The sequence below is a fragment of the Chiroxiphia lanceolata genome, chromosome 4, assembly GCF_009829145.1.
Source record: "Chiroxiphia lanceolata isolate bChiLan1 chromosome 4, bChiLan1.pri, whole genome shotgun sequence".
NCBI classification, from domain to species: domain Eukaryota; kingdom Metazoa; phylum Chordata; class Aves; order Passeriformes; family Pipridae; genus Chiroxiphia; species Chiroxiphia lanceolata.
The window spans coordinates 59148772-59291368 of NC_045640.1; the positions used below are offsets into that span (position 1 = coordinate 59148772).

General features: G+C 43.8%; 4 protein-coding genes and 1 long non-coding RNA gene across 12 annotated transcripts in view; 4 read left to right on the forward strand and 1 right to left on the reverse strand.

Moving 5' to 3' along the window:
- Positions 1 to 7410: 7410 nt before the first annotated feature.
- On the reverse strand, positions 7411 to 10909 carry NKX6-1 (NK6 homeobox 1). The gene is made up of 3 exons (XM_032686112.1): positions 10306 to 10909; positions 9495 to 9667; positions 7411 to 8568 (listed from the first exon to the last, which is right to left on the reverse strand). The coding sequence occupies exons 1-3, from the start codon at positions 10907 to 10909 to the stop codon at positions 8317 to 8319; spliced, it is 1029 nt and encodes a 342-aa protein (XP_032542003.1). The 3' UTR covers positions 7411 to 8316.
- Positions 10910 to 27464: 16555 nt separating this feature from the next.
- CDS1 (CDP-diacylglycerol synthase 1) lies at positions 27465 to 59595 on the forward strand. The gene is made up of 13 exons (XM_032686743.1): positions 27465 to 27560; positions 36060 to 36187; positions 39162 to 39258; positions 43197 to 43294; positions 45054 to 45193; positions 46743 to 46801; positions 49087 to 49169; positions 50627 to 50714; positions 51766 to 51834; positions 52730 to 52882; positions 53468 to 53587; positions 55546 to 55649; positions 56822 to 59595. Exons 1-13 carry the CDS (start codon positions 27465 to 27467, stop codon positions 56949 to 56951), a joined length of 1365 nt encoding a protein of 454 aa, XP_032542634.1. The 3' UTR covers positions 56952 to 59595.
- A 3072-nt stretch (positions 59596 to 62667) lies between these two features.
- Positions 62668 to 65643, forward strand: LOC116786465. The gene is made up of 3 exons (XM_032687050.1): positions 62668 to 63236; positions 63367 to 63684; positions 64130 to 65643. Exons 1-3 carry the CDS (start codon positions 62997 to 62999, stop codon positions 64898 to 64900), a joined length of 1329 nt encoding a protein of 442 aa, XP_032542941.1. The 5' UTR covers positions 62668 to 62996; the 3' UTR covers positions 64901 to 65643.
- Positions 65644 to 65853: 210 nt separating this feature from the next.
- On the forward strand, positions 65854 to 68358 carry LOC116786005. The gene is made up of 3 exons (XR_004356792.1): positions 65854 to 66039; positions 66189 to 66494; positions 68271 to 68358. It is a non-coding gene; the product is annotated as an uncharacterized LOC116786005 (long non-coding RNA).
- A 19322-nt stretch (positions 68359 to 87680) lies between these two features.
- WDFY3 (WD repeat and FYVE domain containing 3) overlaps positions 87681 to 142597 on the forward strand; it is a 167738-nt gene continuing 112821 nt past the window's right edge. For 6 of the 8 annotated variants that reach the window (XM_032685022.1, XM_032685021.1, XM_032685024.1 and 3 more), the window contains exons 1-2: positions 128219 to 128326; positions 142000 to 142210. In XM_032685022.1, coding sequence (XP_032540913.1) covers positions 128298 to 128326; positions 142000 to 142210 — 240 coding nt within the window. In that variant the 5' untranslated portion in view covers positions 128219 to 128297. Of the gene's footprint in view, positions 87816 to 121850; positions 121946 to 128217; positions 128327 to 141999; positions 142211 to 142597 lie in introns of those variants that run through there. The other 2 variants (XM_032685026.1, XM_032685019.1) reach the window with 2 other exon arrangements.

Consider the following 142597-nt stretch of genomic DNA (forward strand, 5'->3'; position numbering starts at 1 on the left):
TCATCCAGTACCTGTAGTCTAATAATCAATAAAAACCCTTCCTTATTTCTAGCCTGATGTTATGGGTAAATTTTAAATGTTGGAATTATTAGGAATTTTAATTACCATACAGGATTTTGCTGGGGAAAAAAAAAATCTGTCAAGTCACATCTTTCCTCTAGAAAACATAATTTGGATTACATTCTCCCCTAGAAAAATTCTCTGAGGGAGATTGGAATTATACATCCAATTTGGTAAGAGATGAGGGATAATAGTCATGATTAGCTAGAGGCTCAGCAGCAAGGGTATTTCCCTAAAAAGAAGGGATGTCTGGCCTCACTGCTCAGCTTTGATGTAGTTACTTACTCAAAGCGGAACAGCTCCATCCAGAGAGAAGTCCACACCAGAGCAACCTGCAGCCCAGTGGCAGGAGGTTGCATGGGAGGAAGGAGACATAGGTAGAGGTCTTTGTTTCTCCTCAGAAGGGATAATGAGGCTTGAACCAGGATCCCTCACTTCCATGATCTCTTCTATCCGCATTTATGTTTTAAATAAACCCTTGAAAAAAATGTTGGATTTGTCACAGTGCAGAGTGTAAAGTACTATGAAAGCTCAGTAACACTTGCCAGATCAGAAATTACCTTCCCATTTAGTTCAGCACTCATAAGCACAGTATTGTGAAGTTTTTCAAATGAGGTTTGTTGGCTCTGTGAGTTGGCAATATCATTCCCAGGAAAGTGCCTCACCATCCATGAGTTTTAGTGGCTTCCATGATCACACCTCCACCATGCACATTTGGACATTGAGGCCGGTGTTCCTCAAAGTGGAGCAGTACAATTCTGGATTCTCTGTGAGGGGACAAGGGAAAGAGTAGCAAGAAACCCAGACACCCGATCTCACAAACAAAAAAAGAATTTAAATGGACCAAGCACTGTATTTATGCCTTACCAGTGTAAAGCCAGAGGAGCTCCTGTAACCTAATTTGTGGAACTAACAGCAAGATTTTTTCTCTGATACCTAACTTATATCCTTATCACAAAGGGATCAGAGAAGAGGTATATAAAAAAACCTGTCTGTCCTCATTAAAGTTTAGTATAGTCTATTTTTGTTTTAATGCAGTGATCTAATTAACCTTTAGTCAGAATTAAAATGACCTTGAATTGGCCTTGTGACCTCCAATGCTTAATGTTGTTAACTTTAAACAAGCTTTTTGGGGTGGTCAGGAGCAGCATCTGTTAAAATGGGCAAAAGGTCGAATCCATTTACTTAAATACACCTACTGCATTCATTGCTGGTGGATGTGCTGCCTGCGTTTGTAAAGGGGATAGAGCATGTAGCTTTGAAGATAAAGGGCAGCCTATCTGTGAGAAACAGTGTGAGGAGGATGAAAAACAGCTCTGAAGGTGTGTTTTCACCATCTCGTTTTACTTTCTCAAGCAATAAGAGTGTCCGAGGTTTAATTTTGAGTTCCGCTATGTGCAAAATATCACAGTGTGGAAAATAATGCTGCTCGGTGGGCTCTGCATCTGGGGTCACTGTTTGCAGAGGAAGGTGTGAGCCAGGTGGCTGTTCACCCAGCGGCAGGAGGTGAGAGGTGTAGCAGAAGTGTCACGTTTTGGGCTGAGTTTTACATTCCACTGGCGTCCGAGAAATACATGTCCAATGTCTAAGAAGAAGTAGATGCCCAGTTGAATTCCTGGAACACAAGGTCACTGACGGAAATTACTTAAAAAAACAAACAAACAAACAAAAAAAACCGAAACAAAACAAAACAGAAACCAAACCATCCAAACAAAAGACAAACCAAAAAAACAGCACACACTGTCAGGGCGAAGAATTTCAAAGGCAACGTACAAGAAATTAGATGAAAACAATCTGTTCAGGGTGATGGACATTTAGGCTCTGGGACGTTCTGTAGAGAAGTCGTTTTGGCTCTTGGCGTCCTGCACGGCCCTGCGTGTGGCTCGCGTGGCTGCACTGCCCGCAGCAGCAGCATCGCTGCCGCCCGCCCGGCCCCGGTGGTCCCTCGTGGGCGTGGGTGCCCCGCGTGGGGCCGCGGCGGGGGCGTCGCTCTGCTCATCGCCATAGCGATATTACTGTCGTTAACGTTGTCGATATCCCTGTGACCGTCCCGGTTCCCGAAGTGCTTCTCGAGGCTGCTCCTTCCTTCCCCTGCGCTAAAGCCGGCCCTCACACGCCAGCTGTTTGCAGTACATTACCATAGTACATTAACATTTGTAATGCGGCGATTATTTTACATAATCGATACCATCAAGTTCCTTTTCTTGGGCACTCTCGTGTTTATTTACACTTATTCCGCACACGTCAGTTTCCATCAGGAGCAAAACCGATTTTCTTGTCCTACATCTGCTCTCGGGATAACCTTAATTCACCGTAAATCTATCCGCGCTCCCGCCGCCGTGAGCCCGGTCTGATGGGGGGTCGGCGGGAGCACCCCGGCTCCTCCGCCCCGAAGCCGGCCCGGAGCACAGCCGGACGGGAGGGAACAGGGTGGCCGAGATATTAATTGTTGTTATTATTGTTTATTATTATTTATATTGCGGCGGTTTCTGTTTATGGCGTGATGCATTTGAGCCCAAACACATTAGGTGCATTATTCATTGGGTACATTTGTCAGAACATGCATGTGTATAAAGAACTAATGATCCATATTAAATTAATGACGCTATAAAAAAGAAAAATACCCCATACATGCAGTTTATGACGGCAACTCCCGACTTTGATAAACCATAGAAAAGACTTAATCAGATGAAGCATTGGACTGTTCCGTCTCCAAAATTACATTTCTCGAAATGTGCTTGTACACAATGTTGGTTTTATTAAAACAAATTAATTCAGTCATTAAGGAATCATACGGCAAGTGTCTCATAAGTCAGGACCTCCAGTGTAACAAATTGATTAAATGACTGTGTAATAGTCTCTTTAAACAAATCTAGTGTAACAAGTTAATAGATCTGCTCAATTACCATGCTGGGGTGATGAGGATGTGGGCAACTCTCTCATTAAATCCAGGATAGAGTTGGGGGAGCCGGGGGGGCGGCGCGGAGGTGAGTGTCGGTGGGGCAGGGCTGCGCTCTCGCATCCCCGGCGAGAAAGGGACCGGAGAAGGGGCTGGAGCCGGGGCCGGGTGGCGATGGCTGCGGGCTCTGGACAGGGCCGCCCCACGATCGCGCCGGCGGGCTCCTCCTGACACCCCAGTGCCGGGGGCGCGGGTGGAAAATCTATTACCCCGCTGCCATTTTGTTAAGTGTTTGCTCCCCGTTGTGACCCTGCCACTTTATCTGTTGATTTTTATTTTCTGAGTGCATGTTGCCCATATGTTACTCTAATAGTTGCTATAATTCTTGAGCAATAGGGCTCGTATTTTACCGAGCTGAATTAAAAAGAATGCACTTTAATAAAAAACCCGAGCAATACACTAATGGCTTGACATTGATGTATTTGCATAAAGATGAATTATATGGGCTCGCTTGACACGACTTTTAATAAATGATCGAGGACGTTATTACAGGGATGCACTTGGGTGTGCGGAAGCGGGTTATTACCGCGGGGCCAGTGCCAGGCGCTCCCCGCAACCCGCGGGTCCCGGAGGGCATCGCCGACACCGACCGGCCCCGCCGAGAGCCTCCTGCAGCCCCGGGGCCTCCGGGCAGGGGTTAAACCCCCGGGGGATGTGGAGCAGCGCGGTGCTGCCTGCTTGTGTCGTTGTATCAATATCTTTATTCTTATCAATCACGTTCGCTGGAGCGCGGAGCCGCTGCTGGGCCCCCGACGGGTGCGGGTGCGGTGCGGGGTGCGGGGTGCCCGCTGCTCCTCGCAGTAGCGCCGCCCGCCCGCCTCCCGCTTCCCCGGCAGATGTTTGCGTCCCTCACGGAGACTTGTAACCGCTGTTCGAGACAGCTGGCAAACGCTGCCAGAAACACGTATCTGGGAAATACCTACCGGTGCAGAAGGTAAAGGCGGAGCTGCAATTAAGAGTGAGCAGTTCATCTCACTTTTTAATTTGAGGGCAGCGGTGCCGGCTCTGAACGCGGGATCCCGCAGCAGGCGCCTGTACCTCTTTCCCAGCGGCCTCGATACGGGAAGGGACTCGGGAAGGGTGGGAGAGGCAAGCCTGGGGTGAAAGCCCATCACCCGCATTTTAAATAAACCCCGGGTTCTCTGGCCTGCGGGACGAGTAGTGTCCCGAGGGAAGGGGTGTCGAAAGCAAAGCCTCAGGGCGGCTGGCCCGGGCGTAACGAAAGCCCTGCACGGAACAACATCACGGCGGAAAACAGAGGGAGAGCGAGGGGGAAACGTCGTGTGCGTGATATGAGAAGCGTTACAAGTTAATAGCACCGGGAAGTGATGAGCGACAACGGGTTTCACGAGCTCATAACAGGAGACCACGCGTAAGGGGAAGGGTGGAAGAGGTCACTGACAGCTGAAATTGTCGCGCTGTCCCGGCGTGGCTGTCGCTCCGAGCATCCCTCTGGCAGGGTGCAGGCATTGCCTTGCCTGCTGGCTGCTCTGAGGGCTCTGGGTGGGAGTTGCTGTCGGGATGAGAGTGCCCGAAGGCCTCGGGGCTGTGACAGCGCTGGTGTAGGGACTGTCAGGGACCAGGTGATAGTGGCATAAGGACCGGCATCCCCCCCCAGCGTACACGCCTCGAATCGAGTGGCCGCTTCATTACCCCGCGGGGGGAGAGCTCTTCCTTCTCCGCTCCCTGCGGCCTCTCCCGCCCGCCGGCCGGCCGCGGCCTTCCCCTTGTAACCTGCATCCCCCGGGGCGAAGCCCGAGCTGCCGACCTCGGGGCCCTGTGGCACTGCAGTGCAGATCCTGCCCGCGTCCACATGTCCCGCATCCATATGCATGTCTCCCGCAGACGGCAGCTGCCGGCCGGGAGTGGGGTGCAGGAGGCGGTGTGGCCCCCGGGGCCCCGTGTCCTTCCCGTGCCTCCCCTCTCTCCCTCCCTCAGTCCCTCCCCACAGCTCCCCGGTGCCCACGGCTGTTGCAGGGCGCGGAGCGGGTCCTGCTCCTGCGGCGCTTTTGCGAGGCGGAGAAAAAAGTTTTTCCTCCGCCCGCGGTGATGCTCAGTGGGGCTGCCGAGGGACCGTAGCGGGTTCCTCTTGCAAAGCAGCTCGGCAAAGCAACGGCGTTGGAAAAGTGGGGGGAATGCCTTGAGCACCCTGGGATTGCACAGCCAAGGACGTCTCCCTCAGTACCTTCTGCACCCCAGAGAAGGCACATGGCAGTGACCGAAGCAAAGTAAACCCAGAAACAGCCCTCTCTATTTTCCCTGCTCCGGGAAATCCCAGAAACAGCCGCCTTTATTTCCGCTGAGCCTGGAAATCCCGCGCACACACGCCGAAGGGAATGGGGGTTAAACCCAAGGGCTCTATGACAGAAAGAAGAGAAAGCCAAGAGCTGTTTGTGAAGGGAGCTGTCGGGACCGGCCTGCAGTGGTCTCTCACCGCTTAGGCAGGGACCACCCGCTTCGCTCCGCGGCCGCGCCGGCGCCCTCCTCTACCCACGCGTGTGCGCGGCCGCTTTCTCCCCGCGGGGGTTTCGGCCCGGGCCCGAGTGCGGGACGGCTGCCGGGGAGCGGCTCTACTGCCCCCCCCTTCCCTACAGACATGGTCGTGCAGTACTTTTTTGATGTCGTTATCCGGGAGCTTATACGGTCACGCAATAAATTCCTGCCTGTTTGAAGGACTGAACCGAAACTGCGGCTGATCTCGGCCGGGCCCCCGCACACGGGGGGAACCTCACGCCCCATGAAGCGCGCTGACATTTTGTCTTCTAATTGTTCACCGCGATGTCCATGGCAGCGATCCCTAGGCTAGCTATTGAATCTCTTCCTAAAAAGTCCTTTCCTGGAGGAGAGCGAGCCCAGTCGGCTTTGGCTTCCAAAACATTGCCTCGAGAAGGGGGGCCGTGAGCTCATGTGAATCCCCTGCTCTTTCCTCCAGCGCCCCAGACAAAACCAGCCTAACCAAGCAGGCAGCGTTGGGCTCTTTTCCCTGCGATTCCACTTTGACGGTGCCAACTGCAACTGGTGGCCAGCTGGGTCTCTGTGCAGAAGTAAATTAACTGGAAAGCCTCAGTTGGTGCTGCAGTCAACTGGAAAAGGGGACGGGGAGCGCCGGGGCGGGCGGCACTGGCGGCAGCCCGGGGGCACACGAGAGGGCAGGACCGGGCCCGGGGCCGCGGCCGGGCTGCGGAGGAGTGGGGGCGGAGGGGTGGTCGCCGCGGGCGTGCGGGGAGGCCTAGCCCGGCGGAGACCCCCGGCCAGGCTCCAGCCCCCACGGGCCGGCCCCCACCCCCGTGATCCGGACCCCGTGGTATTTTGATTTCTTCCCCGCGGCCCCACAAAACCCGCGGGGAAACCGCAACGGCGAGAGTCGGCAGGGTCCACTCTGCACTCCTGAAAACGCCCGGCCTTTTCCTTTCCTGCCTTTACGAGTCGGGAAAGGTGTGGGATGGGGTGGGAGCGTCGGTGGGCGATGGGTAGCCCCCGGCATCTCGGCCCGCGAGAACCCGGGCAGCCACGCCGAGGCAGCCTCATAGCGCTGGGCTCGCTCCCTCTTCCTGGCCTCGGCATTGTCTAAGCCAAAAGAGGAATAAAATCCTGCTCCACTTTTTTCCCCCTCATTTAGAAAATTATTCTCAAATAAAATACTAATTTATTTCTTTATTTCCTCCAGAATAGCTGGTCCTTTTCTCTCTCATGTCAGCGATTCTGTTTGCTCTGCTGGTCCTTGGGAGAAAAAAACTAGGATTGTTTCTGGACTGTTTAGATACGGAAATGATCGCGTCAGATAATGAATTTCAATTTAAAACAGTTGTTCTGGTATTGGGTCTAACTATTTGTTCTAGACCCTTAACCGGGCTCTTACTTTATTCACTGTTTTCTTCTTGGAAAATGGTTTCTTTCCCATAATAAGGGCAATACTCTGCCGTTAATAAAAGTCTGCATTGGTCGCCCCTGAAAAAGTTTAAACAGCCTAATTTAGACTCAGCCGAACCGCTTCAGTGGCCGCGTGGAAAGTGCCTGTCCACTCACATTCCAAAACAAGCCGCGGCTTATTTTATTTGTATCCTTCTTGAATCCCCATAGCAAAGTGGACAACTTCCATTCTAAAAATAAAACAAACAAAAAAAAACAAAAACAAAAACAAACAAACCCCACCCCCCAAAAAAACCCACGAACAGCAACGAAAACCCCTCAAAAGAAGAATTAAAAACAAAACCAAAACAAAACAAAAACAAAAACAAAAAAACCACCAAGCTACTAAGATTGAACAAAAGATCTTGAAAATTATCTCTTCTTTTTTTTTTCCCCTCCTCCTGTACCGTAGTTTCCTTATTTAATCTCTAATGAGATGAGATTATCTGTACCCTTTAGTGAATGCAGCAGACGTCCTTAAACTGGTTTAATTGATTTATCGTTTTGTTGGTTTTTTTTAAACAGAAAGTGCATTACATTTAACTGGTCTTGCAAAGGGCTTTTCTTCTCTTTACAAACCGAATTATTTTTAATATAAATTAATAAATGTTAAGATGCTATATCACGATATATCATCGTTATTAGCTTTTAAAAAAAGAAAACAATTTACATTCTATGGTATTCCGTATGATACAAAAGAAAACACACTTTAAATTCAAATACAGCAACTAAATGAATTTTATATTTTGACTGACAGTGGTTGTGACAATTCCCACCAGCTACTTTTTCAACACGCAGTTGATTGGAAACGGCGTAAATGAAAGCGAACTCTGTCCCTCCGCCCTCCCTCCCCCTCCCCCGCACGACGACCGCAACAGAAAGTGTTTCAAAAATACTAATAAATAGCACACGGGGCCGCTGCAGTTTCGGCCCGAGGGAGGGACCCGCGGCTTTTTTCCTCGGTGGCCCCTCTGCCGCCGTCTCGGGGCTCCGGGGTGCCCCCAGTGCCGGGGAGCGCGGGGCGGGCGGGGCGGTGGCGCCCCGGGCCCCCGCTGTACAAAAAAAAGAAGGTATTTTACATTTTAAATATTCACAGTTAAGGAACGCCTATGGTCGCGGTGACTCACGGTTTATTTACAAAAGGACGGCAGGACGCGGCCGCCGCACCACCGGGAGCGGGACCGAGGCCGGGGTCGGGGCGGCCCCCGCCGCTCCCGCCGCCCGCCGCCCTACAACAACACGCAGCGCCGGGGGGCGGGCGCGCCCGCTGGGGCCCGCTTCCCGCAGTCCTCTCTGCTCCCCCTCCGGCTTCTCCTCCTCCTCCCGGGCGCGTAGAGTCTAGAAAAATAGATCTGTACATCTCCGAAAGCGGCGGCGGGCGGAGAGGGCTAGACGGAGGCCTCCCCCTCGGGGGGGTGCAGCAGCAACCCGCCGCCCCCCGGCTTGTGTTTCTTCAGCAGCTGAGTTATTTTCTCGTCATCCGAATTGGGGTCCAGAGGCTTGTTGTAGTCGTCGTCCTCCTCCTCGTTCTCCGAGGCGCCCTTCAGCCGCTCCGTCTCCGAGTCCTGCTTCTTCTTCGCCGTCGCCATCTCCGCCGCGTGCTTCTTCCGCCACTTGGTCCGTCGGTTCTGGAACCAGACCTGCCCCCGCCGCCACCGTCAGCATCACCATCACCGGCACGGCCGCCCGGGTCGGGTCGTGCCGGGCCGCTCCCGCCCCGCTGCCCCGCGCCTCCCCGTCCCCGGCTTGCAGTAGCGACTCCCGCTTCGCAGCCGAGCCCGCGACACCGCTCTCCCGGCAGCCGGAGACTCTCGTCCCGGCGCCGGCCAACAGCCATCCCTAGCCGCCCGAGGCCCGCTGCCTGCCATCCCGCCTAGGGCGCGGAAACACACATTTGGGGCTGATTCCTTCTGCAGCCCCCCTGCCCCGCCAGATGTATTTACTCTCCGGCGGGGCGCTGCCAGAAAAGGGGGGCATTTTCATTGTAGAAGCTGCAATAATTTATTCCCAGCCATCGGGATGTATTTGCAGTGACAAAGGAGGGTGTGCAGATCAGATTGAAAGCGTGAGCACCGCCGAGAGGCCCCTCTGGCCGAGTCCGCCGAGCAAACGCCTCCCCGCACGTTCCCGGGGAGCTCAGCCCGGTCTCCTAGCTCTCACACCTCCACTTTGCCCAAAGCCCAGAGTTTAATCAAAACATAGAGTGCGGGTGTGACAGTGCGACACCCCAACACCCTTCCCCCGGCTTTCACAGCACTCCGGTCACCCCCATGGTGTTCAGACTACACGTACCGGGTTTCTCAGTCTTGCTTGGGTTTATTTGGTTCATTTTTTTGTTTTGTTTTTAAAACGCTTTAAAAAGAACCACCTCGTCCCCGCAGTAAGGCAATGAGGGGTAAAGTGCCGGTAACTACCGGGGAAGCCCTCGTCGTGTGCCCGCGGGTTGGGCCGCCCCGGCCCGCAGCATCTCCAGGCGACCCAGCCGGACCCCGTTTCCCCGGCGGGGCCCTTTTGTTCCCCTCTCCCCCAGCCCCGCACCGCTCCGTGCGTGAGCCGCTGCTCTCACCTTGACTTGGCTCTCCGTCATCCCCAGGGAATAAGCCAGTCGGGCACGCTCCGGGCCCGCCAGGTATTTCGTCTGCTCGAAAGTCTTTTCCAGAGCGAAAATCTGCTGGCCAGAAAAAGTGGGTCTGGTATGTTTTCTCTTTCCGTCCTTATCCAGCAAAATTGAGCCTTGATCTGGCGAAGGGAGGGGGGAGAGAAAGGGAAGGCAGGGACAGACACGTTAATCTACGGATTTGGGAGAGCGCTTCGCTCTCAAGCGGCCCCGGGGGACAGGGGGGACTCTCCGCGGGGGAGGATCTGTAACGAAACTGCTGCCTCGGCAAGGCAGCGGCTCTGGCCTCCCGGCTCCCCCCTATTATTTTTCCTTTAAGGATCCAAAATCTGAGCGGGCAAACGATATTGTTTTCTTTAAAAGCCGCAGCCGGTGCGAGCGGGAGGTAACGAAAAGTCCAGCTCGGGGAAAGTTTGTGCGCGCCCCTAAAGCCACTCCCGGCCGCAGAGTCCCCTGCGGAGACGGCGGCGGCAGCCTCCCTTCCCCCGGGGGGGCTCCGCTTTGAGCCGGCGATAACCGACTTATTACAGGGTTTTGCGCCGACCGAGGGGACAGAGAAAGCAAAGAAAACTTAAGAAACGAAAACAAAAGAAAGCGAGGCAAAGCCAAGCCGCCTCGGCCACGGCCGGGCCCGGTGCGGGGGGCCAGGAGGGTCTCGCCGCGATGCCAGGGCGCGGGGCCTCCCCAGCACCGGGAGTGGACCCCTGGTGGGGCTCCCCGGGCCCGCTTCCCCCGCTGCCCCGCGACACTTTATACTCACGGGGGGCGCAGGCAAGGCGGGCGTCCCTCCAGGGTGGGCTCTGCATCACCCCCGGCCAGAAGATGGGCGTCCGGCCGGGCAGCTCGGCCAGCGGCTTGGGGTAGCGCCCGGCGGCCACGGCAGCGGCGGCGGCGGCGGCCCCGGGGCTGAAGTAGAGGGCAGGCGGCGGCGGCGGCGGGGGGCTGAGGCTGCCGAAGCGGGGCAGCCCGGCCAGCAGCCCGGCGGGCGCCGCCGAGGAGGCGGAGGGCGAGGCGGAGGCGAGCGCGGCGCCCGGCAGGGGCATGGAGGGCCGGCTGAGGATGTCGTTGATGCCGTGCGGGGTGGCGGCCGAGAGCTGCGGCGGGGCCGTGCCCAGCGCCGAGAGCCCGCCCGCGGCGGCGGCGGCGGGAGCCTTGAGGCCGGGGGAGCCGAGCGGCGGCGAGGGCGAGGCGGAGGCGGGCGAGGCGGAGGCGGAGGAGGAGGAGGCGGGCCCGGTGGGCAGGGGGTACGCGGGATACAACGGCGCCTTCATCTCGGCCATGCTGTGCAGGGCGGCCAGCGGCGGGCTGCCCAGCAGGAAGGCGCCCTGCCGGGGCGCGCCGTCCATCTGCCCCAGCGCCAGCATCCCCGCGCCGCCGCCGCCGGGCCGGGGCGGGGGGCCCGGCCGGCCCCTAGCGCCGCGGGGCCCCGGCGGCCGGCCCGGGGGTGCCGCCCGCACCGGCGACGCGCATCCAGCCCGCGGGGGCCGCCGCCTCTAGCGGGGAGCTACGCGCCCGAGCGGCGGCCCCGCCGTCCCGCCGGGCATCAGTGCTGCGCCTCGCCGGACGCTTCCCGCGGTGGAAAGCGGTGCTGCTGCCGGCCGGTGTGTAGATACGCGTGTGTGCGCAGTGTCCGTGCGCGTACACGTATACACCGCCGCTCCCGGTGCCCGCGGGCAGCCGGGCGCTCACAGCGGCGCGGGGGCCGCGCTGGCCGCCCCTGCCTCCTCCCCGGCGCCCCGCATCCCTCCCGGCGCTGTTCCCGCTGGCTGGCTGGCTGGCTGGCTGGCTGTCGGGGCTGCGGGCGCGGCTTGGGGCGCACTGCCGCGCCGCCCCGCTCCCTGCCTCCTTTAGCGGGGGCACGGCCGGCAGCGGGCGCGGCGGCGGCGGCGGCGGCGGGGCGGGGCGGTGGCCGGCCCTGCCCACCCGCGCCGCGCCCGCCCTGTCGCCAACTTCGGGCTCGCCTGGCTCCCCTCTCCTCCCCCGGCTTTTCCGTTGTTTCCCCCCTCTTCTCTCTTCTCCTCACTTTTTTTCCCCCCTCTCCTTTTTCTTCTCTTTCCTTCACCTTGTCCTTTCATTTTTCCTTTCCGTTTTTCTTTTCCCTTTTCCTTACCTTTTTTCCCTCTCCCCTTTCCTCTGCTTTTTTCCTTTCCCTTTTTTCCTCTTCCTTTTCATTTTCTTTCTTGCTTTTCCTTCTCCTTTGCTTTTTCCTCTCCCCTTTACTTTCAGGTTTTATTTTAATTTTTTAAGTTATTTGTATTTCTCTACTTTTTATTTCTTTTATTTCTTTTTCCTTTTCTCTCTCGTTTCCTTTTCCTTTTCCCCTTTCTCTCTCTTTTTTTTCTTTCCCCTCTCTCATATAATTTTTCGCGCTGTATTTTCCTCCTCTTTTTATCTATTCATATCACACTCTCCTTCCTTCCTTCCTTCCTTCCTTCCTTCCTTCCTTCCTTCCTTCCTTCCTTCCTTCTTTTTCCTCCTTTTTCCTTCTTTTTCTTCCTTTTTCCTCCTTTTTCGTTTTTTCTTTTTCCTTCTTTTTCTTTCTTTTTTCCTTCTTTTACCTTTTTTTTTTCTCCCTTTTTCCTTTCTTTCTCTCAGTGTCACTGTCTCTGTGCCCTGGGAACGACTCCAGGGAGCGGAGCTGCTCGAGTCCCTGCTGGGCCGGGCCTGCCTCACTGCCTCCCAGGGATGCGGGTGGTGCGGACCGACCTGACTCTTCCCGCACGCCTCTGGACCCGCGGGGGTGCTCTCTGTACCCGCTGCAAGGTGGAACCGCGTGTTCGTCCCGCTGGGCCGGCCACTAATCGATGTTGAACGCTCGAGCCCCTCAGACACTTGTCCCAAGCATCCCCGGCTGCTCGCGGCTCTTCCCGTCGTCTAAGGCTAGAAGGGAAAAAAATCCCATGTAACCTCCAAAGAGTGTTCCACGGAAAGAGGAGTGACGCAAAATCACCCTAAACAGTTTTTATCCTGTGCTGTCTGTGCCCGAAGTGCTTGTACCTGTGGGGAACACGATTTCCTCGAGCGTAGAAAAAGGGGATGGTGTGAATTTTTAAAAAATACTTCTTAGCTGAAGCGTGTTGATCCTCTACCTGCGACGATGTTTCCTTTTATTTTTAAATAATCCCTTGTTGCTCAGAATTCTTTTAGGTTAATTTACAAAGGTGCAAAAAAAAAAGGCACTTGGGGAAAGGGTGCGTAGGGCAAGATCTTGCCTTGCCTTAACTTTGGCACAGCCACACGAAGGGCACCTCCGGGAAGCTCTAGTTAAGTCTCCGGGTTTGAATTTTTTATTATTATTATTATTATTTTGTCCTTGGCTCACTCCTCAATTATTCTAAAAGTAAAACCAAAAAACAAGTCCTTTTCCTGCCTGTTTGAGTGGAGCCAGCGAGCTCTCGGCCGAGGCAACCCCGCACGACCGGCCCCGCAGCCCCGGGCGCGCCGAGGCTCGGCTCAGGCAGCGGGCGTGGGGAGAGGGGAGCCTGCCTCTGAGAGCGACCGATTTGCATTTGAATTAGGGAGAGAGGAGAAATACTAAACCGGGTTTGGAAGCCGTGAGGCAGGCGCGGGGCGGCCCCCCTACGTGTCCAGCACCCAGGGGAGCCGCTTTTCCCCCCTGCCGCAGAGGAGACGGTGCGGGGACAGGGGCTCCCCCCGACGACCCGGCCCCGCTGCCTCCCTCCTCGGAGCGTCCCGAGGGAGTTCTGCCAGGGCAGCGGCGGCAGCTTCGGCCACGGGTCCGCGCTGGCGGAGGGGGGAAGCGGGGCCTGAGCCCGCATTGGGATCATGCGGGGGCTGCGGTACCAGCCCCGCGCTCGGCCCGTTGGCAGCGGCACCGCCCGTTCCACTCGCTCCTCTCCTCCTTCCCGGCCCGGGCGGGAGTTCACCGCTCGGCGCCTCTGGGCTTGTTCTCCAGGGGAAGCAAAACAAAACGATCTCTCCCGCACAAACTCTTCTCCTCCTTTCCTACTGTAAGGAACGGATAGCATCTTGAAAAAAACGGGTGTTTCTTTGGGGGTCGCCTCGTGCAACTTCTTTTTTTTAAAAAATAGCATCCTAGGTTGGATGGCGCCCACAGAGCTGCCCGTGCATGAGGAACGGATTCAAAAGCAGCCGTCAGCGTTACTTCCTCTCTGTCTTTAATAACTGTCAACCAGAAATACTCGAAAATATCAATATTTAGTTCATTTTCCGTACTCAGTTTCTGTTTTCCCTAAGCTGTAGCCAGGCAAAGTTACTCAGAGGGCAGCCGGGGGCTGTGCTGTGCCGCTGAGCAACGGAGCAGCGGGTTTGGGGCACCGTGATCATCCAGGCAGGGCTGGGGGTGAAACCCACCCCAGTAACAAACTTCACTAACGGGCTGAGCAAACCGCAGCCTGAAAACGCCGCAGCCAATATACTCGAGCAGATGGGATTTGGATTACTGGGCGGACCCGCTGCTCACCAACACCCGGCTGCGTTTCACCAGTTTCACTGGGTCTCATCGTAAACGCTTCACCGCTGCAGATAAAGCAACTACCCAGCCAAATAATGGAGGGAGCAGCCGCCGGGCGAGCGGGGGGAGGGGGGGTGCGGGTGGAGAGGAGGAGCGAGCGGCCGGCCCGCGGCCGGGGCAGCGGGGAGCAAGGGCGAGCAGCAGCCCGGGGGAGGTAAAGCCACGAGAGGAGGGCAGCTCCCCTCCAAAGCCCGCTGGGCCTCGGGGAGGCAGCACCTGGAGACCCCGGGGGGTGGCAGGGCAGCCGGGGCAGTGGGGTCCCGGTCAGCGAGGGGCGGGGGCCGGCGGCAGGGAGGGGTTGAGGTGCGATGGGGACTCCGGTCACTGAGGACGGAAGAGAAGAGGAGGTATGAATGAAGTCAGAGGTGCACAGAAGAAGCGTTGTCAGAAAAAAATGTGGTTATTTGTTTGCTCGTTCGAGGCGTAGGAAGTACGAGTACTGGCGCAGCTCTGCTTCCGAAATTCATCTCGGCCGGAATGGTCCCAGCATACCTGAACGGAGAAAAAAAAAAACAAAAACAAACAAACAAAAAAAACCCCAAAAAAAACCCCAAAAAAACCCCAAACAAACCATGATGACACCTAAAATTAAAAGGTCCTAAGTGCTTTGGTATTGCAGAGTCAGAGGTTTCTCAAGGTGATGAGACAAGACTCGCACTGCAGGTCAGTGCACCGCGCCGCCCGCGGGGTCCAGCTGTGCGCGGGGTGCTGCCTCCGAGGGAGCGCTGGCTCTGCCCTACACTGAGCTCTTCCAGCCCTCCAGCAGCGGGGACAGGGACTCCAACCCTGCCCTGCTTTTGTCCCGATAAGTCATCGTGACTGGGAGAGGGAGCTGTCTGAACTAAACCAAGCAGTCCCTTTATTCAGCAAATAAAATATTTTGCCATATGTTCCTCATTGCAAGCAAGCAGTCGGTCACTTTCCTAAAGTAATGTATAGGCATTTAGACACCTTTTTCTTGTAGCAGTACTGTAAAGCCACTGAATCATTTGTTGCCTGCCCTACGTGGTGGAAAGGAACCGAGCCAGGAAAGCCTAATGTTCTTCTGGGTGCTAATTCCAACTCTTAATCAAGATCTGATTACCAAAAAGGAAGACAGAGCATAAAAACGCTATAAAGATTTAAATTTTTTCTATCTTGCCCATAATTCACTCCACAAATGTGTCCATTATGGCATTCGCTCTAGCAGGAAAATTGTGATGTTGTTGCAAGATTCCCTACAGCAGAGCGGCTGCCAATGATGATGAATAATCTCGGTCCATATGCTAGCTCTATACATCTCTATTGTACCAGCCTGCTCTCATTCTCTTTCTGCTTCCTCAAAAACACGGAATATCTGAAGAACAGTAAAAGCTAATTAAAAATAGTTAATAGATTAATCAGACTTGGTCTTATATTTATCTAATACAGAGTGCTGATGCTTTAGTGATGTAGCTTGAGGCATTACCACGAGCCAAGAAAATGAATCAGACATTTAATGGAGATGTGGAAACGGAAATTTCTTGTAAGACTACAAAATCGCAGGCCAGTAATACACTAAAATATAATAAAATTATCATTAAAATTCCACGCATGAAATGCCATCCTCTGTGTCCTCTCACTAGGCAATAAACTGAGACAAAGCTGGCCAGAAAAATTTTCAGGAGCCAGGCCTTTGGGTACATCTCACCTGCTTTTTAGCATTCTTGTCCCAGAGTGTCTGCCTGGGGATCTCTGGTGACAGCTAAAGTCAGAGGCGTCACTTCGCGGGCGACCCCACTGAAGACTCCCTGGTTTGCTCTTCAGAGTGCCAAGGGCCATGAAACGCTGCCAGCTCTAGCTGGAGGTGTACTGGAGACATCCTCCTAGGACTGGTACCGCTCTGCATTACTTACATGTTCTGACCGCGCAGGAATTGTTTCTGCGGGTAACAGTTTTCCAGCTGGTGGCGGATGTTATGAGCTCTGCCTTCCCCGAGGGCTTCCAGTCACTTCTGAGGACACGCTCCCGTCACTTTGCCGCGCTAACGCTGTGGTCCCCATATCCTATCCGAATTTCTCATTCCATTTACACTGAAGTGTATCCAGAGTAACTGGGAATGGAGGTTGAGACTGAGTGGAAACAGGACCTGGTCATCGCCTTTTCAAAACAGCTGCAAAGAGGAGAGTGTTGAAGTCTGCTGCTCGCAGTCACCTCTGTTCCCATTTCAATATTTCTTTTGCTTTCTTAAATGAAATGTTCAAGTATGTTCCGTATCCTCAGTAAGGCAAAATATTTTTCTCCTTTCTGGAGCATTGAAAATATTTGCTGCCGAAACAGAGTAGTTATTTTTACTTTTGATTTGTGATCGTTGGTTCAGCCTGACCTCTGCTGGAGGAAAGCCAGGAGGACAGGATTACAAGAGCTGAGTGTCTCTCCGGGATCCACAAGTTCACCAGAGGCCATTCTTGGTGAGGTCCTTCCTGCTCCGAGTCCCCCTCCCACCCCGAGGCCCGTGCCCTGCTTAGGCTCTGCCCTCATTGCTTGCTTCCCTCTCGACAGGGCAAGCCTTACCTGAAGTTTGTCCAGCTTACATCTCCAAAGATTGTCACCACCTCCCCTGTTACAATGAAGTGTGGAAACATCATAAAACTATTTAAAGTGGATGCAGGGGTCTGCTGCAGGTGCACCCACTGCTGATTAGTGAACAACAGATTTCTCAGGGTTGCCATGACAGTCTATTCCTGTGTGGTGCTACTGAGAACTGCAGTTACAGAACCACAGTATCACAGAATCACAGAATCAACCAGGTTTGAAAAGACCTCTGAGATCATCAAGTCCAACCATGACCCAACCACCCTGTCAACTAGACCACGGCACTAAGTGCCTCATCCAGTCTCTTCTTAAATTCCTCCAGGGACGGTCAGCACAGATGTGTGCATGATGTAACATGACATTCAGACAAGCATTTCCCTCTAACCATGTACTTGTTAAGGACTGAAGTCCTTGTGGAAGGGATGTCCCTTCTTTCTACTGGAAACGGGAGCAGCAGTGATGGGAACTGCTGCTGTCTCTGCACACCTCAGTCTGCAGAGTGATTGATTTTGGGTGGCCTGCTTGGGGCTTGGGGAACCCTGTGAGGACTGTGCACATGTGGCTGATCAGACACAAGCAAGGAAACTATTTTAGAAACCTGCTGTTAACAGTCGTGCCAAAGTGTACGTGTCAGCCAGGTGTGTAAAAGCAGGGACAAGAAGCACTGGTGCTTCATCTCCCTCTTTTGTCTTTGCCTAAGGGCTGTGAAGGTGCCACACTTCCAGGGTTACCTTTATTTTCTCTTTCGTTGTGCATTGTTGCACAGAAATTTCCCACTGTGCAGTGTATGTGCATGTGAGGTGGGCATAAAGATAGCAATTTAGATCCAACAGAAGTTCACCCATCATCCCCCAGCCCCAGCTGGCCAGTTGAGCCTCCCAAGCATGCACAGGGCAGTGAGTGTCCCTACGACTGCAGTTGTTGGGTATGGATCCAGGCCTTACCCTGGCATCCATGTGAGTACTTTCTTGATATGGATAACCATGTATGCTGTATGACTAAAAATAATGTCTGGCTTTACTTTGGTTCCACATTGATAGCAAAAATATATGGAAATTTAACTGGCATAGCTGGAGCTTTTATATAATTTCTTTCACTCTGTATTTCACAAATATATGTACGGTAGGCCCTTCCCACTATGGATCTTTAAGCAGCCCCCCCATGGAAATCAGTAAAGAGAGCTTAGAAATTGTTGGCACAGGGTAGTCCAGTGTCAGGGAACTGGAAATCGTTAAATTGATGATCTAAATGGGGGTGGGAGGGAGAAAGTAGTGGCAGTGGCTATCATTACATGCATATTTTTATGATTTTTAGAAAATCGTATTTCAGCATTTTCCATCACATCGAAGGCTGACGGGGGCGCATTGATTAGCAGATTTAGACTAAATGACGGAGAAATCACCGAGAGCAGTATACTCTGTAGCACGTCTTCGTTTGCTTGCTCCGTTTCAGTTTCAGTGTAACCGAAACAAGTCCAGGGACATCGGCGTTGTCAGGAGCACGAAGAGCTCCGGGAGCAGGGCTGGGACACGGTGCGGCTCGGAGAGCGCCCGGCGATCCCGGGGCTTGTTTTCGGGGCCGGATCCTGGGGCTGATTCCCGGAGTCGGTTCCCGGGGCTGCCGTGCTCGCTCCGGCAGCTCCACCTAGCGAGGAGCGTTCCCGGGCCGGCGGCTGGAAAGCACAGCGCTGTGTCCGCAGGGCAAGGCAGGTCCTCCGTGTCTTCCCTAGCAGAGGCAAGGACAATCTCAAGCACCCGGTTCTGCTGAGAAAGGCATGAGGAGCAATGTGCAAGCTTGATACTTTCAGCCTCCCTCCTACAGCCCGCCGAAAAACACACCTGGACTTGTCTACGGGGTTTTTGTATCAATAATGGACTTTATCTGAACTGTCACCTCCAAGCTCTTCGCTTAAAAAGTGGATGGTTAGTCTCAGTGCACACATAAATATTGAGGGGGGGGTCACTATGTGTTTCCAGGGCCAGGCCCCTGCCCCAGCAGAGCAGCCGGGCAGACCCTGTGCTCTCCTTCCCACCACCACAAAACCTTAACATCTCATGACCTGCAGAGGCTGGCTGCTTCCTTTGTAACTTTATTAGAATATAGTAAAGGAAGGTTCAAATCTATTTGTGTAATCATGAAGGATATGATGCTTCTGCCTGCCCCGTGCCAGCCGAGGCTGCTGTGCTGTAATGGAAGGGGCAAGAGCATCTCCCTGGATGGGGCCAGGGCTGGAGCCTTCACCATCGTTTTTTTTGTGAACCATCCCTTTCTTTGGGACTTCCTGGACCAGAGTAGCCTGGCAGCACATTGAGCAGCAGGAAGGAGTTCCCTCTGTCCCACCGATGTGTGGCACCATCCAGCCCTGCAAACTCCAGGTCATCTTACTGGACTCAACAACCACACGGGGTTTTGTTACGGGGATTGCGAGCACTGTGCCACAGACTGAGTGGCAACTTCAGAGGCCTCAGGGAACGTGGTGGCTTCTGCCAGGCTCAACCCCATTCTCTGGGGGAGAGGATGAAGTGCCTCACACACTGGCCCTGTGGAGGGAAGCACAGGGTGGCTGAACCTGCTCTCCACAGGTGTGAGAGAGAAGGCAGAGAAAATGCTGAAGAGCCTGGGAGCTGCTGAGGAAGCAGGAAGACTGATGGTCAGACTTTTCTGTAATAAGCTGAATCCATAGGAGAAGAGGATTGCTCAGGGTTTGGGGTATTTTCCCTGTGCTTTCCTCTCTCTAGCAAAGGATAGGAGATGTAGACCACTAAAAATCCTGCATCCAGAAGGGGTAATTTCCTACTGTGAGAGCTGGAATCCCAGTTCTCACTTCAGTTTGCAGTGGCATTGCCAAGAACTCCTGGGATAAAGCATACTGCCATTTCTTGCCCCACAGCGGAAACTGTAATTTTCCTACAGGTTTCTCCTCTACCAGTTCCTGCTCTGTTCACATTCATGTTTTCCTTTTCATCTCTCATAACCAGTGAAGTCAAGTCATGTTCTGCAGCTTGCATGAACCTCTGCTGGCAGTAGAGACAGGGCAGTAGGGAATGCTTGGCTGCAGTAAGGTATCCAGGTATCTTACAGTACTATCTTACTTATTTCTTCCAGTACTATCTTTGGTTAGCTGTCATGAGGGCATGATAGATGTTGTTCAGAACACACCATGTTGGTACAGCAGCTGGCTGAAAGTGAGTCTTCTTTTATTGCAAACAAGAAATTTCTTTAGTTTGCAATTACAAAGAGTGGATCAAAGAGTGTGTGAGCCTGAAAATACAATTCTACTCTTCTTTCTCTTGTTTTGGCTTTGCACTGCAGGCTTCAGGTAAGCAGGCACCTGTCTGGCACAACAGTAGAAGCAGTAGAAAGCCACTTGCTGTTGTTGCTTTCCATTCCCATTTTGGCTCCTGCTCTTCTAGCAGTACCTGTCTCAGGACCAGCCAGTTTGGTCAGAGCCCCAGAGAGCACTAAAAATGTTAAGAAGCAGAACTAGTGCCTCTTTTGGGCAACCAGAACCCAATTCTTCTGGTGTCGCAGATCCCTCCTTCACTGTGATCGAGGCGGGCAGCCAGCTGAAGGGTTTGGGGAATGGGGAACAGCCTAATTGACCCCAGATGCCTTGGTCCTTTTAGCACACAGAGTAAGTGTCTAGAAGAGGCTGTCCAGGATCAAGTGCTTTCCCAATAAATCTGGCACCTTCAGGCAAGAAAAAGAGGCATAAGAAGAGTTTGCTGACAGCTGCCCCTGCATATGCTGGTTACTTAGGGAGGAGAAGAGTGAGATCAGGAACAGGAGTGCTGTGGCATACATCCAGAAGTCACTAGTCAAGATTTGCTGAGAGGCTTTCAACCACAAGCCTGGAATCTTAAAAAGGAGAAGAGGTCATGAGTCTCTGTCTTTTGAAGTTCACATTTTCTTAGGTCTTAAGGGAAAGACACTTCTCTCAACATATATCCCCCTAGTAAAGAGCTCAGGATTTTGTGTAACAGAGTTCTGGTACACAGGGTTTGCAGAGAGATGTCAAAGATGCCAAAGGTATAACCAGTAATTTCTAGTGAGTGTATCTTTATGACTATACCCCTGGAAGATAACTCTCAGAGAATTCACCTAAGTGAATATGCAGGAACACCTTTTTAAAGTACAGGATGTACTTCAATCTGAAGACTATCACAACAAAATGGCAGCAAACCAAGACTTTACAGGGCAACCTTTCCAGATCGTGACTATAATACTTGGCTTAATTGCATCCTGTCGGCTGATCACCACTTATAAAATACACTGCAAGTGTGCCATAATGCTCCTCCTGTCCCTTGAGATAAGATAGTAAGATGGTTTTGCTGGCAAAACAGAGTGATATTTCATAAACTGCTAAAAATCAATGGTGATATGCCTGCTCATACCTTAGATGAACTTTTCTTATGAACTCAAATGTAATAGGGTGGGTAATACTAGAGTTCAATTAAATGAAATGACATACAACTTCTTGAAAGTGGTATAAAAAGGTGTGTGGGGGAGCAAATTCAGTGACAGAAAGCAAAGTGCAAGCTGTGCTCTGTGCACCACAAATCGAGTAAACAGTAAATACTTCACATGGAAACATTACTCTGACCTGAGAATGGGAAATGTTGCTGAAACTGCCAAACGGTTTTGTCTCAGCATAAGAAGATGGCAAAATACCCACTGATGGGACTGGGGCTTGCCCTCATATCTTGCATGTGGAGGAGCATGTCTGTTGCCACAGAACAAAATGTGGATTGCTCATAGTATGGTAGCAAAGCCCATTCGCTGAGAGCCTGGCTGTCAGAGAGCCTTGTGGTCTGCTTAGTTACATAAACCAGAATGACATGAGACTGAAGAGGGAAGTAAAGTCTGGGCACAAGCACAGTTCCCTTGACATCATATGGAAGGGATTATCTCTTACAGCTGGCTGTAAGTTGCAGGAACTTGCAGTGTTAAGGCTGGTGCCAACCATATATGTATTAACATAAACGATCTTCAGCTCCAGTGAAACTGCTGGGAAGTGCACTGGGCACAATGGGTTTGTTTGGGCAAGTTTCTCCTACCAAGAAGGTTTTGCCAGACAGAGTGATGGGAGCTGTGTAGGAGGCAACTGGTCTGCTCTTCCTCTCTCCTACCCCGTCTGCTGCAGCCTGTGGCTCAGGGCTCCCAGTCTTGTCCTGAGAGGGACCAGATGTCTCAGCACGCCCTGAGTCTCCACCAGGCTGGTACCACTCGCAAGGTGCTGGTGAGCTACCGTGCAGCAGCCTCAGCTGTGGGGTCACCTGAAGGAATTACTGTGTAACTAGTAAGGTCTTTTTAAAAGCATCCCATGAAACTTTATGAAGGCTGGTTTGTTCTTCAGTCCTGCCCAAACCACACGCAGGGTCAGCTAGTTTCTCCAGATACTTTAGACTGAATCTACAGGGGAACAGCCAATTCTGTCAGTGCTACATTTCGTGGGACTTGTCTAGAATGGAGCCAGCTCCTCTCTTCTCTCTGGCAGTCACTTGTGTTTTGACAGAGTGGTGCCGTTAGTCCCTTTAAACAATCCAGTGATTACCTCTTCAGCTGGAGTTGCAAATGTGTAGTCTCTACCCCTGGCATCAGCCAGTCTGATTCCTCATCAGTCTTGTCTCCGCCTTTTTCTGCGCCCACAGCTCCTGCCAGCATTGAAGAGTTGCAGGCTAATAAATTATGGTATTCCAAACAGAGGTTTGTATGAAAAGAAAGGATCTGCATGGATAATATAACATACAGTGCATCTTAAATCTCATAGGAAGGGTGTGCTGCAGATTCATGGCAAGTTCAGGCAGCCTCAACAAGTTCAAGAATTAATTTCACATGTAATATGAAAATGACAGTAGCTTGCCAAGCACCCATTGCATATGAACCCTTTTCTTTTTTTTTCTTTTTTCTTTTTTTTTTTTTTTTGAAAAAGCAAGAACATCCCTGGGATTGTGGTAGGAAGGAAGGATCAAGAATAACTCAGTAGCTGTGCAATACTCCGTCGTTTGGACCAAACAAAAGGTGACAGCAGCCTGGGGCAAAGGTTTCTGCTGCCAGAGCTTTCACAGCGGTCACTAGATTATGTTCCTCAAACTTTATGCATAACTTGGAAATAATGAGGTCAGTTTGTTTTGTTTGTTTTGTTTTTTGCTGGCACACAAGTGGCCTGTTTTATAAAGTTCAAATGTGCAACTAATAAGCAAATAATTGACCACAAATACCACAGACTATGATGTTTTTATGCCAGACTAGCAAATGTAAACAGATCATGACATCTTATCTAAACATAAAAGAACAACTCACTGCTGTCAATGGATTTAAATTACTAAAATATAGATATGTATGCTCAGTTCAGGATGTCTTGCCAAAGCATCCTTGCCTTCTGACCTGTGTTAAACCCAGCAAGAGAGTATTAGAGTTCATGCTGTACTCATTTAAAGGGGGAAAAGAAGCCTCTTTATTTACTCATACAAGCCTATATTCCACTGCAGCTTTCCTTTTTTTTCAGCATGTGAGTCTCGTGCTTAGAGCTGGAGGAGGATTCATCTCAGAGTGCACAGGTTGTGTAATTATGAGCTTCTGACCCGGAATTTCAGCTTCAAGCATATCCCAAGCACCTGGGCTCCCATGCCCTGCTCTCATGCGCCATCTCAAGGCAGCACCAGGCAGTGTTTTGCAGCTCTTTGTTTTGTCAGGGGAGCACAGGGTATTAATAGCTAGTCTTGTGCTTTGAGGAACAAACACACAGCCTGATCTGAGGCTGTTGTATCGCTGTTCCCTCTGCTTCTTTCTGGCTTGGGGTTGTCCTCTTTATAATGATCTAAGGATGCAAAAAGATTACAAATTTATTAAATGCAGCACATTACAATATTGTTCATAATTAATATTTTCTAAGGGGATACTGAACTGTTGTTGACATGGCTTGACAGTGCTGTCTATGCTGATATTGATATTTTCCATTTCTGTCATTTCTGTGTATTAGTAGGAATCCACTAAAAAAAACCAACCCCAAACCTGCAAACCACTCCTGTTTCCAAGGTTGTCAGCAATAGGGATCCTCAGTGTTACAGCTGCAGATGTGCCATTCTTTCCAACACATTTTGAGCTGGATATTTTCTGTTCTTCAGCACTGGAGCGGACAGTGAACCAGTTCCTTCCATTTCCTTCTGCTGTAGCACCTACAGAGCTGCTCTGCTCTGCTTCTCTCCCATGCAAGAGCCTTTCTGTTGGTCAGCAGAGACAGCAGCAGCCCCATGCCAGCTGCCTTTCTGTCTGGAGGCTGTATGCAGCTTGTGTAAGGGCTTACATAACTGTTTTAATGTCAGGGCTCTAGTTTTGCGTCTGCCTGCAGAGAACTCCTCCTTCTGTACGTAGGTTGAGGCGCAGGACAGAGAAGCAGCTCCCGGCTCAGCAGGCAGCAAGGCAAGGCAGATCTGACTGCTGTGGATAACTGGAGTGCAGGGGGGAGCATGGCCAGGGTGGGTGATGTGTCTTAACTTTGGGCAGCTGGGGGAAGTGCAAGGATGTGCTTGTTAGGGGCTTTCCTGCACAGATAATGTTGTGTAGGTAGCTGAGGTTTGGGTTGTTTACTGGCAGCTATGAGCCACTAAATTCACGTGGGAATACAAGGAGAAAGCAAAGGCAAGACAGAGCAGCAAAAACCTCCGAGGTCTCACACATCAAGATACTGAAATCCATCCAACAGAGGTGATAATATTTGCATATCAGAAAAGTCAGTGGCCGACACACTGATACCTTTGTCCACAGAGAACGTGGAGGTTTCTGCCACATGTTGTGAAACCATGCACGGTCACAACGTTTGGAGAGGTGATATTACATTCCAGACAGTGTAGTTACTTGCCCCAAAGGAACCTGAGTAACAGGGTGTTGACTTGGAAAATTCCCATCCGACCAGTTTAACCAGCTGCACTCAAGAGATGTACTGGGCTCCCATGACTGCAAGGTGCTGCAGCTCAGAAGCGCAACAACCACACTCCCACGATCTGCTTTATCCCTAAGCCCCCTGCCCCACAGCTCTTCTGGGAGCCCCCTGCCTCTTTCCTCTGAGCTGGAGAGGCTTGAAAAACTTTGCTGTGATACAGCTACTTTTGCTGTCCCTCCTCACATTTCTGAGCACTCCGTGGGTGACAGCAGCAGGAACATCCAGCCAGGAGAGAGAAGGAGTGAAGCTAGGGATGGATTCTCACCTGATCCTGCCGGGGCCTGGTCCTTGTTTTTTATTCTCTTTCTCTCAGTGGCCCTGCCCAGAAGATTGCTCACTCCCTCACCCCACTGTCACCAGTTGTTCATTGCTTGCTGCCTTTATTATTCCCGAAATGCAGTGACTCATCTTCTTGCACTTGCCTTGCCTCTGCTCATTAATATGTTTCGAGTATTTCACCTTTCCTTGTTTACCATTATTGTTACTTTCTTCCATCACACCATTTGCTAAACAATTATTTTTTCCTCTGAGCTTTTCTAGATTAATCCTTTTCCCCTTCACTGTTTAGGTTAAGGGTGGAGCAAAGATATAGAAGAAATGGAGGCTCTTACTCTTCTCCTGGATGGGATGTAAAGATATACTTAATGATCTTTATGCAGGTATTGAAGCATTGTCTCTGTCCTGTCAACCACAGAAAGGTCTTTTCTGTGGCAAAAGCATAGCATCCTATCATTCTCAGCCATGTATTTTTCAGGCCAGGTTTACCAGGAAGAGCTATAACAAGGCACAGACTTCTTCATCTAGACTCAGCTGCACCATGGTGGATGTAGCTCTGTTGAGGTCCACCCTAACCCAGACTACTGACCCCTGTGTGCGACCTGCATGCCAGGGGAAACAGCCTGGATGTCTGCTCCACATGCTGCACCCACCATGGGTGGCAAAGCTGCAGAGACCAGACGAACCCCTTCTTATTTTCTCTGCATGGAGAAAATAAATGTTTATGCTTTCCCATGTTTATAGCTTTTCCCATGTTTATAGCTCCTCCCATTTGCAGCGACAACAGGGTAAATGCACATCTTGCACTTGAAGTAAGGGAAACTGGTTTCTTCTGAGAGCTTTGCTGGAGAAACACTCGCAAGAAAAAACTCAATAGCAGAAACATACTGGAAGAGGAGAGAGTGGAAAGGACACCTCATTATCCACTGGGTCCACTGTGCTCCTGTATGGTTTAGGTTTCTTAGCTACTGGAGAACTCTTTCCCACCCTCTCATATTCAGAGAAAGAAGAGCTGAGTTTTTCCAACAAAATTTCCCCCCATATTATTTCACTTACGGAGAAATACATTAAATTCATACTTGACAAGGGTGAAGTGCTGGAGAGTCCAGGCCATGCAGCCATATCGTTGAGCAGCAGTGGGCTGCCACTATCACCTTCGTCCATAAGAGTCTCAGTGTCAAAAACTGCCTCTGTGGTTTGTCTGGCCTGGCATTGGGTCTCTGCTTTGCCTTGTGCTAGAGCAGCCTTTCGCTTAGCACACCAGCTTTTTGCACATGCTTGGGGATGCTGCAGGCATGCTACCTCCTGGCACTGTCAGCAATGCACAGGTAAAACCTCTCACATAAGTGGCTGTTCTTCCTGAATACCAGAGGGTCCACACTTTTTGGCAGCAAGATTGGAGTCAGTTTACCAATGCCATAACCCGTGTCCATTCACAGCATCTCACTCTGACTTCCTGAACCATGGCATTTACACTAAAAACATGCCAAGCATACCTTTGAAGGGACATAATAATAATGCTGTTTACATAATGAAATAAAACCAATCAAGCTCCAGTCACCATATGGATAATGCAGATGACAGCAGGAGCGGCTAGACACCGCCTTGGAAGAGGTGCTGGCCCTGTGTTCGCAAGCACAGTAAGCCAGTGTGTGGACACTGAAGTGACATCTAGACTCAGCGTCTTCATGGGAATACTCCGGGGCAGCCATGGCCAGGCAGAGAGTAGGTACAGGCACTGTAAAAGGGCAGCTGCAGGAATTCAGCCTGCCTAACTGGCCTCACAGGGCATTTCTCTTGACTCTGAGCTCGTAGGCAGGTGCGTTTCTTTGCTGTAAGGGCTGGTGGCACCATACCTGGCAAGAGCGCTTGGCATGGTGGGGCAGGGACGAGCCAAGCACCGCATCTGCCTTTATAAATGGGCACAGAGCAGGTGGGCATGAGCATCCCGGAGGGAAGCAAAGCACTCCACAGACGCCCAGCGATGCCAGCGTGGGCTGCAGCACGGGCGTCCAGGGGCGCCGACCAGGAGCTGACACAAGGGCTCCGTGGAGATTCCTGCCGCGGTCTCCCAGGGGATTCCACCGACGTGCCCGATTGCAACCACACAGCGCGACCGCGGCCATCCCGGCAATCAGGACGGAACAACCTGAATCTCCGCGCCCGCGTTGCGGGGGTTTGCGGGTGCCCACCGCCGCAGCCACCCTGCCCTTGGCGCACGGGACACCCCGCGGGGCACCGGGCCGGGAGCACGGCGGGCCCGGCCCATCACCGCCCGCCCCGGGGCGGTGCCAGCGGCGGGGGCGGAGCGCCGGGCGCACCTGGGCCACAGCGCCCCGCCCGCTCCGCTCCGCCCCAGGCGCCGCCGCCGCGGGGACGGGGAGCTTCTCCGCTCCCGGGCAGCCGCCTCCGGCCGCGCCTCCGAAGCCGCGGCGGCGTCCGCAGCCGGAGCGCCGCCTCCCCGGCGGCAGGGACAGCACCGGGCTCCGAGCAGGAGGAGAAGGACAAGGAGGAGGCGGAGGAGGAGGAGGAGGAGGAGGAGGAGGCGGTGGCGAGCGGGCTCCGCGGCGCGGCCTCAGCGCCCTCCCCGTCCCGACCGCGGCTCCGCCTGCGCCCGCTCCCCGCCGGGTGGGCGCTGCGCTCCCGCGGCGCGATGTCGGCGCGGCGGCGGAGGAGGGCGGCTGCCCAGGAGGAGGAGGAGGAGAAGGAGCAGGAGGAGGAGGAGGAGGAGGAGGCGGGTAGCGACAAGGTGAGGACGCGCGGGGGGAGGGCGGCACTGGCGGCTTTCGGGGCAGCGAGGCGGCGCTGCCTCCCCTCCGCGGGCCCGCACCGCGCTGCGCCCCCGGCCCCGGCACAAGGGACCCTGCCCGGTCCCGGCCCGGCTATAGCGCTGCCGCGCTCCGTGCGGCGGGACTGGGGAAGGGGCGGCGTGCCAAGGGGCCGCGGGATTTGGGGCCCGTGCGTGTTCTCCCACACTGCCGTCCCCCCGCTGAAATGGCAGCGTCCGCGCTCTCTCCGGGCCCGCAGCGAAAGCTCAGCGCCGCTGAGCTGCCGGGATGCATGTCGTAGTTCACCCCTTGGAAAAGGAGCTGATGTCGTGGTGTGACCCCAGCCGGCGGCTGAGCTCACACACCCCCACACTGCCTCCCGCCCGGTGGGATGGGGAGGAGAGTCGGGGGAGAAAAGGTAAAACCCCTGGGTTGAGATAAGAACAGTTTAATAACTGGGAAAAAAATGGTGAAAAGGGAGACAACAAAAAGACATATAAACCCCAAGAAAGCGCAAGTGATGCACGATGCAGTTGCTCACCACTGCTGACTGATGCCCACCCCAACAGCGAGCAGCGAGCAGCCCCTCTCAGCCAGTTTCCCAAACAGTTTATATACTGGGCATGACACTTTATGGTAGAGCCTTTGGCCAGTTCAGATCAGCCGTTCTGGCCGTGCTGCCTTCTGGCTTCTTGTGCACCTCCTCAGTGGCAGAGCATGGGATACTGAAAAGTCCTTGACGTGGGGTAAGCACTGCTCAGCAACAGCCAACATATCAGTGTGTTATCAACATTATTCTCCTATTAAATCCAAAACACAGCACTGTACCCGCTAGTAGGGAGAAAATTAACTCTATCCCAGATGAAACCACTGGACCAGGCAAAGAACACATTTGTTGTGGCTGGGCTTGTACAGTAGCACGGAAACTAACACAGAATGGTGATCTACCCGAGTTAAAGGCTGTGTCAGCATTTCCCCAGCAACTGTTTCTGTTTTATGGCCTTTTAAGTGATAGGCTTTCACCTCTGGCCTGGAAAGGACTTACAGTATGACATTTCTGCTAAGGCAAGAGGTTTTTGAAATACTAAGTCTATGCATCAGGTTCATTACAGTGGCAAAACAGCCACAGTGCTGTTCTTTTGTTTGCTGTGCAGTTAAGGCTTATCTCTACAAAAGCTAAGCACATCACCACATCACAGTTGCTAATTGTCTGAACAAAATGAAAGAGAAGGTCTCAATTTGGCGACTGAAATTAAAGAAAGAAAAAAAGCTTTCTGCTAAATTAAGGTAGCAGTACATGGTGTGTTTACTTCAATCAGTAACTGTTTAAACCTGCGTGGATGCCTATGTTGCAGAGTGTGCAGTCTACCTTAGACATTGTGGAGAGGAACTGGAAAGTGAAACTCAGTAGTTTTTACTCTCTGCTTTGGTTGCTTTAACTCAAAGCCAATGAACTTGAAAATTTGTAGTGCTGTGCTGCACTGAGGGCTGTGATCACATAAGGTAGTGTTTAGACTATAGCTGTGCTGAGAGTATTTCTCTGTAGGTGAGAATTATCTTTTACACATCATTTCTTGTAGCAGTGTGCTCAAAAAACTCTTTTTCTGTGGAGCTGTTCAGGTTTGCTTTATTTTGCAGGCTAAGTTCATTTCTGAGGTGCGCAGCGAGCTGCCTTCAAAGAATTCTCCCTGCTCGAAGCCTCTGCTCTCCAGATCTCAAAACGGTGCCCCTAAAACTTGCTAATATTATTCTTGGTTTACCTGTGCTGGTTTTCAGAGAGGAAAATGCTGTTCTTGCCTTTAGGCCTCCTGTGCTTTGACTTTAGCTGCTCAGCAGTCTAGTGTTTCATCCAGTTTTGAATGATGTTGAACAGAAAGGACTCTGGTGCTGTGTATGCAGCTAAGATGTTGGATATAGGAGATGAATTTCAGTGTGCGTGCATTTGTGTTGATCTCTTGAACAAAAGATATGAAAAGCTGTCTCCACTGCATGGAAGACTTTGTGAGGGATTATTTGGGGGACCCTCGGTGTTCCCACTGGAGTTGTTCAACCTGTCTGCAATGTGCACAGCACCAGTGCCCCTTGTCATGGCTCACAGGTGACAGTAAGGATTGATTGTACATATTAAGCTGTCTTTAGTGCCATTGGTAACTGTAGGGATAAACCAGTATTTTGTACTGTCCATCAGTGGGTCACAGTTGGGACTCTGTTTTGAATATGAGCACACAGGTAGTGTCTGCTGTGGGTGATTTAATGAGAAGCATCTGGCCATCTGAATTCACAGATGTCACATTACACAGCTTCTTAGATGGTTATCATTCTACTCTATCTCTTGCCTGGCCTTTACAACAAGTGGATACCTTACTATCCTGTGGCTATTTTGAGATGACCTATTTGGTATGGTAATTGCATATTTGGACTCTGAACTGGTTCTTTGGTTCATAACTGCTCAAGATGGCCATGATGCAGTGGGTTTACGCTGCTTTCTAGTATGCAGCTCAGAAATATCACCCTCTTCCTCACTTGTAATGAAGGAGAAAACTTGTTTGTCTCTGTTCATATGGTGTCTGCTTTGTGCTGCTTCTCCTCTCGTCGACCCAATTCAGACTTTCAGATATATAAAGGCAACATGCTTTAAAGCACCAAGTAGAGAAGTCCTTTGTGTTTACTGAAGAACTCCAGAAATACTAAATATTTCTGGAGGGTTTTCTATATTGTACTGTTAGTCCTGTTTTCAGTATGGTATCTGGTACTTTTCATGTTACACTTACTATGTCCGTAGGTGCTCATTTCCTACTAAATTTAGGTGAAACTGTTTGGTTTTTTTTTTCTCATTTGCATGTCTTTTTTAAGACTAACTGGAAACAACTGGTAGTTATTTCTACATCCATATAATTTCAAAGTTAATTTCCTCAGTGTTGTAGGAAGGAACATAATACGCCCCTTGTGAATTTTCTTCTTGAAGTTCCCAAGCTCTGTAAGTCTCAGTGTCTCCAGGTGCTCACTAGCTTATTGAGCTTATGACATTTTTCAAAATTCCCATGAACATGCCTTTGCCTTGTAGGGCTTTGCAACTTCACAAGTTTGTTGTTTCTTTGTGTTGTACTGTGGCAGGAGTGATTTTTATTTTTTTTTTTTTGGTTGTCACTTTCTCACTTCCTGCTGCTTGCCCTGGCTGCTCTTTTCCTAAGAATATCTAGTCAAAGGGCCTTCATAAATAGTTTGCACCCTTGTGAGCAACAGGAATGACTTGGCATTCAAATACTTAGTATGTGTAAATCAGTTAAAGTTTTACGGATTGATGTGCATGTGTTCGTGCTTCTTTTAACATTTCAGTTGTTTGCATTCTGTACTAGAGAGCAAGTGTCACTTCTTTCAAATGCTTCCAAAAAATTAGTGTATCTTGGAAGTAGTCACAGTTATTCCTCTTTGTACTGTACAAAGCTGTCAGAGTAGGACAGGGAGGGAGAAGTGGAATCTTATTGCTTTGCTTACTGTGGGAACAAGTGCCTGTTTGCCTAGGGTCATTGTTAATTATTTGTAACTTCAACAAGACTGGAATCACTGACCACTGCTTCTGCTGTGGTATTTTGAAAGAGCTGTTTCTATTCCATGGGACAGCCCTTTCAGGGAATCAATTGCTGGAGAAGTTGCTCAGTCCTGTGAAGCTCAGTGTGAGACTTGGATCTTTGATGTCCACAATGTTGCAAACCTGCTGGGAGATAAATGAAATCCCTGATGGCAGTATGGGTTATGGTGGATTTGTCTGTCATGGATCACTTAGTCACTTCATTTGACTTATCTCTTTCCCAGAAAATGGATCAGTTTAATTTTCACGGAGAAGTCTGACCTCCATGCTGTTTGCTACAATCATGGTAATAATAATAATAAGGACAGACTATTTCCAAACCTCTGTTTTCTTGGAAATGGTGGTGAATTAGGACTAATGCAGAGACTGAAGGGTCTGTAGGTTTCAGTCATGGATTCAGTATGTGCAGGTCTCTCACGTGTGTTTCTGCATATGTCAGGCTTTCAGAGTTTGGAAAAAAAGGTTTTATTATTCGGGATCTTCTGATGCTTTGGTATCTTGACTTCAGAGGAAGGTATCAAGTTACATCTAATTAAATACACTCCAATGTGTTCTAACTGAACTATTGATTTCACTGTAAAACTTGTGGGAGAGATTGTAGAAAGGTCAAAAAGGAGGAGAAAACTTACTTTAAGTAAGAGTTACACGGAATTATAAAATGGCAATAACTAAATTCTTTTGCTTGCTAACATTTTTGTGTAAGTTGTTGGACAGTGTCTTAATCTTCTTAAACTTCATGGAGATGCTACATTCTCCAAGAAAAACGTATTTGTTGTCTGCTTGGGAGTTCCTTATTGTGTCCTGGAAAAAAATGCAGTACAAGGGAAATGCAGCAAGTGCCTTTGTGACTAGAATAATCCTGATGCGTGGTTCCCTTGGCACGTGTTAATTGTAGTGGAGGGCATGTGGTACAAAACAGTAATTGAGAAGCATATGGCCTTTTAGGTGATGAAAGATTGACATGTCTATTTTTTTATGCATGACACATGGCTGTATTTTGTGAGCTGTTGTGAAATAGCCAGCAAGCAGAAATCCACATGGAAGCTTAATTTGTGGCAAGATGTCACATGTTCTGAATTCCTGTGGTGGAGGCTCAGGCTCTTGACTGGTTGAGTTCCTCCTTCATGTGGCCAAGCATTTGTGGCCTTGTACAGAAGATTTAGCTTAAGGTTGAAAGTCTTGTCTTTTAAGAGTACAAAAATGAAGACAAATCAAACTCCAACAACTAAATAAACCTTTGTCTCAGGGTACTTTGGAAATGATGAAAACTGATGAGCATTGTAGTGTGTCAGATAGGCGTGTTTGTTATGTGCCAAGCTCTTTGTAGTGTGTGGATAACTGTCATGTTACCCTCCTTCCCTGTTCTTGTTAGTCCTGCATCATCTCAGTCTTGTTGGACTCGTATTCTGTGAGCTGATCAGATGGGTTCTCTTGAAGGAACATGTGCCTTCAAATGAAGAGAAGCAAGGCAATGGTATTGTTGCAACATCTGCCCATCACAGACACTTCAGATGTGAATCAAGCAGACAGGGGTGGAACACTTTCTGCAAATAAAAGGTTCTGACATCTGCAGTTTGAGAACTCTAGGAAAAAATAAAAACAGCTTGGGTAAAACATTTAATTTGGAGTTGGGGTTGAAACATGTCTTAATGACCTAGGACAGTACAACCTCTGCCGTTTTCAATTAACCTTTGAAAACCTTTTAAATACCTGCTCACTGCAGGAAACCCATGGTATTTCCCATGGACCTTTGCAGGTCCTTGATGTTACTGTGTATTCAGCTTGGCTGGATCTCAAACCCGAGGAGCAGGAGAACGAAGGACTGCTTGGGTTTGTACTGAACTTCAAAACTGCTTCTACAAGGTCAAGCTGCAGTAGCAAGACTCTTGAATTTATTTTTGAGTGCTTTGATAATGATTAACTTAGTGTTCCCTTCCATAAAGATTGTTATTATTTGTGGCTATAAAACGGACCATTTATAATCAATCATGTAAAATAATTTAGAAAACAATTAGCAAGAAATTCTTGTCCCCCAGTGATGGGATTCTCTTTGTGCTTAATGATGCAGAAGACAATGAACTAGCTTTTAGTGACAGACTTCCTTTTTGGCTTCTGACAAATGAAATGCCTTGTTCAGGAAATTGTTGTGGCACTGATAGCAGTTAACTGGAAAATAAAGTGTTTAAGGTAATTTTTGAGGTATGTTACAAAGGAAGGTTGAGATAGTTGATGTGTTTATTCCCACTGGTTATTATAGCAACCTAAGGCTAAAAATATGCACCAAGTTCTGTGCAACTTGCAGGTTGCACCAGCCAAGCTCTCAGTAACAGCAGGATGAGGCATGAGCTACTGAAAAACACATTGGACAAACACAGACTCCTTCTTCAGGGTGTTTAGATACTCTGAAAAATGCCATGCACCTGTGAATTCAGATGTTGGAAAGAGTGAATTTAAAACATGGCTTATAATGAGGTGCATAAGTGATGGTTGTGTGTTAAAAATCAAAGGGATAAAACTAAGTTTGTATTTATTTTTTAAAAATCGTTTAAATACCAGTGGAGTATGGAAATACTCTCTGCAATACCAAAATAGAACAAAAAAGTTTGAGGGTATTAGTTCTGAGTGCTTAAAAGAGAGAACGTCTCTGCCGTCTGCGAGCAGGGATTAATATTAAAGACGCTAAGTCATGGTCTTAGGGCCGGGATTACTGCCCGTCATCTGTGCAGTGAGTAGTGTCTCCTAGAACTGTACAGACAGCTTGCTGCATTCCAGTGCAGGTCACAGGAGTTGGAACATGGCTTTGGGAAAGAGCTGTGATCCCCCTAATTGCATCTACAGTTGATTTCCCAAGTTGTGGTACAACATTATGAGAAACAGCTTTGAATAAAAGGTGGCAGTCACAGTTATTATTTATTTATCTATTTATCTATTTCTCTGATTTTTCATGTGATTTTTTTTTTCTTTCTGAAGTCTGGACCACAACTTATTTGCTTTTTTTACTTATAGTAATTATAGGTAGTGTCTGTCTAATAATTATTCAGCTTTGGGGTTTCTAGGAATAGAGAAGAATTGGTCATGTTTTTTGGAGAAGAAGTGGTGTAAAATTGAGATTTTTATCTTGAGCACGTGTGTGGTCCATCAAGTGAAAGAGAAAAACCCAGACCTAATATTGTTAAAAAGGATATTCATCCTGTTGTTACCCATTTTTCTTGTGCATATGTATAGCGCCAGCTCACTGACTCTTGTTCTAAAAGGTTAAACCCACTTTTTTTTAAGTGGAAAGGGTGGCGTTTTCCCTCGTATCAGTGCCCCTGGAGAGCCTGGGGAGGGTCCGAGGTCGGAGCCCGCCTGCAGCACCCTGGTCAGCTCCTCGCCCCCGGCCCCTCCACGGCCGCCTCTGCCCAGCCCCTGGGTGTGGGCCCGGCATTTGGCTTTGGGCGACCGGCTTGGAAAAGCCTTATCTTTCTCCCCTGTGTTGATTGCAGAGCCCAGTCACTGAGACAGAGGTTGCACCGAGGTGTAGCTTCCTGAACAAGGCGATGGCCTGAGTAACTGAGTAACCGTGCGATCCACGGCTGGGGTTGTTGGCGCCTTATTGCTGCCGTGTCTTAATGGAGGGTAAGAGAGGGAGGGCATGCCTCTGCTGGCTTCCAAAGTGACAAAAATAGTCAGAACAAGGGACGAAAATAATAATATTGATGAAAAGTAGGGGGGGAAAAAAAGCAGAAGTTTCTAATTCATGGGAATAGATTAAGGAAAAAGAACAGAGATGAGGAAGTTGGAAAGAGTGAGACAGAGAAATAGCATATAGTGGTGGAGGAGAAAGTTTTCAAGCACGGTTACTTAACAGTCCCCAGAATTGTTAAGAACTGAACCTGAGGCAGCAGGGCAGGCTGGAAGCTGTTTGGGATTGTAAGGAGGTGAGGCAAGTCAGGGAGGTCAGGAGGAAGTTCAGGTCTCAAGAGAGCCAGATGCTGAACTAGAGACTGCTCTCTGCATTACTGCTGTGCCAGGGCTGAGTGCAGCTTTCCAACTACCTGGAGTTGTGGTGTTTGCAACATTAGAATGAGTGAAGTCACCCTCAGCGTTGGCTTTAGCTGAGGGAAAAACAGTCCTCACAGTCTGCTCTGAGCGTTGGTGACAATTTGTACTTTGTCACCAAAATATGTACTGCCTGTTTTGCATTTGGGTTAGACACACAGTTTGTCTAGATGATGTCTTCCCCAGCGGTTGTTAGTGAATACTGAAGAAACAACTGCAGTGCTGTGGTCATACAGGAAATTATTTTGAGTAATACTGGGTCCATGAGACACTTGGTCACTTCACAGGTTGTGTTTGGATCGTTCTTTTCAAGCCTGAGGGCTCAAGTCCTAACATGTATGAGACTGTGCCAGTAACCCCTTCTCATTGTACAAAGGAACTGTTTTCATGCCTTACATTTCCTGTGTTTTTTTTTCTTAATGTGGCATTAAACCACCAGGAGACCCTTCTCCTTATTCCATAAAAGGTTAGTTTGAGATGTAGGTGAGGGAATATGTTAGAGGGTTGGGGATTTCTGTTAAACTTGTTTGTTCTATGTCAACTGTAGTATTTCTGGAAATGTATAACCTTGAAAAAGTGGTGCGTAGAATGTGAAGCTTCTTGAGCACAGCAGGTAAAGTCACATCATCTGAGTACAGGCCTTCTTTTAAACATTTATTGGCATACATTTGTCTCCTACAACATCTACAGTTTCACTAGTACTCCACTGTTGTCTTTTAGAAGGTAATGCAAATATTATCAGTTCCTGAAGTAATGTTTATGACTCCGAATACTGTTTTCTGACACAATAGCTAATAATCTTTAATGTCATGTTGGGTTTTTGGACTTTTTTTTTTTTTTTTTGTGCTAGGAAGTGGATGTGGAAGAAAGACTTTGTGAGTTGGATCTTAGAAGTGATTCAGATGTTCCTGATGTTCCTCCACCAACAGACAGCACACCAGAAATCCTCAAGAGAGCTTTGTCAGGCTTATCTGCCAGGTATAGTAAAACAAAGAGCTCTAAAATTTAATAACTGGTGGCTAAAATTCTTACAGATTATGTTGCAGTTTTAATTCTTACAAATTGTACTACAGTTTTAAATTTTATATGATAGACATGAAAATTCAAGGATAAATTTTTACTGGATATGATTGATTTATTTATGCTGCAATAGTCCTTTCACTGTAATATTTTTTGCATGTAGCTGTAGATTGCCCATTGCATAAATTTCTAAGTAAACATAGTTTACATAAACATTTGCCATTGCTCAGTCTGAGCATTGCAATAAAATAGGCTAAAGAATAGTGATTGGGTGTGAATTACAGAATAATTATTTCTGATTTCCTACACCTGAGGTTAAAAGAGGAGGTTGGTATTTGTGTATAAATGAAAAGATGTGTACATTCTCAAGGTGAGGTTTTGCTAGATTTTTGTAACATTTCCACTTCTAAGTAATTTTCTTTACAGCTAATTACAACATAACTTCTATTTCCATTCTTTTTAAAGCAATGTTTATTTTTTTTCTGCTGTTTCTTTTAAAACCTAGGTTTTTACCTCCAACCTCACAGAAGCTTAATGGCTAGGAAATGTGGGGGGATGTGTATGGATATAGATAGACAGATAATAGACCTGCATATTCATGAAGGCTGTCAGATAGAGTTCCTAGTATATTTTTTTTTTATACAGTCCCTTTACAACACTTGATCAGTCGAACCCTTTTGGAGCTTGCAAACTGCATTATGTTTTTTTCACTAATGCAATGAAAGAGCATTTATTTAAGTGATAGATCACATGCCAAAAAACTACCTAGTAAAATGAATGTGTGTATCATATATACGCTATGCTCAACAAACAAAGCAATATACAGTGTATGTTTCAGATGCAGCTTGGGTCTTGCAAGAGTCAGAAGTATCTCCAGTCCATACTATGATTAAAAATTTCCCAGTCCTTGTAAAAAAATTGATCTGCAGTAGATATCTTCAACAGCAGTGTCAAATTATAGTTTTTTCACCTTGCTCCTTTTCTAATCTGTTGTCTGTTTCTGTTGTGATGTCTGTGAGCTATAAACAGATGTAACGTTACCGGTTTCAAAAAGTGTGTTTCTAAACTGCACTAGTTGTGAGCAGAATGTGATGTTCTCTATTGCCATCACACTGCAAGGAGTGTCTGGTTTCAGAGTTCTCTCATCATGTTAAGAGTTGTGGAAGTCTCCAAATCAGACTTGTTCCAAAGGGCACGGCGATACCTCAAAGCCTGCAACTGAGAGGGGCGTGTGAAACCTTTCCTGTTTCACATGCTTGAAATTCTTTATTGGAGTGTTTGCACAAAGGTGTACAAAGGTGCTTTGAGTGAAAAATTAAATTCTCAGTGCTTTATGAACGTGAGATTCAGAATTCTCTGCTGGTTTAGTAGCTAGCAGATCCATCACAACTGTTGTTATCATGTGCAACTTGAGTGCGTTGCACTGTAACTCTCAGAAATATGGTTTTTCTTTGTATTTGAACTTAAATAGTACCTGTAACTTTCTAGCAGAGAGGATGAAATAAAATTTTCAGGTGGCTTCCTAGATTCTGGAGCTTGTCTTACTGAAACTGTCTTTCCAGTGCTGCACTTGCCAACACCCTCAACATACCATGTGGTATTTTAACACAATTCTTAAAGGAAGCTGAATTCTTCTACAGGACTTTTCCTCACTATGGATATGTCACTAGGAGAAAGTTGCTATTGTGTAGCCCACATCATGGAGGAACAAAAAAACATGTTTTGATGAAACCTGTCGTGCCTCTGTTCTGATACTTAAGGCAAATCCAATTAGTGGCTGTAGCTGACATTAACCTGCCACTGAGTAACACCCTTGAAAATCAACTTAATAAAGTTGAAGTTTACATTAGAACTGGACTGTGATGTGAAACTAACATTATCCCCTGCATCAGATGTATCTCCTGATGCAGCAACAAAGCACAAGGCTGATACAAAATAAAACATCAGTAAGAATTTCTTTAGGCCATAGTAGGGGGCTTTGTGTCTAGCAGTAACTTGTGATTAGTTGATTCAGTATACATTTAGGAGAGATGGCTTCAGCTTGTGCCAGGGAAGGTTTAGGTTGGATATCAGGAAAATTTTCATTAGGGAAAGGGTTTGTCAATCACTGGAATAAGCTGCCCAGGGAAGTGTTGGAATCACCATCCTGGAGATATTTAAAAGATGTGTAGGTGTGGCATTTAGGGACGTGGTTTAGTGGTGGGCCTGGCAGTGCTGGGTTAATGGTTGGACTCGATGATCTCAGAAGTTTTTTCTAACCTAAACAATTCTATGATTCTGTGGTAACAGAAATTTATATTCAATTTTCCTTAGGTAGCCACAAATGTCTGCAAAGGTCTACAATGGCAAAAGAGTACACCTAGTTTGACCCATCATCCCCCATTGTCACATATTCTCCTGTCCTGGTGCCAGTGCTCACAAGAGCACAGGACTGCTTTCAATAGATAACCCTCTGCCCAGCAAAAGAGCTACTTTGCCTCTGTGGAAAATTGGTGATCACCTGTCAGGGTTTTTTGTGTGTCTGTTACTTCTCGAAGAATCATATGTGTTCTACCTGGCAGCCCTTTTTCATACACGAGCCCTTACATGGCTGGACCCCCATCAGTCTTGTAATGAGATGTTTTTTGAGGGTCCTGATGTATTTTCACAGCAGCTTCAATATGAGGTTGTGCCATTCAATTGCAAATGGCATTTGGCAGGGTGGGAGCAGCATGGGAAAGAAGAAAGATGGCTGATTTTAATTTCTTTTACTATGGATCCTGTTTAGTTGGATAGTTAGTTGATTCTGTGTTTCTTGCTATGTGTTTGATTAAACACAAAAAATTTCTACTACTTCTACTGTTTCTGATTCACTTTAATCTCTAGTTAGCAAAGGAAGTGACCTTTATTTTCATTTATAACTGCTTGCTTTTTATTATCTTTTTTTTAATAGATGGAAAAATTGGTGGATTCGTGGAATTCTCAGTCTAGCTATGATTTCTGGTTTTTTTCTGATCATATACCTGGGATCATTTATGCTGATGCTTCTGGTAAGTTTGTTTAAGTACATGCTTCTGGGCAAGAGTTGCTTGATCTCTTCATTCATCATGCCTATGACAGCTAGAAGCAAACTGCACAGACAATTCAGAGCAACTCGTCTCTTACTTGTGTGAGTGTAAATACTTTTGAAAAACACTGGACACAACTGGAACTTGTGTATTAAGGAGTTCTCATATACTGTAATTATTTTATTTAAAGTAGGAATTAAAGTAACTCTAAGAAGTTGAATTACTGTTGCCTTACTGAACTACTGTCGTCCATTTCATTGACTAGTTTCTATCTCCTACTATTGCATACTTTGAGTCTGTTTTAAAAAGCAAACCAAAAGCAAACAAAAATCAAACCAAAACCAACACCAAAAAACCCTCCAGAACCAAACCCACCACCACCACCAAAAAATCTAAAAAAAAAAAATAAAAAATACTGAGACAGTTTTAAATTTGAGGCTAAGGAAAGCAGACAACTCTGGTCTGCTGTCTGTGACCAGCACTGAAAGGCTTTTCTCAGGCATGCCTTGTGGCCTTGGGTTTATCTGTAGAGTGGAGCTAGACCTCTTTCCATGGTACAGAGATAAAGTGGATTTTATTTCACTGCATTTCATGATGCGAAATACTGATGGTGATAATAATAACAATAATTGTAATATTCTTCACACATGCTGCATAGCAGGTCAGCCTTTACTGTTTCTTTCCATCATTTTTATTGCTGGTATTTTTATTGAATAATGGTTTAATTATCTTTCTCAGTCATGGTAAGTAACAGGCAGGAATGTGGTGCTTAAAACACTGAAATTGGTACTTCTAGGTAACTGCTCTGATTTTTTTTACTCTAAGATTGTTTAACTGTCAAAATGTGCTTTTACTTTTTTCATGTCCTCCTGTGAAAAAATTTTTGGATGGTATTCCTGGAATCATGTAGATTGGGAAAGACATTTAAGATCATTGAGTCCAACCATTAACCCAGCACTGCCAAACTACCACTAAACCATGTCCCTAGGTGCCACATCTACATGTCTTTTAAATACCTGTGGGGATGGTGACTCAACCACTGCCCTGGACAGCATCTTTCAATGCTTGACAGCCATTTTGATGAAAAATGTTTTCCTAATATCCAATCTAAACCTCCCCTGGCATCAGTTGAGGCTGTTTTTTCTCACTTGTTACTTAGAAGAGACTGACCCCCACCTGGCTACAGCCTCCTTTCAGGTTGTAGAGAGCGATAAGGTTCCCCTTGAGCCTCCTTTTCTCCAGGCTAAACATCCCCAGGTCCCTCAGCTGCTTCTCATCAGACTTGTGCTCCAGATGCTTCACCAGCTCCATTGCCCTTCTCTGGACTCGCTTCAGCACCTCAATGTCTTTCTTGTCATGAGGGGCCCAGAACTGGACACAGCACTCAAGGTGCAGCCTCACCAGTGCCGAGTACAGGGAGATGATCACTTCCCCAGTCCTGCTGCCACACTATTGCTGGTAAAAGCCAGGATACCACTGGCCTTCTTGACCATCTGAGCACTCTGCTGGCTCATGTTCTTCAGCTGCTGTCGACCAGCAGGACCCCCAGGTCCTTATCTGCTGGGCAGACTTCCAGTCACTCTGCCCACAGGCTGTAGTGCTGCATGGGTTTGTTGTGACCAAAGTGCAGGACTTGGCACTTCACCTTCTTGAATCTGTATTTACAACTCTGAGCCCGGCCATCCAGCCAGTTGGGACCTCCCTGATTAGCCAGGACTGCTGATAAATGATGCAAAGTGGCTCAGTGAGCACTTACATTCACCTCAGTACCCTTGGGTGCATCCCATCCAGCACCGTAGATGTGTATGTGTCTGTGTGGTGTAGCAGGTTGCTGACCATTTCCCCTTGGATTATGGGTGGTTTATTCTGCTCCCTGTCCCTGTCTTCCAGCTCAGGGGACTGGGTACCCGGGAAGGAACTGGTCTTACCATTAAAGGCTGAAGCAAAGGAGGCATTAAGCACCTCAACCTTTTCCTCATTCTTTGTCATTATGTTTCCCTCCCTATCCAACAAAGAATGGAGATTCTCCTTAGACCTTCCCTTGCTTCTGATGTATTTATAGAGGCAATTTTTTATTGTCTTTTATGGCAGTAGCCAGATTAAGTGCTGGTTGCGCTTTGGCCCTTCTAATTTTCTCCTTGCATAATCTCACAACATCCTTGTAGTCATCCTGAGTCACCTCCCTCTTCTTCCAAAGGTCATAAAATCTATTGTCTTGAGAGACTGGAATGCTGTTTCATCAGCATTATGGTCTGCATTAGAGTCTCTACATCTGAATTAGTCTGGTTTATATTTCCTGTTTTCAGATGAATGACATGACAAACTAGTAATCTGTTGTTTCTTTAGTGGAGGATTTTCTTTTTTGTGTGTGAAGAAACAACAAAAAAAAGCCCTTTTAAAGTGCAGGTGATTGGAGAGATTATTTTCACAATCCTTCCTTTAGTGGTCTGTTACATTTGCAAATGATGATTATGAACAAAAAAGACAATCAGTTTGCAGGGCGACTTGGTGTATTCATGGTATACTCTGAGATTGCAATCATGGGCAAAGCTGTCAAGACAAAGTAATTTGGTTTTTGTCAACCAAAAAGTAATGAAAGTTAGTATAGAATTCTTCCTCTGTTATACCATAAAGCAAAATCTGTGTCTTTTGATACAATGAACTGTTCATAAATTTGATATTTGAGACTAGGTAAAAAGGAGAATGGAGGAGAAAAACCAGTTTTGTTCATGAAATATTTAATTCACTGGAATCAAATAACTTATATTTAAATAAGAGTTATCATGCTAAAACTGAATCTTAATACTGAAAATGCCCAGAGGCTTGTAGGAAGAGGAATCCAGTGAGGTTTGGAACACAAGCCCTGAGACTGCTCTAAAGAGTTGGGAGGTATGTTTTACATTTGCCTGCTGCTCAGGTAACAGGCACAAGCTTCCATGCCTTTGGACCCCAGTGCCCTTTTCCACTGTAAGGTGAAATCCCTTAATATTGCTCTTGCATTTAAAGTTTTATAACGGAGGCCAAGCAGAAGAAAGAGCACGAGATAGGGGAGCTTCAAAATTAACTCACTGAGGTGGTGTAAGACTGTTTCAATCTGTGTTCACACATTGAGCAAGATGAAATGTATTAATGAATGCAGGTGGTAAGAGAATGCTGCAAAGCCTTGCATGCTGACACGTGCCATCAGTGTGGGAAGGTTCTTACTCCTGCCCCTGCATGGGATTAGCAACGGCCTGTGTTTGGCAATACCATGTAACTGGATAGGGTGATCTGCTTGGTGAGTGTGGATTGGACAAAACTGGCAGAGTCCTTTTGAAGCCCAAAGACATGACAGGACATACAGCCAGACTAGTGCAGGTGAAGCAGGGAAGTAGTGAGATCAGCAAAACGAAATGAGGGCCGTGGAGGGTGTGACATTCAGACTTGGGTTAGATGAGCTTTGCCTCTAATCATAAATCCTAATTGCCCCTAATGAGATGCTTGCAAGTGAAAGACCTGGCTGCCCAAGGTGCGTTGCACAGCTAGTTTTTTCCATTGGGCCTAGAAAATATTTCTTGCATTAAATGTAAAGATAAAACTTAGCCAAAAGAAACAGGAGAGCCTTCTTTACAGGCAGCACTCCTGACCTACTGCTGTCAAACTGTTTTAGTGAAAAAAATCAGGAGCCTTTCCTTGTTTCACAAGTATATTCTTGCAGCTTGCCAAATGTGGAGTTTTTCTCTTCATGCATAGTGGTTTGGAGATTTTTTTTTAATTTTAAACGGAGCTTTAGTTTTTCTTGTATTTGCTTTGAAGTTGTTTTCTGGGTGGAATTTCAATTCAGAATAATGCCTCTCTTTAATGCAGGCTGCATTGCTACTCACTACCTGTAAGAAACAACTGCAGCATATTTACATAGTTTTTTATTTCTCTTATCTTAGGTCTTAAGCATCCAAGTGAAGTGTTATCATGAAATCATTACTATTGGTTACAGAGTCTACCACTCCTATGACTTACCATGGTTTAGATCCCTCAGCTGGTGAGTAACAAGCAAGAATTTCAGTAAGTCAGGATGTGAAACTTAAATCTTCATCTTCTTCATATCCTGTTGTGGTGGAATGATAGCTTTGTGGGCCGCGTGTGGACATAAAACTTGACATCTGTCTCTAATACAGAATTCTGTAGTTGTGTTCCACCTGTGAACTGGGACAAGTCAGTTGACCTTTTATTACTTCCAATTTTTTCCATGTGATAAATATGTATATATGTACACATATATGTTTGCTTTCATTTATGCTTTAAGTCAGAATTGAGCTTGTGGAAACTAAAGTGTGCATAGTCAAAAAACCACCTGATGTGTATTACCTGAACTGCTTCGAATTTTTTTTTTTGGCTGTTAACCTTGCACAAGAAATTAATAGAACAGGTGTCTTAAAGGCTCCTCTTCACACACAGAGAGAATTAAAATAATTGCACATAAGTTCTAAATCCTTTCCAGTCATGCACTTAATCATAGGACTGCATAAATACAGTGTTGGGGGAATCTTCTGAAAGCTAGAAGATGAGATTAATTTTTATGGCAAATCCTGAACACCTGTGAAATGTCCAGTTTGTGTAGGGCTGGATAGAAATGGGGAAATCAACTCTTCTGAGTTCTGGGAGGAAAAATAAAGGCTTTTATTAGTCAGTGTTATGGGAAGGTGTTGGGCACATGTAGTCTTTAAGGTGCTTAAGGAGATAATTCCTTAGACATAACCTGTGTTGTGTTGCCTTGGTTTTGTGTCATGTCAGGTTTTTTAAGGAACTGAAATATCTAGGTTATTCCTTGTCTCTTGTCACTTTGCTTCTTCACTTCTAGAAACAACTTTACATTGCAATCATACACGAATGATTCTGCAGTCCTGCCAAAATTTTTAGAGGAGGAAATGTGCACTCTACCACTTATTCTACTTTGGCACTTCACCAATGTCACTTTCTTATGTGGAGCTCAAAATCAACTCTTCTGCCCTGCCACACTAGTTAACATCAAAGCTCCTCTCAAGTCTAACATCTTGCCACTGATACTAAATACTAAGACACTTCAATGAGATGAGGGAATCCTGTTAATAGTTTTAACATGGACTGCATTTGCTGGTTAGTTGATAGATTTAATGCTGTAAGATTACTGTTCAATCAAGAAAGCTAAAAGGCAGAGTGCATGGTGGAGAGGAGCAGGAGATGCATCAGAAACTCTTTCAGATGACAATCCTCAGGCCAGATGGCAAGAGCATAGTTGTATTCAGATCCTCAAGCCCCATGTCAGATTCACTGTCATATAACCTCAGAGGATGCATTTTGCAAGTATCTTTTTTCCAGTTTCCAAGGCAGAAATCACAAACTACCCTTTTTAGGATACAGGAAAAGAATATGCAGGACTGCTTGTGTCAATATTGATGGCAGATACTTGTTCTCTACTTTTAGGATATTTGAAATGGACTCGCATACATGTGGAGTATCCAGTGCCATAGTTTAGGATGAAAAGAATTTTCCAACTGCATTCTGAAAGATGTGTTTGTTTTTCTAGTGTCATTGCTTTAGAAGAAGTAAATTACAAAGGGTCAGAGGAGACACTGACCCTTAAAACTGGATTTATACTTGAATTTTGATTTTGTCGCATGTCTTTTCTACCCTGCTGATTTTTATTTTGTGTGATCTCTTTTGTTGTGGGTTTTTTGTTGGTTTTGTTTGTGGTTTTTTATTTGTTTTTTTTTTTGTTTTTAAGAATTGCACTTAGTGCAATTAACTGTTGCATATTGCAGGTACTTTTTGCTGTGTGTGAACTACTTCTTTTATGGAGAGACTGTAGCTGATTACTTCGCTACATTTGTGCAAAGAAGAGAACAGCTACAATTCCTCATTCGTTACCACAGGTTTATATCTTTTGCACTGTATTTAACAGGTAAGTGTAGGAAATCACAAAAATGAAAGAACTTTGTGCTGCATTTGTGTCTATACTTATTTAATTTAAAAATATGTATAGTTGCTTCCTATCTTTATGCACTTCCAACTTCTCTTTCCTCATAATGTCCAAGGAAATTATGTGTTTGTGGTTCCATTTTTTCTGTGAAAAGATGAATACAAATTTTGTGTTCACCAAGAAAAAGAAAGCAGCCTAAACAAGTAGATGATCTTGAGAAAGTTGAGCTAATAGTGCTGAAGAGAAGTTAGTAAACAGTGACCTTGATCACTGAAGAACTGGGGCTCAGTACCTGAATAGGTGAACACTATTTTGGCAGACTGTGGACATGGCTTGTATGTGTGTAATTGCTGTGCTGTGTTGATGCTTTTCTGTGCAAGTGTTCTGTGAGGTCTACAGTAATAGGATTTACTAATATATTTTAAACTGATTAGTCAAAATGCCTGAGTCTTAGTTTTGTCTGCAAGACATTCAGACACTTGTCTTACGGATAGATTTCCTCCCTGTCCAAAGAAAGACTTTTAATTTAAAAGCCTCCTCTCTAGGAAGAGGAGACACACGCTGGCACTCTCGTGGGGTATTGCTTTGTGAACATGTAAATATAGTCCACAGTGTTTTCAGCAATGCAGTTACTATTACTTTAGCATAAAAGTAAATCAACTGAAGACTCAGATTGGCTTAAGGGACAGGGGACTGCTATGGTACAAATACTTAAAATCTGTACTGAGAAACCTGGTCTTTGATGAACTCTGTCTGCCTACTGTTGGGGTTTTTTTTTCACTAAAGAAAAATTCTACTCAGTGCTTAGATCACAAACTTGAAACCAGCTTTGCAGAACCTGACCTTTTTCAACTGGCTTTGGCTTGAGGAAACTAACTTAACTAATGCCTCATGACCCAGTGAGGGGAGACATGAGGCAAGCTAGTCATGAGCAAAAGCAGGAGGCAGAGTGTAATTTGCCCTCTGGCACACTAGGATTGAGGAGTTACTAAGGCTCTATCCCCAGGGTTTAGGGTCTTTTGAGGGCCTCTGACCCCTGCTGGCACAGGAAGTTGCCATAGGAGAGAAGAGGTGCTCTATTAGCCACCCAGAAAGTTTCTTTTGGTCAGCTGAATTCTCCAACACCTGCACTTCACAATTGTGTTGCATATGATTGTGTGCCTGTCTGGGGGAAAGGGGCAAGCTGGTCCTCTTCCTTTTGTTTATTTCTGTTAATTATTGAAAACCATTTTTTTGACCTGGCTTTTGAGTGGTTTTTAAAAGTGATGACCTCCTCCACTAAAAATGGTGTCCACGATCAGACCTTGTATATACTGAGATGAATGTTCTTTACTGATGGTAACTAAATTTGTGTTAACTAAATCATAATCTTATATGAGAATAATTCTATATGTACACAACTGAATATAAGCAAACGCTCCTAGTGGCAGAGGAATTAAAAACTGCTTCAAAGGAAGAGACTTACTGGTATATCACAGTTCAGTGTCATTGCATATAAGATGGTACAAACTACACTTGCTTTGTTTTACAGGATTCTGCATGTTTGTTTTGAGTTTAGTGAAGAAACATTATCGTCTGCAGTTTTACATGGTGTGTATTACCCACTTTGCTGTGGTCATTCACGTTATGAATGTCACTAGAAACAGTCATGTCCCTGTGTTCATAAACTAGTTCAGAAGAGAGGTGTGGAAAATGTGCTTAAATTGACAATGCCATGAAATCAAGTGTTGTTGGAATGTTTGGTATCTGTTCACTTTGCAGATTATTATTATTATTGTATCACGGGATGCGGCCTTTCAGTCAGTACAATCTGTCCTTGGTGAGGCCTTGTGCGTGTACAATGTGATATGTTTCCCTTAGTGATAGGCTGATACTGAAGAGATTCCTAGAGAAAGGAGTGCGCATCTCCCTCCCAGGTCTGAAGCCAAACAGTTCAGGGCACTGTGGGAAGTGGTTCTTGTGACTCAAGTGTTACTTTGTAGAGGCCCCGCTGAAGTACTATGAAGAGAACTTGATCTTAACCCCTGTGTGGAAGATTTATTCTGTGATACTTCACAGGTGCTCTGGTCTTCTGCTCTGTTGTATTTCAGTAGATCATTGGTCTGTTAGAAGAAACCAGCATTCTCATCTCTTGTGTTTGTCCATTAAATAAACAACATAGTAGCTAATCAAGAGCATGAACCCTTTTTTAATATGTATCTTATAGGTCAAAACCTAATTTTATAACATTACAGGTTAAAAACAAACAAGCAAACAGAAAATGACCCTAAACAAACTCAAAACACCCCATTGACACCATTCCCACTCCCACTTCTATATTGGAATGACTAGAAGCCACAGTGAAACAGTAATGTGGTACAGCTCCTGTCTTTAAAGAACTTGAGCAATCAGGGCATTGCACAACCTTAAAGATTTCCTAAAGCTCTGGGGATGCAGTTAACCCCTCTGTTTGTACACTGCTTTAGGTAGCATTTTACCTTTGAGGATCCCTAATTCTAGACTAGGACTTTACTGAGCCCTGTATGAACATGGAAAAAAATCTTTTACTCAAAATAATGTACCCTGTTTGTGGGAGAACTTCCCTGTCAGGGAGATGCAGTTTTTCTAGAAGAGGTAGTCCTTACCTTCTTTTCCGTGATTTTTTTTCTCTTTTTCCTTTTTTGGAAAGAAGGTGGAAAAAGTCTGGTGTCAGTCATACAGCTTGGTGTCTGCCAAGAAAACATTAAAGTGTGACTACCTAAGAATTGCAATAAAACAGAGGGAAGCCATGTATCCATGGTGTGGCAGCACAGTGTTTGGACAGACAAGGAAAAGTCTATCCCATCCCTGGAAGTGTTCAAGCAGGCTGGATGTGGCCCCGAGCAATGTGGTCTAGTGGAAGTTGTCCCTGCCCATGGTGGGGGTGTTGGAACTGAGTGATCTTTAAGGTCCCTTCCAACTCCAGTCATTCTGTGATTCTCATAGAGTAGCCACTTAGTTTTATGTGGTGTTCAAATATCACTGTACAAATACTAAAAATTTAGCAGCAGAGCTCCTTTAATTAACCAGCAGGTAATACTTTAAGAAACCTTTAGTAATTTCTTGTACCCTTCCTTTCAGCATTCTCAAGTTGTCTTATCTGGAAGTAGAGTCTGGCTGCCATGGGAAAACACATGTGATAAGAGAATTAAAGAAGTAGGATATTAAGAGTGTTAAATGGCCCAGACTTTGAGTGCTTAAATTTGGTATGTCATAGAAAAACTACCAGTTCTTGATTTAAGTGTTTGGAAAGTAAAATCTATTGTAGAATCTTTACCGGTGAACTGTTTGGAAACTACTTTGTTGCACGCTGGTGCTACAAATTACATACCAAGTATGTACAGTAATACTGAGGAAAATAACTGTTTAAATGACTGTGCACTTAAAAACTAACACTTCATTTTCACTAATCCTGAGAATTTTCATGTTTCGTAAGAGTATTCTGTTCTTAAAGGTATCCACATCCGTGTAACGTGACTCTTTCATGAGTAATTCATTGCCATTTTATTGTTACAGTTCTAACATGTCTGTTATATGTATATACAGAATATCACATTGCTTACATTTCTTTGCTGCTTTCATGCTGAAGGTGTATGTCTTATTAAATCAGGTGTTAAACCGCACGTTAAAAAATTCTGGGTGGAGGTAAGTGATGGGGAAACCTGCTAAAGTTTCACTGCTTGCTTCAGAAAGACAGCTAACTTGTGATATACTGTATGCACACATCTCTTGCATTATCATCAGAACTGATCTTCCCTGTGAGCTCCTAAATAGCTCCTCTAGCTGACACGCCAGTATTTATCCAGGTGTAGGGGTTGGTGTTTTCACTAACTGTTGTGTTGTTGCATTGTTAACAGTTCGCATGGACTCATGTCACTTTGCTGATCACTGTAACTCAATCTCATCTTGTCATCCAAAATCTCTTTGAAGGCATGATCTGGTAAGGGGACAGTAATAAACTGATTTGTAACTCTATTGCATTGAAAGGTTGGTTCTTTTACATAGATCTGGTTAGGGAATAATCAAGGGAACTGTTAAAGCAGTACAAATTAAAGGAGCATTAATGTCTACTTGGAAGGGGAGTCGAAGGAGTTGGGAGCAATGAGGTAAAGGATACAGAAGAGGAAGCAACAACCTTTTTAGATTGACAGACACAAGTAGGATGATTTCAAACAACCGCTTCATTTACTTGCAAGGAATAGTGTTGATTGCATGCTTGGTCAAATTCTTTTTCCGTAGCATTTTGCTGAATGAATGAATATCCAGCAATTCTTTTTCAATTACTTGAGAGCTTCAGGTTGCTGAGAGCTATTGAAGACGGACCATTTAATTTGAAAGCCCCAATCTGGCCACCTTCCCTGCAGCCTTCCCTGTTCAAATAAATTCAGAGTACTTAAAATATTTTAAGAGTTTTAATCTTGGTTATTGCTGGGTCATCTTAGTGCCCCATTTCCAGTGATACATAAAGTTCTGGCAACGCAGTTAAACTTGATTACTTAAAACCACTCTTCAAAGAGAGGGTATGTTTCCCTGCACTTCTTCAGGGACAGGGTAAATGTCAAGTTGGGAAACAAGGAACAAGCACATGAAGGATAGTTTGTGTTCTTCTGAGGACATAATGCTGTATGTTCTCATTTTTGTTTTCCTGATATATGAACACATGAGGAGATTATTGCAGACAAGGTTGCATAGTTAGAAAAAAAGCCCAAAGCCTTGGACAAAGTTTGTATATAGAAATTCTTTTCATAGTAATCATGTTCATGTGCCAAAACCTGAACATATTTGCCTTGCTAGCCTAGTATTTCTTATTGCTACTCTTACTAGGTAGTTTGGCAGATGGTCACAAAATCTGATTTTTAGCTTCCCTGCTTTGAAAAGGGGGGAAAAAAGCTTAATGGGCTTGAATAACAAATTCAGAAGCAGTCTGCATGCAAAGAACACTTAAAAAGCTAACACAAGCTGCTCCAAACTGACAAGGGTGGGGGGAAAGGAAAACTAATTTTTTATATATTTAGCTATCATTTAAACTTTTTAAGGAATTTGCTTGTTTTGATGTTATCAAAAACATTAACATGTTTATATCTATTGATTTCTTCTTAATTGTGGTACCAGTCTTCAAGCCTGATAGGAAAAAGCCAGCCTGTTCTTGTTTTAACTCATGCACAGAATTAATATTTTAACTTGAACTAACATGGATCTGTAATGATCTTGTTTGGCTGAAGACTAAAACCAGTATAGCTAAATATGCTGCTCATGGGGGAACAAGGTGAACACGTTATGAAACATAACTCCTTCTAAATTACCCAGAAGGAAATGCTGCTGTTTGAATTTCTGTTCTATGTTTAGGTTCAGACAGTTTTTCTTTTTCTCCATGAAACTTCTAATGTCTTTCTCTAGGTTTCTGGTTCCAATTTCAAGTGTTATCTGCAATGATATTACTGCTTACATTTTTGGGTTCTTCTTTGGCAGAACTCCATTAATTAAGGTATGTACTTAGGTGCTTCCTCACTAACAAGTTTTTACAATTTATAGCAATTTTGTTACTTATATTAAACATATTAATACTTCATACTGAGCTGCATGATGCACACCTTTACTAAAAAAGCCCAAATTGACTACCCTCTTCCTGAAAATTTGTAAATGGAAACTGGGATTAATGTGAATGTAATATTGGCATTACAGGTAGTACAGTTCTAGTCTATTGCATCACCATTTATAATCACATTCTTTTTGGATTTCGTGTGCAGGTTTCACTGCATGCTTACTGCACAGAAACTGTAATTTGAAATAAACCACTAGGGCATATATACCTGTTCCTCATTTGGTCTCATTGATGTAGCACTGTGAAGGGCTCAAACATTAATCTTCCTATTCTAGTAGAATATGCAAGACCCCACAGAAAGCTATGAATTATTATTTTGATGATGTTGCCATGTTAAGTTTTGGGTATTTAGTTGGTTCTGATATTAAACTGTTCCTAAATTGAAAATGTGATAGCATTTGGTGAAGAAAATAGCTTGCTTCACTGGTCTCTCTAGTTATTTTCTGTATTAATTAGCCAGGCTGTGTGCAGGAAGCTGGTGTGTCCTGAGGAGTGCCCCCAGCAGTAGTTGTGTCAGGCTTGTGACACTATCTAAATGGGCACTTGCTTGCAGAGGTCTCCACAGAGCCAAGATGTGCTCCTGCAGCTTTCCCAGTCTTCTGCTTGAAAGGAGCTCAGCTGCTTAGTCTGGGTCAGGTGCAGCCAGAGGCCGGCAGCAGCCTCCAGAGGCAGCAACACATGGGATGGGAGCTCTCCCTTCCCACAGGCTGCACAGTGGCACCAAACTGTGGCTCTTTCCCTCCTTGCCTGGGACAGATCCTAGCCATACTCCTTTATTTATCACAGTCAGCAGCTGCAGCTGCTGACATTCAGTTATTCCCCACATACCTTTGAAAAACCACGTAGGAGTATAATTGTCACAAACAAGGTCAAGAAATAGAGTAAAAAAGGGTTCAGTGATGCAACTGATGGACTAATTCTCTTTTGTGCCTAGCTGTCTCCCAAGAAGACCTGGGAAGGGTTCATTGGAGGCTTCTTTTCCACTGTTGTATTTGGATTTATTGTAAGTAACCACAGGACATTCATAGAACCATAAAATGGTTGTGGTTGGAAGGGACCTTAATGATCATCCTGTTCCAACCCTCCTGCCATGGGCAGGGGCACCTTCCACTTCCATCCAATCTGGCCTTGAACATTTCCGGGGATGGAAATTTCCTTGTATAGATGCAGTCTTCGTATTTTTACTTGAAGTAAAATTACTGATGAATTCGGTCATCTCAAACTGCTGAAAGCCTAAGAGAGGTTTTTTGGCTAGAGAATTCTGCCAATTCATAACTAGCTGGAAAGGGTAGGCAAGGCTCGCACCTCTCCCAAACAGGTTATATTGACCATTTTCTGCCATTATTGTTACTATATATGGAATACTTTTATCTGTGAGTTGCATCCCTATTTTGAAATTGGAGTTTATTGATAGTATTATTCATGCTTTGCAAAGTAGTACTTTTGTATTACATACTTTATAAAGGCATGTCTCCTGGAAAGCAGCTTACACTGATGATATGCATAGAAGATAATAATGGCATAAGTAACTGTTGTGATATCACCAAAGTCAGCAATAACAGCCAAACGTGGTAGAAGAGATAGTTCAAGTTTTAATAGAGAAGTGAACTGCAAAAAAATATGAGTAGCTAACATTTTGGGATTTTATAATGCAGAAACGTCCAGTAGATATGAGTCTGAGAGATATGAAAAGGAAAACAATTTGGGAAATCATCACTAAGCACATTGAACATCTGCCTTGTTGAGGCATTCTCCAGTTTAAACAGACTGATTTTACTCCTTCTTCTTAGAAAGGTTTTTATTACTCTGAGCTTGTGGTGACAAAGCCATTCATTAAAATATGATTTTTGAGTGTAACAACAAATACCTAATTCAGGAGACCTTGTTTTGCTTTTCAGTTTTCCTATTTTTTGGCTCAGCATCAGTACTTTGTCTGCCCCGTGGAATATAACAGTGAAACCAACAGATTTGTGACAGAGTGTGAACCTTCAGAGCTGTTTCAAATGAAGAAGTACTCTGTGCCACCATTGCTTCAGGCTGTGTTGGGATGGGTAAGTTAAAAAAAAAAAAGGCTTTGGCTAAAATTGAAATCATACTTCCCAGCTTAAATGGGTTTCTAAACCATTTTAGAAGGGTATCTGAATGCAGGTAAGACTTGAAGGATAAGAACTGAATTGATACCATGACCCTCTCCAATTCTCATACAGGGGAGGTGGTCACCCAAGAGCAATTGAAATGCACTGCTGGAGTCACCCGAGGGAACCTGCCTGTGTTCTCTTTGTGCTGGAAGGGGATGACACTCAAGAATTTTGCAGACAAACCTTATTTTTGAAGAGCAACCTTTGAATTTTTGTGGAAAGTGGGCTTAGGCTTGTTAAGGCCCGAATTAGTGGCAAGCTTAAATAAGCTCATAGAACTTCATTCTGTTTTCAGCTAGTGTGTAACTGCCATTAGGAACAGACTTTTACTCTTTTCATCACCATAGCATCGTGTGTGTTAGTGCCATTGCTTCCATGCTTAGAAGAACTACCAGCAATAGTTCCATGTAATGTACTCACCGACCCTTTAAAATGTGTAAGATTGAAATGCCTACAATCAAACATACTGAAATACATTGTTAATTATTTTTCTTGCAGGAAACAGTGAATATGTACCCATTTCAGATGCACAGCTTTGCACTGTCAATATTTGCCTCATTAATTGGGCCATTTGGAGGATTCTTTGCCAGTGGATTTAAAAGAGCTTTCAAAATCAAGGTGTGTAATGAATCCTGTAAGATGGTTTTGTTTTGGTTTTCTCTTTGAATTAGATAAATTAGTGGAGTAGTGTTTGGGCTTTTTTTAAATAATTGTAGTACTTAGTGTTTCTACTAAGTTGTAATTATGTTTGAGCTGATTTTTAGCATCAGAAGCAGGACTTAGTTTTATCAGAGAGATATATATGTGTGTGTGTGTTATTCTTCAAACTTTGCATAATCAGCATGTGACTTTAATGCTGGAAATCTAAGAATAATGTGGTTTTAGTTTGGTTGATAATTACTCTTCCAAGTCACATTGAAGAAGTGGTTTAGATAAGCAAGATGTGAGATATTATATTTGACATGAAAGGCAACCTGTAGATGCCTAAGAAGTGCTGACAGTGGTTACCCTTCAGATTGTGGCTGGCTGTGTTTTACCAGTGGTATTTGTGTGTTATGCAGATGCTGGTGTGTCAGGTTCACCAAAGCATGAGATGTTTGGCTGCCTTTGCCAATACGGTGCTGCCTTGTAACTAGTGTGTGTATTGGCAAATTATGTGATGTGCTAACCTCTGTTTATTGCAAGGTGTGCTCTGTTGCTTGTGGCAGTGTTGTCCCTGGCTGGTATTAAGTGGCAGCAGGAGTTTGGGAAGAGGGCAGCCCCAAATTTTCTCCCGGCCTTCTTTGTGTCTTGGTAGGACTGCTGTAAATCTTATCCTGTTGCTTGTCGTCGTTCTTGTTGTTCTGTATGTCTGCCAAACTGGCATGTGCTTTGCACAGAAGTGTATAAACCCCTCTGTTTGTGCTGAACTCCTGTACATGTGCTTGTATTTACCCCTCTTTCTTATGCCGGTCCAAGCAGCTTGCCCAGCACTTTGTGAGCCACAGCCCTGTGCGCTGGTGTACCTGTACATCCAGGGAACAAAAGACTGTGTGTGTGAAGAAGGGATTTTGGGGGAAAATTAATGCTTCTGAAAAGCAGCACATATTCGCAAAAGTAGTATGTTAAAAAGTATATTCTTTTAAAACCTCTGGGCCCAAGGTGATGACCAAAGGACTGTTGGGAGGTCAGGGTTATTGTGGAATTGCTACTGAAGGCAGTGTGTAGGTGAGGTTAGACACTCCATGCTTGCCCAGCACTGGAGGGCTGGTGTGGCACAGGCACAGGATGAGTTTAACTTGCTGGCAGTTGCCCCACATGACTAAGGGTTTTCACCCCAAGAGTACACAAGTGAGTGTGGATGACTAAAAGGATGTATGAGGGTATTTTGATTGATAAAGGTGTTCTACAGACAGGATCAGGTAACACAAAAATAGTGTATCAAACTTTGTTTGCACCAGGAATATATTTTTTTAGGTAGCAATGATTTTTTTCACAACAGGTTTTTTTGATTCTGTTAAATATATTTATATTGCATGCACACATTATGGTTTTTAACTATGGTTACCAAGTACCCAGTGAGAAAAAGGGCAGGTGACTGGGCAGGACTGGAGAGTCCTCAAGTTACTGCTTCTCTTGCAGCAAATATACGTTACCTGGTAACAAGTGCTTCAGCAATACCTACCAGTAGAGGATAAAGCAATAAAGGTATTAAAGAGGAGAATTAGATTCTGAAGAGGCAAGAAACGACAGCCATTAGCTTAAGAGGCTCACCACAAAATGAAGTATGTATAGGCACGCAAGTGTTCTCAGTACTGCCACACCTGCACCTGACCTACCGCTGTCCTCTTGTGCGATACTGTGGACAAGTTGCTTCATCTCTTCTTTTTCTTCTCACCCCCTGACTCACCTTTGTGGTTAAAAACTCCTTTAGCAAAGGAGCCTCTTGCTAACTTTTGGCTCAGTGCAGTGAAAACATAGCTTACTTGCAGCCCTAATCTGGTGCTTCCAAGTGGCACATCGTTAGCGTGTTTCGTCGGAACCACTGACCATCTTTTTTTTTTTTTTTTTCCCCTCCCATCCTTCACACCCAAAAGGATTTTGCAGACACAATCCCTGGGCATGGTGGGATAATGGATCGCTTTGATTGTCAGTACTTGATGGCCACTTTTGTTCATGTCTATATCACCAGTTTCATAAGGTACGGGCTTTTTACAATGTTAACTCCTTAAGCACGTATAGCATATTTCTATAATGAATTTATAGGAGTTATTTTAGCATGGCAGAGATTGCAGGTTTCTAAATATGATTTATGCGATGATTTCAAATACAGAACTATTAAGAAAACATATGTCAGTGCCTAGGATTTGTGTCAGGTTCGAGCTGTGCCCTAATGTTTCCGTGACTGCTCTGAAAGGTAACCCATGTATCCAAAATACCAGAAAGTTTTGTGTAGCAGCCTACTAGGAGTTTTATTAGAATTTACTGATTACAGGAAGGTATAGGATGGTGTTTCATGCAGGAGGGTTATGCAGCATCTGCTTTTCCTGTGTGGTTCCTTAACAGTCTGTAGGTTGCAAGACTGCAGTTCCTCCTGTATTCAGGAGGAATTCAGTATTCAGTATTTCTAAGCTGCTTGGCTTGGGATGTTTAAGATGAAAATGCAATGGTTAAAGAAAGGAGACAACTTCTTAAAAATCCTGCTTATCTTTCCTGAACTGCACCAGTTTTCAAGAAGAAATCATGGGAATCACAATTCTCTTACTGTAGTCATTTTAGTTTCTAGGGCAGAGGTGGGTCAAGGAGCCAAACCGACACAAGCCCTTAGTTTTCTAAGTGCATATGATAACATGTAAATGCATATCAGCAACAGATTCTTTGCCTTCTATTTGGTTCATCTTAGTAGACTGTAACTAGTTGACTAGCTAAAAATGAGGCTGATATTTAGAAAAGCTTGGTTTAATTCGCAGTTTTCTTTACAACTTGGCCAAGTTCCCATTTAGTTCAGTAGTACACAGCTTATCTGGCTGGCAACAGATAGTAAACGAAAAAAGATCTGTTGATGAAAAACTCTGATTACAGTGATTAAGGATGAATCAGTGAGTCTTGTCATAAGTCTTCTCAGTATCCCCATTTGACAGCAAATAGAAATGCTTTTAGTTTCTGTTCACATTGAGCTAAGAGTATGTTCTCCCAGTAATGCTGGCCCGTGCATCCTGAAGAGGTAGACTGGGAGAAATCCATAACTCAGTGTGCTCTAAAAAGGGAAGACATTGTTTGTGCAACAAGAGAAAAATGGAAAGCTATCTATAAAGATTCTTGAGTTGCGGTCACAAAAAAACCCCCAAACATTTCTTTTTTTTTCATTGACAGGGGTCCAAATCCCAGCAAATTACTGAAACAGCTGTTGATACTTCAGCCTGAGCAACAATTAAGTGTATATAGAACCCTGAAATCTCACCTCGTTGAAAAAGGGATTCTTCAGCCATCTCTGAGAGGGTAGTTTGTTAAAACAGAGGACTAGAAGAAAACTTCATTTACAAGAAGCCTGTGGAAAAGCATTGCAAATGTGCACATAAATAATAACTATAGGAAGAGTAGTTCGTGGTCTGGAAAAGGTGAACGTTTCCTGAAATAAATGTGAATACTATGACTTCTTACTAGGACACTAAAGATCTCTTACTCCTAAAATAATTCAAATGCTTACAAAGTAACAGTACACATGCTGCGTATTTTAGTTCCTGAGGTGGATGGGAGCAGTTTTCCTCCAGCACCCAGCCTGACAGTCTTTGTAGTTAAGGAAAAAAATAATGAAATTCACTGTAAGTTTTTAATGAGTTATTTAAAACTGTATATCTTAGGAACACCTTTTTGGTCTCCAGTGGTTACTGAAGTGTGAACATATGAGGCAGGCAGTAACTTCTATGTAGGCTGGTGCTGAAATTCCTATTGGCCAGAAAACACTTGTTAGCCTGGTCAAAGTAGTACTTACAGCCTGCTGTATTGGACTACTTGTTTTTTTCTAAACCATTATGAAGGTTAAGCCTACCTCTGTTTTTAATTTAGCAGCTTTCTTATGAAACCATTTCATGCTTTCAAGAGAAAAGTACATTCATTGAAATATAGCTGGGCAGTTTGGGCTGTGGAGCTACTATTTTTTTTTGGTTAGTATTACACATTATAAACAATTGTGTACATCCAGGAGTAGTGATTACCTGAGAAAATAGAATTCTCCTACCAGTAAACGGATCAGGGAGAATCTGGCGTTTAAGTCCTTGGTTTCCATGGCCTGGTCAGTGTCTGAAGACAGTAATTCAAGCCTTATTCCTTGTGCCTCTTAACTGCTGTGTAGAATCGGGGTATTTCCTTCTTTTTAAAAGCACTTTGAGGTCCTGAGTAAAAAGTGAAGTTTAAGTGCTATGTATAAATGTGTTTCTCAGTGAAGGCAGAAACTGTTAGCTCCTGAATGTGCACAGTGCAAGACAGGATGCATGGTTCTTCTGCTGTTATCATTTATTAAGAAGATCCTCAAGCAAGCTTGAGTAACCACAGAGGGGTTTGAATGGAGAATTTTTATAGAAAGCAGCTATTCAGTTGACTTAGGGGGGTATATGAGGAGCATTAATGCTCTATGATTCTCAATCCTGGTTATTTTATAACATTTTTCATCATGTGACATGTCTTGATGCAAATAAAAATATGAACCTTTTTTGAAATGACAAAAATTACTCCTGTACAAAGAAAAAGCACAAATGCCAATTTTGTTTTCATATACTGTAACTTGATACAATTTCATTTTTCCAACTCACTGTAAATAATTTTCTCCTGCGGTGAACGTACCAAGGCCACATCTGTGTGTGTGTGTGTGTGTGTGTATATATAAATTATTAAAAGATGTATGTATATATATTAATGATTAAAATTTTAAAAGGTTGGTGCTACTTGAGGATGCAACCATGGAAAAATCACTTGGGTGGGTCATAAGCCATATCTATAAAATTCAAACTGCTTTTTGTTGAACACCATGTAGCTGAGACCACCGTGCACTCTGTTTTGCTCTTGAGCCATGGTACCGTGTGTACAGCTTGTGTATGGAAAAGCACCCATGTACATTGAACAAAATCCAGGCCTAAAGCAATTCCTGTTGATGTCAGGTATTTGACAGAATTGAATTATGTCTGACCTGGAGATTGCAGTACTGTATTGAAAGAACACTCCTAGAGGTGAAAAATGCCACCTGCTGCTTGTCCATCAGTGGCTGTGTGACTTGGCTTGTTAATTGGAGGGAACTGAAATTCAGCTCTTACTCAGGATAGGGCATAACCTGAAGTTAAAAGGTAGCACAGCTACCTTTGGAAATGTGCTTTAAAAAGAAGGGAAGGGAAGATGAGGTGGTGACCAAAGTAGAATACCTGCAAAACTAGCTTTTAGATGAGGCTTTGGTTATGTATGGGACTTTGGTAGACATTGTGATAAAACGCAGCCATACTGGAGCTAGCATATCTTTATCCTGGGTATTAAATAATTCTAAATATTTAAAAATTATACAGAGAATATATATATAGAGAGAAGGATAATTGTTACTTCAGAAACTTGAAATTTTTAGTGTACTTTTATAGCATGTATAATAAGAAAGTTAAAATATATTTTAGTATTTAATACAAAAACATTTGAAATTAATTGCTATCTATGTGCACAATAGAAAATTCAACACTGCAGTTCTGCTTTTCAATGTTAAAATGAAGAAGGGATGAATTGTGAACTCAGTCATCAATTTTCTAGATAGAGTAATAGCTTCCTGCTGGCTTAGGCTTGGTGTAAATAAAGCTGAGCAGGACCTGTCACTATGAAGTGACAACTACGCTTGGTTACTACACAGAGCATTTATCCCACTTGCCACTTCTGTTAGTTCAAGCATTGCAACATCAGAAACAGGAAAGTCTAACTTTTTACACCAGTGCTTCTTTTCACTTACACTTTTGTCCCAAGTTGTTATAATTACCCACTGAGCAAAAAAGAAAACTGTATATTATGTAAATATTGTAAATGGTATGAGCATATTATGTCTGTTTTAGTTTGACTGTTTCAATCTTTCATTGAAGCAGGCATTGTAAAAAAAAAATAAATAAATAAAATTGTGACAGAAATCCTCCAGTCTTGTATTTCCTATAGTATGCACAGTGGGTGGAGATTTCTTAACAAGAATTTATATTCCTTTATGTTATTCTTTAAATTTGTGTTCTTAATAGAAAAGCCTGCTATTAATATCCTACCTTTTGCGCCTCAAGGCTTCAGGCCATCCTTGTTTGTTGCTGAACTTGTACAATGTGTCTCATGTCCAAAGATATGCAAGCTTTTCCATCTTTTCCAAAAGGTGCTCATTTCAACAATACTGACGCAGGCCTGTCAGTATTGACCATGTGTGGTGACGATGGGGCGGCAGCTGGCAGCTACCTCTCCCCTGCTTTCCTGTTCCTTCCTTTTAAGTTTTGGATCTGAGGCCCTTCACCTCCTGCAACCTCAAACAAGCCAGGTAAGAAATGCATCTCATTTCTAAATTACAAAGAAGGCTAACATCTGTTAAACACTCACTATCAGCAAATCCTGTGTGTGCTACACACCTCCTCAGATTTTAGAGAACTTGTGGAGAAGCATAGAGCTTTCCTCTGGTCTGCCTCCACTTCTTAATTGTCTTCTGAGAAAAAGAAGGGGAAAGTTAGAAATTAGTTTTCTTCTGCCAGACAGATAACATTTGGACTATTACTTCCACAGAGTCCCTTTGTCCACATTGTACTAGTACTGGTACATAGCTGAGTTACAATTACTCTTTCTCTTGCAAATAGTTTCCCAATTATAAAATGGATATTCAGTTCCTTCTTTAGCAATTTGAAGCTGCATGAACTGAGGCATAAGTCCTGTATCTGACAGGAATCCGGATCACCCATAAGTATCATTTAGGTTGAAAATGCCTTTGAGATCATAGAGTCGAGCCATAAACCCAGCACTCCAAGTCCTCCATTAATGTACTGCTGAATACTAAAGACACTGTGATTTGTTCATGGCATACATATTGCACCCTGACTTCCCAACACTGATGCTTGTTCTGTGAATTACAGGGACACGTTTAGCTCTCTAAAGGAAGAGGTGAGAAAGACCGGTATTATTAGGATTTCGTTAGCACAAACATATTGTTTGCAAGCAAGTGTGAAAAGGCAACATATTTTCATAGGGCAGCCAAGGTGTAAAGCTTCAGCTCTGTTTGATTGCCACCAATTGACTTGCACTTGCCTGTGTGGACATGCAATAGCAGCACTTTGCTTCCTCGAGTGGCTGCCGCTCCCGTGTGAAGTGACTGGGGCAGCTGCCCCTGGCTCAGCAAGGACTCAAGTTTTGCGCTAATCCCACACACGGCTTTCACAGCAAGAGGCTGCATTTTCACTTCTACTGTTAGGACCCTCCTCTTTGATTGCAGGAAATTAAATACTTGTGCTATCTGGCAGAAATCGTGCACACCTCTTATGAAAACATAGCAAGAGCCCTAATTGCCCAATTGTGGTTTATATTACCTACCGAACTGTGGCTTATCATTGGGGGTTGTATGTACTTGAAGGGTGTGTTAAGCTCTGCAAACTTTGACCTTGTTTCTGGTCTGACAAAATATGATACAAACATAGCCTATCCCAGAACAGTCAGAAGCAAGCGCTGCCAGACTCCCTGCTGTGCCATGTCCAGCTGCACCAAAACAAGTATTAGGAATAAATAAAAAGATGTTCTTGCAAAGTTTGCAGTGTGGTTGCTTTTGGTGGTGGGAAGTGACAAGTTACTGGTTGTTCAGTTGTCAAGTTACAGAGAGGTGCAGTTTGCCCAGAAACAAGGGGATCCATCAGCAGCAAAGGATCAATAACCTCCATTTTGAAAATGCTGGGGACCCTTCCCTGAATGACCCTGTAATGGGGGTCATATTGTAGGTGTGTCGGGAAGGCTGTAACTCAGCCAGTGGGAGTACCTTCCTGGCAGGGGAGGCCTGATCCCTCTCACTGCCTGTCTTGCTGAAGCCTTGTGTGAGTCTGTGTGTGAACAGTTGCCTGCGCTGGGTCGCTGGAGAAGTCAGGGCTTTCCCTTGGTACAGGTCTTCCCAAGACCCCACCTGAGTAAGAGAGCAGGCTCTAAGCCTGGCCAGACCTCAGTTAAGGAGCACAAACAACTTTTTCTAGTGGAACTGTTGCACATGGGGAGCTTGTAGCACACACCAGGTAAATTAACATGAGGTTTATGTGCTGGAGGAGAAAAACATGTTTATCTTGAACACAGCCAGAGAGAGACCAACTCTAAGAGACTCATAAGCAGAAAATGAAGGTGGGGTGCTGCTGTTCCTGAGCAAGTCCTTGGCCAACACAGGGGTGAAACCCTGGAAACTGAGTTTGTTTAGGGCAGTGCAGAGGAAACATGAGAGGGGATGGCCTGGGCTGAGTGTGAACCAGGGTGCCCATGCCATGTGGCCAGGCAGCAACTCTCTGAAGGCATCAGCCAACTGAAAGAAAACCAGGATTTCTTGCAAAAGGACCTCCTGGAAGGATAAGATTTCAGTCACACAGAATCACAGAATCATGAGGGTTGGAAGGGAACTCTGGAGATCATCTAGTCCAACCATCCTGCCAAGGCAGAGTCATCTGGAGTAGGTTGCATATGAATGCATCCAGGTGGTTTTGGAATGTTTCCAGAGAGGAAGAATCAACAACCTCCCTGGGCAGCCTGTTACAGGGCTCTGCCATCCTCAGTGTAAAGAAGTTCTCCCCCATAGTGAGGAAAAACTCCTCGAGAAATGCCCCTCTCTCATTTTTCTTCAAGAAAACTGTCAGTTTAGCCTATTTAACTGAGTTCTGTGCGCACCAGCAATGGATACAAGAATAAAAGTCTCTGAAAAGGTAAAATTTTAAATTTCTGAGGATATTTTTATTACCTCTAAGTAGGTGACAACTACTGCAGGTATAAGAGCTACCAGCAACATACAGCGCCTGAGGATAGCCTGGGCCAGGCCTCATCCCTCCATGGGGACAGGCTGCCACCACTCCCCAACCAACAGAGCTTGCAGAGCACCAGGAGCCACCCAGTGGCACCCATTGTGCCAAGCAAGATAGAGCCTCTGCAGGAACTGGAGATGAGTGGCCAGGCCCGCCTGAAGCTCAGGGCTCTGTGGAGCAAAGATGCCCTGCCATGGCAGCAGGACAGCCTGGAGGGGAAGGAGGTCTCACAGCAGGAGGACAAGAACCACCTTGCCTCCCTGACATGGCTTGATGACAGACCTGGACAGGATGGGGTGGTATCAGATGAAACAGGGGGATGAGCCTCCTTCTGCCTGGGGCCACCTGCTGCATTGCACTGCTACAGCCCCATCATCTCCCACAGCCCTGTCCCAGCAGCTTATAGTTGTTCTATCTGGTTGAGCTATAGGAATGAAGGCCTAGAAGGTTTTTCTAAAGTTTCTTGTCTCTGCCATGGAACACCTGCACTGGCAGCAGAGTGTGGGGTGAGCTGTCAGGGTTTTGTGATGCAGGGCTGCCTTGTGACCAGAGACCACTGTGACATGGCAGTGAGCCCCCCTGGCCGTGGGGGGATTGAAGGAGCCCTGGGCTGCCCAGTGCCAGGAGAGCAGCTCCCGCAGGAGGCAGCATCTCCCCTGGGTGCTTTGGCACGTCTGTGCCAGAGGATTCCAAAGACAGACATGGAGAAGGTTTGCGAGAATGCAAATTCCCAGCTGTGTGAGGAGAGCCTGGAGACAAGGCACCAAGTGAGGGATGGGGCAAGAGGGAGAGGCTGCTGGTGGGAAAGGGTTGGGACAGGGCTTGCTGGCATTGGGGGATGCTGTGCCAAGGCAGCTGCCTCTGTGCCATACCACCTCCTCCATTTCCTTCCCGCAGGTGAACAACACCCAGCAACATGCAGCGCCTGAGGAGAGCCTGGGCCAGGCCTCGTCCCTCCCTGGGGACAGGCTGCCACCACTCCCTGGCCAACAGAGCTTGCAGGGCACCAGGAGCCATCCAACCACTATGCCCAGCAAGATGGAGCCTCCGCAGGGGTTAGAGAGGAGCCGCCAGGCCCGCCCCAAGCTCAGGGCTTCATGTGGCAAAGCCAACCTGCCATGGCAGCAGGACAGCCTGGAGGAGAAGGAGCTCCCACAGCAGGAGGGCCAGGACCATCTTGCCTCCCTGATATGGCTTGATGGCAGAGCCAGGCAGGTAATTGCTGAGGATGGGATGGGATGGCATTAGAAGGGACACAGGGATGAGCCGCCCTCTCCTGAGCCCAGCCACTGCACTGCACCGCTGCAGCCCCATCATCTCCCACAGCCCTGTCCCAGCAGCTCCTGCTGCTAGGTGCCCAGCACGCATATGCTGGGGGGAAGCAGGAGACCTTGACAAAGCACAGAACCACAGAATCCTTAGGGTTGCAAGGGCCCTCTGGAGATCATCCACTCCAACCTCCCTGCCAAGCCAGGCTCACCTGAGGCACGTCACACAGCAATGCGTCCAGGGAGCTTTGGAATGCCTCCAGAGACAGAGATTCCAGCACCTTCCTGGGCAGCCTGTGCCAGTGCTCTGCTGCCCTCAGTGTTGAGCAGTTCTTCCTTCTCATGTTGAGGGAGATCTCCTCAAGAAATGTCCCTCCTTTCTCATCTGCCAGAGAAACCCAAAGTTGGACGTTGGGAAGCCAGAGGTCACAGGCCTGGAGGGGCTGGAGGCCATCTCAACCCAGCAGAAGGTGTTGGAGTGGCTTGAAGCCCATTTCCCCACTGAGACCTGGGCCTTGGCCACGAAGGGGCAGGACTGGGACTACACCACTGACAACAGGCTGTCCCGTGGGCTGCGGCAAGAGGACCTCGAACATCCAGGGTCTCCAGCTCCACCTGGTCCCAACAACACCGAGGATGAGCCAGCCATGTACCAAAGTCCAGCGCTGCCCCAGTGGGGGCAGGCCTGGCCCAGCCGTCCCAGAGAGCAGCATCCAGGCCAGGCCGGCACTGCCACAACCACCATCACTGGTTATGCACTGCCCATTCTTCCCTGGGAAGAGCCCATGGCACCGGCGCTGCAGGCAGGAGCTTACCTGTTGCCCACACAGCCCCTTGGCCATGGAGCTCCTTCTCCCACAGCTACTCACGGCCCGGCACAACAGCACCAACGCTCCCTGTTTGGGAGGGTGCTGAGGGCTGTGCGCAGGCTGTTCCTTGGAACCTGTGTGCCACCAGAGCAGGAGCAGCAGCGCCAGGTTGCCAGAGCCAGGAAGGTGCCTGGAGGTGACCGTGCTGAGCCTCAGCAGCGTCTGGCTGAGAGCGCGGCACAGGGAGGCACCCGAGCCATGGCTGCAGGGACAGCGCCTCAGGCATTGGGCTGCTGCCCCAAGCGCACCCTGCCGGACTGGGCTTACCCAGTGATTCCTGTGACCAGCCTATGATTCCCCTAAAGACACCTTAGGACTGAGGCTGGTTCACATTTTTATCACAGTTTGACAATAGATAGATAGATTATATAGATTATAAGATAGATAGATAATAGATAATAGATCATAGATAGATAATAGATAGATAGATAGATAGATAATAGGTAGATAGATAAATAGATAGGCATCAATAGATTTTAATTTTTTTTCAATAAAAGCTTCAGTATCACCCAAATTCCTGAGTTGTGTGCATACGAACAAATGGATTCAAATATGAAATGCTGATATGAAGTCCATTTGTAAATTCCAGAGGGCATTTTTATTACCTCTGAACAGGTGACAGCTACTGCAGGTAGAAGCGCTCTCATTCCTCTGGTCCTTATATCTGTCTAAGATATAAGAATCATAAAATAGAATGGTTTTCTGTAGTTTCTTAGATCTGCAGACCCAGGGTTTCACTGAACAATCTTCCCCTGCCTTTTCGACCAGAAGCCATATCCTTTTTCTTGGAAGTCAGCGAGTCGCTTGCCACCAACACTGGCAATGATGTGAGGGGGTACCAAATAACATCAGGCTATGGCCACGTCTCCTCAACTACACCACTTGATGGCTAATGGAAAAAAACTAAGCCTTTCATGGCAGGAATCAGGACAGTTGTGCACATTCAAAAAAGGTATTCAAACACAAAAAGGGGACATATAGTCCCCGTTTAAATTTCAGAGGATATTTTTTATTTCCTCTGAGCAGGCCAAAGCTACTGCAGCTAGAAGAGCTCTCTTTCTTATAGTTCTTCTATCTGGTTGAGCTATAGGAATGAAGGCCTAGAAGGTTTTTCTAAAGTTTCTTGTCTCTGCCATGGAACACCTGCACTGGCAGCAGAGTGTGGGGTGAGCTGTCAGGGCTTTGTGATGCAGGGCTGCCTTGTGACCAGCGACCACTGTGACATGGTAGCGAGCCCCCCTGGCCATGGGGGGATTGAAGGAGCCCTGGGCTGCCGAGTGCCAGGAGAGCAGCTCCCGCAGGAGGCAGCATCTCCCCTGGGTGCTTTGGCACGTCTGTGGCACAGAACATCAAAGACAGACATGGAGAATCTTTTGGAGAACACCAAGTCCCAGACCTGCAAGGGGCTGCTGAGCCTGGAGAAGAGGTGCCAGGTGTGGGACAGGGCAGGAAGGAGAGGCCTGTGGGATGAGGCCATATGGAGCTGCCTTGGGGCAAGGGCAGGGCTTGCTGGCACTGGGGGGACACTGTGCCAAGGCAGCTGCCTCCATCTCATGCCTCCTTCTCCTCTTCCTTCCCACAGATGGGCCACAGACAGGAAGATGCAGCACCTCAGGACAGCCAGCACAAGGCCTCATCCCTCCGTGGGGACAGGATACCACTCATTCCCTGCCCACAGGGCTTGCAGGATGCTGGGAGGCACCCTCCACAGGGGCTGGAAAGGAGAGGCCGGGCTCGCCCCAGGCGCAGGGCTCCACGGAGGAATGCCTTCCTGCAGTGGCAGCAGGGCACCCTGGAGGAGAACTCGTGCAGCAGGGATGTGAGGAGCGGCTTGCAGCCCTGACATGGTCTCAGCTGGTCTCAGCTGCTCAATGACACAGCTGGTCAGGTGAGTGCTAAGGACAGGATGGGAGGAGGGAATGAGCCTCCCTCTGCCTTGGACCAACCACTGCACCACACCACTGCTGCCCCATCACCTCCCGCAGCCCTGTCTGTTATGACCTGGGTGAGAGTAACCAAGGTTCTTGCTAATAGATCTCTTGGAGAGGATTAGAGTGAAATGACACTGAATGGTCCATGTTTGTAAATATATATATAGGGTTTATTTTAGAAGAATTTGGTTGCAATGCAAATCAGATATGTAGATATTTTGGTTCTTATTATCCATAGTAATATAGCAATATGAAAGCATAAAAATATTACTCAAGAAAATGTATAAAGGAAAAGAAAGGGAGAAAGAAAGAGAGAGAGAAGAGAGTTCACAATCACCATCTATGGATCTGTGATGAGCCTTGATTGTTGCAATTTAGTTGTCTGGTGGTTGAAGTGATGGTTGCAGTCTGGATCCATTGGATGGTGGGGGAAGAAGCCCTTGAAACACAATACCTTTAGGTTCAGGTGGAAAGGCCCTGGCATCTCCCCTACAGGGGGGTTTACACTGTCTCTTTCATCAGACTCTGGATCTGTTGCAACACTTTTTGGGGCATGGTGGAAGGCCTCGGGAATAGGTCTGGGAGGCACTTGGGGGTCTTTGATGGTTTATGACCCCTGCTCAGCTGCCTCTCATGTTGTCAGCGCAGTTGAGCCAGTAATACCCCATCAGACCTTCCCCGGGGACAGGGGGAGAGTTTTACAACTGAGCAGAGGATAATTGCCACTAGAAACAGCACCATCCTGTCTTTGCAGGGTTTGAGCCTCCCCCTGCCCACCAAAATCAGCCAGAGCTGATTTTCAACATGGCTGCTGAGAATGGCTTTCTTAGTAGATACATTCTTATCCCCACAGGCTTGTGTACTTCCCTTTAGATCTGAGATATCTGGACAATAGTACCACCTTTATCTTATCTCAAGTTCTCTTGAGGTGGCTTAACTCACAGACCAGTTCCCCTCAGAAGGCATATTTGGAGAGGGTGGGCTTTGGTGGTTGAAGGTGAGCAGTTGCTCTTTGCATAGTTTGCTACAATGGACAAAATTCCTTTGGTGATTTTAACAGTGTTTAAGCCATTAACTGTAACATTGTCCAAGGAAGTGATTCTTCCCCTGTACTCAGCGTTGGTGAGGCCACACCTTGAGTACTGTGTCCAGTTCTGGGCCCCTCAGTTCAGGAAGGATATTGAGGTGCTGGAGCAGGTCCAGAGGAGGGCAACTAGGGTGGTGAAGGGACTCATGCACAAGTCCTGTGAAGAGAGGCTGAGGGAGCTGGGGCTGTTCAGCCTGGAGAAGAGGAGGCTCAGGGGAGACCTCCTCACTCTCTACAACTCCCTGAAAGGAGGTTGTAGCCAGGTGGGGGTTGGTCTCTTCTCCCAGGCAGCTCTCAGGAAGACAGGAGGGCATGGTCTCAAGTTGTGCCAGGGGAGGTTTAGGTTAGACATTAGAAAGAATTTCTTTAGAGAGAGGGTGATCAGACATTGGAATGGGCTACCCAGGGAAGTGGTGGATTCTCCGTCCCTGGAGACTTTTAAAAAGAGACTGGATGTGACCCTTAGTGCCATGGTCTAGTAACCACGGCGGTAGTGGATCAAGGGTTGGACTTGATGATCTCGGAGGTCCCTTCCAACCCAGCTGATTCTATGATTCTATGATTCTATGATTCTATGATTCTATGATTTCAGTCTCTCACATCAACCCCATGGCTTAAGCATTTTAACAAAGTCTTTCTTTCCTAGGAAGCTTCCTCAGTTTACAAGGTGATGAAGATTGATAGAAAGAAAAGACAGAAACAGGAGAAGCAATAAAATGAGTAATCATACAGTGTATAATAATTATCCCAATCAATAAAAATGCAAATCTAGTTGCAATTATTAACCCAATTCTCTTCTCACTGTCCCCATCCCATGAGTCCCAAGGATCGGAGTCTTCTTTAATGGGTAGTGGGTGTGAGGGATTCCATAATACTGTGCCTGTTGGATGTGGGCCCAAAATGTTTTGAAATTAGCCACAGCATCACACACTGGATCCCGATTTTTAAATCTCATAGAGGGGTACCCCCAACAGATATAAAGATACACACTAGCTCCCATAGTAAAATTGGTTACTTTAGCACACTGGAACAAGTGTGAATGGGTTTGCTGAGGAGGTGAATTCATAGGGTTCTCTCTCAACCCCATCCACATATAGCTGGAAGAATTTTATAAGTAATGCTCCTGCTCTGCTGGAGCATTACTTACACTAAATTAACTTTTAGTGTACAAAATTCTCATACAAAATACAAAAAGATTTTGATGTAAAAGGTCCTTATGCAAACACATCCTTACATCAGGCCATACTTTATTCTCTAGGGGACAGAATATAGCTCCATTGTAATTTAATCATGACACAAAAACAGAAGCTGTGGTTTTATTATTGGTGGGGTCAAAAATGAAGTTATTATCCTGTTCAAATTTAGTCGTATTTTCCCAGGTAGCTTTTAGTGGGCAAATTGCCCTTATCACATTCCTCCACAACTGCTGTCACAGAAAACTGCACCCACAACTGAGAAGTGATGGGGGAAGAAGCCCACTGTCCCAGTAGCCACTGCTGCCAGGTCCCCCAGCAGGCATTTGCTGCTGGGAATCAGGCAACATTTACAAATCACAGAATCATAGAATTACAGTATCATAGAGAATCACAGAATCATTAGGGTTGGAAGGGACCTCTGGAGATCATCCAGTCCAAACCCTCTGCCAAGGGAGAGCCACCTAGAGCAGGTTACACATGAACATGTCCAGGTGGGTTTTGGAATGTCTCCAGAGAGGGGGACTCCATGAGCACCCTGGGCAGCCTCTTCTAGTGCTCTGCGACCCTCAGTGTAAAGAATTTCTTCCTCACATTGAGGAAGAACACCTCAAGAAATTATTTTACTTTTTCTTCAATAAGAATGTCAGTTTTGCCCAATTAACTGAGTTCTGTGCATACCAGAAATGGATTCAAAAACAAAACGTTGAGAAAATGTCAAGTTTTAAATTTCTGAGGGTATTTTTATTACCTCTAAGTAGGTGACAGTACTGCATGTATAAGAACTATCTTTCTTACAGTCCTTATATCTGCTAAAGATATAAGAACTAAGGCATATAGTGTTTGATATAGTTTTTTAAAATCCTCCACTGAACACTTCCCACTTCCCACAGGTGGGCCACAGGCAGCAACATGCAGCACCTCAGGACATCCTGGGCCAGGCCTCATCCCTCCATGGGGACAGGCTGCCACCGCTCCCCAGCCAACAGAGCTTGTAGAACACCAGGAGCTACCCAACCATTGTGCCAAACAAGATGGAACCTCCGCAGGGGCTGGAGAGGAGTGGCCAGACCCTCTCCAAGCTCAGGGCTCTGTGGAGTAAAGATGCCCTGCCATGGCAGCAGGACAGCCTGGAGGGGAAGGAGCTCCCACAGCAGGAGGGCAAGGAGCAGCTTGATTTCCTGACACAGTCTTGGCTCCATGACACACCTGGGCAGGCACATGCCAAGGACAGTATAGGATGGCATGGGATGGGATAGAATGGAACGGGACAGAGGGATGAACCTCCCTCTCTTGGGGCCAGCCACTGCACTGTACCACTGCACCCTATGAGTAAAAGGCATGTCTGGTCATATACCAGTATGTGGCCTAGGATGAGCTGGAAATTTTGAGGCCAGAAGAATATTTGGAGTGTCTTAAGTGCTTTTGTTGCCAACTGCTTAATGTCAGTATCAGACACAGGGCACTGAAGTGAGGCCTTTGTCAGACTGAATGCATCTCATTTCATCATTTACCTTTTCCTCTCTAACTGTTGCTCTCCCTTTTTAGTCTCAGTCTGTAAGACTCAAACAGGATCAGGCTAAATAACAAGTGTTTATCACCTGCAAACGGGCTGACTTTGCGGACCCCGGTTTTTGCTTTCACTCCCACTGAACTTGTTTTTTCCCTCTTTTGAACAAAGCAGACCGCATGGTCCAAAGAAGCAGATTCCACTTTTTCCACAAGCATTTCACCAGGCACCTACACCAAGTAGCAGGACCTAAAACCTCTCCCGGCCGGGCCGCGGTACCACTAGGGGTCCCCGCTGCCCGTGCATCCCGCCGCATCCCGGCACATCCCGCCGCATCCCACCGTCCCGCCCGGCGAACCAGGATGCGCTGCGGGAGGACGGGCCTGGCGGTTCCCCAGCGGCGGGCGGAGAGCGGGATCGGTCCCTGCGTCTGCAGGGGACACAAACGCGGCGGGGACTGCCCCACCGGGCACGGTGCAACAGGGTTGAGAGACACCCCAGCGAGGAAAAGGAGCCGCGCTAAAGCTGGGCAAGTGCCCCTGTACCTGGCATTAGCGAGGACACACCTCGAATCCTGTGTTCAGTTTGGGGTCCTCACTACAAGAAAGACATTGAGGTCCTGGAGGGTGTCCAGAGAAGGGCAACGGAGCTGGGGAAGGGACTGGGCAACGGAGCTGGGGAAGGGACTGGAGCACAAGTCTGATGAAGAGTGGCTGAGGGAGCTGAGGGTTTTTAGCCTGGAGAAAAGTAGGCTCAGGGAAGACTTTATTGCCCTCTACCTGAAAGGAGGCTGTGAGGTTGGGGTCAGTCTCTTCCCAAGTATCAAGCAACAAGATGAGTTACACCAGGGAAGATGTAGACTGGATATTAGGAAACTTTCTGCACCAAAAGGGTTGTCAAGCACTGGAACAGGCTGCCCAGGGAAGTGGTTGAGTCACCATCCCTGGAGGCATTTAACAGACATGTAGATGTGGCATTTAGGAAAATGTTTTAGTGGTGGATGTGGCAGTGCTGGGTTGGACTCAATGATCTGAAAGGTCTTTTCCAACTTAAATGATTTTATGAAATGAGCCCTGATGAAGTTCAGCATCTCCATTCAGGTTGCTTCTTTGGTGCTTGCTTCCCCAGCAGACCAACCTCCCCTGGGAGAGAAGACTGCCCTGCAGTGGGCTGTCCTTGGCAAGAATAACAAGGGATAGCTAGCTGTGGCACAGGTCACAGGCAGAAAAGACAGCCTCAACTGGGCAAAATTGTGTCTCAGCAGACTTCCAGTTTCACCAGGGATACACCATTTTGAGGCTAAAAAGCTGGATGTCCAGATATGTTTGGGGACTTCAGGATAATCTTGGCAACAGGTAATTTTTAAAATGTTTATAAGAATTAGGTGTTTCAGAACGGGGAGCTGGCAGAGTCAGCTGCAGAAAACTTTCTGTACATCCTAGAGCCCCTTAAATTTCTGGTCAGAATACAGTGGCTTTTGGTACTGTGATTTATAGTGAGGTACTTCCTGTTGCTGAAGAGAGAGAATAAATTCTTGTCTCTTGAGAACCAAGCAAGGACCATGATTCCCTCCACATCCAGGACATGGGCAGGGGTGCACCCATCACCCCTCCTTGTCTACTCCAGCATACAACAGTGGCCAGCTCACGTTTCAGTCCTCACTTTTTGTAGGAGAATTCTATCATGTGGAGCTTGTCTGAGAAGGAAAGTGCATGCCTAAAGGGCAAGACATTCACCTCCAAAGCCGCAGGTCCCAATTCTCCATGGTGTTTTTCTCTTGGGAAGCAAATATGTTTTTCTGCACCCTTCTGGAGAAATTGGCATTGGCAGATGCTGCGTGCCAAGCACCTTCAGAAGGGAGGATGTGGAAGGCTGTGATCCAGGCTTGGTGTATTCAGGATAAGCATGGATCTGCTAATCCTCAGGCTGAAGGAGACCTATGTTTTGAGCTGGCCCAGAAGCAGAAGCTGGTGAACCTGGGGAGCTTTAATTTGAAAGCCTGTAAGCATTTATGTTTCTAAAAGCCTTCATGATCAGTTAGCAGCTGAACAGAAATCCTGCAGAGCACAAATCTGGATTTGGGTATTTAAATCCCTCCTAACCTTTCTGTTTGTCTGAGGAAAAGTAACTTCAAACATATTTTGAGATTACAGCTTCCCAAACATGCAGCAAAGGCTGCTAACTCTATATTTCACATTAACTGGAGCAGGCTTAATCAAAACATATTGTGTTGATCAGAAAGACTTTTTTTATCTTGATGGATTTTCTCCTAAAGGCTTTTATACCCAGGCACTTGAGCAAAGTGACCAAATTGCCCCCGCCTCATGCAGTCAGTAGTACTTCAAGGCTAAGCATAGTTAGCATATAGAAAGGAAAAATTCAGGTTTTCAACTTGGGCTCAAATCTACCTGACACCTTATTATTCAACAGCTTTTCCCATGCTTGCATGGTCCTCCTCTCTCCAGCAAAAATGAATTTCCAAACCCGTCCTAGGATTGCTAATTTCAGCTTCAAACAAAAACTAGGGACATCACTCAGCAAAGTGAATAGAGGTGAGGGGAAGCTTTTTCTTCATCTTGCAGCATCCTCAGCTCTTCTAATGCCAGATGTACTTTCAAAAGCAGTGTGTAAATTTGACCTTAGCCTGCTCTGCTGTAAACTGACAAATTATACTCATTATGCAACCAAAGTAATTTCACATTGCAGAAATACATGTTTACAAACACTTCCGATCCAAAGGGAAACAGAAGGCATAGCTATAAAAGAAGTTGTTCAAAATGTTTGTAGGTGACATGGACATGGTGGTTTGCCAATGACACGAAACTGTGTGGTGTGGTGAACACACTGGAGAGACAGGATGCCATCCCAAGGGACCTTGACAGGCTGGAGAGGTGGCCCCCAGGCAAAACTCATGAAGTTCCACAAGGCCAAGTGCAAGGTCCTGCACCTGGCCCAGGGCAATCCCAAGCACAAATAGGGGCTGTGTGGAGAATGGACTGAGAGCAGCTCTGAGGAGAAGGACTTGGGGTGTTGGTGGGTGAGAAGCTTGATATGAGCCAGCAGTGTGTGCTGGCAGCCCAGAAAGTCAAATGTGTTCTGGGCTGCATCAAAAGCAGCATGGTCAGCAGGTTGAGGGAGCTGATTCTGCCCCTCTGCTCTAGTGAGACCCTACCTAGAGTACTATGTCTGGCTTTGGGGCCCCCAACATGAGAAGGATGTGGATCTATTGGAGGGAGTCCAGAGGAGGTCACAAGGATGATCAGAAGGCTGGAGCACCTCTCCTATGAAAACAGGAAGCTGGGGTTGTTCAGTCTGGAGAAGAGACAGCTTTGAGGAGACTTTCTAGCAGCCTTGCAGCACCCAAAAGGGCTACAAGAGAGATGAAGAGGACTTTTTACAAGGGCATATAGTGATAGGAAAGGGGGAATGGCTTTAAACTTTCCATGCCTGGAAGTGTTCAAGACCAGGTTGGATGGGGCTTTGCGCAACCTGGCCTAGGGAGTTCCCTGTCCATGGCAAGGGGGTTGTAACAAGATGTCATTAAGGCCCCTTCCAAACCAAGCCGTACTAATAATTCTAGCAGCTCTCAAGGTCAAGAATGTCCCTGACTGGGGACACAAGCCTCCACTCTACCAACTAATAAACCAAATGATCTTTCCTAATCTAATAAATCAGTGTAAGACTTGGTAGATAACCATACTTCTGCTAGGGTGGCATAGAAAACAGTGCTAGTATATAGACATTGGTGTATTTGACCTCACTTTAAAGCAAGGACAAAGTCCTCTGAAGCTTTGGCTAGAAGACAACATAGTATTTGCCTTGTACGTTCTCCTCAATAATTTGTCAGCGTTGGGGTTATCATGTTTATTCATCTGGTATGCAGAAAATGTAGTGCCACCCTTTCTGAACAGAGGCTGTGAGGCAGAAAAAAAAGGTTGTAGATTTCTGCTGATTTTAAGCTTTTTTCTGTGAAGACCCGTGTACAGCAGGACAAAAGAATGGCCTCTCTGCTGTGGGTGGCATCTTCTCTAGCCACCAGATCACAAAGTGGAAGTCTCTAAGAGAAAGCTTTAAATTATTTTTATTTATTTAGAATCTGTAGAAACTCACAGAAGGTCAGAAGAAAACATTTGTCAGAGTCAGACAAGGTCCCTTTGTACACTCCATGGCTCCTTTTTAATTTGTGCAGAGATTTAGCATGTCTTTAACACGATGGTTTATTCACAGTGGCTTGATAACATTAACTACAAACAAATTCTTCTAGTTCATGGTTGTTTGGTTTGGTTTTGTAGCCAGAGCATCCCCATACTCACAGTATATGAAAAAGGTCCCAATCACCTGGTAACTTGAATGTTCCTAGGCTAAAAAGTTTGAAAACTTGTTGTAAACCAGATTCAATGGAGAGCAATTTTGTCCAGCCTCTTCCACTCCTGCCACTTCCCTGTTTGAAGGGCTCATTTAAAAACAAACAAAAAGGAATGCTGCCTAAGAAACATGGGGGTTTTCTTAACTGCCTCACCTGGAAGTTATTGGTCTGTGCTGTAAGACACAAATTGCTTCCACTTTACACACTTAATCCTATGCTTGAAAACTTGCACAGGTGAGTATTTGTGCTCAGTCATTTTTGTTTTCCAGCCATTGCCAGACAAAGATATTTGGAAGGTGAGAACTCTGAAAATCTCCCTGGAAGAATTTTAAGAGATAGGAGACCAAGCAATGTCACTAAGCAATGATTTTTTTTTTTTAACAATGTAGTCCTTCAGTGATAGAATTTAAGGCAGGCAAACCGCCACGAGGGTGCAGTGGTAAGGCAGGCTTTGCTCTAAGCGGCAGAAAGCTTTAATTCGCTGCTCCTGCTCTGAGGGGTCAGATGATGATCTTTACATCGGCACACCAAAGGAAATAATTTAAACATAATTAACTTGAGCTAACACTGAAACTCTTGGGAACGTGATGGTGTTCAATGCAAGGAGAATTTTAACTTGCTCTTTATCATGGATGCAGTATTACTGTTTGAACTAAGACAAGTCTTAATTAAACTTGACCTAAGTGAGAATACAGTTGGGTGAATAATATTATATTTGCTCAGACTTTTAGAGTGGAGAAGGACTAAACTATTGTTTTACTGAAGATTAATATAGTAACTTTTTTTTTTAATAAATGGTGTGCAACTTCTACATTGCTTAAGCCTGGTTCTCACATTCTTGTTTCAGTAATTGCTTTTTGGGAAAATGCATTCTAAATCAACCCGATCAGCATTAAGCTTTGTTTTCTACCTACCCATTTTATACTTGTGTGCCTTTTTAGATAGGCTGTAAAGACAGATGTCTGTTGGGTTTATTTAAATTATTTTTATTTATAAACAAACACACAAAACACTAAAGCAAAAATCCCTACAGCAAGACTTTTGAGAGACCAGCTGAGGAGAAACTTGGAAATCAAGTACATTCCAATGGATTCTAAGACACTGACAGCTGAATGTAGTATTTTGAAAAACAATACTTTTGCCTCAGACTAAAAAATTAGAATATATTCTGATAATTCAAATGAAACCTGTCTCCTTTGGAGTGAATAAAAGGACCAAGCTAGATGCTATACCTCCTCCCTACGTCTTTAGAGAACAGCCCTTCATTTCACAAAACCAGACTAGTATTTTGAACACTGATCACTGATTTGTCAAGTACAATAAGGAAGAAGTTTGGTTGTGCACCCTTCCCCAGAAGAAGCTGCTTGCAGCTTTAGAGCAGATACCAATTCTCTCTTGTCTGCAACCTGCAGCCCTCCTGCTTGGATCCGCTTGTTCAGCTGTGAAACACACAGGCATCTCCTCTGCAAGGCATTGTAAAAAAACCTCAAAGCAGAGCCAGAAGCTTGAAAAATGCCTTTATTTTTTTTATTTCTTTTTTTTTTAGGGTGTTAGGTGCTGGAGGTGCGATTCTCAGGTTCCAGCCACCCTGAAGGCAAGCCTATAGTCCTTGGCACCGAGGATGCACAGTGCACCCACCTGGTGGTCCCACAGCGCCGCGAGCTCCTGATCCAACACCCACCCAGTTAAGAGAGTGCAGTATAATGCCTAAATTAGCTGTATTCACAGACAAAACTCCCCAAACCTAAGGGAAAGATGATACTTTCCCAGAATTAGCTATTTAAAACACCAAGTGAGTTTCTAGCTTATGACTTGTCTAGGTGCAACAACTTGAAAATCAAGTAATCTACTGAGGTGTCACATCTTTTTCACAACAGCATGCAAATGTCTCCTGCAATGTTGGGGCAGGCCATCTTTCTGAACTGTCCACTTCTGCTTCTCATCTGCTCATTGAGAAAAAAAAAACAAAACAAAAACAAAACCCACACACACAGACACATATCAAAAGCCTGTTCTGTATTTTGGAAAGGGAATGATAGAAGAAGCAGATGAAGGTTTTTCTATATGGATCGGGATGACACAAAATTAAAGCAGTTGTGCAAAATAGCCAACTCAGAGACCTCCTCCCCTGCTTGATGCTGCTCACACGCACCAGAGTGCTGTGTCTGGCCCCCCTGGAAAGGAGTGCACTACATTTCCTGACTGAAGCTGGCCAGCCCAGTTGGACCTGCTCAAGCACACAAATGATACTCTTCAGGCCACCTCCATTTTTTTTCCTCAACTTATAAAACATTCCCATCCCCCAAAAGCTCTGTTCCTTTCCTGGCACCTAGCTCTTCCAAGCAGCTCTCTCCCCCTCCAATCCACCTCCAAAAAATCCCCTATGCAGCCTGTTAGACACAATTCCTCTTGCTCTGAATTACTGCTTCCATGCAGAAAGAAACATATGCTGGCATGTGTGTGCAGCAACAGGGCACTGTCACCCCTATAGCACCTGCAGAAAGGCATTTAGGGAAAGCTTCTCTAGGTGTGGGGTGTATGAGTGTCTGCTGCTGCCGGGGGCAGGGCAGCCTCAGCTCTGAAAATCCTGGTGGGGCACCATAGATTGACAAAAGGCAGAAAAGCAGGGCGTGACCGTAAATCCGAAACAAAGCAGCTTTGTGCAGTTAAGGCAAGGTGAGTTTAGCCTTCTGGCTGGTGGTGAGAAGGTGCTGGGATGCTGTCGAGGCTGGAGATGGTGTTTTGGTGAACTGGGGCTACAACGTGGCCACGTTGCATTGCCCTGGAAACAGTGAGAAAGCCCTGCTCTAGAGGCTGCTTTACAAACGGCTGCTAGTGGCAATAGGACATCTGGAAACCACGTGAAAGCTGCAGATGGTGGAAATGTGGTACGTGGGAAGCATATGAATTGCTCAGTAAGCCTCTAGGAACAGTGATGGAAACTCCTACATGGTAGAGATCTTCCTTGGGTGTCTCAGGAAGGATTTTATCATCGCAGTGCAAGATAGAGCTTACACTCATGCAAAAAATATCAATGTTATTTCTGGATAGAGAGACTGAGTCACCTTTCAATTTTAGGAAATCTGATGGGCAGTTTGTGCAACAGAGAAATAGGAACAGAATGGCAATCACAGGTCACGTAATACAATCCCCTACAGCAGACACAAGTATATCATCGAGTCCTGATGACAAAGCAATATCACCTTGAATTTAGAAACTATTTTACTCCTGGAAAATTGTCACAGAAATGTGATTCCTTTCTCAGAGTACTAGGAGGCACGTGAGCCAACATAATTTGAGTGTTTTGGTTTTTGTCTTCACCCAGTCTTTAGACAGTCATGGAGGAAAAGACAAATCACATAATTTAAATTTATATTGATTTTCTTCCCAATTAATATTTCTTGTTTAAGACTGCATATAAAGGTTAAAGTCCCCTAAATTATTCCAATACTGTGAGTCTACTGCAAATTCAGTTGTTAGCATGAATTCTGCTGCGAACTCAGGATGTTCTCTGCTTTAATCCTGGCATTCATTTAAATTTGCTTCATTTTTCCTTTGCAGTCATTGCACTAGTAGAATCTGGACTGAAGACCACTTCCATGGGAGTCTTATCCTCAAACTTGCAATAGGTACGTTTGAGAACCAGCTGTGATTCGCAGATGAGAAGAATGAGAAGACAAGCATCCATAACTGGTGAGTCTGTATCACAGAGGCTGAAGGCCAGCACAGTTTCTCCTGCAGTCCTTATCTCTGATTGAAGGCGAGTTTATTTCGGTAATAGTTCAATATTGTGTCACAAATCATAGAAACTATTAGATCAAGGACTTCCTTAGGAGGGATAACTTTGCATGGTCAAAAGATTGGCACCTCTTGAAGTTGCTGAAGAAGGGAATTACTGCAATGACTGTTTCTGCAAGCATTGCCTCATACTTCTTTGGCTTTAACAAGAAAAGCTAAGCAGAGCAGTAGTCTCCTAAAAATGTGGTTTGTGGCTTTCCTCCAAAAAAAAAGAAAAATCTCCTTTCTTGATTTCTCATTAGGTAACACGGGGAAGGAACAGCTGAAGTGTGGTCTGCACAAGTCCATCTCTGTATTTAGAAGCAATTGAATATGATGTTCTTTATATTCCTTATAGATATCACTCCTTTACCTTGATTTACTTCCTGTAGCCTCTGCTGGAAAACGTAATGTTTCAGACATACTAGTGGATGTTCCCACTAACCAGCTAAGAGAGGTTATTCAAGCTCTATTGGCCACTTCGCAGAACACAGATTTTGCAGGAACTGCCATCTCTTTTCTCAGTTGTGACAGTCAGCATTTTCTGCTGATGACTCGACAAGAGTATATCCCCGTGCCTTTCTGATCAGTAGCTGAATGAGGAAATAAAAGCTAGTTGCAGGGTTTGCAGTTTGTCTCTTCAGAGGGCACAAGAGGAAGTGATGAGGAGAGAAAGCTAATCTGTTGAGGGGAAAGATTTGCACTCCAAATGAAGGAACACCCTCAGGAAGAGCTTGTGGGAAGGGCCTGTTTTCCAGGAGCCTTCACTGGATGTTTTGAGAGAGCAGGGTGGTTCATGCAGAGACAGCAAGTGTACAGTAACACTTAGGACTCTCTTCTGTCAGAGGCCCATCAAATTCCGGAGGGCCTTGCCCTTGGTTTGCTACTGCTGACAAGGTACAAAACTGTTGTGTGTTTTGAGGAAGAAAGGATCATGTGATGGAGGGGAATAGATAAGAGAATTAAAATGGATATGTAAGCTGGTATTTGTACTTTTTGGTTAGCTGATTTAAGGGGGGGAAAAAGTAAGCTTAAAATTATGCAGGGAAACTCCTGCCTTTCAAACCCAAGTCTTCACATGTTCACACATGTTATCCATCAGCAATAAAATAAATCCACATGTTTGCTATTGTTGGGATGAATGTACATCTTGCAAGGCAGTGTTCAAACCCTGTGTGTGATCAACCTGTATGTATGGCTGGCGTGAACTTCAGAAGCGGATTACATCAAGCTGCAACCTCTTCTTCTGCCTCAGGAGGTAAAGTTAGAGAATCTGCAGCTGGGGATCTGGTTCATTTTCAGAAGCTACATTTTATATCATTTTATATTTGATAGCGGTAATTGGTTGTTGAGAGAAGAACCCATTCTTTTAGGCAGTATTTAAGCACGAAGAATTTAATTAAAAAGTATAAGAAAGCTGATGCCCAAGTACCAAGCTGGTGGTAGGTTTTCCATGGGACATTCATACATGGCTTCTGCCAGAACTGGTTAAACATTCATTTTCCCTATCAAAAGAAGAAACTTTTTTGCTAAAGCTGGTTGGCTGAAGTGATGAAACCATAAAAAAGCCAGGAGTCACCTCTTTCCTGTTGTGACTCAAGGCAAAGAGTCATTTTTACATGCTTAAAGTAGCACATGCTAATAATATTCAGATGGACAATGTTGCTCACATCTGTACCCATCTGCATAATTCAAGGAAAAGCTTAAATCTTTCTCTTAAGTCTGCAATCTACATTTCGCAATGCATGAGGTGCACTGAGCAAGGACTGTAGACCAATTGCTAGAATATTCTGAGAAACTAATTGGGTTTGTAAGGAAATAGCATGGTATTGTGGTAACATGGGCCCAGAGACTAACACATCTAGTCCTTTCAAAGGCATTGGGTAAGTGATTATAGATAGCATGAACTGTGTTTTGTTATCCTCAAGACCATGCAAACACACCAAGGCTGTAGCTTGTCTCTACTACGATTCACTTCTCTGGACACTGGGTGTTATCCTTATCTTAACGTGGTGTTTTTCCATTTTTCCAGTGGAGATGTGGACCCTGTATACTGGGTTAATACAAGCCTTCTGACAAGACACAGGCTCTTTCCAGTTATGTTTCTCCTGGCTTATTCAAAAGTACTCCTTAGCCACCTAGCAATCTACTACAGAAAACTCTTATCTCCTTTGGGAATAGTCAAAAGTTTGGCTAATAAGAAATCTCTTTGAATCACCTGGCTGACGTGATACAGTTACTCTACTTGGAGATGGAGGATGCGCCAAAAATGCTTTTCTGTGTGAAGTGAAATGAAATTCCCTTCCCAAACTGTAACTTGAAGGGAGATTGATGATGGAAGTTGCCATTAACAAGGCTGCCACAGGCACTGAGAAACTTTTTTTTGTTGTTTCTTGAAACTAGTTTTATATGACATGGCTAATAATATTAGAAAGGCTTCAAGTTGCTTGATTTATTCATGGGCAAGGGACTGTCAAAGAAATTACTCCTCTACCGTAAGCTATGTACACATCTAAAAGCACCAGACTCCCTCTGTGTACCCACAAGCAATTCTAATGCTGTTGAAGAGGAAGAAATTCCAAGTTCTTCCAGTGCAACATTAGTCACATGAGGATCTAGCTCCATTTTGAATGAAAACATAGGGAGTTTAGGAACAAATGTGTATAAGGTGACTGTAAAATACATTAAGGCTAGGAACTAAATGGAAGAAGTATGGTACCATGGAAAGAACAAATTGCTGGAATAGCCTTTCTGAAGTGACATCAAGCTTCATACACTCATCCAGTAACTCTTCCTTTTTTTCAGAGAATGTTAGTAATTTAGTAAAAAGGTTAACCTGGCTTATTGTTTTCAAAGGGCATGGTAAATAATAATAAACAGTAAGAAATAATAAATATTTTTAACTAACGTGTTCCTTGATAATTACCTGTCCACTCTTTGAAAGCTGGAATAAAAGCAGTCCCCTCATGACTTAGGAAATGAGGGTGCTCTCAATTTATTTCATCTCACAATTTTTTGTACTTAATGAAGTCTGTGCCATGACAGCCTCAGGTTGTCTGCAGGTATGCATAACAAAAACCTGTGGTGGCAAAGACTTTGTCTGGCTGTATCAGTCACTCATTGGAAGAGAGGAAGCTAGCAGTGAATTTGCATCTTGATAAATCAAATACTAAGGCTGAACTGGGAAAGTACATGTTAAGGCACTTACAACAAAGCCCTTTTAGTTATAACTTTACGAATCTCTTTTCTTTGCTGGCAAACATGTTCCTTCTCTTTGCTCTGCAAAGTTTTACAATAAATCCTTTGGAAGGCTGTCTGGTCCTTGGATTACTCCATGACTTTGAAGCTGTTCTTGGATTAGAGTATCTTCCTGGGAAATCGATAGTGCTGTGGGAGTTAGTTTATCTGCAAGAGTGGATTTCATGCCTGAGGTTTTGTGACCATTTTGTTACAAAAATGATGTGTCTAAAAATAAATAAGGTACATAACCCACTTTACTCAGTTTTCTTCCAGTGGGAAGCTGACCTGTGGCCCTCAGATTTTCCATTGGTCAAGGGATAAACAAATTTAAGTTCCCAGAAAGAGCTATCTTTATTACTGGTACATCTAAAATAGAGCGATGTATGGGTTTTTATTTGATCAGTCATTTCAATCTCTCCAAGCTACCATTATGGCTTTCTGTGAAAGCCTGTAAAAATAAAAATATCTTAGACGAAAATAACACTCCCTCATTCTAACACTGTGGAGTGTCTCAGTACATATTTGGCACATCCTCTGAGGCTGTATCAACAACAATCCAAAACAGGCTGATGTAAAAGGCAAATCATAAAAATAAGTGGTGTTTGGTGTCTGGTCCTGTATCCTCTGAGGCTTCTGACATGCACTAAGTATAATCTACAATGCTCACAGGATAAAATAGTGGGCATTAGAGGTTGTGCAGTGATGGTCAAGGTCAAATCCAGTTCTGCAAAAGAAATGCATTGAATTCTTGTTCTGTTAAACTTTTTCACAAAACCTGATAGCAAAGAGCAGCTTCTTCATTCCTTTTCATATGTACTTTACAGACTTCCAAGTTTCTTCTGCTACACAGTAGTAAAATAAGTACATATGGGATTTGTGATAGGAGAGCATTTTGCAATCTCTTGGTGTGAATATGCATAACTTCATCAAAATAAATAAGGTGCATGCTATTCTCAGACATAAGTGACTTTGTTTAAAACCATCTTTCCTAAAATTGCCTTAAAGACTACATTAATACAGATATTCCTTTTCCAGGCAAACCACCGTAAAATGCACTTTTTCAGCCTGTTCGTTTTGAGATTCAACATAAGCCTTCACGAGCTAGATTTTTATATGCCATGTGGAACGGTAACACCTCTGAACAACAAAAAGATACCTGGAGGTCTGTAGGACTGAACCAGCAGCACTGACACCACAGCAAGTGAAGCAAACCATCAACATAATCCCTTTTTTTTTTTTTTTTTCTCCAGAGGCACCAGATGGCAGCATTTTTCCCTCACTCTGAGTGTGATCTCATCCTCTCGGATTCACTCCTGGGATCATCAGGCTTTGAGGCTGCGTAAGCCACCATGACCTCAACTGAACTGCACCTTCTCTGTTGCCACCTGCTCCTTTTCCCTACTTTCATTGGATGTGCAGAATCACATTCCAGTGGCCTGAACACAATCCAGGCACTTGAAATCTAGGTTGCCTTTTGCCTGTGCAGGTCTGAGAGTCCATAAGAATCATTACCATACAGGCACGTAACAATTTAAACCCAGTGAATATGGCTCTGACCTCTAAATTTTCAATATCCTCTAAATATCAAGTAGCATGCAGTTTATTTGCTATTCTTTTTCATTTCCCATACACACACATGCACAATGTAATACTTGTTTGCAAGTAAGTTTGGCATGTGTCCTTTTCTATCAATGCTTTATTCTTTGAATCTTCTAATAATATTTCATTGTACACAAATTATGTATGATGAGTAACCTTTGTAGCAAGAACTACAGAGGTTTTTTTTTGAGAACTGCAAGCTATGGTTTCTTTTACAGTTACAGAGGTGGCCTAAAGGTTTGTGGGCTGGGAATTCTATTGTCACACTCTCCCCTGTGTGCTTCTTCCCCTAATCCTCATGTTCTTGCTTTCAACGCTGTTTTATCAGAGGTTTTTTCATAGAAGAAAAAAAACCCCACATATTATGTCCAGCTGTAACAAACTACTCATAAATTATCCACCTTTGAACTCCGATTCTGAAGCATTGGGATGCAAATGTTTATTTATTTGAGCTGTGTGACTAACATCGACAGATAGCAGAAGAAAGACTGTTTATCCAAAGTGGGGCTGGATTCCTGGGCCCCAGAGGGTGAAGGAGGAGTAGCCCTGGCTGCTGCTTTCTTTGTTACTCCATCAGGTTGCTGGTGTTTCTGCTGTGGTGACTGTTTTAATGCTTTACAAATGCTATGAGCTCAGCAGTAGACTATTTGGGAATTGTTTAATTTACTAACTTCTGACAAACGGGTCATTATTTTTCTGAAGAACATATGTGACGAGGGAATTCACTTTTTTTTAATTTTCTGAATTTCAGCCAAATTCAACATGATTGTCACAAGACAGGGGCACTAGACCCTTCAGTGCTCCACCCTTCCTGTTATTTAATGCCAAAAATTATCTATCAACAAGCAAGAAGGAGAGAGGGAAGAGCACTTCTCAAAGGAAGTCAAAAGAATCTTGTATGATGAAAATGTTAGGCTGTGCAAATTTGGAAAACGGTGCTATTTTCTTCTGTTGAGAAAATGTTAATGAAAAAAATGGCTAAAATTCTTCCAATTTTATTTCACTTCCTTGTAGCAATTTCTTTCCAGTTCTGGATTTGCCTGTACTTTGGTACTAGCTAATATATGCAAACAGGACAGATGTAACTTCACCGCCCAAGATGTGTGAAATAAATGCAATGGAAGTATGTGAGTATCTCACCTGAAAGCTGTGCGGCATTACACCACTGAAAGACAATTGTGTGGGTTTCACCTTGCCTTCTAATAAAGGAGGCAAAGAAATTTAAATATATCTCCACGTTTTTTAATGAATGATGCAATCCCTTGTGCACAGTTGCTTTGGAAAGTGGAAGAAAGATTAATTGTAAACACTTTCTTTTGTCTAACTATAGCACTGTAATTACTATCCTGCATCTCTTCTGAGAAAGACGAGCAGGTACCTGTGATGAGCTTTGCAAGAGGAGAGATGTTGAGGACGTAAAAGGAGTGTTTGGTGTCACTCAGTATGGAACATTACAGCTTGCCATTATTTCTTTTGGAGCAGTGACAACTGACCGAAAGATGGGAACTATAAATAGGAATGCAATGAACATTAGCTGCACAAGAAGAAAGCAATATAAGCTGGCATGCAAGCAAAACGTGTATCTGGCACACAGCTGTCTGTGCAACTCCACTCCCACTGCCATCCTGGGGGATTTTTCTGATTTCCCACTACCAGTAATGAATCAGGAACAGCACTATCTCTGTTAGCTTTGGTTCCTACTCAGTAGAGCTGGCTAAGATAGGTCTTGTTAATCGTTTACATATGAAAGATTCAAGTACCCTTCTACACATAAATTACAGAGAGAAGATTGTTTGTTTTGTGAAGTGTAACTGGCATGTACCATTCACAGACTGCATCTTGCACAGTAAGTGAAATAACTGTTGGAACAAGCTGATGAAATCAATGCTTCCCTTTGCTGCAGTCCAGAATGAAAATAGACCAGATAGGGCCAAATTCCACCTAGTAGAGTGCATTGCGTTCTTGCTACTAGACTGGCATGGCTTACATGTTAAGGAGAATGCACCCGTAAAAATTCAATGCATGTTAGCTCTGAATGGGCTGAGACACAGACTTTGGCTGTTCTGTAGCAGAAACATACTCTCCACTGACTCTGAGCTTAGCATTCAATCCAGGGGCAAATTATTTCAGTCTGGTATGTCACTCATACTTTTCCTTCTGTGTATACGTTACTCCATGATGCATACAAAACATGGTGAGTGCCCTCAAAAAGGCATGCCCTGAAAGCAAATCTGTAGTTTCATGTTTTGACCATCCTCACTTTCCCTTCCTGTTCTTGTAACATTTCTCATATGGCCTTAGCCATAGAACACCATTTTTTTTTCCATAGCAGACAGTGACAATTACTTGTATTAGCATGTGATGGGGAAGAGGAGGCTGCAAAGGGAGGTTGGGAAGAAGCTGTTAAAATGCTCTGTGTCCAAAAGGTAGGCAAAAGTAGGCATTTCATTAGGAGGGACAAAACAAGATATACATGGCATAAAATTTAAGTTTTTTTTCCAGAGAAATGAGAATACCAACTGTCTAAGAGCTTCTTCTGCCACTGATCATATTACAGTGGCTGTGGTAGGACTATGGCTGACATACTGCACATGATTTCTCCCTCGGTGCATATTCTTCACTGATAATCCTGCACAGGAAAATATACAGGGACAGTCATCCCCACTCTGACTCGAACCATAGCCTGTTCTCCTGAGTTGGGCTGGATGTTGCTCTGGCTAATACAGTGAATTTAGGATGTCTGAAAACACCTTTAACAAGCAAACCTGGCATTGTATAGTGTAGGTAAGGAAGATATACAGTTGTTCTTGCTTATTTTGTTTTGTCGGTTGGGAGAAGTAGGCTTTGTTTGTTTGGAATTACACTTTTGTCTTCAGTGAGTGCTCCTTAGCAGCTGAATTAGAGTTAGCCTCACTCAAGACAATTTGTAAGTTTTAAGCAGAGAGTTTTCACCACCTGAATGGGACCAGGATGATTTCCACCACCAGCTGAACAGTAGTACATCAGCCATTAAAAACATGAGGTGGATTTACATGTTTGATGCTAAAGGCCAGAAAAGGAAGAATGGATAAATGGTGTTTACTCCATTTGTCCTCAAGCACAACAGAGTACACAGCTTTGTTTAATAAACCCCTGTAGCAGAGGCAAGAGGCAATAGTCCTGCTTCCTGGTGCTTGTGATAATTTGCCAAGGAAACACAGAGGTCTCGGATGGTTTGTGCATTGTTTATTGCAGCTTTTACCCCCGCAGCCAGATTCTCCCAAATGCTATTTTGTTTTTTCAATGAAGACTTCAGAAAGGATTTTGTAAATGAAAAAATACCCTCAAAAAACCTGCTAACAGCTGCTTTCTTGAAGGAGGCAAATTTATAAGTGACTAGAAAAAGGCAGAAGGGTATCTGGTCACACACGTGTGGACACAGCTTTGCACTGTTCCTCGGGACTATCCAAGTGGATGAAGCTTGCCTTGGGGTTGCAATGACTCCCTGTGCTGTGTGCCCAGCACCTGGCTGAACTGTTGCTTTGTTCTGCTGACGAAAAGGAGTCCTTTGGCCGTTGGGAATTTAACTGAACTTCTGGATTAAGTAGGAAAGAGGTAATTTCTGTGTTTAAACATCGAGATTCTATGGATGAGACTGGTCGGCCAGCGCAGATGGTCGACACTAGGGATATCCAGTGGATTTTCCCTAGATGTACGCCTGACTAAAAGCGAACGGAAAGCACCTAAACCCCAACCCGAGGGTGGCTTATTTGCTCCGGCATTGACCTGCATTCCCTTCCCCATCCCACATCCAGGCTCCTGCCCGGGACGGCTTCTCCCGGCGTATCAGCTGCTCGGGCCTGTGTTGCCGGGGATGGCGGTGGGACAGAGGGGAGAGGACACCGGCGGTCAGCGCTAGAGGAGCGGGATTCCTGTCAGACAACGAGGAGAAGCCAAACCCACCGCTCTGGAAAGGTGAGATAATTGTAAAAAGGCCCAGAACTAAAAAGGCGACCCCAGGACGGACCAGCTCTCCCCTGGCGGCCTCACCGGGCCGCGGGAACAACCGCAGCCAGCCGGGAGCAGGAGGAGGAGAGGGAGGAGGAGGAGGAGCAGAGGGAGGAGGCAGCGCTGGCAGCCGGGCGGGGAGGGGGCACTCGGCGCCGAGGAGGAGGAGGAGGACTAAGATGGCCACCAGCCGCCGCGGGGAGCGGCCCCGCTCCCTCCGCGGCCCCCTCGGCCCGGCCCGGCCTTGATGGGGCCGGGACGACCCCGGCGTCCGGACGGTGCAGCAGCGGCGGCGGCGGCGCCTCCCGCCGGAGCCCGCCCGGGGGGAGCCGCCCTCCCAGCCCGGCCCGCACCGCCCGGCCGCGGCCGCCGCGCCGCGTAACCCCCGCCGAGCCCAGCCGAGCCCTGCCCGCGGGAAGGAGCGGAGAGAGAAGGAGCAGAGGAGAGCGAGGAAGAGCCGCCCGCCGCCCCCTCGCCGGGCCGGGCACAGCGGCACGGCCGGGGACCCGCCGCCCCGCGGTAAGTGCCCGCCGGCCCTGCCCGCCGCCCCCCGGGCCCCAGCGCTTTGTTGCGCCGCCGGCGGGCCCGGGCAGCCCCGGCAGCCCCGGCGCCCCCCGCGGGCCCGGCCCGGGCGCAGGCCCCGCTCCCCGGGGATGCCGGGCCGGGCGGGAGGAGGGGGCGGCGGCGCAGGTGCCGGGGGCGGCGGAGCATTGTCACTGCGCGGGCACCCCACCTCCGGCTCTAGCGCAGGGGCTGTGCCGGGGCCGCAGCCAGGGGGGCCCGCGGGAAGCCCGGGGGTCGCGGCGGAGCCCCGCGAGCGCTGGGCCGCCCCGGCCGCCTTTGTTGTGGCTGGGGCGGGCGGTTCTCCCGCGGGAGCCTCGGCGGGGAGCGGGAGGGGCCCGGCGGCCCCGGCCCTGACAGGGCCGGCGGGGAGTGCGGGGGGGTCGCCCTTCGCCACGGGCCGGCGCGGGCACCGAGCGGCTCCCGGGCCGGGGGTCGGGTCGGGTTTTCCCCCCCTTCGTTTTATTTTTGTTTTTGACGTACGGGGTTATTTTGGCGGCAGTCTCGGGCTGCCGACCCCGCGGTGCGGCGGGGACATTGAAGTTGTAGCACCCGACAGGTTTGTCCCCGGCGCGTCCCCGGGGACAGGGATGTTGTGGCTCCCAGAGGGTTCGGGACACGGTGCGGGGGGATTTGCGGAGGTGCTGAGGTACCTGCTGCATCTCTGCAGCGTGGGTTTTTGCCCTGCAGTTGTGGGAGGTGATACACGTACATGGAGGGGTTTTCATAGAGACCAGTCAGTGGTGCTGGGCGCTGAGAATCCAGCGCGATGTTCACCTTGAAAGATTAGGACCATAATTTCTAGCTGTGCTTATGTTGCCTGCATAGGGAAAGACTTATGGAAGAGATAGTGCACAGGACTAGATGTGTTTATTTTGACCTGCGGTTTTAATTAATAATTTCGTAGCTAACTAGGGTAACTCACACGGTTTCAGTGTAGACCTGTGAGTCCTGGCCTTACTTTAATGATTGAATTTAGGTTTCTTGGCAGTTCAGGTTTGTGACAAGGTCTGTGTGTGTCCATGTATTGCATGTTGTAGCAAACACGAGTTATTTTTCTGCACCAGAGCTGTGTTGCTCCCTGATGCCTGTGCTTGCCCCTGTGCCCAGTTATGGCTGTACAGCTGTAGGATGTTTCTGAGCTCACAGACTCCTATGGATTCAGTCAGGCTCTGCAGAGAGCCAGCTTGATTGCATCCTTGGCACATTTGGTGACAAGCTAGCAGTATGTTGAAGTAGGCTATGTGAACAGACTGTACATTTCGCATGAACTGGTGTTTCTGCAGTGTTTCCCTCAGTCTGTGCAGTCTTGGTAAACTTACAGCCTTTGCAAATAGGAAACTGCCCTGCTGTGGGAACTGATCAGTTGCAGTAAGGCAGCCAAATCCCTTTCTGTGCTTTTAGGTTAAAGGCAGGCGTGTTTATGGTGCAGGACTTACTGGGTGCTGGAAACACGTGTCTGTGTTAATGTAGCGTTGTGCCTCTGCTCCAAGTGCTGGTAATCTAACTTTGGCTGCATGTTTGGAGTATGAGTGGGTATCTCCTCATTATGTGGTGTGGGTGTGTTGAGCTCAGTTGGAGCCAGCTCTGGAATTCTTAACACTGTTGATAGCAAGGTGTTTTGGGTAGAAGAAACCCTCAAATATCAGTGGTGGTAGACCAGAGGTCAGTGAATAGTATTCTTCAGTTTGGTGTGTGTTTGCTAGGAACTGATGTGTTTGCTCTTCCAATTTGCTGGGCAGTTTTTAGGCTGTTAGACTAGGAATAAAAAATGTAGTATGTTTTGGGTTATATGGTCATATTGGATCTCTTAGCCAGCTGATTATCTAATTGAAGCAAGTTAAGCACAGTGCTGCTGTGATTTTTAATATCTTCAGCACCTATTTAAAAATGTATTATAACATTTCTATGTCAGGGTTTAAGTAAGGGCTGGTGTATCTGGTCAATTGTTTATTTACAGTTCAGTGCATCAGTATCTGCTTGCTCTTAGTGATAAAACATAGTACTGTGGGAAAGGAACTCTTATTTCTTTTCTTCAAAACAAAAAGGTGCTAAATAACAAAATAATTATAATTCTTAATATTTTTGCCATGGAAATAACAGTTTTAGATCAGAAGGCTGTATTATCTTGTTGCATCTTGCTGCATGAGTTGTCCAAGAAGTTAAGCCAACAGCCATCTGTGGGTATGGAAACCTTGGTGTTTAGCTCTGGTTTACTGGAGCCAAACTGCCAGAAGTATGCAAGGCAAGCAGGTCTTCAGGATGTAAATATGTGTGTTGCTGTTAGAGGAATTCAGCAACGCATTTCCCACCCACCAGCCTCGCATTAACTATTTCATAGTTTTCTGCAAGCGTTCAGTGAGATTTTTTTAGCATACAGAAAACCTCTGTGGTGCTTTGTGTGCAGGGTATGGGGGTGAGTGTGGGCAGATATTCTGCTTGCCCTTTGAAATGCTCAGGACTGTCATGAGATTGTTTGGAAACTCTGGTGTTGGAACACGGGGTTTCACTTCCCGAATGTTGTTAACTGTTCTGTGGCGTTGGGTTCTGGGGATTCACTTGGGTTTTTGAAGATGTGCTAAGCTGAAGAATGTAAAGAAAAGCCAGTAATTTCCTCTCTGTTGGGTAAATTGCCAAAGGACAAATCTGCTCATGTTAATTAGCAGTTTCGTTCATCTTTGTAAGTGATTTTTAAGTTCCTATTGCAAAATAGTGGAAGTAGTGTTTCAGCAGTGGCCTTTGACTTGCAGGACTTCCTGCCGTGGGGAAGTCTTGTGTCATTTGTCCAAAATAAACAGATTTTTGAGAGGGCAGATAAAGTATGCTGTGAGAAACCATACATCTAACGTGCAATTTACCCCCGGTGCTTGCTTGTTTTTCTGATAATTAGAACCATGGAAGTCTGTTCATATGGTATGTTACTAGAATGAAACTTGTGTTTGGCAATTGGAAATAGAATTTTTTGTTGGTCCATAGTACAATTTTTGGATAAGTGTGTAGGGGGAAAACAAATTATTTCTTCATGGCTTTAATACAGAAGCTACTAACTTCACTGGTTTCCTTCATGATTCTTTTTTGGTGATAGTGTTGCTAATTGCAGTAGTACACTATTTAAAATGTCCAAGTTGTGACAAATACTCAATAGTATTAGTTTCTTTGAGGTATTTGTAATGCTGATTGTTTTAAATACTTTTTTGTTACTTACTTGTCCTGAGTGACCAACAGCTTGAGTTATAACCATAAGCCTCCAGTGTTGAAGGATTGAGGTGTGCTGATGTAAGATTGTCACATCCCCCAGAACAACTCACTTTAACTTTGTCATTTGGTTTACAGTTTTCGTCTTATAATAAACAGTTTCACTCTTGTGTAGCTCCTGTCATCTTTACATCCTGCTGCTGGGCTGTTCACACCTTGTCCAGGCTGCGTAGGAGAGGACAGGACATAATTACTTAAGGCCCCTGGGCACATTGGTTTTAACCAGCCGCCCCACAGACAGTATAGAAAGTGTTGCTGAATTCCTATTTGTGCTCTCCTTGCCAAAGCTGCTGATGTTGTGTACAAAATTCTGCTGGTGGCTTGTAACATTTTAACTGAAGTCATTGGTGCTGACGTGAGAGCAGCTCCTTGGCTCAGGTGAGAGCACTGAAAGCTTTGCAAGACTGAGTATGCATTATTGGTGATCCACCCTTGAGAGCATCTGTTTGGCAAGCAACCCATGTTTGGTGATGCAGTAGTGCAAGGTTTTTGCTTGTTGGTCACATCCCCTGTTCTTCTGTGATATTACAGGCAAGTGTGTACAGCACCTTCCTTTTTCTTTTTTGACAGAGGAAAATGACACAGGACTTACAGACTCTCTGTGTTTGGGTCACATGTCAGATGATTGGGATGATTATTTAAGCAAAGTTTAAATAATTAAGTGAAGATCTGTAGCACAGTTGTTGAATATCTCAATCTTTTTGCTGTTACTGTATCAGAGCTTAACAGGTGAAGAAGGAATGGGAAATACTGTGTAAAACTCTTGGGTTAGTGTTGTGTAGCATTTCCTGACTCAGTGGCTTGTTTAAACCCTCTATGTTGATTTGATACTCACAAAAGGAGTTTTTGGAGGGATGGTGCTAATTTGATTGTGATGCACGTGCCTATAAAAGTGTTCAAATATGTAACTGTAAGGATTGAGGGAACTTGTCTTTTCTGCTTGGTCCTTAAGGGAGCTGAATGGTATGGGGGAATTCTTGGTTATTCCCTATGCCCCTTGCCCAGCTCAACATATCTCCTTTTTCATGAGAGTTAGTCAGAAAGTAGCAGATTTGTTGCTCAGCTGAAATAGGGTTTCACTCACGTACTGGATGCCTTTTTCTTCCTCTCTCTCTAGAAGTTGATACAAACAGGGACTTGGTGGCTGCTGTGAGGACTTGATAGTAACATCTTGGTGAAGAGGCCGTGGCTTTGGTCTCAGGTGCTGGTGTCACTGCTGGGGGAACAGCCTTACACCTGCTTGGAGCTCTTGGCTGGTCCCGAGGCTTTTGAAACAGGTGCAAAGCGGAGCTTAGTCCCGTCAAAAGAAGGAAGAGTAGGTCTTGTTCCTATTCTATTTGCTTTGCTCTAAATGGGCAGGAGATTTTTTTTCTTTCTTTCCCTTAAGTCTTTTGTGAGTGAAGGTGACCTACATCCTTTATTTTTTCCCCATGAACAGCTCTGGGGCAAAATATTCTGATTTTTGTTCTGTGTGGAAATGTGCAATTGCCATAATTTTTGACAATTGTGCTGATGTTTTTGAACAGCAGGGAATATTTTTATCTTTTTTATGGAGTAAGTTTTTTCTTTTTCTTTTTTCTCTCCCTACCTGTTGAGCAAAGCTGTGATTGTGGAAGCAAAACTGTCTGTATTGAGATTTAGGGGAAAAAAAAAAGTTTACACTTTCTTTGGAATTGGATTATTCCAGTGAGAGCTACATATCATCTTTTGGGATGTTTCTCTTTTGAGGGAGAATGGGTTTGATTGCTTTGCTGGTTTTAGTATTTCATCACTATCTGGTGATGGATTTCAGCCTGTCTTAAGCATGTGACTTCTAATGCTTCTGTCATACCACAGAATAGGAACAGATTTGCGGAACTTACTGCAGCACATGTAAAAAAGTAGCTTCTGAAATTTCAAAAGCGATGGAACAGTGTTGTGCTAGGAAGGAGGGAATTGTGTGGGAGAAATAAACAATAAGGGGTGTTGAATGGTAGGGAAGGCAGATAGCTTCACATTTCTGTGCAAAAATTAAGAAATGCCAGAGGAGGATAAGATGGATGCATCTGAATTACAGCAGTTAGGTATACATTAATAGAATGTTTAGTTCTTATATCTTCACAAATATTGTTATTTCCATGTCATGCATTTTTGTTACAATACAAGGAGGGAAAAGCTTTGGTCAGGTTGGCTAACTTAGTATATAGACAATAATGCATTTGAAAACACATGGAAGAAGTGGATTTTCCAGGTGGCTTATTTCATCCCTTTCTCTCTTACTCTAGAGAAATTTTATGTTACACTGAAAGCATGTAAGAGGTAAACTCCTACTTTTTCAGGTTGAGTGGATATTCATCAGTTACATGGGTAACTTAAGCTTCTTATTCCAGTTCTAAGACACCTACCTTAGAGAAGTGAGACCCTTTGAACTATAAAGCTGATCTCTCTATTGAATCATCCATTTTCTTACTAGTGACCATACCAGTTCTGATTTTGAATGTGCATTTGAGGCCTTGTAGGGAAGAGTTTCAGAGTTTCAGGGGGAGTTACCAAAATTGATCCTTAACTGAAAACAGCTATGTCAATAAGCAGTTGTAAAAAAAAAAAAGGCAAAACCTTCAGAGCTCACAGTTTGGTATGGTGAGATAGACACGTGGCTAGAAAGGGAAGATACTGCCACATGTTCCTTAGGAGTTTTTTTTAGGGTCCTTCATTTTTGGAGTGGTATGTCTTCACTGAGAATGTGGATCAGAAGCTCTTGAGAGAAGTGTACATCTGGCTTTCTGTTTCACTGCAGGTTTTGTCAGAGTTGTCACCAAGTATTGGGTGTTAGCGGGTAGCACTACCTGGATTGTCTTGGTGTTACTTTTCTCAGTATCATTCTGCCAGGTGGAGTGTGGGTGCAAGTGAACCGTGTTTTATGTTCTTATATTAGCAGAGGATTTATTATTTTCAAATGAAGACATGGTAGAAATCTCGGTATAATTCAGAGCAAGATGGTTTGATTACTTTACTGTGAAGTAATAGGTGATGGGATCTTGCTTCAGAAAGTGGAATGTATTTGCATGCCATGGCATTACCCCAAGTTGTTGCTGAGAACCAAAATCTTAGCTCACAGATGGGCTGTAACAGGAAGGGGGGGTTTGTACAGCAGTGATGTCCTAAAGGTTTTGTTTGGCTACTTGGCATTGTAATCATATCCTTTTTTGTATAATTTGAGATTAGGGGAATAGAAAAAGAAATTGCAGGGCTATGAAAATGCTTAGGGCTGTTTAAAGGAGAAAAAGTGCATACAGAGGGATAAAATATGACAAAATATCATCTTGGCTTGGTAACAAAACCTCTAAAAAGACTTTTCAAGTCTTGGATGATGGACAGTCCCAAAAAGGAGAAGGACTGTTCAGAATGTCTTAGGGAGGGTAAAAATCATTAAGGTTAATTGGATATAAGTGCACTTGGCATAAGCAGCCTTAGCTTTTGTCTGGGGTTTATTAGACTGGTGTTGGTATTGGCCTTTGGGTTGTTTGTTGTGGGTGAGCTGTACTGGAGGAAACTTTTTCTTACGATAGAGAGGCATCAGTGGCAGTACTAGTTCAAGTGGTTCCAGCAGCCAAACTGTGCAGAGCAGGGGGCAGGTGTTGTATGGAAATAAGCTCAGAAATTATTCTTAATTTTGGAGAAAAAAACGCACAACAAAAAGAGGAAGAAAGCAGTTGTCTGAAGGACAACTGAAGGAGTAAGGGGAACCAGGACATGGGAATTCACCACCTTCATAGCATTCATAGTGCCATTGATGGTCTTAGGATTTGGCTCTGCAGTTGTATGCTGGCCAAGACCTATTTACTTCTAATGGGGTTTTATGGAGGTCCTTGTGTCTTCATGTGAGAGCCAGGGACGAGGTCAAGGCCTTGCTTTGTGTTTGCGTGAGTGCACAGGGTGTGGAGTGTATCGCGTGGCAGAATGACAGACAGAACAGGTAACATTTCTTAATGTAAAAGTGAAGCCTTTTTCTGTTCTCAGTGTTGCCAGCCTAAGAGTTGAAATGTCATGGTGCAGGCCCTCAGTTGTGAGATTGACTCAAGTTATGGCTTTTAAAGCATTAAAAACACAAACCAAATGGATTCGCTTTCTGATTTTGAGCGTTGAGCATGCAGTTGTCAATTTTTTCCCCTCAACTGTGAGGGGTACAACATTTTTGAAATCTTCACATGGCAAAATACTCGGAGCTGAGGTGCCACGGATATGGTGAGATTGAGAAAGCTGTGATCAGAGCTGGTAACACTCACACATCAGACTTTCCTATCTGATAAGGTGACTGAAGAGGAGTGAAATGCATTTTATTTGGGAGTTGCTTTATACTCACAGAAGAAAGAATGCCTCTCTGAACAGACAGAAGTAAACATTCTTTATAAGCAATCATGTGGAATGGGCATAGAAACAGTTTTGGTATTGCATCACAAATTAAATGCTAATACTTGAGTCAGTAGCAGTTAAGCAGTGAGCCACACTAGAAATGTAAAAACAAACTCTCTGTGGATATGATCTAAGAGAATGCTAATTTGCTTGTTAATTAGGTTTGCAAAAGTTTCTTTTTCACACTTCTGAGCAGTGTGGCTTAGCTAGTGAAGAATATTTAATTTAGGTTTTGAGTGGGTCATGAAGCAACCAGGGAGTATCTCTTCAAGCTTTTCTTTATTAGAGCGTGTAAAGGCACAGTAGCAACATGTCTTACTTTGACCGTAGTAATTTCTGGAGACAGAAATATTTTGCTTTAAGTTTCTTACCAGGAACATAAACATGTTCCCAGCAGCGTCAGATCAGGGTACAGGGACAATGGAGGACACAACAAGGATGCATACAACTCCAAAAGGCTTCCTTGGTGTCTGAAATCCCTTGCAATTTCACTGGTGATGTTCCCGTACAGACAGGACTCTGGATGTGCTATATTAGTAGCTGGAATTTTTTTTCTTAGCTATGGTGTTGTACAGTGTAGTGGTTTCACCCCAGCCAGCCACCAAGCCCCATGCAGCTGCTCGCTCATTCCCCCACCAGCAGGACTGGGGAGAGAATCGGAAGGGTAAGAGGTAGAAAACTTCTGGGGTGAGATAAAGGCAGTTTAATAGGTAGAGCAAAAGCAGCACACGCAAGCAAAGTGAAATGAGGAATTAATTCACTGCTTCCCATGGGCAGGCTAGTGTTCAGCCACCTCCAGTAGAGCAGGGCCCCATCACATGTAATGGTTACATGGAAGACAAACAGTTACTTCACACATCCTTCCCTTCTTCCTTCTTCCCCCTGCTTTATATACTCGAGCATGATGCCATATGGTCTGGAATATCCCTTTGGTCAGTTGGGGTCACCTGTCCTGGCTGTGTCTCCTCCCAGCTTCCCAGTCTTCAGTGTCACCAGTCTGGCAGTATGAAAAGGCCTTGGCTCTGTGTAAGCCCTGCTCAGCAATAACAAAAACATCTCTATATTATCAACCCCACGTTCAGCATAAATCCAAAATACAGCCCCATACTAGCCACCGTGAAGAAAATTACCCCAGCAAAAACCAGCAGATACAGTTTTGTGATGTGAATTGGGGTAGCCTGCTGATCAGTTAAACCACCCAAAGCTATAACTGCTTTTATTTCAGTAAAGCACATATGTATATATATGTATATATATGTATATATGTGTGCTTCAAATACATAGGATGATATGAATGTTTAGGTTTTTGTTTGTGTTTAGTTGGGGTGTTTTTAGTGAAAGGAAGCAGCTGTGTGTATTGCAAGTGATGTACTTGGAAGAATCTTTTTTATCTAGCTGTGTGTCTTTAAATTGTGATCTTTCTTTGCACAAGGAGATCAGCATAGTTAATGTTTTTCTGAAGGAGCTGAAATTGAGTAGAGAATATACCAAGGTGAGGGTTTAGCTTCCTCTGGCAGAGAATAAATTTGAAAGATGAAAACTCTCCTCTGCTTTCCCCTCTATCCTCTTTGTCATCATTCTTTGCAGAACAAAGTTGAACTTGCCGCCTGAGTAAGGATGAACATGTCAAATGAAAACATAACAGCACAATGTACAAAAATAAGCTTACTTAAATAAAGTAAAAAAAAAAAAAGGATACCATAATTAGTTTGTGTTGTGTGAAGTTCAGTTTAGATTTCTGTTATTGCATTAAGCTGAGAGTTGTGGTGGTGAAATGGAAATCCCTAGTCCTGCTTGTTTTCTACTTTTGTAGTATTCCTCACAGTGCTACCTTTGAGTAGGAAAGTGGAGCACTTCAAGCAGTGTAGAGTCATAGTAATTTGAAATACATCTCTTGATTTTGGTTAAGTTCCTGGTTGTTCCATGTTTTTACCAGAGAAGTTAACCAGCCTGTGAATCCATATGAAGGGCCAAATATTCTGTGTCCAGAAACCACTAGCCTTTTTTTGTTCTCTGTTGTTTGTAACAGGATGAATGTTATTTATAGAAGCTTCCTTGAAATACAGTGTTTTATTACTATTTCAGTGAATAGTTAATGCTGTTACACAGCATTCAGCTGTGGTTTGAGACTGTGCTGGTGTGTGTGTGGAGAGAGAGAGATGGATGGATGTCAGGTTTTTTTACTTTCACAGCCTACCTCTGCAAACTTATCCTTAACAGTGTGTTTAGGAGGCATTAATTTCTCTAATGGTTGGAGGAAGGCTCTCTAGTATTTATCCATTATATATCAGGAACATGCTGAGGGGTGTATTCTGGCTTTAATGATGGACTTGGGTTCAACAGATTAACTGATGCTGTCATTGAATACTCATCACTGTTTTGTGATGTGAGGAAGGACTTATCTTAAATTTTAAGTTCACCTGGGACAGTTTAAACATGACAGAGACGTTTTGGTTGGAAGGAACATCTAATTGTGCTTGAAGGAGGCCGTTTGCTGGAGCGTTTTAGTTGGGAGCATGGGATTTAGAGGCCTGGCTTTCTGGAGGAAGAGATAAGGGTGTAAGACGAACTTTTTGTGTGCTATAAGCAGCAAATGAAAACATGTGAATCTTTAAGATAATTTTTAATTTGATGGGCTATGAAAGTACTGGATATTTTACTGTAGCTGTGTTTTTTTAAGTGTTGGGCTTATAACCGGTCCATTGCTTAGATTTATTCTGTGCTTGCTCTCGCAGTGGAGGGCAGCAGTGATGTGTCAGAGGCTGTGAGGTCCTGGTAGTGGGAGAGTTAGCTCAGCATTTGGAAGGCTCTTACCTCTGCTGAGGAGAAAGCAAACTGCTTTTGAGAATTTAAACAAATTATTTATAAACAATAAGTGTCTTTTGACCCTTTGACTTTGCTTAGGGCGTATGTTCAAGGAAACAACCTGTAGTTAATCAGGGGGAAGAAGGACCGGAGAGAGACATCAGGAGCACCGTGACTTGACTGGAAGTTTAGTGTTAACCTGAGACATGGAAAGAACGTTGGTCAGAAGTCGTACTTTCTTGTTAAAGCTTTAAGTAGTGTTCGAGAAAAAAGCCTCTGAATAACCCAGGTTTTTAAAAGAACTGCATTGTTTGGGATTAATGAATGGTCTTGATATTTAAAGAAGAAAAGTAGGCGCGCAATACTGCGTTTTCTTGTTAGCATATGAAGATTCTGTGCGTGGTTTTCAGGAAGATAGCTCTGTCTACATAATGGAAAATGGAGGCCTGATAAAGACTTATTTTTTCTGTGCTATTTTCTCATTAATATGAGTATTGTTGCTATTTCTTTATGTTGGACTAGAGGTATTTGTCTGCAGATACCTTAAATTTTGTAGTATTCTTTCCCCCTTCTTCTAAATGACTACTTAAATGGCCACATCCAGTTTGCCAGGGAACAAGCAAAAATCCACCAATAAAAAGTAAAAAAAGCAAAATAGATCCCCTTCCCTCCTCCCTTGGTTTCTTCACTAACAGCATTTAAGTAGCAAAAGAAAAAAAAGTAAAAATCGTATGGCAAACAAGACATGAGAATTTTGTTTTGACCAGTTCACTGTGACTCTGAGTGTTGGGGTAAAACATAAGTTTCCTCTTGCCCTTCAGTTTTCTCAGCAGGTACTGTTAGAATAATGCTCAGACAGAGCTGTGTGGAGCCTGTGTGCTTGTGTGCATTGTGTTAGTGCTGCTCCTTATTTCTCTGTTGCAAAAAGAAAGTGGTGTTCTCGCCCTCCCTTTCTGATTTTCATTGCTATGCTTAAATATTTTGAAGTTAGTAAGTAAGTAAGCTTCTCACTTTTCATTATACTGTTTGTAATGAGTACTCCCAAGATGGCACTCCTAAGACCTAACAAGAGTATGTTAAACAGGGCTGGGAAGAAGGTGGCAAAGCTTCATCGTGAGCTGAAGGCTTGTATGAAATACAGAGTACTGTCTCAAAATTTATACCTCTTAATAGATTGCTCTTATTTCCTGGTGTTTGTTTTGCAATGTCTTGTTGATTCATCTTGAAGAATAACTAGCCCAGTCTAAATTAAATTTTTTTCAATAAAAAGGCTTGGAAAAGGAGGAGGAGAGAAAGACAAAGGGACCAAGAAACGTGGGTGTTCCAGAGCAGTATCTGAAAAATGTGTGTACTGGAGCAGTATAATTACAGTGCCTGACACCTTTTCACTCTCTGTGGTGTCCTTTCTTAGTTAAAAACAACTGCTGTTTGAAGAATCTGGTACTTCACTGGTGATCTTTGGATGATTGTGGTTTTTTTCACAGTAAGAAATTATTATCCCCATAAGCAGTGTTGCACTGGTTGCAGCATCTTTTATTTGAATGGAGGTGTCTCTTAAAAAGATGTCCTGTGTGATTAATGGCTCTGAGTTAGGGACAAATCTTACATGGTTAGTAATCTGTTCTCTTGGCCATTTACCACTCTCCTAAGAGCTTTTTGTTCTCATACTGAAAGTGAGTTTGCTCACCTTCGAGTACATGTTGTAGTGCCATTATCTGCTTGGTCAAAGAGCCTTTTGCTGTGTAAATACAATCTGCATGCAGAGATGACCCAGTCTCTTTTTAACTTTCTCTTGACCTTCAATAATAAATTCAGCTTTCAGTGAAAAATAAAATATATTTAAGCATTTGGTAGTCATTATTTGGATTCTTTGTATTCTGGTTGCCCTCTTGAGCTATAAGAAGAATGACCTTTAGATGTCTCAGGGTTGTCAATTGGCATCCTGGTATACAGAGAAATATTTATTTCCTGCTTTGAAACCCTCTCCTCCTTCCCCAGTTTGGGGATGCCTCCTGCTGCATCCAAGGGTCATGTAACTCATGTTGCCTTGGGCTTTCTGGTTGTCCTTTTGGGATTTGTGTCCTATGTATTTTGATCCCTTTTTCCTGCTCCGGTTCCTAGCATGCACTCATGCATTTCACTGTACTAAAATGGATGTTGTTAGAAGGTGCCCTGTCTGGAAAGAGATCCATATAATTGTTTCAGTTCGCAATTACCACGTTCCCCATCAGTGTGCTCATCCAGGTGCATGAATTATTGGCTTCTGTTAATATATTGGTTACATTAGCTGGTGTACCTTTAATGTGATTAAAGGGAAGTTGCTGAGCTGAAGGTATCAGTTTAATGATGCTGAGCAGCCCGTGGCAGCTTTAGTAGTGAGTGAATATATTCATGTGAGGATACCACATTTATCTCAAAATGATCAATTTAATAATGTGGGTGAGATAGCAAATATAGACGTCTTTGAGAAAGATGTCTGGAAAATCTGAACAAATATAGCTTGTCTAAACAACATTATCGTCATCACCTACAATTCAGTCTCAAAATGGTCAAAATTTCATTACTCAACCCAGTAGGTGAAGGCTTGGAGGGAGTTGTTTCTTTGAGTTTGTTTCTTTGTTTTGTGGGCTTTTGTTGTTGTTTTGAGGTGTGGGATTTTGTGGTGCTGTTTTGTGTTTTGTTGTTATGGTTGTGTGTTCTTTTGTTTTGTGTTTTTCCCCCTGTAGTTTAAACATGGCAGATGATTTCAGAATATGAGATCCTCCCAGTACTAAACCAGTTCGTTTCTTTTTGGCTTCCAGCATGCTGGTTGTGTTGTCAACAAGGCAGGGAGATGGAGGTGGAGACAAAGCAGTGCCATTTGTGCCACAGTAGTTCTTGGAAGACAGTTTCTCTTCTGAACATTCTAGAGAAATTATCTTAATATATCTGTAAGTCTAAGAAAATTATGTTGCAGTCATCATGCAAAACTCTTCTTCTCATCCTCGTCCGTTTAGGAAATAGCACTAGTCAGTCTCACTTGAACATAGAGAGAGATTTGTTCCTGCTCTTTAATTGGAGGAAAAAGTCTGGGGATTTGAGGAGGCAATATGTCTTTTCTGCCTCTGACACCATTTGCTCTTCAGTCACCCTGAGTTTTTATTTCTGCTCTTTGTTTCCTTCTTTCCTTCGTCTCCTGTAGTTAGATAATGCCAGTTACCAGTCGCTTTTGGGCACCTCCTGCTGGATGGTGGAGTTCTTGATAGAGGAGGAGGTGCTGTCTAAATTACACTTCACGTTATCAACACGGTTATGAGTTTTTCAGCTGCTTCCAGGCACTGTGCTGACAAGTCTGGACAGGCAGACGGAAGGAATGTGTCAGCTTGCTACAAGTAAGAGAACCCAAGTTAGTGACCCATCTCTCTTTCACAGTTAGTGTTTCTCTTGTAGTGTTTGTTCTTGTAAGTCTGGCAAGCTCCTGGGAGTGCTTTAAATGAAACAAATGCATTAATTTGCTTTCCTGTTTGGGTTTCTTTTTCATATGTTACTCTTGAAAAAACACTGCATATGAGAACAATAGAGTGTGTGTGTGTGTGTGTGTGCTGGTTTGTCAGAACGTTCATTTATCCTTTCTGGTGGTTTGAGGGATTTTTTGGAGTCTTTTTTTGTGCGTGTGTGTGTCATAATCTCAATTCTGCACTCTTCCTGATGTGCCCTTGAAAGAAAATTTTTTTATGGGGGCTTTCTGCAGGTCTGTTGCTGATCCAGTCTGCTGGGCTTCTGTTTTAAAACAACTGCTTTGGATTTATGCCAAAATGTTGCTTGGAAAAAGATTGCTACAGAGCATTCCTCCAGTGTCCTCCTGGAAATGCGTCAGAGCAGGGGAGAAACCACAGATAGCAGTGTGGAACTGATCCACTCAGACCCTTCTCAAAACTTGCCCCTCCTCCCTGCCTTTTTCTTTTTTTTTTTTTTTTTTTTAATATGGAGATCCGATTAATTATTCCCCCTCCCCGATTGCTTCTTTTAATTTCATTTCATCTACATCCAGGAGGATATCATTGATGTTCTAAATATTATTGCCTTTTTTAGAAAGGCAATTTTTATTTTTTATTTTATTTTTATTGCTGTTATTTTTATTTCAGCATATACATGCACAGGTAATGTGGGATCAGCATAATTGTTTCTGATTAAGAGAATCTAGATTGGCTCCCTTTTGTCCATAGGATTGGTGATCAGTGAGTTAACTTCAGTTTTATGCAAAATTATATAAACCCTAATTTTGTTTCTTTGTGTTCATTTCATGTTGACTGGGATGATATGGGGATGAAAGTTTTATATTTCTTTTGCTGGGGAGGAGAGTAGTTGTTGAGACTTGACAAGTTTAGGAAGTGGTATGTTCATGTTTGTGTTCTTTTCAGGCCAAAACATAATAAGCTTTGGGATTTCCTAGATTATGCTACTGACAAAGCAGGCAAAAGCCTTTTAATGGTTTTAAGGGAAAAACAAATGACAATTATTTTCATTACTTTATGCCATTGTTGCTTTCATTTTTTGACCTCTTCCCAAACTAAACTTTAGAGTTATAAAGCAGGAATAATCAGATTTGAACATCCGTGTTTGAGCTTCTAGTGGTTTAAGTAAATAGATTTTCAGGATTGTGTGTCCACAAAACTGTGGTCTGTTCCGTTTTGCATCTCCTTCATGTCTCCTGGATGCATCTCCTTTTTCCCTCCTGCATGCAGAACTTGCCTGCTCAATTTTGTCATTTTTTTCCAAGTCGCTAATAATTGCCTTTTTTTTCCCTCTTTACTTCTGGTTTGTTCTTTTCTTTCTCCTCCCTCTGAAGAAAGAGATAGATTTAATTTAATGGGGAAGACTTTTCAGGACCCAGAATGAGTCTCAATTATATTTACAAAGCCTAAGGACAAATTACCTGGATGTAAAATGCCAAGTATCTTATGAGGGGTTTTGCATTAAGTCTGGGTTAGTTGTCTGTCTGTTCTTTATTGAGGAAAAAGGTCATTATAGACTTGAAGTATTTGATATTGGACAGTGGGTAATTGAGTTAGAAGAAACTGCTCATCAGGTGAGCTGCACAGAGGGCAGAGTTCACCTCTCATAAGTGTGTGGACCGAGCTGTCCATAATCAAGACAGAGTGTAGAATGCCCTTATAGCCGTGGGAGGAAGTAACTGCCATTTACAGGTACTTAATTCCCATTACCTTAGACACTGGTTTGAAGATCACACTTTCAGAGAGCTGTTTAATGAGAAGTTATCAACTATAGAGCAACCCTAGGCACCTAAGAAGTGAGGAATTTGATTGTCTTTTAGATGTGTAAATTTACTAATAAGACACATTTTTATATAAACCATTTATGTTTATATAAATATATATATTTATGTTTATAAAAATATAAACCCCATTAGCCAGTGGGTAGCAGAGTAAAGAGCATTGGAATCTTAACTATGAGCTTTATCACTAGCTTAGTTTTTAGCATTTAGGTATCTGTCTTGTAAGTAAATTTATTACAATGCCAGATTTTGCTTGTTGGAGTCCTGGAGCGCTTCGTAATTTTTCTCTCCTTCTACTCCTTCCTTAGCAGCAGACCCAAAAGGATTTTTATATCCTGTCTTTCCACAAAGAAGGTCATCACACACTTTATCCACAAAAGCTGTTCCAGTTGCACTTGGATTAGTGTACAGTAGTGTCTTGAGAGTTGGCTGGAGTTGCTTTACTCTTTGAACAGGTAAAATGGTTCCCCCGAGTCCCGAACATGAGAATTGTTCAAAGTGTTTGTCAGAGAGCTGGGAGGGGAGTGAGGGGACTGCTGATGAAGTTGGCGTAAGGGGCGCTTGTTGCAGAGCAGGTCATTAATCAAAATTCGGAGTTGTTGCAGAAGCATTAGGAAAGGTAAGTGGCTTACTTAATTCAGAACTGAGACATTACAGATAAACCCATGCTGCTTTGTAGCGTATTCACAGTAAGGGGCTTTAAGGATTGGATTATTGCTGTCTGCAGCAATCCCTCATATGCAAAAAAACAACCAAAAACCCTGAAAAGGTGGAGTTGGAATGTACTGCTCTCCAGTTAAGGTGGTTGCTGATGAAATGCTGCTGTGACCTGGGCACTGCCTCTGAAATTTTAAGTGGTCAAGACAGTCTGGTACAGTGTAGTGAGGATGGTGTATCAGAGCAGCATTTACATCATTTTCCTGAGGCAAGTTCAGGGCTGGTAAGTTAAGCGGAGAGGAGTGGGCCTTTCTCTAGTTGCTGGTCCCTGAATATCTTGGATGTACAGAATCAGTGTGTGGCCAGCATATTCCTTGGTGCAGGCTGTCAGGTTAGCAGCTTCTTTCCCTTGACTAGAGATGGTGCTGTTCTCATCTGTCTCCTTACCCAGGAGCTGACAGGCTGAGTGATGGTGAGGGGAGTATAGATTAGGTGTCTCCCTTCCTTCTGAAATTGGTCTGGGCTTCCACTGCAAAACAGATCCTGGTATTTCCACTTCGCTTCAAGGGGAACTTCTGATTCCTGAAGTTGTTTCTGGAAGTGGTCTGTGCTGAGCACAAGGGGGATTGCTTGGAGTTCTAGGGGTGAGTAGAAGCGTGAATGTTTGTTCTGTCTTTGCACAATCAGTTAAATTTACCGTGTTCTAGACACCAGCTAGAAAATAACAACAGGCCATAAGTGTCAGGATGGTCATCTTAGTGTCATTGTTATGGGGGTGGGGTTTTTTATTATTTTTTTCTGAAATGCCAGGAGCCTCTTGAGTTTTATCTGGATGGCAGCGGGGATTGGATTATCAGGGATTGGCAGCAATGACATGTACCTCCACATCCAAAGAAATTCAGGAATATTGCTGCATCATGTCTTTTCTGACTCTGCAATGCAGTAGCATTGGGCTGTGAGCCCAAATTATGGTGAGAAGATGTAAAACTTCTGACCCAGAGGTAAGAAGAACCAAATGGGACAAGACTTAACAGCATAGGAGAGATAATCACAGAGAAATGCAAATTTTAGATGAGGAGATAAAGCTTTTGTTCTTTTGGTCCAAGTCCTTAACAAGAGGGCTATAATTAGACTAGAATTATCTTTACAGATTCAGTGCTGGCAAACTAAAATTCAACTGCCTCTTAATCTGAATGCAGTATCTTTGCGGTCTTTCACCTCTGAATCAAACCTCACTTTCACTCTGTGCAATGCCACAGCCTACAGGTCTGCACAACACATGACCACTCAGGAAAACCTCTTTCCTGCTCACTGTTCAGTGATGTGTCATTCCTTGTAGGTTGATTTGTCTTCATTCCTCTTAGGAGTATTGTGCCAGTTCTGCTGTAAGTATCTGCAAAATACCCAGTTATAGAGTTAGCACTGTCTTAGTGCTTGGGATTCTGTTGTAATTTGTGATTTGGGTTCAAATGTCACGATAGCCACAGAAGTTGTAATGTTCTACAGCAACAAGAGACATCACATTTCATGCAGCTTGGCCTTAGGGACAGTTTTCTCCAGTGCAAACATGTCTTCTGAGAGCAGGGCTGGAAAAGCCAGGTGGTACATTCCTGTGGCTTGGCACTGGTGTTAGGACGTGTTGCTTTTAGGGGAAAGAAGATGTTTTGAGTAAGGGTCAACATAGAATTTGATGGTTAATGCTTCAGTAAGCTAAAAAGTAATGTTTGAAGCTACAGAGCTCCTTCTCTTTAGTAGGATTTAACATGTAGTATTTCATTTATTAGATGCTGTGCCCTAAAAGGACTTTTTTTGTTGATTATTTGTTTTCTTTATGACGAGAAGGGCGGACATTGTATAACTTCTCAGGCAGCAGCGATTATGCAACTGATCCTGTTATTGTGGAGCCAAAGTCCTTCCTAGTCCCTGAGCACCAGCTGCTTGTGTTCTGGTTGCTGCTTTTTTCCCTTTTCTTTCTTCCTCCCTGCCCCCCTGCTTTGTTTGCGAACAAGTTATTTTCTTTCCCATGTTGCTGTTTCCTTCTCTTTCCAATGCCAATGAGACAGTAGCTCGTTTGGATTTATTCTTCAATTCGGTAATGTCGCAAAATCAAACTGTCTTTGTATATCGTGGGAAGAATTAAATGTATAGAGCAGTAGAATTGCTTGATATTTTACGGGTATGTAAGAAAAGGCATTTGCTTGGATTTAAATAAAATACTGCAAATGGCCTTTGTTGAAGCCGAGGTCAAAAGTTACAAGTTCATGTTCTCATGATATTAGAAACATGTAAATAACTGGTGTTTGTTTGGTTTTGGGGTTTTTTTCCTTCCTTCAAAGGGTGGGCCTGAGAGAAATTTTAATTCTCCTCCCCGGCCTTGCCCTGGGATCACCAAATAAAATATAGTACTCCTGTGTATAAGATGAGGTGGTTGTAAATCTTATGCTTTTAGAGCCAAATGATCTCACTGCAGTATAATAAAGGCAGTCAATATACTGTAAAAATGCTTGCCCTATTCACACTTCATTTTCAGTTCACAGTTTATGTCATGTTGTTTCCATTTCATGTTACGTGGCTTCCTGTGAGCTTAAGTGACCAAGGCAGGCTGTTTTGATCCGTGAGAAACATTTGGAAACCTGCCTGTACAGTACTGTGTGATGAGACAAGACATGGTAGACTTCTAGTCTACAGTGCTGTGCTCTTGCTGCTTACAGATGAACTGAGTACACAATATATGAGTCCCAGCAGAGGAGAAATAGTAGTTGATCTGTGATACCACACTGTGTGCTGCACTGCTTGTGTTTCATGTCAAATGTGGTCTGCATCAGTCGTAAATAGGCTCTAGTGCTTAGTGTCCTATATCAGGAAATAAATTGGGGTTAAGGGTTTAAGGTCCTTATTTAGTTTGTAAATCTTGTGCTAAACAAGTTATAGGGAATACAGAGGATGCATTTTCTTGCTCCTGGTGTCTGTACTGTAGATCAGGTATTTGGGAAGATGGCAAGATGCTGTCATTTGTATGAAATTGTCATCCTTTTCTTCTGAGCTATCTGTGTTGGAATTTCCTTGCCTTCAGTGACAATATGCCTCTGCTTTTGGCAGACCAGGCACACAGAAGACATTTTCTTTTTGCAGCCAAAAGACTGGATGCATAGCAAGTATACCTCAATCCTGTCTACTCATACCTCTACCCCCCAAGTTTCTCATGACAGGGACGTTGAGTTCTGCTTATAAAATATTATATGCTGTAGCCATGTTTGTCACTGAGTCATTTGGTTATTTCCAGTGTTAGTGAGGATTCTGTGAGAATTCTCACCTCAGCCCTGCAGAGCTGGTGCTATGAATGCAACTGTACTTTACCAGAGCACCTGGTACTGGGGAAGCCCAGAAAGTAATGATGAGAAGTGAAGGATTGAAAAGATTTTTCTGGAAAAATACATCAAAACAAAAATAAAAACTAGATATCACGGCTGGCTCTTTGTCAGCATGGTGGTGGGAATGACCTGGTCTAACATAGAGTTCACAAAAGTAATGCTTGTGTAAGACCTAAACTTCATTGAGAATTTTGAGATGGCTCTTCAGACCTTCGTAGTGAGATATTCTGTGGTCCTAATCCCAGTGTATTCCTGGAGTATTTCTTGTTTGCCTCCATGTCTCTGTTTTATGCATGTGTTTTTCCAGTTGATTGATCCTGAGTTTAAGTGGTGTGATCCTCCAGAAACATTTAATGACTTTTTAGCAGTTTCAGTGAATACATATATAAATTAGTATGTGACTCTCTGGTTGTAGTGATGTGTTTGACAAGGTGTGGTATAGACTGGTAACTTAAAAGATTTTTTTTTTTTCTTACTATTGTTGAGTTAGAAATCTTAGGAATTGAACAATATAGGAGGAAGATGTTTCTTTGCTACTTTGGAGAAAAGATTCTCCCCACCCCCTTTACATTTTCCCTTAGTGCGCTGTTGAGTTTGGTTATTGGAGAGTTTATTTTCTGTTGAAGGCAATGAAAAATGATAACACTACACGTGCTTCTATTGAATTGCTGGTGAGGGTTGGTACCAATTTGCAGTGGTGTTGGGAGCACACTGGAAATGAACAGCAGCTCAAGTCCAGTCATATTCTTGAAGAATTTCTTTTTCAGCCTGTACTCTCTCCTGTTACGTGCTGTTTGGATTTTCTAATTAACTACTAAGGACATATTCATGTAATGTTAATTCTCCTAAAAGAGAGTTCAGAGTAATCTGTCCATTGCACCTTATTCTTCCAGGAGGTAAATTTCAATTGAGTTACCTGGTAAGAAGAGACTTGAGAAGAATTTTGATCAAGAGTGGTACCTGATCACACTATTTAGAGACTGTTTACACTTCAAATCTTGATCAGGAAGAGAACTGAGGTGGTACCTTTTCATTGCAGAGACAGTAAAATAGTATTGCCTAAATTGGTCTCTTTAGAGAAACTAATTCCAACTTGACATCTTGTGGCAGACCTGGGTTGCAATATGAAAATCTGTGTGGTTTGGAAGTTGAAAAGCATGAAGGTCTAGTATCTTATCTTGATTTTTTTTTTAAGAAAGAAACAAGTGAAGTCTGTATCAACTAGGAGGGTGATGACATCAATAAGCTTAATGACTTGTCTCATACAAGACAAGCATTTATGTTGTTTCCTGGTTCTGTGGTACATTCCTTGAGCTCTGGTACCTTGCAGTGTTCAGCAGTGCTCCTCGTTTTGTCAGAGGAAACCTAAATATTTCCAGTTGTGTCATGAGACAAATGTGAGCTTTGTTGTGTTATTTAATGATGTGGACAGCAAGCTAAATGTGACATTTCTTTACAGAATTGGTAGGAATCTACAGTCAACAAATTAGGATTATTTGATGTCTTTAGAGGTATTTTTCAAAGTAACTGTAAGGACACTTCCTTTCCCCTGGAAAAATATATCCAAACGCAAATAAACAACAGTTTAAATAGTGTTAACAGCTTTTATACCCCACCATTTTTTAGCTTTCCTTTTACTTCATGTTCACTTATGTAGTAGAATGGTAATGGAACTTTTTGTATTGGGCTGAGGTTCGTTTCTTTTTTTCTTCATTATGGACATATTTTTTTGTTAACACTTTGGTTAATGCACAATTAATTTTAGCCAATTATGCATTTCTGGTTTACTCTGGTCATTCTAATGCAGAATTTTCAAATAGTTCTAACTTTGCAATAGGAAAAATAATTGTGATCAACTTAGATTGCATTTAGTATGAATAGTAGGATTTTTTCGTTTGGTAAATACTCCAGGTGGATAGTAGAGAAAGAAATTGTAGAAGGATGGTATTGTTGGTGGCTCACAGGCAGAGGAAGAATAAGTTCTTCCATTATATTTGCAACAAGTTAAGTAAGAATGTGTTAAGGGCAAGGAAGGATCAAGATATATCATCAAGCTGTTATATTCCTCTTCCTAAATGTTGTCTCATTTCCCTCTCTCAGCAAAAAACCCAAAACCAAACCAAACAACCCCCTTCCCAAAAAACCCGAGACAAAAATCCAGACAGAAAAATAAAATTCAGGCATACACGAACCCAATAACTACAAATCTGTTAGAAAAATGTACTAATGAAGTTGATTCTGTGCCCAGGTAACACAGAGAGCTGCATAACTGTGGAGAAAGAGTTAAAATTCTGATCTCTTGATACTTAAGAGGTTTCTTCATGGTTGGCCATGCAGACCACTCCAGTAGTGAGGTAACTGGATGACTAGAGAGGCATTGTAATTTCATATTGGTGGGTGACATTTCCTTAACTTCAGTCAGTGTATGTACCATTTTTTCCCCCCTGCATGTATTAAAACTTACCCATTGGAAATGGTCTGAACTTTGCATCCATGTCTTTTTACAGATGTTTGAACATTCACCCATGTTTTTCTGTGTAGACATCATGTCTGAAGTGTTGGCAGGACACTTTTTGTGCAGAGGACATGCTTGGACAGAAAGAAAACGTGGAAAACTGAATGTGTTTATCTGCATTCTTACACTTTCAAGTTCTAGGCAATACATCAAGTTACACTGTTAATTGGAGGATAAAAATAGGTATTATTTAGTGGTCGGAATCTGATTTACGTTAATAATGCTTAGGAGTGTGTATTATGAGATATCCTTGTTGGCCTGTGATCTCTTTCTCAGATCTAACATCTCAGAAGAAATGAATGAATGAACTGAGGAATGAAGGGATTGTCTAGGGAGACGCTTTCGAGAAACAGGACTAACATGTTTCAAATGCTGAGTGCTGCTTTCTGAAAGAAGAGAAAGAAGTACGTGGTCATAATTTTTGCAGATGATTTTAAGAGTGACTCCATTTAGACACTTTTTTCTTTCTTTTTTTTTTTTTTTATTAGGACTTGTTCTGCAGTAGCTTAGTTTCCCTTTGGTTCAAGAAAAAAGAAAATCAATTACCTTAAATTTATTGAGTGCCAGTGATGAGCCACGTTGGCAGGTCTGACCCTCCCATGTGTGTGGGGGGTCCTGTTGTACTTGGGGGTCACTAAATGAAAAGATGACTTTTTACTTTGGACACTCTTTGATTTCATATTGCAGAATGAAGCAGTTATTGGGATATTCAGTATCACTTTAATCTGCTAAAATTTTTTTTTAAATTTTTAAAAATTTTTTTCTAACGCTTGTATTAGCTGGTCAAAACAGGACAAGTTTGATTCAAAATGAGATCCCTGGCAGCTGTCAAGAAGGCAGAACCCAAAGCTGTGAGGACTTTGCAGACAGTCTGCAGGACAAGCTCTCCCAGGAATACAGTAAATAATCTTGGACAACATTCAGAAAGTCTGTCTTCTGTCAGGACCATGGTAGTAGTTAAATGGATTTCTTTGTTTCCAGGTAGCTGCTGAAATAAGACATCATCTCATTTACCATCAGAAGCTGGTAAACTGTGCAGTAAAACAGGCATTTATGCAAGTTGTTTTCTTAATGTTCCTTTTCTAACATGCCTTGTTACTTCATTTAAGTCAGGAAGTACTTGGATTTGGAGAGAGCTGTCCGAATATATACTAGTCTTGCAAACTCGAGAGTACAAAAGACAGGTTACGTATGGGAGTTCCAGAAGCTGAGTAAAAAGACTCTTTTATGAGATGAGAATCAGAATTCTGCAGAACTCTTCTGAGATGTGAAGGTTGGCAAATTGTGGTGAGATGACCAGTACCACAGTAGCTACAAAACATTTTATAGCTGTACGTGTACTTTGGAAACAGACTCTGGGAGCTGAAGATTTCTGGTGTAGCGTGTGATAGAATAAGTACATCTTTATTATTAGGATTTATGTATATGATCAACTTTGACTTGTTCAGTTACAGTGTTGAACAGAATCTTTAGGTTTTTCGTAAACATTTAAATATGTACTGATCTGTTCCTTTGGTGGTCAGGATGCTAATTGCCTTATCTCTATCTGAGCTGACAAAATTCTCTAGCAAAAAGAGATGTTGACCTAGAGACCTTCTCAGAACACTTAATTTAACAACAAGGAAGCAGTTTCTTGAAATATGTACAGTTCAAGACTTGGAATCCAGCGTCACTGACCAGAAAAGAGTTCTTGCAGAACAGAAATAGCTGGCTGGAAACCCAGAAATGAAAGCTCCTCTGCAAATTGTTTCCTCTGATCCCTGGATATACCTGGACAGCAGCTGTGCAGCGTGCAGTGTGCTTAGCCCAGGGCAGGGGGACTGGTGGGAAGTCAAGCAGCCTGGCTGGCCAGGTACCTGGAAGTCTGCTTACTCTTTGCCTGGTGCCCTAATTTCATTCAAGGAAGAGGCTCAGTGCCGTGCCTGTTGTGAAGCTTTGTCCGAGGCATTTTGGGGAGGACACTGTTGAAGAGATGCATATAGGCTAAAGCTGCTGTCTGGAAAACACAGCTCCATCTCCATTATCTCTGGGACAGTTTCTCCCTGTCACACATGGGTAAAAGCAGAGATGCACAGATGCAGGAGTTAACTAGCTGCAAGATCAGCTCTTGCCTTTCTGAACATGTTACCTGAAGGACAGCACCATGCAAATAAATAGCTGTGCTGTTGTCAAAGGCAGCTCACCAAGGACAGCTGCTTTTGGGTAGTACCCTAGTCTGGGCTTGACTCCTGGTAGGACCACCAAAATGTTGCCATGCTATGATTGTCTGTGATCCTTGTTAAGGAAGGGTTGTTAGCACAGGTTAAAATGTTGCCCCTGCACTGGGGTTGCTGGAGAAAAACTTCTCACAGGACTCAGGTGCTGTAGTGGGTGGCTGGTAGAGCTCTTGAGGAACTTGCTTGAAGTTTTTAGGGCTGGGTGCGAGTCAGATACAGGAGACTCTGCTAGTCAGTAGTCAGGAGGTCTGTATGCTTGGGAGGGCCTGTCCTCTGCCCACCATGGTCTATAGTATGTCTACTTTCTGTTCTTTTCCTCCTGGTTTTCATTTACTGCAGACTTAATGACTGGTTTTCTGGCCTTCAAGCAGATGCCTGGAGAGGAAGTTACGTCCACTGGTGAAAGGTTGCCTTCCCTGTTGTAGAGTAACAGAATTGACAGGAAGCTGAAGGCTTCAGAGGGAAAAGAATCCATGCAATTGGGAGATTTGGGAAAGCAGAGTAGTAAGTCAGCTGACTTTGCACATTAAATGTTAGATTGGGACACTGGGAATAAGACTCAGTATATGCATGACAGCAGGGAAAAGACCCTCTCAAGATGACTCAGGTTGGAAGAAACCTTGGCAGGCCTGTAGTCCAACCTCCTGCTTGCAACCAGACCAGCTTTGAGATGGCACCAAATTGCTCTGGGCTTGATCCTGTTGTGTGTTGAAAACCTCCAAGGCTGGAGACAGCACAGCCTCTCTGGGCCCCATTCTCAGTGGGGGAAGAAAAGGCAGTCTGAACTCCATCCTCAGTGGGGGAAGAAAAGGCAGTCTGAACCTTTCATGTATCAATTTATGCCTGTTGTCCCTTGTCTTCCCACCATGCAGTGCTGTGAAAAGCCTGGCCTTTGTCTTTGGTTTGCCAATAGCCTGTGGCACCTTTTAATATAGGTCAGCCTTCAGTCCTTGTTAGGAAATTGTAACTTTGTGATTAATTAAAGTAAATAAAAATGAATATGAGCTTGGAATTAATGGCAGGGATAACATAGTGATATATTGATTACATTATGCAATATAACATCAGTGAGTGTAGCTATATTGAGCAAGCTAGCATGTAAACACTAATTGAGAGGGAAAAATCTTTATTTACTTTTGAGTGTATTGTTTGGAACAGCTTACACACTTCTCTTGTAAAAGAAACAAATAACCACCCCCCACTGTTGAGGCAATTGAACATAGTACTTAAAATTGTGTTGCAAGCCTCCAAATGTCGTCAAGGTAGCTGATCTGTTCTTAGGAATGCCAGAGCATCTGTCCTTCAGGCAGGTATCTGACCTTTGGATTTCAGAATTTTAGATACCGGTGATTTAGATAATCAGGGTTTGTCTCTGTATCCAGAGGGTTTTATTCATTCCTGTGGAAAGCTAAAGGACTAGCCAGGCATTAGCTTCCTGAAATATACAGAGAACCCCTCTCTATTATTCTGGTTTCTGTTTCCAATTTGATGAAGCAAAATGTTATGTGTGTTCAGTAAGGTTTATTTATTCCTTCATAAATAAAATAATAACTTGTATAAAAAATACACTTACTATTTGAATGTGTATTTGACTGATTAAGGGTCCTGTCCTTTGATATTTGATCAATTTATAAAGTATTTATATGGTCATTAATCTTTATTTTAGAAGAGATGACCACTGTAGAAATTTTGATTATCCTCTTGGAGATGCACAGGGATAAGATGAGAGGTGCTGGACATGAGCAGCACAAGGTCATTTACAACTAGGGTAAAAATTTATACCAGTGGAGTTACTTTCTCAAAGGGGTAATGGGATTTCCGCCCTTGGAGGTGCTCAGAGCTCACCTAGACCTCTGAGCAACCCGATCAAAGCTGATCCTGTGCTGGGCAAAGGTTGGACCACATGACCTTTGTAGATGTCTTCCATCCTGTATCGTTCTGCACTTACATGTAGACAGCATCCAGCATTTTGTTGACAGAAATCATAGTGCTATAACATTAAGACCCCGTTACTTAATTTGAAAACCTCTATGTAAAAAGATAATGCTTCTTATCAAGCAATATAATTGATGACATTTTATGTCACTGGTGACCTGCAAGTCAGTTTAACGTATCTGCATAGGGAGCATCTGGAGTTTAACGCTGACACATTGTGATTTATTCTACAAGAAGCACTTTTCTTTGCTCTTAAGAGCAGAAGACTGTTTATGGGTGACTGTGGATTAATGCATCCTTGGCAAAGACTTCTGTAAATTGAGGATTGAGTACGGTAGATGAGAGTATTCTGAAGACAACTTGAAATAAATTTTACTAATCTATTTAAATGCACATGGATTTGATAGTTCATTTGGAGGGGGAATTAGCATTTATTTCCATTTGGAGCATCAGCTTATAGTAGTAGATATTATCAAAGCTTGCAAATTTAATTAGGGAGTAATTAAAAGGTGAAGGAACATGAAGCGTGTATGACAATTTTCTTGTTCCTTTTTCAGACTAATTTTGGCTTTGACTTAATATAAATGCACAGTTTATGGAGCATTTCTTCTTCTTTCCGGTGGCATAGACATCAAGGCTTGCTTTAAGTCTTCCTGACTCTTCCAAGTGACTGGAGCTACACTGAGGCAAGATTTGGGCTGTCCAACAGAGCTTGCCTGCAATAAATGAGGCTGGATTTATTTCCTTGACTTTAATTTTCTTGCTTTAAAAAAGCTTGAGTTGTTGCTGTTAAACTTCCCTTGCTTTTAAATTCTACCCAGTGCCAAATTGTTCAAGTTTTCTTTTTGTGTTCTGCTCTCTGTGTATAAGATGCTTCTGGAGGAGATGTGAATGCAGCTGTAGCTCAAGCATTTTCTTTAGGGTGATGTCTCCTTTTATTGTACTTAGTTGGTACTTTGCTTATATGTCTTATCAGGCTTTGCTGTGTTGGAAAGAATCTGGCTAAAATGCCAGACTAGATTTTTTTAGGAGGAACTATTGTTTGAAAGACATAGGAGTGTGTGTGGTGCTCGAGATACCTGTCGAGAGGTCTGTAGTTTGATTGCGTTGAGCTCTTGGATGACTTCAGTGGAGAGCAGCAACATTTAACAGTTGTATGTATGTATTAAAGTCATTGTAATGGTCATTAAGACCCCTTTCCTGAGAGTCCTCCCCTTTGCTATTGAGTGTGAGAAAGTGTCTGTGTTTTCAGGGTTAGTATGGAATTCGTCACGTTGTTGAACAGAGTGGGAAAACCTAAATTTTTTTTTCTACTATATTTTTCCTTCCTCTCTAAACATGATTAGTTGTTTGAATTATATATTCCCCTTCCACTTCTAGAAATTTGTGTTTAAGGTATTGTGGTGTTTCCTCCCTTCCCACCACTGTTATCATCTTTCTAGTGTTTCCAAGCTGTGTTACACTGGGTCTTGGAGACAACAAAAGCACTGAGTTATGGATGATCATCTTCTAAGTTGAAGATGGATCGAGTAATAGTTGGTGAAAATTTTTAAGCAGTCTGTGGTGACAAGTGTCTATGGACTTATTTGTGTCATTTTTGCTGTTTTATGGGAAGGTGTAGTGTTGCCTTAATGCATTTCCTTTGTCTTTCTTGAGCATGAGGAGGTTAATGGAGTCTCCAGTAGGAAGCATGCATTCATTTGGAAGTATGACAAGAATGCCAAGAGTTGGATTTAAAAACAAAAAGCAAAGGAATCCAGTAATACCTGTGAGGAGAAGAAAGTACCTGGGTTGCTGGAGTTGTGAACTTTATTGAAAACAGATGTGGTATCTTTACTTGTTCCTGCATGCAGTTTTACAGTGCTAAGAGTTTGTTTTAGCAGAAGCAGTGAATAAGAAACAGTAACAAAAGAGGGTTTTGGAGGGAACCAGACACTGAAGTTCTCTACCTTGAGGTTTTTATTTGGGTTTTTTTTAGAAATGAAGGTGACCCTTACGTTGGCTTTTATGGTCTCATCTTTGTCAGAGGGAAACATTTGGGTCTTTCATCTTGATCCTAAGGTTAAAACAGCTGGAGGTACTTAGACAACATATCGCCCACATTTGTTTCTCTTCTCTCAAATTTTATGTACAGCAGAAATAAATTGTTGCCAAAGTTATTTCTTATCATTGTAGGCAGAATGAATTCAGATATAGGCTGCTGCTGGTATCTGGTCCTGACCTCTCACCTTATCTGGCTAAAGATGGTCTTTGTCATCATGTCCCTTTGTAGTGCATCTGAGAGTGCTCCAGTGAGCTAAAGAATACATGCTAAGCATACATCTTTACTAGAAAAGGCAGAAAATGCACTTGGATCACATAATGTTTATGATCCCTTTGATTTCCTTCAGTTAGAGGCAGGATTTTATCTCTGTCGGATGTGGAGTAAGTGCTAGCACTCAATTACTGTAATTCCTAGCAACAACTGTTTTGGGCTTCAACATCAGTGCTTTGTTCAGCTCTCACTGATGTGTGTTTAGTTTGTAGGTAATGCCTTCCTTGATTTCTCTTTGATAAAATGTGTGAGTTTTGTAACATGGAAGGGGGTAGGAAAATGGCTTGTTAGGTCTGGATAGGTTTCTGTTGAATACCTGTGGTGTGTGGCACAGAAGATACCTGATCTATTTTAGGGCTTTCATTTTTTAATATTCTGATGCCACTAGTACAGTATGCATAAACTTGATAAACACAGTTTATCCGCAGAGGAATACTTGAAAATACCTCAAATAAGGGGAAAGCAGCTAAGATGGAAGTCTGCAAAACATTTGTATTTCTTTTTCGGAAATGAGATATACATAAAACCAGATTTTTATGGTGTTACTTTGTCAGTTTTCTTCTTTGCAGGAGCCAAGGGCTTTGTGAGTGCTGAGATTTGTTATTCATCACTTTTTGTGTGATGTCCGGTGAGGGAAGCAACCAACTTCTGTTTGACTTGTTTAGCTCTAGAAACAGTGAGTGCTGAGATATTCGGTCAAAAGTAGAGACCTAACTAAGCTCCTGGTTGAATACCTGATGGGATGCAGGTCTGGAAATGTTTGTTACAGCAAGCAAATTATTTAAATGACAAGGACAAAGAAGTAACGGCAGCTAAGAGAAATATTCAAGTCATGCATCCATAGTATTAGAATTAATTTAAATTTACCAGCATCAGTTCTGGAGAAGGATGTTTGGATAAGGAGTAGTCAAAGTTCAGTTGACTATATCCTTTGTCTTAACAAAAAGACGTGTATATTGAAAGAGTGCATTTATTATAAGATACATATTGACCAAATGCATTTTGCAGTTAAAAGAACCAAAAAGCTTTTATTGCTATGATGGAAAAATGTTTTTTATAATCTTACATAGTTATACAAACTGCATAAATAAACTCTTCAAGGAGTGCCTGTAGTTTGGGAGTTGTCTGAAAAAGCAAATATCTGTTAAAATTAATGATAACTGCTGTGAAGTGTCACTTATGTTTTTATTGTTCACACTCAAGCTGGCCACCCTAATACTATGTTTTGGGCAAATAGTTGCAAATGACACGTTCTAACTCTTTGAACCAAAGGAAAGCCCTTCAGTGCAGCAGGGAGCCTTATGTAAGCGATGGGTGGGGGAGTGTTTTCGGTGACCGCGACTTGTTTTCTGAATGACACTTGATTTCTGGAAAATAAAGGCTGTGGCTGCTGCCAGGGTTCAGTGGTGGGTCATGGAGATGAAGTGACGCAGAGCTGGGAGCCGGCAGCGCGGCTTCTCCGTTGTGCTGCCGTCTGCTGAATCCCACGCCGCCTGTGTGTACAGCCGTGCGGTGTTCTGGGGATGAGAAGTCATGGAGGCTTTTGTTTGGCACTGCAGGGGCAACCGCGGTAGCTCTCTGTTATATTTGTTACCGAGCGTTTATTTTTTCATGAGGTAATTGCCACTTGAGATGCTTTTGAAATGGGCAGGAGAAGACACCGGATATGAAATGGGCAATTGGGTTCTTCGCTCTGCTGCTCCTCCATTAGGCGTTTCAGCAGCCTCTGGATAGTGTGCTAATGGGAAAGCCATTAGCCAGAGAGCAAGGTGCTGTGTGTCTGGAAAGGTGCAGTCTGATTCAGGGGGAACTTATATTCCTTTCTGCGCCCTTTCGGTGGACAGAGGTGGGTAAGGAAGCCTGTAGGCAGCGCAGCTGTGGAGTACCATACGTGGCTGCACGTCACATTGTCCCTTTGGAGAGTCAGGAATCTAGTTCGGATGGAGAGAGGGCGAATAAAGAAATCTAGGAAAGGTAAATTTGAGTCGATTGTTTGGAAAACATAGATCCTTTCCTGCAGCATAAGGAGAGGAAGGGTTTGTTTTCAGTGTTTAATGCCAGTCAATGTATTTGCCAGAGGTGTTTCTCCTGCACAGCGGAGACTCAACTAAGTGGGAGGTGACAAAGCTATGCTGCCCCCTTGGCACTGACTAGAAAGGGTTCTCCTTTCTCAGAACTTGCAGCAGGATTTTTGTCAGAGAGTAGCACAGTCGGAGCACACACCGACTGCCATTTCTGCTTGGGATACTTCTGAGCCTCCACGTAGGCGGGGGGGTGTGAGGAGGCTGCTGTCGCTTGAATTGTCTTGGGTGCTTCCAGAGTTTTACTGTGTGTGGCTGGTGGGTTCAAAACTAAGCTATTTTGTTGCTTAGTTTAGTTATTTTTCTTTGGAGGATGTCTGTCTTTTGGGATATTCAAGGTTGAAATCATCCTTTTTCTCTTTGCTGTAGTATAGGTGGGGTGTGCTACTGGCTTTGCAGTCACTTTTGCTAACTTAGCTGGTGACCACAGGGAGAATTAAAGCTTGGGCAATACTGAAGATTGGTTCATGTAAGTAAAGTAGGGCTGCTTTATTTTTGGCACAAAGAGAGGCATTTAGTTCTTGTTAACTATGTTTAAACAGTACCTCCTGCTCCCCTGTGTTTATTGGTTTTGAGACTACAAGTCAAAACAACTCGTTTTGTGTAGGTGCTTTTGATAAAGTATTTCTCAAGCTATTGTGACCCTGACAAAATATGGAAGTAGGATAAATGTAAGGGACTCAAGACTTAGAGACAAGGCATTCCAAGTGTACTGTGGGAATACATATAAACTAGATAAACTAAACTTTTGGTTCAGGACCAAGTAAATAACACATGTGAAAGAAGGTTGCAAGCCGTCCTCAGGGTTTTACTTCCTAATGTTGTTCTTTACAGTTTTAGCTGGAGAAGGTGCTGATGTTACCCTTTAATTTTTGCTCAAGTAAGCTTGTGGATTTTGAGTTCTTGCAGCCTAACTGGTCGTTTGAGCCTTGCAAATATAGTAAGTGTTAATTAAGTTTGACACAATCACAGTCTGATTTATTTGGAGCCCATACCTGAGACCTCCATTGTCTGTATTTAAAAATAAAAATCTATTATTTTGAACCTGAGAGGTTGTTGGTTATATAATACAGTTCTTAATAGAGTAAAATGTAGTTGAAGGTAGCTGAAACTGCAAGTCCCTATTTCTGTTAAGGTTGACTGCCAAGCTTGTCACAGTAACTGTTTCTATGACAGAAGGACTGTTTGTTTATCCTCTTAGTTTAAATATTTACTTGCTTCTGTAGAGATAAAATAAAAGTGCTCACCCTACTTCTTGTATTTCTGAGTTCCACAGTCCAGTTTCTACTGTTTCACACACTGTGCACACACGTGGTATTTGGTACTGACTGGTGACTCCTTATTTTTCCCCATGAACAGATGGGGAGACAGGACAGGTAGGAGCAGAGGATAAAGGCTTTCCAAGGACACATTGTGTTGAATAAAGTGAGGATACTGTAGGGTGGAACTCTGGGCTTGATGGTTCTGTGTGGCAGTGTGAGCCTGCGGTGTGTTGCCCAGGCCTGGCATTAACGTGGACTTTCACTCTGGCAGAGTAACATCTAAGATACTGCATAAATCATGGGCGCTGGTGCAGTGACACTGTGTGGCTGGATTCTAGGATATCTGCTGGTCTTGAGTTTATCTAGTTTATTTTATCTGTGCTGACCACTGCAGGTGGGAGCTAATCTCCAGAGAAAATGATTGTAAGCAGATGCTGTGTGAGTAGGAGAGGTAGGTGAGTTGAAGTAGCGAAGATACTTGAGAATGCTAGTGAGGGGAACACATTAAGTGCCTGAGTGGATGGATCCCTCTGGAAATTGAACTCATTAGCCCATCATCCTGTGTGCTGGTGGGCATTGGTGTATTCTTCTTGCTTGTTGCTCATATGTTTTTACCAATTTCCTATACTAAAACAGGAGTATTCTCTCTAAAAGCAGACTTCAATCAAAAAGCAAGGGCCTTTAGCTTTACAACAAAATAAACAATTTACAAACTCCAGAGAGTCTCAAATGGCATATTTTGTTAACTGACTTCCTATCCCTGTACTAGGGGTAGCAGAGGGTTTTATGGTCATGGAGGATGGAGTTAGGAGAGAACTTCTGCTTTAGTTGTTAATGCTGAACTCTTGCACTTGCCAGCAAGTTACTTCAATTTTTATTGCATACAACAGCATTGTAATAAAATGTTTTATTGTTTTAAGCTCTGTAACACCTCTCTGAGCAAGATTTTCACATTAGTGCCATCTTTCTCACAAAACCTTTCGAAGGTACCTGATGCTGTGCTGCCTTTTTTTACCCATGTCAGTTTGCCCCCGCTTCACAATATCTTCCCTGCTCCCTTTCATGTACCAAACAGCAAAACAACAAATGATGTGAATTGTAGTGTAAAGTTTTCCCAGTTACTTTAGGTTTGTACTGTGGCCTGTAGCGTGTAGTGCACTGCATTACAGGAACACCTGTACTGCTGGTGCCAAATGGGGCTGACTGGGAATCAGAGGTAAAATAATCAGAGGTCTGCCATCTCATGGCTAATTAACCAAAGTGCAGCATTTCTCCTAATTGTTTACCAGGTCCTACAGTGAATAGTGCTGGTTTTGCTGCCTCTGCCACCTACCTTGGGTTAGCTGGAGTATGTCACCATGATGGATTTGTGGAGTCAGGCTAAAGTGAGCTAAGACTTGGTGCCCCTTGTTGGCTTGTGTGTGTCCACTTGCAAGTTCTAAGATGAATATTTTATAACTCAAAAAAGAGTCAGACAACTTAGGGGAGAGGTCAGGGAAAGCCAGGCACATTCAGGAGCTTCACATTTGCTCAACTGGGTTGGGGTCAATGCAGCTTAATTCTTATTCTCCTGCTGTAATGATGAGAAATCACTTAGTTCCTCGGAGGGATGCTCTTGCTGATCACGGGCTGTCAATGCATTAATTAGTGGTCTTGCACTTTGTATTAACTCTCTTAGCAGTTCATGTGTTCTCAGTGAGTACCATTTAATCGGGGAGATAATACTCATTTAAGCTTACTGCTGTGTGTCAGTCTCTAGTTTGCTACAGTTCCTTTCCCAGGAGCTATTTAGAAGATTTCTTAGGTTTGTGAAAGTCCAGTTGTCATAGGAATGACTGCTCATCCGTTTCAGAACAGCAAAGCTCTGTGATTTTATTGTCACATTTATATTCTAACCTTTTTCTCTTTTACCTAGTGAGAGAGCAGCTTTGGTGTTGAAGAGAAACCTCGGAAAGGAATGGGCCCTGTTCTCTTGAAGCTGTTTGCCCTGATCCCAGGAATGCTGTAGAGGTTAGTGACGTGAATGCTGAAGGGCTTTTGTGGAAATTGCCTTTTGATTTGTAATTGGCGCACTCTTCAATAAATTCTGTGTGCAGCAGTTCATTTGCCTGTCACTGAAAGAGAGTTAATTCAGGCACTGTCAGAACACAGTCAGCTTAAAATTGCTCTACCCAAACAAAATTTAGGGTTCTGTTTATCTCTGTAGATGCTGTAGAAATGCATAGCTGGGTGGCCACAGAAAGTTTTGTGGGTGCAATGCATGCTCAGAGACAAGATGCATTAAACTTGAAGATTTTAATTGATAGACTAAAAAAACCCAGGGTGAAAATGATCTTAATACATGATTTGTTTTTGAGTTTCTCAAGTCTCTCATTTTTACTTTTGAGAGAAGAATACTGCTGCTCTTCACTAGAGTTGACAGGCTAGGAAAGGTCCATTCTGTATCCACACAAAGGTAAAGTTGTCTCTATTTCTGTCTCAAGTGACTTGATTTCAGTATTCTATCCTAGTTCCTTTGGATTATGTACAAGCTGTATAGACTGATTACTGTGAGTGTTTTTCCCAGTAGCTTTATAGTCAGTCTTGCTACAAATATTATGGCCTACAAGAGGCTTCCTCTTGAAAGTAGAATATTCAATCTAGTTTGCTTTCACGTTTTTTGGGAAGCTAAAGAAGATTAAGCGGATTTATCACCCAATGGATTTCTTCTTAACTAGTGAAGTCAAAAAAAGCTTGTATAGCTATCAAATCCTGTAATGGTTGGTTTTGCTGATGAAAAATAAATGTAGCAAGTAAAATTTGATGAAGTATTGGGAAGGGGAGCGGAAGTGGTAGGCCTGTTGAAGTGCTTCTAAGCAAAGGGGCGAATTTCCATGGGAACAGTTGAGTTAAAAATCTATTAAATCTGTCTGGTTACTGTAAAGGATTCTAATCTTTATTAGTTTACTTTAAAAGCATAGATGTGTGTGGTGTGGCTGCTGAAGAGTAGTGTCAAAGCTTTGCTAGAATGCTCTTTAACATATAGACCCTTTTGGAGCAAAAAGAAAAACAACACAGTAAAAAAAGGGCTGCAGCACTTCACAGACACAGAAAGTGAAGAGGTGACCCCAGTGGGAAAAGGCATTAGTACAAGGAAATGCTAGCTGACATTGCTCTTTGAGGCATGTAGAGCTCAACAACTACTCTTGCAAGGGGTGCCATTTCTTACTGAGAGCTTTAGTTATTCGTATGTTCTCACCATCTTTATCTTTTTTCATATAAAACTGAGAGTTGTAAAGTGTTGAAGGCGAGTTATCACTTCGAGTTTAACAAAAGCATAAGGAAAGACAAAAATCCCCAAACACTTCCTTCCATCTGAAACCCTGCATTCCAACATCAATGCTTTCGTTCTAGCTCTGTGCTGCTGCTTTTGTTTCCAATGTTTTATTCATTAACAAGAAAAAAAAATCTGTCCACAAGGGGGTCTAGTAGAAATATGCCTTTTTTTTACTTTCATAGAAAATACCTTGCTCCCTTCAACCCATTGTGTTTAGATTCTTTTTTATATGGATATATTCTCCTTTATGGAGAAAAAAAAAGATGAAAGGCTCCTCTCCTCTCCTGTTAGCCTCCCTCTTGACTTAGTAGAAATTTGAAGCGGACTGTTGAGTGCAGGCTGTTTTGTGAATCTGTGAAGACTGTCTTACTAGTATCATGATCTGCTGTTCAGATACTTATGTAGGAAATACTTCCTTGAAACTTAATGCATCCTGTTCTTCCAGTTCCGAGGACATGCAAGAACTGGCAGAGCTTAACAGCTCGGGTATACCCCACTGCTGTGGTTTTATCCCTTTCAGAGCTGAGCCTGCTATATTTGATTAGGTTGAGCTCTCCATGGGGCTGCGTTGAGTTTCGTTCCAGCTGTGGCATGACTTACCTGCAGCTACGTGGATAATAGTAAAACATTTGATGCAGTTATGAGCACATAGAAGATAATGGGATAGGGGAAGGCAGCCAACCAACATGAATTTGCCAGGGAGAAAATTGTGTCAAACTGATTAGTTTGCTTCCTTGACAGATGAATTAGATTAGTGCATAAGGGAGGGAAGGGATAGAAGTGATACAAACAGAAGCGTATGAGGTTTTGAAGGATGTTCTTTTCAATGTAGTATGTGTAGTGGTTTTTTTAAAAATGGGATCTTCCCTAAATTACTATATTGCAAGAGGAAAATTTATTAAAGTGGTCGATTGGAGCAGTTAACAGGGATTCAGGATCACTTTGAAGTAGGCTTCTGTAGTAGCTTGCCATGCCTGGATTTGTCACTAATGGCATCCATGATTTAGATCATGGAGTAGAGTTTACTTACAAAATGAGCAGATGATGTCAGCTTGGGAGTAGAAGGGCGCCACAAAGGGTTTATATGAAGGTGTTTGTGATTGGGGTGAGCCAAGTGTTCGTGTGTGTTCATTTGACTTGACTCACCCAATGTTTGTTTGTTATACTATAGTAGCTCAGCCAGTGTATATAACCTTACTGTGTTGATTTTACTGAGTTGGATGGCCTCTTCCAACACAGTTTGTGATAATTCTCTATCCTGTAGTAAAATTACAGCACTGAAACCCAGAACTTGAGTGGGAGTGTTTGTTGCTGTAACAAAACAGTGTATCTGGATTTAGGGTCTTGGGGCATGGCTGAATTATACATATGGAAAGTAAAGAACATATTTGGAAAGTCCCAGGATTTTTCTCTCGTGCCAGAGGGGAGGGAAGGTTGGGCACTGTAGAGTACTGCTCTTTCAGGCTTCTAGGAGTGCCACCTCCTTATCTTTCCACCCTTGGCACAGCAACAGACCCAGCTGGGAACCTGACACTGGGTCTGCCTCCCTCTGCTTGGTCTCCATAGTGCAGCTAAAGCAGCTGGTTGGACTAAAAGCAGGTGCTCCTACAGCCCCTCTTCTCTTCCTGCATTTCTGTGAGCACAGTCCAGAACACACACTGCCATCCCAGTTGCTGTATGAGGTTCGGGAAGGATGGAGGGGCTGGGGATGGGGAAAAGCAATGCTTGAGGTCTTCAAGCTGTGAGTTATTGTTTGGCTTGTTGAAGATGTACAATAGGGAGAAAAAACTTCTATATCATTTTTGCTAGGTTGCTGGAGGAGTTAGCAGATCTTCCCTCAGCACCTCAAGCCTTTTTCCTTGCAGGATGTTGCCCTAATGTTTGTTTATTTGTAGTAGTTCCTTTCTGTCACAGAGAGAAAGTGCATGAGTAGGGAGGAGTGACCATATTTTTTAAGAGCTTTCGTAGAGTAAGATATGAAATGTGGAAATAATTAGCATCTGGGATGGTGTTAGAGAAGTCTGACATACTGCTTTGTTTTAAATTCCTGTGATAGAAAAGGATGTTTGTGTGCCGCGCTTTTGTATACACAACGCATTTCCCATAGTTGTCAGGTTATCGTGAAAGATTAATTTCCTGGCTCCCTTAGAGGTAAACACCAATATTTCACACCAGGTCAGTAATTTTTGCTAGTGATAGATTAATGCCTGAAACTCCTTTTGACATGTTCCCATCTGTTGGTGATGCCATAGTCTCTTACAGATGTGAAGCATAGTGAGGGGAAAAAGTTTTCGAGGTTATTTCTGCGGAGATGCTGCTCGCTGTTTCTGTGATCCCTGCTGCTGTTTCCGTGACTTCTTGGAGTAGGGCTCTTTCTCTTTGGGATCCTAGTAAATGTTTTTCTAGCAAAACTACAAATTAAACTGATGATAGATACACCTTAGCAGCAGAGACCTGGTACACCAGTGGTGTAATTGGAATGACAAGAATGCTGTGAATGTTTCACGCCCCATCTTCTGTCCCAAGTAGAGGGTGTTGGAAGAGCCACTTCTGGTAAGTGATAGCCTGAGAAAGGCAAGCCTTAGGCAGTCCCTTGGAAAGACTCTTAAATCCCATGAATTGAAACAACTGGAGGCACAGTAAACCTAGTTTCAGAGCTTTCTCTTGTTTGATTATAACTTCAAAAAGCTACCTGGGAGAAATTTCAAAGGCAAGTTCCTGTAGATGCAGGAATAGCTGTTCAAAGCTGGGAGATGAAACTTCTGTGCAGCGGTTTTTATAAGTGAGGAGACAATAGTGGAAAAGTGGGCTGCAGTCTGGCTGTATTGCAGTGAGAGTATATTCAACTGCTGTTTACTCTTCAGTGTTGCTAAAAGGTCACCTTAGGGGAAGACAACAAAGTCACCCCTGTAGTATCTGCATGAGAGAAGTGTTAGGAAGAGACTGCTACTCTCTGCTTTGCTCCATGGTTCAGGATGACAGAACTCTTTCCTGTGATAGAGATGGCTATCTTACTACACCTTCTATGTAGTCCTCTAACATGGAAGCCTTGCACAAATAGCCTCTCTAAAAGGCAGGATTTAATTGCAACGATAGTTCCACAGCAAAGGCTTCTTCTCTTATACATCCATATAATCCTTTACGTTTTTATCATACGTTCCTTTCTTTGACTTAATTTTACTCCTCTGTCAGAATTTTCAGATGTTCCCTCAAATACGCAGTCCAGGTTGCTCCGTCTGGGAGTAAGAGAAAGAGGAGGAGCTGCACCTGAGCAGTTGCTTCCCCTCTGAGCTCTGTGTAAATTACTCTACTTTTAGAGCATTCTTCCTCTTCAAATAATAGCTGTTATCTAACAAGTTGATGTAAAAATCCTGAACACCCTCCTCTTTCTCTTACTCCCAGGCGGAGCAACCTAGACTGCGTATTTGAGGGAACATCTGAAAATTCTGACAGAGGAGTAAAATTAAGTCAAAGAAAGTAATGTATGATAAAAATGTAAAGGATTATATGGATGTATAAGAGAAGAAGCCTTTGCTGTGGAACTATTGTTGCAATTAAATCCTGGTATTGGGCATTTATTTACCTAATTCTTTAATGCATCTTTATCAACATAATGCTGGGTTTCACTCTGTTTATTTCATTGTGTTTGTCTTAAAAATAAACAAGAGCAGTTATCCTCATTCTGTGCAGTGCCACTGCTTGCTGTCAAAGCTTCAAAGGGACACAAAACTAGAGAAAAGGGATAGCACTGAAAAAGCCTTGTTTTCTCCCCTGTGGATAGCAAGTTCTGTCCTCAGGTTCTTTGCATCCAGAAGCAGCCAAGCCCTGTGCAGGTTGTCCAGGTGAGCCCATATGCTTTCACAGATGCTCTACAGAGTTGTAGTTGAGTTAAATAACTAGTAAGTGATTTCTGTAGCTGTAAATGACATTACAGTGCATTTGATATATAATTACTGTCTTTTTTTTTTTCATGTTGGTGTTGTTTTTTCCTCTAGCAAGGAAGTATATTTCCTTAGTGTGTGTACTGTATAGATGAATCCAAGGGGAGAATGTGAGTAACCTCCACTGCAGTAGTTGTGCTTTCGCTAAGTGGATGTTTAGGCTCTTTTCTGGGATAAATTTAGTTAAAAGCAGTGTCCACTGTAGTCATTTGAGCATCCTCCTGTGACACTGTGAGAATTCTTTTCAGAGAGTAACAGCTTCAATCCTGATTTGTTTTCTGTACCTTTGGTTATTACTGGGGAAAGGGGCTAGTATAGTGTCAAGACATAACATGCAATAACTATACTCATAGTTGTTGATAATGGATCTCCTTGGAAAATACTACCACTTCTGAATAGTTGTTCTTATTAAAACAAAACAACTGGCAGTTCTAGATTGTATGGTGCTGTGCATGAAAATAGCATTGCAAGCTAGAATAGTAAGCACTGTGGAAAAAAACCCAAAAAGAACAAAACCCCCCACAATAAACTCCAAAAAAAAAGCAGAAAAGTTAAGAAAAATCCACATTGTATCTGATACAGATTCTAGTAAGGAGTGTCTCTTGTTCCTCCTCCCCCCCATAAAAATTAGTTCTATTGTAACAGAAATTGAAACATATTTACTTTTCTGTGAGATAAATAAAGCAGGAAAATGTCATCTTACAAATTCATTTGTCAGCCGTGATACATCGCTCTCGTCTGCAGTGACTGTGTTGCAGACCAGATGTCTTTTTACTCGACTATACAGTTTGTCATCTTGTTCTGCTGCTTGTGTGATTTTTGGTTTATTCTTTGTAAAGCAGCTGTGTCAGTTACTGTGGCCTGGGCAGGAGGAGGGATCCCTTCCCTTCATCCACTGGGAGGGACCAGCTGCTCCTTCCCTGACAATCACACCCGCCTGGGCACTGGTACAGTTGGCACTGGGGGATGTCGGCGCAAAGCTCGGGAGGTCCAGCTGACTGCCAGAAAGATGTTTACTAACGAAGGGCTGGCAGTGGCTTGTAGGCAGAGGAACTTGCTCTCTCCTATTAGTGGTATCTTGCAAGGAGAGGATTTGAAAACTAAGATGCTTGCGCTAAACTTCAAGAGTTCAAGGTAGGATGAGACCTAAATGAATGCAACTACTCTTATTTCTTTGCATGATACTTTTTCTACCCCTAGAGTAGCATTTAATTACATGACTGGCTTGTGAAGTTGTACTACTTCTTGTCAGACTCTTCTGAAGTTGTACTTTCTATTACAGGAGAAACTGAACCAAATGACAAGCTGAGATTTAGTCAAAGTGTAGTGATATTTTGCATGATGTAAGTAATAGTGCACAGTTTTCTGTGTTTAGGGTGTTGGCTGCACAGAAATAAGTCGAAAATAGGTAAATTACATTTGTCATTCCACCTAAGGAAGAAAATAATTGATTTTAGTTTGACATGTGCATAGTTTTTGAAATATTGGTAATATGAGTCCGTTCTCAAGTGCAGTAGTTCTGCTGTGAAACAAGCATGTTATCCACAGTATTCTTAGAAATTTAACAAAGTTGGAGAACCGATCGGATTAAAATAATATTTTCCCCATCTCTGAGTGCTATAGGCTTCAGTTTTTCTCTTTGAATAAGAGAAGCTCACTTTTTGGTGGATTTCTAGCTATCCTATTTAAGAGAAGCTCACTTTTTGGTGGATTTCTAGCTATCCTATTTAATCTTGTAGCATATTGCAAACTTCTGTTGAAAAGGCATATATTCACTGTGAAATACAACTTTTATTTTGTCATTATTGCCAAGCAGGAATAGAACAGAAATAGAAGAGAAATGAAGAGAAAAAGAAAAATAGTTTTAAAAGTAGTTATGGTAAAGAATAAATACACCAACCCCTTTACTAGCAATAAAAAGTAAGCTAAATAAGTATGGATTTTTTAAAATGTTGCAGTTTTGTCCCTGCATGAGAGACTCCAACTTTAATGTCCAAGAATACCTACACCCACTTAAGTCATTCAATAAGTATGCCAGTGGACATCAGAAAAAAATTGTGACTGGAGAACTAGAGAGAACTGGAAGAATGCCTTGACTTGAGCAATTAATATTGCTTTAAAAGTCTGCAGTTTTAGTTTGCTTTGTATGTTTGTATTTATGGTGGGGATTTTTTTTGTTTGTTTGTTTGTTTAGGTTGACCATGACCTCCCTGGGCAGCCTGTTCCAGTGCTCTGCCACCTCAGTGTTAAGTTCTTTCTCGTGTTGAGGTGGAACTTCTTGTGCTTTAGTTTATGGCCATTGCTACTTGCCCTGTACTGGGCACCACTGAAGAGGGTCTGGCACCATCCTCTTGGCACCACCTTTGAGATATTTATATGTATTAATGAGATCCCCTCTCAGTCTTCTCTTCCCCAGACTAAACAGGCCCAGCTGCCCCAGCCTCTCCTGAAAAGAGATGCTCCAGACCCCTCGTTGTCTTTGTGGCCTCCGCTGCACCCTCTCCAGTAGCTCCTTGTCTTTCTTGTATTGAGGAGCCCAGAACCAGACAAAGCACTCCAGATGTGGCCTCACTAGGGCAGAGTAGAGGGGGAGGATCACCTCCCTCGACCTGCTGGCCACACTCTTCCTGATGTACCCCAGGATCTCATTGGCCCTCCTGGCTGCAAGGCCACACTGCCAGCTCATGATCAGATTGTCACCCAATAAGCCTCCAGGTCCTTCTCTGCAGAGCTGCCCTCTAGTAGGTCAGCCCCCAGCCTTTGCAGGTACTTGGGGTTATTCCTCCCCAGGTGCAGGACCCTACACTTGACCTTGTTGAACCTCATTAGGTTTCTCTCTGCCCAACTCTGCAGCCTAACAAGGTCCCACTTAATGGCAGCACAGCCTTCAGGTGTATCAGCCACTGCCCCCAGTTTCACATCATCAGCCATCAAGTGGCCTCAGGTTGTGCTGGGGGAGGTTTAGATTGCATATTAGGAAATATTTTGTCATAGAGAAGGTTGTCAGGAATTGGAAGAGACAGCCCAGAGAAGTGGTTACCTTCAATCACCATTGCTGGAGGTATTGAAAAGAAGTGTAGATGTGGCACTTGGGGATATGGTTTAGTGGTGGACTTAGCAGTGCTGGGTTAACAGTTGGACTTGGGGATCTTAAGGGTCTTTTCCATCCTAAATGGTTCTGTGATTCTGTGCTGTATGGTTTGCAGCAGCTGATTCCAGTGGAACCCAGTGGATGTCTCTGGACTATCCTAATTTCAGTGTAGGGGAACCTCATCTAGGAAAAGTCATCTCAAGAAGTGTCCATTAAATACTGTGTTCACGGTGCCCAGGTTCCTCACTGTTTATGGAGAGGCCTTTGCCTAGGGATGTGTAGGGAATGGTCAAGTTCAGGAGCTTCCTGTTGGGTTTAAACAGACAATGGAATAATGTAGTATTTGGAAGAGATAGGTTACTGTCTAAAATGCAGTAGTGTTGTTTCTGCAAGTACTTCTGCTGCTTTTCCATTCATCTCTGGCCTGAACTGCTAATTATAAGGTCTTGGGCTGTTTTGTTTTGCACTTAGGAATACTATGAACACGCAGCTTAAGACATTAATTTACTTCCTATTGCTTTAGAAATAAACAAGCATTTGTGCCCAGGGTTTAATGCTGATTTAAATGCTGATACGCTGCTGTTTTTGTTGCCGTCTTTCTGACTAGATGGTAGCAGAGAGAGGAATTTTATTACATCAGCCAAACATGTACTGGTAGGATCACTTTGTTGTTTTTCTTATCCATGTTGTTAGAAACAAGGGCAGCTCTATGGAGACAAATTTTACAGGTAATGGGCTTCTGCTTACTGCTCTTTCATATGCAAATTTCCTAAAGGCAGAAGAAATGTTCTGCTTTTGGGTATATAAATGGCTGTTTTACATGGCTGGAGGAACTCCATGCTTTAGATTGCTGTTGGGAAGAAAAATCACTGCAACCACCACCACAGATGGGGATCTGCTTTGTGTAATACCACTGTCCTTTAAAACAAAATCGGTGGCTTTTTTAGCTAAATATCAAAACTGAGTTTAGACTCGCTATTGTCATTGCTGAACTTGCTGTGTGGGGCTACAGTGCTTTGTGCATGGCCTTGCTGCTGGGATGTACAGGCTCTCTTGTTCCAAGTTCCCTTCCCCATCTTCACCACCGCACATCCCCACCCCCTGATTCAAAGAAACCTTTGAACAATCTGAAAGGCACTTTTATTATGGCCGGGGAATGCAAAGGGGCAGGTGTTTTCCCCAGTGCACTCCACTGAGCAAAGGAATACCATAGCTTTTTATACAGTTTGAAAGTAGCAAGTTTAAAATTACCTATACACACACTCTTTTTGCAGTCTGCCTTATCTAAATAGACACTTAGTTTTACCTCCTATTCTTACCATTATAGAGTAGTTACATAAAGTTTTATCATTTCAAACAGTTTCAGGTTCCCCACCCCTCTCTACGTACTAAAAAGCCTTCCCTATTCTCTAAGCTATTTTATCTTAATTGCCCACAGTTTGGGCAGAAACTTTTAAGCAGTTTTACATTTTACAAAGTCACACTTACATAGCTAAATAGCTAAATTTGATTTCATTTTCTGTTTCACCCCCACTACTTGGAAAGGCGAACGGACCAAAGCACTCTTCCCCATTCCTAATAACAGCTCATTGTTTCATTATTGATTCTAATGCAGTAACTTTTCTAGGAAGGCTTTTTTTACTTTGCTTGTTTACTGTGAATGCATGAGCCACCCTCTGGAACACTACTTTTTTCCTACACATTTATTGATGTCTGCGTGCCAGCCAAGCACACACACTTGTCTCTTCAGATCCCAGACGTTTTTTTACTTTTTTGTTTGTTTTTCTCTGTGTGTGCCCACTCTCCTCTCACCCCCTCGCCCCTTTTTTTTAATTTATCAGGAGCTTCTTAGCAGCATTTCCTCTCCTGAATTGCATGGTTTAGTCATTGCCACGCAGGTCAGGTTGGCAAACTAAAATTTCAGTTCTGCTCTATTCTCAATGGGCTATAACTAGTACTCTGTTTGTCCTATTAATCCAAATCAGTTTATATAGGCCTTCTGAAACCAAACCAAAACAAGAAAACCAGCATTCAGAGGTGCTCAAGATATTTTGCCATGAAACATATCAAGAATTCGATTAGAATTTGCTCTTCAAGAATATTTTGGAAGCAAATAGCCTGTTCTGTTTTGGTTTGGGTTTTTTAACCAGTTGTTACCCATCTTTATAGTACTGTGCATATTTTTCCTGACACTGCATAGGTTAGTTGGTTTATAAGCTTCTCGTGTAATGCTCAGATTGATTTCTCCATTTTGGATGATTTTGCTGAGGTGCGAATGTTTCTGAGATATTTCAATTCTTCAGCGTGTTCAAAACCAGAACAATGTTTCAGTTCTTGCTTTTCTTCATTATATTTTTCAGCTGTAGGTGTTTATAGCAGAATTGAGGTTTGCAGGATAATAGGAGTTTGCTTATCTGCTGTGTTGCCAGTTCAGCAGGTGTGATTACCACTAATCTGGTGAATTTTAATTTCACCTGATGTGATCTGCTGTGTTTACAGTATATGTGTAAGGGTAACATTGAAAACCAGAATTTTTAATCCATAAGTCCATAACCTGTTAACTTACTAGGCATAATTGTCCTGTAAATGAGTGTTCCAAAAATACATGTCAATGGAGACATTTCTCTTATTTTTGTCATCTTTTATGTCTGTTCCAGACAAGCTGGGACTTTGCTTCTGCCTACCAGGATTTTTGTGTTACATGTATTTTTGTCTCCTCAGTTACCACATTTCTCTGGCAAATAGTGTCCTTTGCCCTCCTTGAAGGAAAGGAAGAATTGTATGTCCAAAGCTAGTTCAGACTTCGTGGCAGTCAGAGCTGGATTGCCAGCTTTGAGACCACATTGGAACAAGTCAGGGGAGTGGAAAAAATGCCGTAGTGGTGTGATTGCACAAGCATGAGCAAGTAATTTCTTGGAGCCTGAATGTCTATGAATGAACCACCTGAACGTGCTATTGCAGGTGTCTCCTTTCTAACACAATACCTGTGTAGAACCAGTACTTTGATCTTTACTGTAACCTGTGGTTAGGGTTAATGAAACATGGCAAGATACATTTATGTTCTGGAGTGACCATTCCTCATCTTGTAAAGCAGAAAGGCTTCTTTTACACATGAAGAATTTTCTTTGGTCCTCAGCCCTACAATGGCAATATATTTTGCCTGGCACAAATTATTTAAAACCTCTTCCTGGTACAAATATTACCTTTTTTTTTTTTTTTTCCAACCCGAGGAGATACCGTGGAGTGAGAACAGTTTGAGGTATGGAGTTTTAGACTTCCTTGATGGCTAGCAAACCCAAACTGGTTTTTGGAGATTAGGTCTGTGTTTATATGCAGATGAGGTGGTTTAAGACTTTGCATTGAAATTCAGAGATGAAGCTGTGTAGAACCCAGCAGTTAAATGTGGATTTTGGGTAGCCTTAGGGTTGGACTGTATTTCTTGGTATTGTTTTGTGAAGAGATGAAGGACTGTCTATACTGTTATAGGTACCTCAAAGATGAGGTTTTCTGCACAACCGACTTGGATGTTGATGCAATATTTATTGCATCCTATTTGGCTTCTGAAAAATCGAAATTACTCATTCAATTTCCCTGACCTTTTTCAAAAGCTGCTTTTAAACAAGTGGTGGATGTACCTATTCAAATGCTTACAATGCAGATTTACCTTTAGGTTCTCATGGTTGTGTGTGGTAGTTCAAGACAAAATAAGAATTCATCTTTCATTTTAGTTGAAAAAGATGTAGAGTAAAATATACAGAGGCAGAAACCTTAAATGAATATGTGTGGTCAGTCTAAAGAGCCTATATTTGAGCTTTCTGGCAGTTTGCTTTGTGAGCATTTGCAATTCTGCAGGTTGATTATCAGTTCATTACTGATGAAAGTGGAAGTCTTGTTAAAGTCTTCCTTAAAGAAAAGCAGTACTGAGAATTAGGTTGGTGATGGTGGCAGATCGTAATGGGTGCTAAATGAAGATGTAGGAAGCAAATTTATCATCATCCAGCCAAAAATCCCATTCTAGGTGCAATGTGGACAGATTTGTTCTTCGTAGGAAAAAGCAACCCTCATGTTTACTTCCTTTTACACTGTTTCATCTTTGCTCTCTGTAACAAACTTGTTACTCCTTTCTGTTCCACCAAGTTAGGAGTTTTGAACACCATCCCCAGATATCTATGAACAACGATTATAATCACATCCTTTGCCTCCACGTGTGCATCAGGACTCCTTCATGCTGGGCAGCTGTTGTTCTGTGCTGTTGCACTAAAAAATTATGTTGAAGTAGGCTCTTCAGTCGTAAGGGCAAAACGGATGGTGGGTCTGCACTTGAGATGTTGAAGTTGTCCGTGCTTTTTGTGTACAGAAATAGAAAAGAAGAAAATTGATGAAACTTGAACTGTGGTTTGGAGAAGTACTACACATTATTTTCAGCTGTGGTGGGATTCAATACTTTGGTTTACAGGCTGTATTTTTCAGAGGTGGCCGAAGAAATGTTTGGAGCGTGGAAATATTTTGTTATAGTATTACAAGTAATTTTTGGAAATTTTGTGGTTATTAATTAAAGCATTAGAAAATACAATGAAAGGATTATCTTCTAGTCGTAAGCTCCTACACTAGTAAGTCAAGAAAAGAATAGGCCATTTACAGAAATCAAAAGCAGTTCTTTATTTCCTTATTTGAACCAAATGAAGTTCAAAAAGTTGATAGAACTAAAGGTCATTTTCATTTAAGTTAATACTAAATAAGAAATATGTGCATTATTAGTCTTTAGCAGACATCTTTCATCCATTCCTGCAGCATAGGTCAAAAGTATCACTGTTATTTAATTGTTGTCCTTTTACACTGAATATAAAACATTAACCTTCAGGAGAGTACAAACCACAGGAAATCTATTCTATCAGCACTTGCTATTATGTGTCATTATCATGAATAATTTGTGGGAAATGGACCTGCAAAGAAGACTGATAGTCCCTGTTTTATATCTTTTATCTTTCTGACTAACCAGTTACTAAAGTTCTTCATATTTGTTGAAGCATAAAGAATTTTTGTTTGCAGGGATTTCAAGGCATTAAGGTCAGATTGAGCATAAAATAGCATTTCTAATGTTGCAAATAACAAAGGAATTGTATCTGTAACTGTCATCTGAGTTCAGAGAACAGGAAAAACATGTCCTGAATTAGGATAGCAAGCCTTTTATTTTCTTTTCTTTTTTTGTCCTTTCTTTTTCTTTCTTTTTTTTTTTATTTTATTATTTTTATTCTTAGAGGTGTTAAAGCAAAAAAATAACTGCACTGAATTCTCAGGTTTGGACACTACCTGTGATCTGAGATACCTCTGTAAGCATCTCTTCAACATGTAGAAACAAACCAGTATTTCATTAGGTTGGCCTCTGCACTCTTATATTCTTCTAAGAAAGGGAAGTTTAAACTTTTAGGTGAAGGAACTTTTAGGTTCCTTGAGATAAGTTTTAAATTATTTCAGTGTGAAAGAAAAGAAAAGCACACACCAAAAATCATGACCCTGAAATAATAGTGTGACCTTGCAAATTTTGGCCTGAAATAGTTCCTGTTTTGGCCAGATGACCAGCTGTTTAACAAGATGGAAACATAGTATGGGAATAGGCACTTTTATTACTAGGGCAGCACACTGGATTTGTTTCAAGCCCTGTTCTTACAGGGACCAGAGGATATTCCCCAAACGAGGGTGTACTAGTTCAGTCTGTCAGGGAGAGCTCTTGGCATCCTTTTCAGCAACACAGCTTCCTTGTGCATGATTTTCTTTGTGTGTACATAGCTGTTTTGTTTGGTGGTGGTGGAATGGCAGGAAGTAGTTGTGTTCTTCGCCTCCCCTCCTGCTGATGTTTTTGTCTACAAAGAGAATTTTTTATTCCTGCTCAGTTCTAAGCACAAATGGATGTGTATCTAGCCAGTAACAGCTCTCTATTGTTTCCTTTGAAGACCAGACAATGTCCTTTTGAATAGTGCATATCGATGATCATCTTCAGAATGTTAGTATTAACTACATGGCTAGGGAATCTGAAATTAAGGAAAGAAATAACAGACCTAGTGTGGAGGGAAATAGCAGGTGTGGAATTTACTGATAGTAATGGACTTCTGTGATTCATTATAACAAGAAGACTTTAATTTCATTTTTCTAAGATAGTTGGGGTGGAGATATATGCTGGTGTCCCATTATAATCTGCAAAGAAAGAAGTTGATTCCTGTTTCACTGCTAAGCTGCTGATGTAATACCAGTACAGTGCCTGGAGAGACACTTGTGACTGTAATTATGAAGCAGATAATTACCTAGCTGCTTATTTAAATAACACCCTTTTGGAACTAGATGCACAGCTTGGACCTGTAATAGTTATTGTGAAAATGAGCATGTCTCATCCAGCTTCTGCCTGTCTATACTTTTTTTTCTTCACAAATGTTTTGATAGCTCTAGTAGTACTACCCATACATTATCATACCCTAACTTGTGTTAATGATTAGTGTGCATGTTGTGTTTTTCTTGCAGTGTCTGTTTTTGAGCTTTGTAAATTGTTGGTATTTTCTGTAGCATAATTTATGATCACTTTTCCAACAGCTTCCACTAACAGTAGGAAAACTTTAAAATATTTTGAAGCGTAGAAGTTACTTCTTGGACTAACTCCTGTGAAGCTTCTTCAGAATCTCTTGCATTCATCTTATGGGATTCTCAGATAAATTTAACAGAAAAGTGAAGAACTTGGTGAATGGCTTTATATCAGAGATGCTGAAATAGGTCAGCCTCACTTATGCTCATGGGGAAATGTGCAGCCATCTGACAGCCAGTGGAAGAAAACAAAGGACTTTCAAAGTAAGGATGCTTGTGCTTTGCCTTCACTGCTTGCTCCCTTGCTCTTCTGGTGGAGACACTTCTGCTTCTACCACTAAGAGAAAAGGATAATGTGTGTTACAAGAGCAGTGTTTTGATTGTCACTGTCTTTGTGCGTGTCTGAAATCTATTCACTGAGTGTCTTATTTTAGTTTTGGTCCATACATATCACAGCTGCCATTAATTCACATTTGTATCTCCAGAAGATGGGTGCAGTAGATTGAACTGCTTCAACCCTCCTGATATACTGTGTGCCAGTCCTAGTGAGGCTGTGTTAGTCTGCTCTTGCTTAGTCTGCTCTTTCAGAATAAATTCTAACTTCTTCCTCAGCTCAAAAAAGCCAAAGACTCAACAGCTGGAATGTCCAGCTCACAAATTTGTTATGAAGAATGTGCCTGCTTGGACCTGCTGGGGGAAGTAACTCATCAGGATGATGATGTAAAGAACGTGTGGCTGCAGCAGGCTGAACATGCCGGAAGAGGGAATATGAGGCAGGGAAGAGCCTCCTGTCCTGAGAACTCCTTTCTGTCCTTGCCTCTTCCACAAAACTCCTCTTGAGGTTTTTGGGATTGCCCTCTAATTTGAAGCCTTTGTGTACTAGGTGTTTAGCTTTGAGATCACAGACTGAGAGGAGGAGGACATCAGCTGGTCTCTAAGGGACACAAGGCAAGCAAGCAGAAAGATTCAAGCATTGGAAGACACCATGCAGGATTAGTTGCTCTCCAAAGTATCCTAAACTAGATATCCAACTTATTAGACATCACCAGTTTTAGCATAAGGGGGTGAATATGTTCACTGTGTGTATATTGAGGCTGTTAACATGCCTGTGCTGTGGGGCAGGTTTGTGAAAATAAGTTGGTTTATTGGTTGTGAGTCATTCTGATCTGGCAGCAATGAGTGGGACAGAAGAATCCATGAGGAAATTCATTGCTGGGTGTGCAGAGCAGCCTTTCAGTCCATGTTGCAGTAACTGAGGTGTATCTACTGAACAGCTGCTTATGAAGCATCTTCTGGGAGAGGCAGGAGGCTCTTTGGGGACTGTAGGAAGTGAGTGTGCAATTTAAGACTGTACTGTAATGCGTGTGCGGAGCCAGGCCAAAGTCAAGCCCTACAAGCAATTACAAGACAGATGTTCCTTAACTTGCGAGTTTGCTTCTCTTAATTACTGTGCAAGGTACTTGATTGTCATGTGCTGTAAACAAGCAGTTGTGAACAGGTGACTGCTACTGAAAATACTGGAATCCTTTCATTTTGGCATTAAGGAGAATGCAGGCCTTAATGCTGAACTCAAGTCATGTGTAGTGCTTGCAAGTGACTGTGAAGACTGTGCACATGCTTTGACTTAGTAGAATAGGAAAGCCCTTTCTTCTGCATCTCTTTTGTTTGTAGGAAAAGGTTTAGGTGTACTGCTTTCTCTTTTGCAGGCCTAAAGCTAAACAAACAAAACCTCAGTCAAAATATTTATACAGGAAAAAGTAGCAACATACTGCTGTTCTTTCACTGTTCACTTTCACATATCTAAGACTTGGGCCTAATGTTGGAGCTCCCAGAGCCCACAGCTCTCTTCCTTGTATTTCCATAAATAATCTGTGCTATGATAATGAGAGAGAATATCATTGTATTTGGACTGGCAAAAATAACTCACAGAAATTCTTTCAGCGTTCAGGTACAATATATTTCAGATGATGATGCATGGAGCCCACACTTGCCTTTTTTCTAATAGGACAGGAACATAGTAGGATTCAACTCTGGAATAATTCCATAAGTAGTAACTACTCCGAAATTTATGTATTGTGTACATAGAGGTTGATCTGCAGTGGAACTGAGGGTAGACTTTCCATGATTCTGAAGACTGAGCAGAAAATACTGCCAGATAAAGCAGGTCCAGAGGACAGGTAATATCATTAAAGAAAAGAATCATATATTGTAAAGATCTCCAAGTGTAAATATCACTATTACTACCCCTGTCTTCGCTTTGTACAATGCAACATGGACTTTGTATCTGTGAAAAATATCAAGGAAGTGAATATTTTATTGTAAAGGGTGTTCTCAAAGCAGTGTATTCCAGGGAGGTTTTCTTGAGCATTGCAGGGGTGTCTTTGGGACAGTAACCTGAAATTCCTTGGCATTGTGGTGCTTTGATGTGGTGTTTGGTTTTTGGGTTGGCTTTCTTTTTGGGGGTGGATGGGGGGTGGATTCTAACTCAGTTAAGTACACACAGGGAATATATTGATTTTTGTAGTGTTTTTTGATTACTTCTGGAAAAAAAAAACACAAACCAAAATTAAATCAATGTGCATGTTATTTATGCTGTGTTATTTCAATTCTCCACTCCTCTCTGCCCCATCTTTTACATTGAGGTTTAATACTTGATCATACTATGGAAATAGACAGGAAGGGACCATGGCTGTATTAAGAAAGTGAGAGTATTTTAATTGCTCTCTGCATTTGTCATCCCTCTGGGTTAAAACTGCCCCAGTGGAGGTAAATAGATCTTATCTTGGAGATGCTGTCCCAGTAGGCTCCTGTTACATGAGGAAAATAATGTGTGTTATTTGGACTTCTCTGACTGTAAGATAATTGCCCCATCTACAGCTACAACTATGTGGCTGAACAAGTGCAAATACCAGTTCTAGTGTGTGCTTAGGCTGAAGAAAGCAACAGGATTTAAAAAAGAAATTTTCCACACTAGCAAAAGTCTACAGCAGTGGTGGATTCAATGGCAATATCATTTTGGGTGTCGGATTTAGAGTTCTTAGCATTTTGTGAATCATAAAAGAAATATAAAACATTATCTTTAAAATATTTTATGAAAAAGAAGATAGCCTTTTTTATTGCTGCTTAGACAGTGAAGCTTTGGCTCTTTGAGCTCACATGTGGTATTCTGTTAGTTTGTGTGTTGTTACAGCGAGAGAAGAATTCCCAAACTGAGAAGATGGAAAATGCTTTGGGTTTCTGGAGGAGACCCCTCCATTTTTAGCTGCATGATTCATGCTGATTTGAAGTCTTACCTGTGTTATTTCTTAGGGACGATACACTAAAAGACACCTGCAGTTCTGTCTCATTTTTCTTCAAATGTAAAAAACCAATGCACATTTCCGGCATGGGCTGACAGTTTCTAGCTTGTACATTGGTGCGGGGTTTTTGATGACTTCTCATTTCATAAATTCTTTTTTTGCATAGTACCAAAATGTTCAATAGCAATTAGTTCCTATTTTTTCTTCTGTGTTAGTAAAATGCTGTTTTATGAACATATTCCAAAAAGGTATCTCTTTCTTGGGTTAGGGGGAAAATATTTTTCTTTTATTAATGCTTCCTACTAGTAGTTGATTATCTTCACTTTTACAAGCATAGCTCCAGTTTGTTATTGGTCTTATTTTCCTGGCTTTAGTACCCAGCTATCATTTTTCATCACAACTTATTCTCTGGATTTGAGTTTTTCTTCCCTCTGTTTCTTTAATCACAGCGCTTTTGGAATCATCACTTCTCCTTTTAATAATTGACCCTTCATGGTAACATCTCTTTTGGATAATTGAAATAATTAAGTTCTCTAACTTTCTTGCTGTGAGGCATTTTCTACTCTTTAATAATTCTTATAGCTGCTACTGACCTTTGTTTTTTTGACTGCCTTTAAGCAAAGAGATGTAGGCATTACAATTCTGTGGAGTATTTCATTGCTGGTGGTCTTAACTTTGGGTATGGAGCTGAAACAGTTTCCCTTGTTTTCCCTTACCCTTTTGCTTTCTTGAACCTTGCTGTGGGAATAGTCCCTTCTGCTGCAGTGTCCAGTTTGCTACATGTGTTGAGGGATTATCTGCCCTGACCCTTACAACTCTTGTGCAAGATCCTGCCTGACAGGCTTTAGTCTAACATTTGGAAGATTTGGTCTGTGTTGTTTCAAAGACTAATAAAGGACTAAATACAGACGCTGTGTTGTATCAGTGGGATGTTTTAAAAATTGGGCACACGTGATGTGGTAGAGCTGAACCTGGGCAAGATCAAGCAGAACTTCAGAGCCCTGAGATCATGAGTGAAGGGGACAGGGGCCCAAGTGATCTTCTACTTTATATTTCCAGTCAGGGATCAGGGTACAGGCCCAGAGCTGTAACTTCTGTGATAACAGGACATTCTTCAAAGAACGCAGGCTACTGGGGAGAGATGGGATCCACATGCTTATAGAGCAAAGCAATCTGCTAGGGGACTTCAGCCACCCTGACATCTGCTGGAAAAGATGGTCTTTGAAGGTCCCTTCCAACCTAAACCATTCTATGATTATAAAACAAGTTTTCTTGTGCTTCAAGAGAAGACTGAGGTGTTATTCTGCAGGCCCCCAGTAGCTGAGATATGAGATGAATGACAGCTCCATTGGATAACTTTGTCTATTTGCCATAGGAAAGTTAGGAAAAAATTTAAGCATGTCTCTCTATGATAAAGCCAGTGTCTGAGACAGTTTGAAGGTCTTGTGTGATTAGATTTTAAAGTATATAACTGGTACTGATTTTATTCTAGAATTAATTTGAGAATACTTTGTAATATGTAGATAACACTGCTGTAAAAGATGTGGAATGTGCACCTAAGAATTGTAAAAACGGTCTAATAAAAAGTACCAAAGCATTTTGCAGTGTTCAAAGCCTGGCAAGCCGTGCTTTCTGCTGAAGGGTATCGGATCTTTTTCAAAAGTTGTTGGCTTTAAATCCTCCTGGCGCATACTAATCAATGCCTAGCATATAAAATTAGCTAATGCTCTTAACTGCAGTGTGGTACATACTGTGGGAGAGGGTGCCATACATTTAAAGGCTTTGATGGAATGATGCCTCCATCTCTTGTACTCGTACTCAGTAAGTTCATTTTCCTTTCTGAACAGGATACAAGGGAGCTTCCAGAAGTCAGTCAAGATGAATATGGTGAAGAGGATCATGGGCCGGCCGCGGCAGGAAGAGTGTAGCCCCCAGGACAACGCGCTGGGCCTGATGCATCTGCGGCGCCTCTTCACAGAGCTCTGTCACCCTCCACGGCACATGACCCAGAAAGAGCAGGAAGAGAAACTTTACATGATGTTACCAGTGTTCAACAGGGTAAGCTGGAGAATCTGCAAGAGGTGTTTTCTTTACTTGAATTAGACTGCTCATGTGTTTTGTGTTCCCAAGACCTTTTTGGTTCTAGCACAACAGAAGGTTTACGAAATTTTGCTGGCATCTGTTCAGTTTTCCCCTTCTCGTCACATACTGTTGTGTTAGTCCATAAACTTGCCTTTGGAGATTTTCTTCTATTATCACTTTTTCTCAAGTGCAATCCACAGTACATAGACTGACACAGAGCTTTTCTGCAGAGCTCACTGTTATTACAGAGTCATCTGATTTCCAACCTGAACTTCAGTAGCAAGTTTATACCATTTTTTTTGTGACAGCACTGTCCTTGACACTAAATAACTCTTCTCTCATCTTTGCATTTATTGTACCATT

Bases quoted from the DNA above. Each gene is read 5' to 3' on its own strand.
- LOC116786465 (XM_032687050.1), top strand. From the start codon at position 62,997: ATGCAGGGCTGCCTTGTGACCAGAGACCACTGTGACATGGCAGTGAGC. The intron at 63,237-63,366 runs GTGAGGGATGGG...TCCTTCCCGCAG, and splicing joins GCCTGGAGACAAGGCACCAA to GTGAACAACACCCAGCAACA. The intron at 63,685-64,129 runs GTAATTGCTGAG...CTCATCTGCCAG, and splicing joins TTGATGGCAGAGCCAGGCAG to AGAAACCCAAAGTTGGACGT.
- CDS1 (XM_032686743.1), top strand. From the start codon at position 27,465: ATGTCGGCGCGGCGGCGGAGGAGGGCGGCTGCCCAGGAGGAGGAGGAG. The intron at 36,188-39,161 runs GTATAGTAAAAC...TTTTTTTAATAG, and splicing joins TTGTCAGGCTTATCTGCCAG to ATGGAAAAATTGGTGGATTC. The intron at 39,259-43,196 runs GTAAGTTTGTTT...CTCTTATCTTAG, and splicing joins CATTTATGCTGATGCTTCTG to GTCTTAAGCATCCAAGTGAA.
- NKX6-1 (XM_032686112.1), bottom strand. From the start codon at position 10,909: ATGCTGGCGCTGGGGCAGATGGACGGCGCGCCCCGGCAGGGCGCCTTC. The intron at 9,668-10,305 runs GTGAGTATAAAG...TCCCTTCGCCAG, and splicing joins CCGCCTTGCCTGCGCCCCCC to ATCAAGGCTCAATTTTGCTG. The intron at 8,569-9,494 runs GTGAGAGCAGCG...CGGCGGGGGCAG, and splicing joins TGACGGAGAGCCAAGTCAAG to GTCTGGTTCCAGAACCGACG.